The sequence below is a fragment of the Amblyomma mixtum genome, chromosome 2 (genome assembly GCF_055824585.1).
Source record: "Amblyomma mixtum isolate Tamu chromosome 2, ASM5582458v1, whole genome shotgun sequence".
NCBI classification, from domain to species: domain Eukaryota; kingdom Metazoa; phylum Arthropoda; class Arachnida; order Ixodida; family Ixodidae; genus Amblyomma; species Amblyomma mixtum.
This window is the reverse complement of record NC_143013.1, coordinates 303582701-303726879: the sequence shown is the minus strand read 5'-3', so window position 1 is coordinate 303726879 and position 144179 is coordinate 303582701. Positions and strand designations below refer to the sequence as shown.

Sequence of the window (144179 nt, the reverse complement as noted above, 5' to 3'; positions counted from 1 at the left end):
CAGTTGGAATTCCTACATGTCAATTTTCAAAGGGAGTTATTGGCTTCTACAGAAGCCCACAGCTTCACGCGGCTCTTGGCTCAGCACTGCGAATGTTACTTCTCTGTACGACACGGGTGCAACACAAGATGCCGAACGCACAAGCAAAGGGTGTCGTTCGCCCTTTTTGTTGGTGTTAAAGTCGAACAAACGATACTGAACTAGCTGGCTGATCGTGCGTATACTCTACAACCACTCGTCAAGTAAAACGATACTTGCAAGGAATGACATTAATAATATGTAATAATGCAATTTGCTTTACGTCGCTTGCGCACGATAAAAACTAATGTCATCAGGAACGAGCGGAGCGAGGATTCGAATAGAACTCAGCGAGAAAATGTGCGCGCAATAATAATCGGATGTTGCATAGTAATTATTTATACGTCGTGAAACAATTTTTAAGACGTATTTGAAGGGTTACGATAATGAGAAACGCCGAATGAGCTAAAACAAGCAGAAGAGAGTACGAGCACCTGCGGAAAACGAACATGTCGGCTGTCGAATATGACGAAAACAGGCAGCCGCCGTCCTATGAGTTGTATTTCAGAGATAATAAGATCAATATTTAGTAAATTACATTCTTAAAGAAACGCAATCTTCTTTCCTCTCATCTTCAGCCTCACTAATCCAATGATTTTGTGCGCGCCTGAAGCTCTGCCATCACAAGATATTCGTTCCAACACGGACGCGAATGGCGCCCAAAATTCACTCAGTCTCAAATATTACTTTCGATGAACGTCGATACTGTCATGTGCGTAATAGAAAACAAGTTACAATGCCGTTAGGTGTGCAACGTGATGATTAAAGAAAAAAATAATTGAAACCAGCATCCAAGCGCGTTTGAGATGTGCATGGTGCCAGTCTTTTTTCCCTGCCAGTCGACACTTTTCTTTTCCATGTTGCAACGAATTGTTCCGATACGAGTGGAACAAGCCTAACTCTACTTTTTGATTAAGTACGTGGGGACGGGACTCTTAACTCATTACGGGAATGTTAGCTGGCACTTTGTGAGGAATTCAGGCCTTTTCGTCAGCCTCCTAAACAGCAAATTTGTTTAATTTTTTAATCTTCTGTTTTTATAATCTTATTCTTACAATTATACGCTTTTTATCTTCCAACTCCGGACTGGGGAGCAACACAGCTAAGAAGCATTTGCAGGCTGCTTGTCGGAGCCGGGGACCCATACATAGATCAGCAGACGACAGTTGAGCACAATGCTTGTCTACATAAAAAAAAAGTTCCTGGCATAATAGGACGATCAACACTGTAAGGCGTTTGTTAAGCCGGAAAAGAAAGATCATAGCAAAATAAGTAGCAGCACAAAACTAAAATGAAGATTATTCTGCGCAGATAATCACGCTTCAACATGCATGCACCATTCCATGGGATTACCACAACGATACAGAGAAAAAAAAATCTAAAAAAAAGCGGTTTCAGAGCTTCGCAAAGTATTATTACCTTTATGTTTGTACTTCTTTGTCTGGTTAAGACATTCCTTCACCCGTTGACACTAGCACAGTAGTTAACCCTAATACAAACAGCGTTAACGCGAAGAGAGGTCCCTGGTACCGCGCTCTGTGAGAGAGGGCGAAGAGGAATAACAAAAACAGGGACGGAATTAAGAAGGGAGATGATGATGCAGCAATACCAGGAGTTTCACGCAGGATGACAACAACCAAATGCAGAAGTGCGCCACATATCGCACGCGCACGCACATCTCAAAGAGCTTTACCCACAACCGACCTCAGCTACGGGCGTCCCTTCATAGAAGGTTGTCCAGGCTCGTGCCGCATAGTAACTGGTGTAGCACCTTCGATAAACGCCTAGCTTGGCGAATTGAAGATCAAAAGAGAGATGAAACAGTCGCGAGTGCAAATCGGCTAACGGGATGGCCAGATCGCCGAGAAAAAGGGTGAGGAGGGGGTTTGAGTGGGGGAGCGGGTGCGTTTATGTCGCCGAACCGTACGGGAGAGGCTCGATTGATCCGTTTTATCGCGCCAACTCATGTTTTCGAGTGGCTCGTCGCCTGCCGGGTCAGTTGTTTGCACAGCGTTAAGTGAATTTCGAGCATCGTTGGGTGGCCAGCGGAAAGTTTGCGCCGAGACGGCCGATGCTATCGCGCGCCGTCATTTCGCGTATACGTGGGCGCGCACACTTTCTACGCTCTCGCGTCGGCGCCCACAGAGTTGCATGGTTAAAAATAAAAATAAAATGAATAACGCAGGCATAAACGCGAGCCAGTGGCTATCGTTCTCGTTTAGCAGATTGCCGGGCTCCTGTTCGTGCTGGCAGATTTAAGAGAGAGTCAACTAGCAAATAAAGCAGCCATACAGCGTCTGTTCATGACTCAGCTTGTGGAGTCGTTAACTCCTTCGGGAGGAAGTTTCGGGTGAAAAAGCTTCGATGTGAAGCGGTGTCCCCAGCCTACACCGCGCACTTGTCGAAGTTTGTGTATTAAAGGAACTTGAGCATGGCTATCAAATGTTGCAATCTGAGCCTTCAGTTATTAGACAGGGCACAGACATATTGAACAAGCACTTTGCGCAAGTAGAAACATATTGCAACTGTATGCTTGTGACTGCCTTTTTTTTTTTTCCTGTACTGCATATAATGGATATTTCCTTATAAAACTCACACTGCGAAAGCTTCATTTAATGATCTATTCCCATCATTTTATAGAACGTATCGAAGAATTCCATGCTGTTGCTGACTCAAAGTACACTGCAACCACGGCAAGGTGATCGCTATTCCCGCCTGAGCTTATTGTTCTGTAGATGGCGCTTTCTGAAGAATGCAGGTGCAGAGAGAGGGGGGAAGAACGGGAGAGTAGCAAGAAAAAGGGTTATGATAGGCGATGATGCGGACAGAAGAGAGGTGCGAAGCGAGATACGAGTACACCGTAAGCGGGGCAAATCACAACCGCGAATTGAAACCTGTGGTGCAGAAGCAACTAAGGATCGTCCGTGTTGCTCCGAGAGCGTTCCAAGCCTCCACGGAAGACTGCAGATGAGGTCATTAACTTTTAGTGCTTTCATTCTAAACGTACAGATCTCTACTTATGAAGTTATTTGCCTGCTTTTCTCTTTCTACTTTTTGTGGTGGCCGGCCGGTATGGGTATTTTTTCATTGCAGAGCGGACTCAGCATGTCTGTATACGCTGCAAGCCAGAATTGGCCGTAGGGAGCCCCCTGTCCGAGCGGGTGATTATCGGCGTGATTAACGTGGGCGCGGACAGGACGCATGCGCGAGCCCCGATTAAAGTTTCACGGAGGCCAGCCGGTGTGGTCGTCAGGGCGGCGTCGCAGTGCACGCAAAAGCTGGATGGGAGAGGGGGGGAGGGGGTCTGCACAACCCGCAGTGAGTCCGGGGGGGGGGGGGGGAGGGGGGGGGGGGAGGGGGGGGGGTCTGCACAACCCACAGTGAGCCCGCCACGCCGACGAAGAGAGTGCGGACCCAAGCCACGCAGGAGTACGCGAACGACTCGCGAGATTCGTCGAGGAAATGATTACAGCGAGGCATGTCATTATGAATGAGGCTGCGAGGGGAAGGCGAGTAGGGCTGGAGGTGAGCAGTTCAGGTTCTTTGACGACCACGACACGCACACACAGGGGCGCGGCATATCGGCGCTTCCGAGTTACGGCACTGAGAGTCGTGTTCAGGAGTCTCCTAATTGCTAAAGCTAATATAATGAACGTTTAATGCAAGAATTAAAACCTGATGTTATAAATTTCCTGATTCAACAAACAATTAACCTAGATTCTCCGAAGCAGGCCTTATAGACAGCATGAAAGTGTTCACGAACCTTTGATACTTTGGCCGGCTTTCAACATTCGCACAATTTTCTCAGCATGCGTTATGCAAGTAATCTTTGGAGGGCCAGTCATTTCATGATCAGAGTTAACGCGGCTCGAAAAGGCGCGGTTGTTAGGAGAGGAACGAACAGGACGAGACGGGCGCATTTTATGCAAAGATAAAGTAATATTTTTAAACACTGCGCACATTCTGGGCATAAAATGCATGAATTTTCTTATAAGGGATGCTGAATACAAAATTTAACAGTATTTTAAACTATAAAGGCCGGAAAACGACACGGGATTTTAGAAAATTCATCTCGAAAAGCTTTTCCTTGTTGCGAAGTTTTATAAATCTTAATCAAGTACTTCATATTCTGCGAACACAATAATATTTCGTCATGAACAGGTGGGCCTTTTGTGCGAGAAATAATTTCAGTTTCAGCGAGAGTTTAATGTCTTTCATAGTTCACGATAATCCATGAACGAAATGTTTACAAAAGATTTAATCTACCTATTCAAAAAACAGGAAAAAAAACATTTTTGGAAGATACGACTTACAGAGCGCGCAACACAATAGTATCACCGGTCTAGCATTCGTAATGCAATACAAGCCACCAAACTGTCTAATGAACGAATTTTGAACACCGAAAAACGTTTCTTGTCTTCAAAACGGTTTACAAGTTTCTAGGGAGAGGCAAACCACGTGTTGGAGATATACGAGGGGGTACCCAAAAGAAACCGGACTTATTTTTGTTTGAACTTATTTGTTCCCATTTTAAGCACAGACCTTAAATCTCCTTCAAAGTATTACCCACTTGCAATGATACGCTTGTCGAATCTTTCATTCCGTTTTTGAAAACATTGTTTAAATTCATCTTTTGTGATGCTTGACAGTGCCTCCGTCGTTTTTTTCTTCACCTCAGCAACATCAGCGAAACGCTTTCCATTCACCTATTTTTTCATTCTAGGAAACAAAGTAGCACGGGGCAAGGTCAGGAGAGTATGAGGGTTGAGGAATAGGGGTCATGCCATTTTTGGTGCAAAATTGTCGTAGAGACAGGGCTGTGTGAGCAGGGGCATTACCATGATGGAAAAACCAGTCACCCGACCGCCACAAATCTGGCCGCTCCCACCGCACACTGTTGCCCAATCTTTTTAAAACATCCAAGTAGAAAGCCTGGCTAACTGTCTGACCCTCCGGAACACATTCTCAATGGACGACTCCTCTCACGTCGAAGAAACAGATCAGCATTGTTTTGAGGTTTGGTTTCACCTGACGAGCTTTCTTGAGGCGAGGTGAATTTGAAGTTTTCCATTGGCATGATTGTTGCTTTGATTCAGGATTCGATTCAAGTTCACTTGAGTTCTCTCCATAGCATCGTCCTTGTACGTCTTTCTTAATATTTCAAGAATTTCCATTCAACTTTTTCCGAGCAAAAATCAGAATTTCACCGGCGCCCGCTGTTCACGAAAATCAGCCATTGCAAAAACGACATTCACACAAAACAGTCGTCACTCTAAAACTCTGCCTAAACTAGTCTGACCTCCTTCAACGACGGAACTCGGCTTACTGACTCTGGAATGTTCGTTCTATGCGCTCCTAGTGGCAAAACGCGGTACCACAGAAGCTTTGCCCACCAAGAAATTTAGTCCGGTTTCTTTTGGGTACCCCCTCGTACTTTGTGCCACTCATTATACTGCGGTAGAAAATAAAAAGGAAATAAGTCACATGGACACGTAGCCGCAGTATGGAGTAGACTAAATTTGACAAAAAATAGTAGTGCGCCTGCAATTAGGTTTTAAATAAATTATATATAAGGGGAGAAATTATTTTCGCTTTTTCACTGAACAGACACTGCTTGATTTAATGCTTCGGACTATGTGGAGAGCTGACCACACATGGCACATGACTTCACATTTCTGAACCAATCAAGAATTACGCAAAGCGTAGCATTGACATATAAAGAAATAAATAACAGAGCCCGTATCAAGGCTACAAAATCAAGAAAATTACAATACAATGCTCGAACGAGGCAAACTTAGTTATGTATTTCAATAAATCCCAATTATGCCAAACCCAAGGCAGTCGTGATCTCAGAAGAAAAAAAGAACGAGCATGCTCCCAGACGCTCTCCAATACCAGTCCCTATCAAACCGTGTTGAGTGAACGGGCGCCATTCAACGGGCAGCCTATTCTTTACACCACGAAAGTCCGTCCCCAAAAAATAGGAGAGCAGTCGGTTCAATTGTCAGACCATAAATAAAGATAGCTGTCGGACTGCACAGAGGGAGCGAAACGACGAACGGAACGAAGTCTCCGCAAACTTGAAGGCTCGAAAAGCCGATTCCAGTCCCGACACTCCACTCCACTCGGGACGACGAAGCACCGGGCAGCAGCTGTTCCCGCCGAAGAAACACGCGAGCGAGGGGACGACGAAGAAGGACACGGTCCAACTTCTTCCGCGCAACCAATCCCGATCTCGCCGCGACGACAAGCGCTCATTTCTCACTGCCACGGAGAAGGTCTTCTTTGCGTCCCCCCCTTTTTTTTGCACGAAGCAGCACAAAAAACTAATAAACCAAAAGAAAAGTGCATGTGGGCAGGACAGGACGGGGGCAGCGGGGGAACGTAGCACGCAGGCCCCGAAGGAGGGTGTAACGTTTCCATTCTCGGCAAAACACACACATCGCAGCTCTTGGGAGCAGAAACAGTTCCTCTTCGAGATTCGATGTCCTATACGAGTGTCGCAAAGTGGCCTTTAGGCGTGGAACGTGTCCGTCCCTTTACCTCAATCTTTACTTCTCGTTCTTCCTTCGTTTGAACTGTTTGCGTGTCTATAGTTCTTCGGCTCGGTTGGCGTCGCTGATGCGAGGCGCGGAGGCGTGAAATTGGGAGTCAATTTTAAGCCGGTTTGTTTGCCCGCGTAGGGGTACGGCGCAGCGGGTGGTTATACGGAGGGTGCACGAAACCCTCGTCCCCACCGCCACCGAGATCGCGCGAGTGTGTGTGTGTGTGAGCCTACACTAACGCGTCCCCCATCTGTTCGATGTGGTTCCGTAAAAGTGGAGTATATGTCTCCTACGCGAAGCATCCTTTATTTCGAAATCGAGGGCCGGGAGAGAAGAATGGGGAGGGATTGTGTTAGTGGGGGAAGGAGGGAGTTCTACACCGAGCCGCCGCGTTTCGAGTCAGTGAGCTCCTTTGTTTTCACTCAATCGAAACACGACCGGCGTGCACACACCGCTTAAAGGCTTGTATTGAGTCGGCTGGCTCGAACGGGATAATGAATAACCCAAGGCAGAAGGAGGAGCGTTGGGACCCTCGTTCTCCCGCTGCGAATTTGTACTTTTTGTACTCTGGCTCCCAAGAACCGTCCCCCCTCCTATCTGCAATCGGCGTCTGCAATCGACATTGTGTTCGTCGGCTTTGCACGTCAGGCGGAAGAAATGATACGTGTACTGCCGGCCAGGAAATGCCTAAAAAGCTTAGCAGGTATCCACCGGCTTTTATATACAGGCAGAAGCGCAGTGAGTCATTTGAATTAGCAAAAGGTGCGCGTTCAATTATTGGCGAGGCATTTGACGAAGACATTTGATTTCGCTTGTTTAAGAATGCAGCCCGTGTATTCACGATGTCTCTTTGTCTCCTATAGTTTGCTTCGTGAGAATTACAGTATTTTGCATATGCATTAAACTTCTTGGCTGATTAAAACGAGGTATGGCTGGCAATCGGGTCGTTAAATGCGACCCAAAACATGCGGCTCTCACTCAAAACTACATAAATATACCGCTCTTAATATACGAAGAATAAAATAATCAAACCAGCAGGTGATTTTCACATGTACAGAGGTCACAAAAAGCAACGTACCTACACGCTTTAAAAATATTTGCAGAAATTACGCGCTTCATCAGGTCCGACAAAAAACGATATGTTCGAAGCTTCGGCTCGTATTATGCTCCTTACCTTATGCTCTTTTCCTACCTCAAATGAGGCGCCCTACTTGTTTCCTTAACTCAATAAAGCACTGAAGGGAACCATCTAATTTTAGAGCCGTCCTACGCCGCTCAGAGGCACTCAGTGCGGCGAGGAGCCGCTTGTACGCGTCTTGTGTTGAAAATATGCGTCTAATAATAGAAGCGTAATGGACTAAATAAAAAAAAAAACATGCACCTGAAACTTCCTACTTAGCTTGAGGTAGGTCCATCCACGTGCGTTTGTTTTGCTTTTTACGCATATTGTTTTTGTTATCTGCATGGTTTGGCAAGGAAACAGTTTTTCTAGCAACGTCAAGTTGTTAGCGGCGTAGAGTTTCTCAGCACTACCTTGACAGAAAAGTGGCGCTGCGACAGTTCATCCACCATGGAGAGGCGCTAGAAGGCCGAGAAGATGAGGTTTCGTATTCGGCTCGGCTATTGTTGGGCATAATACATGCCCAACGTTTAGCCATAACAGTACGACTCTTCGCAAGGGAAACCTCGAAGAAGTGATGTGAACGTTTCCATGGCAGTCTATAACCCTTTCAGTTGCATTAAATTTTTTGAGGAAGCGAAAAATTCAGTATTACACGAATTTAATCTGCAGACAGAGACTGTGGGCATCGCGGCGCAGCAAACGATTTCGAGGCAAAATCTATGATTGTAACCTAGCCAAGCCAAATTCGAAACCTCATCTTTCCGGCATTCCCGCGGTGGATCAAGTGCTCTTAAGCATCTTTAAGAATCTCGCATAGACGGTGGCGCCACTTTTCCCTCTAGGTAGTGTGAAGAAACTCCATTCTTTACGGTGAAGAAGCAGCCGTGAACGCTCGCACATCACTACCAGGGACGAGTATACGCGCGCATGTGACCATATGCAAACTCAAACGCACGGAAAACAAATCTGGCGAAGTCATCGAATTTACAGGCTTCCGGATGCAAAGTCATGTGTGGACGAAAACTCGGCGTCGTCACAGTCGCCGGAGTCGCCCTACTGCGCAAGCGCAGAACGAGTGGTTATGCAGTGAAGAATGCGTTCAGGTCAAAGACCGAGATGAAAAAGCTTAAGGTAGCATTGTGCCCGCCGGAAGAAAAGGACGCTCCTAGGGAAGCCTCTCTAAGAGATCCATAATAAGGCGCATTTAAAAATTGACCAAGGAAGGCAAACCGAAGGGTGAAATTGGGTGAGGTGTCGGATGGAGGCTTCTGACACAGAGATCACGGAGTTTTCTAGTCAGTAGATACTTCTGTAGAGTGGAGGTCACTGGTTGGGTGGAGGTTCTGGCGGTTGGTAGTGAGTGGAGGCTTCGGACACAGCGACATTTTCACCGAATGCCGGCTATACTGCTAACGCAGTAAAACTATTTTCCGTATAGACTTGTAGTACGTGGCGTTTAACGTCCCAGAACTGTACATGGGTTTTGCGAGAAGCCGCAGTGGAGGGCTTCGATTTAATCTTTACCACTTGGGGTCCTTTCACGTGCACTGACATCGCACAGTACACGGAAGTCTTTTTGCATTCATGGAAATGCGGCTGCAGCGCCGGTATTTGATCCCACTGCCTCAGACTCGGCAACCGAACCCCGTAGCCACTAAACCACAGCGGTGGGTTTCTGCACGGTCTAACAGCTAGTCACGATGATGAAGTGCCGCAGTTAGTTCCTCATTCAGTTGTGGTGTGAGTGAGTATAGCGCCCTGACTACAGCGTCTCTGGTCTTCTCGATGGACCGTGCCTTACATGGCATCGACCCGACACGCACCGTTCTTACGCGCGAGCAGTTTTTTTAGTTAGGCCCCTGTCCAGAACAAAGGGAGCATGTTTCTTCCACTAAGCTGTGCTGATTTGACAAGAAAAAGTATTTATACCCTGCTTCATGTACACCTATTGCGAAAAGGCTGCAGCCGATGTTGTGCTATCTGTGTATACAGATAGCTATGTACAATCCACGCCATTATTAGAGAGTTTTAGTCTACCGCACGGTGCTAGCTGCGCAAATTTATAAAGCGCTTGTGCATTTTCTGCCGGCTCGGTAACGCCAGTATAGTACAGTGCGGTAGAGGTAGGTCTGTACATGTTAGAACATTCTCCTAACTTCACGTGCTTGCGGTGCACACATACAGCCATACCACCTGACAGAAGTGGCAATGGTAGCTTTACGCGATACTCTCTCTCACACGGATAAAGCGCTGCGTGCTACTCTGTCTCGGCCTTCTGGACAGGTCCCCCGGCGATAGGTTTGCCTCCGTTGATCGGAAAGTAGCCGCGGCCACAAAGCGGCCGAGTCAGCAGTATGCAGTGTGTACAGCCCGTCAATCGACCGCGCGGGTGTCGTTAGCGCCGCGGCAGCACAGTGACGCCGCAGCCGCCGACAACCCCCCCCCCCCCCCCCCCCCAATCCGTCCTCCCCCCTTGTTCTCCCTCCTTTCGTTTGATTGGACGCGCTTGGCAGCTCCACAAACAGCGCTCATAATGTCGCCGATAGGACAACACTGTTTCGCCAACGTTTGCTCTCCGCACGGACCGCTGCGCACGCAAGCCGCCGACGCAGGCTCGAGGACGGGCTCTGTTGCCGCGCGGGCCGCTGTCGCATGCGTGGAAGTCGTGTGTGCGTGCGTGGGATGTGCGTTTTGCTAATGGTCGGCTCGCTGACGGCCACGTTGGCTTTGTGCCGCGGTGCTCCTTCAGCTACTGACCAAGGCACCTGCCAGTTTGGCTGCGATTAAAGCAGACGCAGTATAGTGTGGGACAGTGCGTGACAAAATAAAGCGGTAGTCGCTTGGCGGTATTGATCTATACGTCTTCTCACCAACGTGAAGGAAAACTTTCGGGTTGGAGAAGAAACTTCATAGCGAATGACATATTTGCGCTGAGAGGGAAACGACAGGAGATATGCAGAAATGAGGTTTCCGCGCTCTATATAAAGCAGATATCTGCAAGCCGCAATTATTAGTTTCTCTGTGTGCGGGTATAGGGAGTCAAGGAAGTTTTATGCGCCTGTCTTAATGCAGACCAAGATGAGGGGCGTGGGCTTGATATCGTCTGACGTGCGGGAAACGCAGAGTGACATATTGTATGATGGACGCTTTAAGAGAGGCGGACGAAAATCGACGGGCAAATAAAATGTTGAAATACTTGTACAGAAAGGACTTGGACTCATAGCGGAAGAGAATGACCAAAAAATTAGCCAGAAACTACACAAAAAACCGGAACGAAGAATCAAAGAGCGTTAAGCTCAGGGTAGACAAAGTAGGGGATTTAAATTGATCGATTGGATGGAAAGAAAGTAATCTGTGGACCTGTGTACAAGGCGAAAACGGGAAAAGGAAAAAGAAATCATTCTGCGATAATTCAAGAGGCCGTTCCCTCCGGTTTGAAGAGTCAGCAGGGTGCTTTCGAACGAGCAGCTACAGAAAGAAATAGCAGACTGCGATATATCTGGAAAACGATTGCTTACATACCTCTGCAATGCAGCGGTATCCATCCAGATGTCGAGGCGGGCTCAGTCAGTATCCCCGAGGATGTGGGGTTCAGGAAGGTAATATGAATGCAACCGCAGCAGGCGTTACTAAGGAGTGGTTGAAGTATTGGTGACTTGAAAGCTGGGCAGTGACCTAAAGATAAAAGCTCTGGATTAAAAGTCGGTATAACGTAAAATTGAACGGAATCTATGTTTAAAAAGGGTAACTTTGAATACGGTAATTTTAAAGTTCGTTTAAAAAAGTACGGAGAGAAAAAATATATAGAGACTGGTGGAGCAGTATCCAAAGAAAATAAAAAAAAATTGACTACTCTGCTATGCGCCTATGTCCCTATTAATATTGTAGTGCCACAACTAACGTTCCTTTCTGTGGATTTTGTTATTTCTAATTTATATAACTGACTTGAACCTCATTGTGCTACGTCCTTTGAAGTTTTTTTTTTTTTTTTCATATCCTGACGATACCACATACGAGAACCTTCCAACAAGTATTTGAAAGCTTATCATACAAAAAAGAGAGGAACTGTTGGAAGCTAACCATATAAAAAACAGACGAAGTGATTGCGTCAGAGATAACCTCTGTGGCGCTCTTTAAAAGTGAATCGATGTATTTCGAACGGTATGCTTTAATGGGCTTTGTTTACGATAATTCATGTTGCACCTCTCTTACTGCACACGCGTATATTTGCTGGATTAGGCCGCAAATAAAGCCCGATGAAACCGATTGTCCCGTGTAATCCTCATTTGTGTCTGCCTTTTGTTCACTCTGTACTACTTCCCGAGGCAATAAGCCATCTAGCCCGTCTGCATGTTCTGTTGATTCCACATATCCCAGTCGCATAAAACACACGTTGCTATCTCCACGCGCGAAGGAGATGCGGCCACATATTATTTTTTTTTTTTCACAGAAGAAAAGCAGTGCCCCCAGGCAGCTCCTCAGACAGCGTCCCGGCTTCAATAAGCTGACAGATAATATATGCGAAACTGCCGCGCCATGAGGTGGAGGCCGAAACAACCGCCTCGCATCCTCTTGACCAGGGTCACAAGTGGCTGGGGGTTCGCACTGCTCTCTGAGGGTCCTTCAAGACCCTCTAACGACTAACGCATCCCTTGGTCGCATTATCATTTTTCAAAAGCGCGCTTTCTTCCTTTTAACAAATATCAACCAGTGCTTTAAGGAATTAATAAACCAGTCGACAAAACGTAATCCACAGTGACGGCTTTGTTTCTCGAGGCTTCTGCGCGAGCCGCCCTGTACCTGAAGGAACGCTCAGTGCCTTCGTCATAGTGCGATCCGGTCGCTTGATGCAGCGCTTTCAACATTACATAATTGCTCAGTTGCGGAGTCTCCGATTTTGTGGGGTACAGCGGCAATAATAAAGAACCTCACCCACGACGCACAAGTCCTATGGAGCTTCAGCATGTAGAAAAAATATCTAGCCCTGCGGACAAACTGGCACGGAACAAATATGAGCCAACAAAAGACGAACACAAGAAAGTGAAACACATGAACACATGAAAGTGTCCGCGGCATTTTCTTGTGTTCATCTATGTTGGCGCATCTTCGTTCTGTATCATGCACCAACTAACACAGCAAAAAGTTCTGCCTGACAACCTGGTGCATTTGGATCTGTGCTAATAAAACTAGTTCAGTGCGTACTCACAGTAGGCTTACTACGGCGATATTATGTGCAAATTCCGTGAAGAATTTTACTCGCTAAAGAAAAGGCATTTTAACTGATTGTTGTCAGACCATAGTGAAAACACCATAAATAAATGTTCCGCTTATGCATCACGCAACGCAAAGCAAAATATGATAGAGACATTTAGCATACCGGAGACGTACTAGTGCAGACATATACCGGTTTAACGGGACACCAGCTGCGCTTGAGCAGCTGGTGTCTGGTAAAGCGGTATACATCTACGGCAGTACAGGCTCCACTATGCTAAAAGTTTCTGAAAATAGAAAGATTTAGCATAGGAGAGCTTTAGCGGAGACAGATACAAGATTACGATATGCCAGCTGCACACACGTAGTGGTCTCACCCGGGCGAGCACCTGCCACTGCTAATGCGCAGCTGGCATATACTTCTCCCCTACGCTAAATCTCTCTAATAATAATGACGCCTAATGACGTCTAAGGTAACGATCACAGTAGTGAATAAATAAACAGCCGTTCTCATATAGTGTGTAATTACCATTACCAGAAGCACCGCGCGGTGAACGGGTAAAGTTTCAGTTTGCTCGAGAATACGACGCTTAGCCACCCCTAAGGCCCGCGGCGCCTAAAATATCTTAACCATGGTTGCCCTCCCAAGGCGGGTCGGCAGACATGATGTAAATTGAAAGGTGAATGCGAAAAAGGGGGGTCAGGGAAGGTTAATAAAATCCTGCCGTAAAAAATTAAAGCAAGAAATACCGCGCGGCCAGGCAGTGCAGCACGGTGGGTCTATGCATTCTAGACAGATGAAGCGCGAGGCCTGGGGCGTGACGTGCAGGGACAAAAGGGACGAGGGGCGCAGCGCGTTTAACGTAAAGGCGTTCCGGGACAAGGGAGCGCCATTTTCATTAACTAAATACCTTTCTCCAAGAACCGTCGCAAAGAGAGCGATGGGTGGTCAATGACGCGTGACCTATAATAAAGAGGGCGCCCCGAGCGGCGCGAGCGGGGACGGACGCAGTCGGCGGGGAAGGAGGAGGAGAAGTCCGGGGAGGGTGCTTCCATACGAGCCTAACCATTGTGCTGAGGAGGCAGCGGGATCGCGCCGATGGGGCCGGAAGGGGGGGGGCAGGGGTATGGCACCTACATGTATAACAGCAATGACAGTGTGATTAACCCCAGATGTCAAAAAGAATGAAGATTTAAAAAATGATAGAAAAGGCATGCGGAGGTCTACACTGAATTAGAAAACGCACTTGGCTCATTATAGTAGGCAGTGACACATACACGCATGTCGCAACGGTGGCCTATGTCTCGACAGTGTTCCTCTCGTATGAGGTAAGGAGGAAATACCGGGTTAGATTCCGGTACTGCTAGGGATCCTCCGGTACTTTTTCTAAGGAACGTGATCGTCTTTTGGTCATGTTTCTTACTGTTTTTCTAAATCCAACAGCTTTCAACACACGTGCACGCACGCGCACGCACGCGCACGCACACGCGCGCGCGCACACACACGCACACACACGCGCGCGCGCGCGCGCACACGCAGGCGCACACGCACACGCACGCACACGCACGCACGCGCGCGCACACACTCACGCACGCACACACGCACGCACACGCGCACGCACACGCGCACGCACACGCGCACGCACACGCGCACGCACACGCGCACGCACACGCGCACGCACACACACACACACACACACGCGCGCGCGCGCGCGCGCGCGCGACGTGAATAAGAGCCGCGCGCTTCTGTAAAGATCAGCAGCTCTGCAATCGAATCGGAGTTCAACACGCAAGTGGTCTTCCCTACAACTATCATGATACGAAATATGCGGATGCACACGCACTTTTCAAATGAAATTAGACGCAGAATACGATGTGCAAGTGTCGTTTTATCTCAGGCACGATATCGGGAAGGTCGCCTAGAACTGAGCACGCGTACATAAGAAAGAGACTCAGGAAAAAAAAAAAGCTCACTGAGGAGACTTACAGCTTCCGTACTCTAAGCTTTGAGAAAGCGGCGTCAGCAAACACCATCGACCACGGGCTTCTGTAAGCGTGCAGTAAGAAATAACTTACATGGAGCGGAGCATGGCTGACTGCCCAAGGAATCCGCCCATAGTGAGCGCGCCTACACCCTTTGTCAACCAACTGCTCTACGTTCAGTGCTGTTTGCCGTATCAGTATTGAGTGACGTGGGGAGCTGGTCGGGCTGGTGCGCACCGTGCAGTAAGCGACGACGCCTTTTGACCACTGTCCGTGGTGGTTCGGCCAAAGGCAACGAGGAGGGAAGCGCCCAGTGTATGTGTGTGTGTGTATGTTATCAGAATGTGCGGTCATGTAGCTGGGACACACCCATGCCGTGCCGCTGGGCACAATAGCTGCGCCCTAGAGGTAAACGAGGCAGCGCTGAAGCCTGAAGAGAGACAGAACTGGTTCTTAAATGAGAGAGATGAGCATTTGCATTTAATCGTTGCTGCCATGTGAGCACACTAGAGGCGTCGTATGTAAGATAAAACGGTTAGAAAACAGAGCCATAAAATAAGAGCTTTCATCTCCGTTTCCTCCCAGATTTCGAACCGCTGGGTGACTCTCTCTTCCTGAGAAGTGTTGATCATGATGGCGGCCACAAAGGTGCAGATGGTCGGTTGTAAAGGTAGCGCATAACTTTTTGTGGCGCTAAGAAGACGTTTGAACAAAGTGCTCTATGAAATAGGCGAGGTAGATGAATTATCATATAATGTTCAACGTATTTTTCCTCTGACACACTAACTGCTTTAAAAAGCGGGCAACTTAAGATACTTCACAACTGCTGCAAACCCTTCCTGTAAATAATGATTTTACCCATCCAGAGTGCTTGACGCGCTAGCAGGTACTTGCCGAACGTTGTATTTTAGCGTGGAAAAGATGAATTACCACATTCAAGGAGCACATGACCAAGTGCAATCACCGACTGGATGTTTTGCACTACCAAAGCACAGTCTCCAAACATTCTGTGTATGCAAAGCATACGCGCCTGTGCTGTTTGCCCTTTGTTCATCTCTCCGACGTCATTTTATTGCTTTGCACTACAATCTCTAACTACGAAATGCCAACCCACTCAAATATCTACCCCCACAATACATCATGATCATCATCACCAGCCTGTCTGCGTCCACTGCAGGGCAAAGGCCTCTCCCATATCTTCTCATCTAACCCTGTATTGTACCAGCTGCGGCTTCCCTTATCATAGTCCGACCTACTGTGACCTTTCTAATACGGAGAGGTAGTAATTAACGTTAACTTTCATTCCCGACTGTTAACAGTAAAAATTCAGTTTAAAATTCAACTTAAGGGCATACATGAGAAAACACCAGTTTTCATATTTGTCGAGGTACTGAATGCACATTACCAAACACAAGGAAAGGGCAAAACGATAAAAAAGCTGCAATGTATGGCGACATTTAACAAAGAGAAGTTAAGAACGAAATTGGTTGTAGTTAGCCTTATTGACCAACGGTAGTTTCTTTCATACCTCCTGAAAAGCGTACTTTGCCCCTCAATGAGTGCTTCTGAGAAGAAGCCACCTTTAACGTTTTTCAGGTGATGTTTTTAAGACGGCGAAAAACTAGACACCGAAAGGTAGGTAGCGAAAGCTGCAAATTACAATTACAAGGAGTGTGAAAAAATAATGGTAACAGTTACATGTCAAAGACAGCATAACATGGGAAAGCCGTTATTTAAGCGCATTCCAATGGCATTAATAATTAACTACAATGTATCTGGTCATCGGCATTCTTGTCAGAGTAATTGTTCGAGGATTCACGACAGTAGCTCAACAAACAAAATGATCTGGACGCTTTCGTGGTTTTACCACTTGATTTCTAGTGCTCTATTTGTGCGACAGCATCTGACAAAGCTGTTTTCTGTGGAGTGAACTGGACGCCACCGTTTCTCCGGACCGATTCCGGAGTCGTGCAGCAAGCTGCGGCCGAGAGAGGTAAACCCACTGCGTGTGCTCACATAATTTGTTGTGCACGAAAACTATTTTGTTGCGTAATAGCGTTTATCCTGCACTGTAGTTCTCTTTCGTTGTCTCGTACACATCAAGAACCTAAATGTTTGCCGAAATATTCCATCGCTCTAAAAATCCTCAGGTTGTTGACATCAATCTGGAGCGCTCCATTACAGTGGGCTTTACAGCCCACAGTGTTTACTCCAGACGTAAAAATCTGACAGTAAAATAACTTCCTAAATTAAATTGTTACTAAAGCCACAATAGCAGGAAAATGGTGGCCTTGGTGTAAATTGTGCATCGCAACAGGTGATTTTCTCTCTCTCATTAAAGAATAGAACCGTCTTGATAATGATGCTGTTCCTTCTTTTCCTGTCGTAAACGACGCCAGCCATAACAACCGCTGCTCAAAAACAAAGTTTCACGGGCTGCTGGCAGGAGGTGTCACCTGTGTTAAGAAAACAAGAGTGCCGATCAACACTCTTCCGTTTCACTGTCCTGCAGCAAATTCAATCTTCTTTAACATTAACTAATATCAGTATCACTGCTTTCACAAAGGTCTCGCAGCAAACAACGCTTAATTCCCTCTGTCTTTCACGACCGAAGGTTTACTGCATCCTCATCGACGGCAAGCCGCCATTTTGTTGCCCACGGCATTTAAGCGGGCGTTCTCCTCGATAGTTGTCATCGGGGTTGGGTACAGGCAAAGGATAAACAGACTCGATTCGCCAAGACGACGGCTCTCCTCTTGCACAGGCGCCTCGCATCGCACACATATCTAAAGTGGTTAGACTCAATATCTGAGCAAAATAACAAACGTATTAAAGAAAGATGGCCAGCAAAGAAAACCGCGGTGGGCACAGTCACAACAGGCTGAGCTTCGGTCGGAGGGAGAGCCAATCACGTGTACACGGCCGGCTACAAGGCGTACTGGTCGCTAGCGTCGAAGGGGGTTGGAGAGGTGGGAGCGGTGCGGAAAGCACAGCAAGAGCGTACGCTACAGCTCCGCTGTGCGCCTTGTCGCGCACTACCCGCGGGCAAGCGAAGACGATCCGCGCAAATATCATTATTCACGGCGTCGTCGCCGAGTGTTTGCACGGTGGCGCGTGCTACGCGAGCGTCCGCGGCGGCGACGGTGGCGCTGCCGTCGCTCGCTTATATTGCTGCTTCTGCTGCTGCGTGCGCGCACCGTGCGATCGCTTTTCTCTCTCAGGATGATTGCGGCGCAAGCCTCGTTTAGCCTTCTCTTTTCTATGTTCATTTCTATGGATTTTCTTTTCTTCTTATTCCCTCTGCATGTCGGTCTTATATCTGCGGAGTCGTTTGTGTGTTTATTATTTCTTGTACTCTCCCTTTTCATGCATATAACACCGTCATTCTATCTCGCCGTTCCTTGTTTAGCGCTCAGCGCTGCCGCTGCACGGTGCTCGCTCTTCGCGCAAATAGCTTCTTCACTTTACTTTTTTTCTTTTTCCGTCTCTTCGGTGTCAATCTTAGCAAACACTCATACAATCTCGCGAGCTAAAAACAAGTTCTGCGCTGATACGTATGCCGTATCTGCAGAACTTGTTATTACCTAGCGTGAGAATGTATGAGTGCTTGTGAACGGATATTTTCGTATAGCGAGGCCGTACTCTTCGACGTCTGCTTTTTTTTCTTCTCTTTCTATCTCTCGTTCCTTTTCTTTCTTTTTTTTTTGCATTTTCGCTCTTTTTCTGGTACTTGTGATGTTTCTTGTGTCTCGTGGTAATTTAAGCGCTCTTCTTTCATATACGCGCTTCCGTTCACACTCATACGAGTAAGAAAGTGCAAAAATTAAATACCAACGTTCGGAGAGCCACTCAGGATGTCCTATGTTTACATTGCAGCGGGTGCTTATATCTCGATGCAAGAGACGGCGGTCGAAATCCAGCTTTGCTTCGCGGAACGCTAGATGAAGCGTCTGGAAATTGTGCTCTGCGAAATATTACAAAAAAAAATGGGTATAAGAGCAGAGAAAGAGGCAGAATGTACGTGTTTCAGCAGTTCATAAACGTGAAAAGAAAATTAATCAAAATTGAGGAACGATTTGCTTTGGACGAGATTAAAGAGGAGTCCTTCGCCTGAACACGGTTAGGCTCATTTGCAAATTCGGATCACAGAAAATGTGGGAACGGCTTGTTTGAGGACATCAGGGGTTGAAATACCAGCCGCGAAGGAATCCACTTACGCCACGAAGCTGGTAAGGATTTCTTGTCATTATCTGTGAGCGAATGAATACTCGCAAATCAAACAAAGATTGCCGCTCTACACTAAACCCTCTTCGGAGCTTTAGAAAGCAGCATATTTGCAACTCAGAAGTGTCCTCATTGAATGTCGCTTAGCTCCATATTGACTGTTAGAGTCTGTCTGCATTTTTTTTTTATTTTAAGGAAACGAGCCAAGTAAGAAAATGATGCGTTAAAACCACGTGATATGATATTATATGTTGTCAAGACAACGCCTTCGTTACTGGAGTTACAATAACCAAGGCTCCGTTTCTCACACTGATTTTTAAGAAAGCCGGTCTGATTTTTAAGACAGCACCAAATAATAAACAGCTGATGCACATTTATTGAGACGAGCTCAGGTATGACAATTCTGATGAAATGATGTCAGAATATCTGCAGATACATGTTTATTAGACATGCATTGACGGGACTATGGCAAAGAAACTCTTGCTCTGACGCAGCTAACTAGACAGTTATTGCGTCATGTAATAAATTCAACGGCAATCATAAAGTGGAGGATAAAGTCCAAGGTAGGTTCCTTCCTTTGAACTTTCAGATAGATGATTCACTATGCCTTTATTGTGTGCTTCACCTCGAAGAACATAGTTGTACCAAATTTTTAATGACAGTTTAGAAGGGCAAAAAAAATAAAAATAACCGTCGCTTCAGCAGATTCCATGCCAGATTCAAACCGCGCCACATGACACAGACACCGATCTCTCAAACTAAAACAATTAGCGAACGGCAGACCATTACACAGAGTTAACCGACCAGAATTACACTACTAACTGTAGCCGTCATGCCTTTGACTACAATTTCACCCCATCGAAGAAAAGCTCGCCAGCAGATTTAGCGATAGCATCGTGTGGGCGGGTGGCAGTTGACTCAGTCAGCTTCGAACACGGCGAAGGAGATTGCCTCGTTGACCGCGATCCTCAGTATACAAGTTTAGAGAGCCCCCAATGAGCGCACCACATGAAAGACGAGAACACAGCACGTCAAACAGCTCTCATGCATGCTCTAGAGCCACAGCGCTCGCCTTGCAATGGAAGGGGGAAAGCAGTATTAGGTTACACCGAGAGCGCGTTCCGCGTATACACTTCACTATAGGCACAAAGATCATGCGCGCGAAAGGGACCAAACTGCCTCCCCTCTGGGGCAAATTAATCCGCATCCATCACGCATCATCGACGATCGAACAGAAGGCCACAGAGGCTCGCACAGTGCTCGGTATAACGACGCGGGCGAGCGGCGAACGCACTAGCACAACACACGCGCACCCAGTGTTAGTGCGGGGGTGTCCCGCCACCCACCGTCCTCGGTCACAGCATGACTCCTGCAGGCGCGACTCGATCGCGGGACGCCCGGAAGCGTCCCGCATCCAGAAGGGAGGAGCGGCGGCCGCGCGTCCCGCACCATATGGCGCGGGAACGTAATTGACCGCTTCCCGTTAGCTTCGCACCCTCCCTCTTTCCCTACAGGGTCCGAGAAGAGGCGTGGAGTGAGGGTATAAAGGAAGTGAACTGTGCATGCGTGGAGCGTCGACCTGCCTCTGCCGTTTTACGAGGCGCGCCCCAGCAAACACGACTCCGTGCGGGACACCGTGAGGTGCCCCGTCGGGCGTTGATGGGAGAATTTCGGGAACGGTCTAAAAATATACACCGTTTTCCCGCAATCATTACCCCTCTCCCCGCACGTCCTCTCGCTTCCGCGTGAGAGAGGAGTCGTTTGTGAAGCTGCGTGCTATATATATATCGATACCACCCTTCTGGTTGGCCCTGCAGCACTAATCGCCGACTGTGTCCTCAACAGGTGCGACAACACCGACAGCTACTTCTGAAATTGATTAAGGACTTGAAGCTGCGCTCGCAGAAACGTAGGTTGTTATAGTAAGCATACACGAAGTGTCAATCTGTGCTGCTGAGCCGCCCGGTCCGATGAAGCCGGTAGAAACGGCAACAGTTATGAGACGATGCGCGACGTTGGATAGAGAAATCATGCAGTGGCCAGGCTTGTCGGCCTGCTTTACGCTGCAGAAAGCCACATAACCGCAGTGCATCTCTCCGAGACTGTGGGAAGGGTTTGAGTGTGCGAGAGCAACAGAGGAGCGAAGAAAGACGTTCTTTGTGGCGAAGGTGATGGCATAGGAAGTGCGCCTTCGCGAGACTCGTTCGTTGCTTTGGAGTCGACTCAGAGAACATGACGGAGGAAGCCATCAGAAGTTGCGATAATGTAAGCCGGTCCAAGATAAGTGCTTCACTGAGGAACGGTCAATCAACTCGGTCTTCAGACCTTCTTCCAAACAAAACCCGCAAGAAGAGGTGTCCTTTTCCTATCGTCGACTATCAGCAAAACACGCGAAAAGGGCTATACTTGCTTCTAACACTTGGATAAGACTCCTGCTTTCACGAAAGACATCAAGGACCAGCATTTTACGTTGCCGCATCTACATTCCCTGGGACAAGAAGTGACAGAATCGTTGACAAACGCAACGTTAGAACAGCTACGGGACAGTTTTCTATAATTACAAACTTTGTCTCCACATTTCTGTGTTTAACTTCCAGGAGATGGATGCAACGTAAGAGGATAGTGTGTATTGTACCATGAAACGTCCTTTTCGTTCAGGGAATTCTTGTTGACATTTTCAAAAAAAAAAAAAAAAGTGGACGCCAACCTGCAGGGTTCGATGGTATCCAATGCACAAATGTGATGATTACCTTGTCATCTTTAAAATTCCAGCCAGCAGCATGCTTGCACCTGCTGCTCAAGACCCCAACCCCTAAACACCGTCCCATTTTGCAGAATAAAGTTTTATACTACTACTACTTGGACGAAGTGATGATTTTCTCATAACTCTTTCTTCTTGTTTCTAAGGCATCACGCTTACGAAAAAGCTCAATGTTGATTGTCAGTTTTGATGTTTGGGCGTGATGCCCGCATTCAGCTAAAACCGCATCTGCTGATGGTATACGCGCACAGCTGTTAAAACAGCTTCGAATGTTTTCTTTTTTTTTTCTCCAGCGCCTGAATTAATCCAACGAGGCCCCCCGGCTAAGTTTGTTCCGTATCAGTTTCAGCTTCAGAGCCCCCTATGCGAGTCAAGTCACATACGCATAGCTTTCTGAAGTCATTTTCAGCAGTACATTACAGCAGCGGTTTGTGCAATGAAAGAGGTGAATTTTGAGTAGTACAAGCGCTTATCTAGCTTCTCTTCTCAGGGAGTTAACGAATCATTAATAATTTCTCAGAAATATTAAAAATTTGCTCCTAAAACCCGTGGAAAAGCCTTGATGTACAGGCGCAGACAAAAGTAAATGGAGCCCGCAACTGTCTTCGAATATTTTTCACGCGTCACCTAATTGAAATTTCCAGCAGTGGTACACTCTAAACACAGTAACCTATAAAGTAACTTTTGGACGCGAGTAACTTTTGTCACAAAGGTTACAATTGATGCTTTTTTATGTTTTCATTACGTTTTCTTTATTTTTGTGGAGCCCAAAGGTTACAACGGCCAGAAGTCAACCGTTTCAAAGGTTACGGTGAAAAAATTGCCAAGTAACCTTTGCGCAGTAACTTTTGGTCAGCACGGTAACCTATGTGCGTCGTCAAGCCAGGAGATATGTACATATAGAGGACGTATGCTGCTTTACGTGCGGGAATGTGCTTTTCGGATGCAATGGGGCTGCGGTTTCGACCGCGAAGGAGATGCTTTAATATGCCGGAGACATCAACGTAAGCTATCGGATGAGACCGATACTGCTGTTTTGGGTCGCAGCCACATTGAATCGCGCGTTATCAGATATCTGTCTTCACATTTACCAAAGTAGGCTGCGAATGCAATGCAAATGCAGTATTTTGCGGCTGAATATATATAAGAACACATCTTGAATGTTCGATTCCTATCCATGAGCTTTGCAAAGAAACCCAACGTGCTACTTCTCTAAGCATGGTCTGTACCGATTTTATTGCGCGAATAAACGTTAATAAACAAATATTTCAAATTGCATGTAAATTCTCGATGACTCAGATAGAGCCTATTTCTCATCTTCCTCGAATTGATACGCGACAACAACGGTCGCAATTAAGAGTAAAAAAGTAGACATATGGAAGGGCAGCACCTGGGAAGGCGACAGCGGACGTAACCGCATTTGCAGGCCGCCGAGTGCGCGATTCGACTTCCCTTCATGTGGCTCTCTGCATACGCCTCCAATGTATCATTTCAGGTGGCAAATATGTATCACAAATCAAAACATAATGCGCCCACGGTACGAACGGCGGCGCCTATAAGAAACGAGTAATTTGCAAAGAACTACTCAAAATATGGCATGACGGCCGCTCCAGTATGCGTGAGACGCGCATGGGCAGACGGCCGGCGCTTCACCCAATGAAAAGCGGCGCTTCTGTTTCAAAACGCTCGGCACCGTTGCACGCCGGCAAGTCTGGACGGCGGGAAGGCTCGGACGTTGTAGCGTTGCGGAGGCTGCTTTGTGCTTGGAACCGAGAGTTGGAACCGTTCGTGAACCACGCCGTCTTTTGGTGGCGTTTCTGCCGTGGTTTGTTTGGGGTAATGTCGCTAAGCAGCAGGGACCTGTGGGGTACGCTGCGCGGCAGCTGCAACGAACCTCAATGTGACTTTAGACGCTACGTCGTTGTGTGCTCGGCGGACAGCTCCGCGCCCAGCGCTATTCGTTGCGACTACTGCAATCACGTTCCAGGGGTTCATGGATGAATAACGGACTTGGGTGAGTGTCTTTTTTTTTACCATATGCACAGTAACGACCTGCGAAGTCATTTATTTCATGCTTGTCAAAGTGCGTACTTTCTTTGTTTGCCAAATCAGCTTCATTTCTAAGCCTCGTTGAGTGCACTTTGAAGCAAAATCTGGTTCAGTAGTTTGAGTGCCTCATTCACCTATTGCGCGGGGTTTCGTGTCAATAAGTTTGGTTATCCAGAATATTGGTTTTAGACTATTGTTGTCGTACGTCATTTGGGGTCATCAGGTGCGATAATGCGGGGGAAATCCAGCGCTAATTCTTGATCGTTTGCATGCGTGTGCGCGCGTTTTTTTTTTTTTTGTATACGTACGAGAGAGCACGCTTAAAACGCACGCCGGTACTTTTTTAATTAAGGATGCGATTTGGGCGAGTTGGTATCGTAAGCTATCTTATGACGCAATTCCACATCAGCGCTATACTCTCGCCCAGGCGGCGGCAGTCGTCTCCTCGACTCAAGTGGCGATCACGTGAATCTGGCTCGGTGCGCCGGTCGGTCCCAGTGCCTACCGCATTGCCTGCCAATCCTCTTTCCTCTCTTCCCGGCGCCGTCTGGATCAACGTTAATGTAACTAAACTAAGTTGCCAAACTCTCCGCCTTCTCCATGCGGCTGAAGCGGCTCGCAAATTTTAGCGCGAGGGGGCGCTGCCGTCGAAACAGGCTCCCGCTGGCCGCCGCTAGCAGACGCCGCAGGCCCGGCCGCCCAGCGTCGTAGCATGCAGCCTTCAGGAATGTTGAGCAACTGGCGTCCCAAATATCGCACTTACCGATGTTTATCGTAAAGACACCAGTCAGTTCTGAACCCTGTGCGGCGAGTATGCCACATATCTTTGCTGCAGCAACTGGAGTGATAGATCATCGCTGCCTAGCCAATGCCACCGTTGGCCGAAACTGCGGGTGGTCATGATTTTTGAAAGGAGCGTGGTTATTAGAGTTTCTTCACCAAAGTAGCATACTAGACATCTACTTTAAAGGTGGAGATCAGATCATCGCAAGGCTCATCGTAATTTCACTTAACAGCTTATCTAAACGCGAATCCTGCATGCTACTGTGCGCGCATGTCGTAGTGTGCTTTCGCGACGCGATTGCTGCTGTGATCGTTGTCTCTGTGCTACGTGCGCTTGCATGCAGAGTTTCAGGTGCTGTATCTGCCATGCCGACGTGCTGTGCGCCGGGCTGCACGAGCGGCTACAGAAAAAACAAGACTGCGAGGAATTTTTTCGCGGCTCCTCGTGACGCGGATCTCCGTGCGGCATGGGATCGAGCCATTGCCCCGTGTTGTAAGAAAACTCTCCGAAAAATCACGGGTGTGCGACCTTCATTTTCACGAAGAAGACATACTGAAGACGTACACCCATGTTATTAATGGGGAAGCAGCAAAAATCGAGAGGAGTAAGTGGAGCCTCGTCGAGGGGTGCGTGCGCGAAATGTGTTGGGAACAAAATGTAAAAGTATTTCTGTATTTGTGTCCACCTGTAGTGCACTGCGTGAAGGATCGAAAAATATTGTTGGAACGGTAGCGCACGCTAGGATCAATACACGGAGAGCGGTAAACTCAAAATACTGAAATTGCTTTTCAGGAGTTGGCGTCAGGCATCCTCGCTGTTGCAGGGAAAGAGAAACTGACGACTCAGGAACCCGAGGAAGTTCACTGCCTTCGCAGCTCGGGTTGTGAGCAGCGCGCGGAGTCATTCACGAAGTGAACACTGTGCGTAAAATCTGCTTATTTCGGAAAACTGCACCACAGAAATCGTAGGTACTTGTGGTCTGCTTTCGAGTGCCATAAATGCGGGGCTTTGCGCTCTAAAGCTATTGTTAATTTATGTTTAAAACACACTGCACCAATGTCTGCCAGGCATTCGCGTTTAGATAAGCTGGTAAGTGAACTTACGATGAGCCTTGCGATGATCTGATCTCCACCTTTAAAGAATTGTCTAATATGCTTCTTTGGTGAAGAAACTCATATAACCACGCTCCTTTCAAAATGGAAATAAGATCGCACACGCGTGATTTGTCGGAGAGTTTTCTGTCAACACGGAATGGCTCGATCCCATGCCGCACGGAGATTCGCGAAAAAATGCCTCGCAGTCGTGTTGTTTCTGTAACCGCTCGTGCAGCCCGGCGCACAGCACGTCGGCATGGCAGATACAGCACCTGAAACTCTGCATGCAAGCTCACGAAACACAAAGACAACGATCACAGCAGCAATCGCGTCGCGAAAGCACTCTACGACATGCGCGCAGTACAGCAACTGATCGGACCGGCTGAAGCCTGGTACGACTGCAGCGCCACTCAAAGCAGCCAGTGGTGGCGGCGCCGCGAAACCGCTCTCGGTTTGGCAACTGAGTTTAGTTCCATGAACGTTGGTCTGGATGACGTTTGTGTTTGTGATGGTTGTTTTTCGCGAGTGCGCCGCGTCGACTCATCAGCGTTGGCGACGGGAAGCGCAGCGCAGGGTGTGTGGTGCGCGAGCGATCTAAGGTGACGTGCGTAAGACAGTGTGAGCCCTATTGAAGTGCGCTAACAAGAATTAAGTTGTAACTGCAATATATCCGTTTTTTATTCTCACAAATTTGTGTTAGCGACGAGTGTTCTTACTCGCTCCCCCTCCCGTTTTGTTCATCTCTAACAGTATTAATTCATATATTGAAAACAGCGCGGGAAAACGAGACGATGTGTTGTGTCTTTCTTTGCTCGTCTCGTTTTCCCGCGCTGCTTTCACTATGAAGCGGTACTTTTGTTTTGAATGTGAATTTTCGAACTTTGCACGTCGTTTCATTGATTATCAATTGATCGGTGCGCCATACGATTTTGGCAGTACAATTGGGCTTATTAAAAAAATTGGGTGTGGTTTGACCAATGGCCATCCTGAGTGAATTGCGGAAGCAACAGCGCAGCAATCGCAGCAGCGGCGCTGCGATGCGGTAGGCACTGGGGTGTTCTTGTATACCATGTTTCACTCTGGTGAGAATATCAGCCATGCTTTAAGTATGAATGGTTGCTCACTGGCTCTAATTTAACATTCCACAGATCCCACTGCCGGAAGAGTTGCAAGTGACTCCACCTCATGTAAATACCTGCGCTGAGTGTTTACGCTGGAAGTATCAAGAAGTGATCTCGATCAGCAACGGCAACCTAGAGCGTGCCCTCATCTTCTGCCTGGTGACATATTACATAAAATACCTCGACTATCCACCGGCCTTTTCCGCCATACTCATCCTGCTGCGGAATATTGCCCTGCCAGACACTTTATAGTGCCACGTGGACTACTGACGAACCGACTTAAGAGCTTGTTCATGCTCTTGAAAAAGAATAATTTGTTCTAATTTCTTGGAAAGAAATGTGTTTCAATTGTTCACTTTCTAATATGTTGAAGTATATTTTCTACAGCTAAATTGAGCAAGTTTTTTTTTTTTAACCGCATTGCAGAAGTTGATGTAGCGTGGCTTTTTGGGCTTGTTGGTACATAGTTCCAAGACACTGTAGCGCAGCAAGAGACGAGGACACAAGAGACGAGAGACGAACACCACGAGCGCTAACTTCGAATAAATTTTATTCTCATGAAGCATCACATTTATACGCCAGATAACAGTAATCGCACGTGCGAACAGTATCAATTCCTTAGAAAAACGAGCTCTTTATCTGAGAGGAGACTGGAAGGTGTGCTTACACACGAGGATCCTGACCTATTTATTTTTTCGGCTGCAATGATTTCGCGCGTTACCCTTTCTCTGCTTTTCCTATTACCAGACTTTTATCAAAGAAAGGCTTACAGGTTTTCGACTTGCATGCGAGACTGTGGTCAACCAGCGATCCGCCTTGCCCGTTTCTGACGTTGCGAGCGTCTGAACGAGCGCCTAATGGAACACGCTCGCAACGTCAGAAACGGGCAAGGCGGATCGCTGGTTGACCACATTCTCGCATGCAAGTCGAAAACCTGTAAGCCTTTCTTTGATAAAAGTCTGGTAATAGGAAAAAGCAGAGAAAGGGTAACGCGCGAAATCATTGAAGCCGAAAACACAAATAGGTCATAATGCTCGTGTGTAAGCACACCTTCCATTCTCCTCTCAGATAAAGAGCTCATTTTTTTAAGAAATTGATACGGTTCGCACGTGTGATTACTGTTTTCTGGCGTATAAATGCGATGATTGAGGAGAATAAAATTTGTTGGAAGTTAGCGCTCGTGGTGTTCGTCTCTCGTGTCTTGTGTCCTCGTCTTTTGCTGCGCTACAGTGTATTGGAAGTTGATGTATACGTATGCGAGTGTTGTTAGGCTTATAGCACTGTTAAAGGTGCACTGAAGAGGATTCTGAACTTGTCTTTTTGCCGCGGGAACTCCATCTACACGTTCCTAGCATTCTTATAAACTGCAACTGATTGCCCTGTATGGCCGATTTCCCTAATTAAATCGAATTAACGTCCGGCTCCCGCCCTTTCTTTTGAATTCTGCCTCGCACGATGGGCGGAGTCGACCAACGCGTGAAGTTCCTTTCAGCCAGCTCCGTGGAGGCTTTGCTTTCGCTTTATTTTGTTTTTTTAGGTTTCCGTGAATAAATAGTTTCATTTGCAGATAATATAGCCGCAAAATAAGCCCGCAGAAATAAAAATACGCGCGGACTATTTGCTACTACGGACTACTACGTATTACTCCGCCGATGGCAGAGCGGCAAGCCGCCACGGGACTGGGTGAAAGGCGCTCCACGCGTTGGTCGACTCCGCCCACCGTACGAGGCAGAATTCAAAAAAAAAGGGCGGGAGCCGGCCGTTAATTCGATTGTATTTGGGAAATCGGCCATACAGGGCAATAGGTCGCAGTTTCTAAGAATGCTAGGAACGTGTAGATCGAGTTCCCGCGGCAAAAAGACAAGTTCAGATTCCTCTTCAGTGCACCTTTAATGTTACAAGTTATTGTTCATGTCCTTCTGCATCTTTGTTAATGAAGTGACTGGAGGAGTCACAAAGGGCTTTTGTGCATATGATCTAGGCAAGTTGTGCTGAATTTGCTGATGTTATGTAGTACCTCTGAAAGCTGTTAGGTATATGTATATCTCTGGTTGCTGTTTAGCCAAGATGTTTAAATCGATTGATTGTTGTTTGCGTTTGTATGTGGCCGCAAGTTTTAAAAGAACTTATTTTATCTGCACTGCTTGGACCATCTTTCTTGATCTCATATTGTATAGTCATTTTAATCTTTCTTTTAAGAAGTGTGGTAAAATGTGTGATCAAAATATTGCCTTCTCTGATATTTTTGCCATTCATATTTTGTCTGATATGTCCCTTACACAATGTCAAGTTGACTTGGCACTTGGTCGTGAATAATAGAGCTTTTATTTTGTTCTTTTTGGTACTACAATTATAGTGCCTATTTTCTTATTTACATTGCATTAAGAGTGATATGCTGTAGCCAAGCTCTATTCGAAGCGAGACTTCATCTGAGCATGCTTTATTGAGTTGCTTGTTCAACGTGGTTCTGTTTCGCATGCCAACAGTAATACTGTAATATGGGCCCATATTTTAGTGCCTTGCATGCCCATTTATTGTGATTTTTTTTGCAAAATGTTTGCAAAAATAGTGCCTTGAACATACCTGCATCTGTTACATTCCTTCGTTTTTCTTCAATGTAGACAATATTTGGGAAGTTTTGTTGTTTTGTATTTTTTCTAGTCCTGAAGATGTTGCAGTGAATTAAAATTTTGCCTATCATATGCCGATGTTTGTCATTTTTCTCCTTTCTAAACCATTCTCTTGTTTGGCCAATTTTTGTTCCATTTAAATTGAAATCCAGCAGAGCTCTGTATTTCATCACCTTCAGCAAGTTGCAGCGACATTTTTGCCATTTTTAGGCCAGTGATTGTGGCTTACAAAGGTTACACATTTTGGAGCACGTAACCTATAGCTAGCTCAATGATGTGTACCTTTGTAAAGGTTACAGCGCTAAAAAAGTCGCGTAACCTATGCATAAAAAGAAGTAACCTTTACCATTTGTAACTTTTACAAAGGTTATAAGTGGAAAGGTTACATTCTGTAACCTTTAAATTATAGGTATACTTCAATGTGAAAATGTGCACCTTTACAAAGGTTACCCAAAGGTTACCGTGTTTAGAGTGTACGCATATGCTGGTAGCGGAGGTTGGTGGGCTTTCTTGTACACAAACAATGTTTCTTCATTTCCAATGAAGAAGGCGTGATTGCACTTTGAACAAAATAGCGTGCTCCGTTTACTTATGGCACCGCCTGTACGTTTCTGCTCACATCAGGTCATAATCGCGCTGCATTAAAAGGCATGGCAAAAAAAAAAAAAAGGCATGGCAACGTGATTGCGGCACTGCCCTAACGCGCATCTGCTTGTCCTTTGACCTTTGACCTTTAGTGCCGCTTCGTACGTAGCTAACCTTCGAGACGGCGCGTGCGCTAGCTGGAATAAGAAACATAAGGAAAGAGGGAACAACGAACGGCAAAACACACAACCGGAGAGGCCTGTTTCAGCCACAGACTACCGAAGCACGCCGCCCAGAGAATATGAAAGGGGGGGGGGGGGGGGGGGGTGAGGGAGACAGAGATAGAGAAAGGGAAAAGGAGGAGGGGGTGATGGGAGGGAAGGGTGGCTCATCAGCTCATGTTTAATTCTTCCGTATTTGCGATAGCGGATACGCGGAATTAAACAAGCGGCCCCGCTTGGAACTGCCGGCGTCGTTCGATTAACCTTATTATTTCCCGCACAGCGCATGCTATATACCCAGTTGCATGCGCCCGCACAAGAAGAGCAGTCACGGGAGGGATGAGCGCTTGATTTGCTTAATGAAAGCCGCACCGAGGTCTCTGTCTGCTCTTGCCGCCGCCGACGACGACGAAACTTGCTTTCTTTGTTGGTTTTTTTTTACTTATTCTATGTATGCATACGCCCGCGGCGTCGATAGTGCTTTGAGCACCGTCATTTGTTTTAGCTTGTTTGAGGACTATTTTAATCACACAGCCTGCTTACCGCTGCTCCGCAAAAAGCTTCTCGTTCATGTTGCAAACTGCATAGGCTTGACCCAGCCGCACTCGCTGCTTCGCATTCACTGGGTAGTGCATACAAACAATTCCTGGCTATGAAAACACAAAAAGAGTTATTGAGCCCAGATATTTAGAAGGAAATTAATGGAAACTGCACTCTGTCTCCTCACAACCGTTTAATTGGGTATGCAAGGTCGCATGACTATGCAACTCTAAATTTTATCTTAAGTTAGAGGTTGGTTGGTTGGTTTATGGGGTTTAACGTCCCAAAGCGACTAAGGCTATGAGAGACGCCGTAGTGGAGGGCTCCGGAAATTTCGACCACCTGGGGTTCTTTAACGTGCACTGACATCGCACAGTACACTGGCCTCTAGAATTTCTCCTCCAAAGAAACCCAAAGAAAGATCCTCCTCCCAAAGAACCCAAAGAAACCCAAAGAAAGAATTTCTCCTCCAAAGAAAGATCAACCGCCGCGGCCGGGATCGACGTCTAGGTGCTTACACATATATCCGCAGAGTCCTTACATTAATTTACAAGTAATTTACATATAGCAGCCTCATGACATTTGGTGTGGGCTATCCTCATTTGGACAATAATTTATTAAAACTTTATTGCTTGACATTGTGTGATCACCGTTCCTGTCTCAAGCACTGCATTCAGTCCAACCCTGCCTCTCTGCCTCTCTTAGAAAAAGGGCACCTAAAGAAAATGTTGCCTATAGAGCCTTGTTGGAGATGATGGGTGTTGTTGGAGATGATGGGTTCGGAGTTGCAGCTCGCTTGACGGAACCGCGGTCAAGCTTCGGCACCCGTTCCCACCACCACCAGGACAGGAGTGCCGTCGAGTCAGTGAGTTGGGTGATTTACATTTTTACATCATGGTGATCAGAAGTAAGACTGAAGTGAGACTCTTGTGCCGCATTCATTGTCAACTTTTATATCCTCGTTTCCTAAGTTCCCTAGGTTGAGGACGCCCACGCCGGAGTGGGAGGGGCCTAGAGCTTTCACTGGTGCGCACAAACACAACACCGCACTTATGGTCACGCCCCTGTCACGTGTTGAGTCCGAGGGAAAGAAGGTTGCCGTCGCGGCGTCAACTGCGGTAGGTGGTGGTTTGCGGCCAGCCAAAGGTTCCCGCGGGTCACCGACATCTGTTGTTCATCAAATGACACCCGCCGCTCGAGGCCGGAACACGAGGTCACGAAAAGGCCGGAAAGTGGTCCCTCGTCCTTGGAGATGTTCGAATGATGCCCGCCAACCCGTCGCGGTGCTTGGCACGCCAAAGAGCCACAGGAAACGAAGCCCTTTGTTCCCCGGCATGGTCACAGCAATTAGGGAAGATAACGTCCGTCTCCCCGCGGCGGCGGCGGCGTTCGACACGTGCAGACACTTCAAAAGGGGGTCTGGTTTTGCTTAAACTTGAGCCCCTTCGTTTTGGTCCTGCACTCCGACCGGGCAAACTCCATAATTGGAATCAGCTGTCACTGGGTCCTGTCATGCCGGGAAACCCGCCCGGATTCCAATTCTGCCGGCCGCTAACTTTCTCCTACGAGCGTCCCTTTTGACAAGCCCTGGTGCTGCGCCGCAAGGCACGCGCCCTAACGCTCCCTTGACAAGCCACGATGCTGCGCCGTACGGCAGCGGAGTCCTAAGGAGAAGCATCTGCAAGCAACACGCCTGGATCTGTCGCAAGAGGCCAGACAGCGAGGCGCCAGTTTTCCTTCTCCCCGGACGCCACCGCGCGCGGCAAAATTTGAAGCGGTTGGCCCGCGCGATCGCTGATTGGTCCTTTCGGACTGCCGTCGAGTGCTGCCTTTGGATTGGCCAGTTCTGAGGGGCCACCGTTCCTCAGGCTATATAAGCCCCAACGCTGCAGCTTGGAAGTGTGTGACGGAGTGACCGAGTGACCGACCCACCGTGAGTCGAGTGCTGCTCACGAGTGCAGTCGGATGGTGTGACGTGCTGGTGTCTCGCTGATCGTCGCTGTGCGAGAACAGTCGCGTTGTGTAGCTCTCGGCCCCCGTGCCGATGTTGAACTATATTATGCCCTGTACATAATGTATAAAGCGTTTTCTTAGTCTCACCGACGCCTGACTTGGAGTCTTCGCTACCGCTAAGAGAGCTGGCAACGCTCAGTCACGAAACGGGTGGCGAGCGCAACGGGACCACCTCTATGGCACAACAGTCCTCTCCGGGCGGTTCATGGCGGCAGGCCCGGAAGTAATCACACTGAAGTTGCTCGCAGCCATATACAGTAGAAACAGGTGTGCTGGCTGGTTCCAAACGAGACCCGCTGACGACGATCTCAACAGCCTATAATGCTGAAACTATCATCCATGAGTGCTTTAAAGCGATATCCAAGAAACGCCTTCTGGTCCATTTTCCGGTGATACTCTCCAGCGTTTACTCCAGTTTTACTCCGCTTTACAGCTCACACTCCGCTTCAACAGTGGCAGCCAAAAAGCGTCGTTTACTCTTTCTGTGGAGGGAATGGCGTCGCTTCTCCCGTCCTACGTGGTACCCCAAAACTTACCGTGGTAACCTGCTATCCAGTAAGCATGTTATTCAGGTTATCACTGCGGCTACCAGCCTTCTGGAGGAGGTGAAAAATCTGGATATTTTTGTTCATTCAAGGTTGTTGGGCTGCTTTACAAAGCTTGAAGTATAGAACTTGCGAGAAAAAAAATATTAGGCAGTGGCTTAGCTCTGGTTAAGCCTGGATATACAAGAGAAAAGCTGCAGTTACGCTTGGTTTGCCGTCATGGCTGTCGCAGTTGGCGCACAATGCACTGGGAGCACCACGATAACGGTGGAGGCGTTCGGCCGTCCACACACTGCCCGTACGGAGGCGGAGGAGGAGACGAAAATCGGCGCGGTTAAAAAGGAGCGTATAGTGAATACGGTGCTGTCTTAGAAGGGTGCTTTAGAGACATGTACTGTGGTGTCCATTCCTTTCGGGTGTACACCACGATGTGAGAGACAGGCATTTCCTTTCCTTGAAACCAATTTTCATTTCATTTCATTTTCCTTAAGGTCCTTACGGCGTGGTTCGGGTGCCCACCGAGATATGAGAGAGACAGGCTTCGTTTCCTTTCCTTAAAACCAATTTTCTTTTCATTTTTCTTTCCTTACGGCGTGGTTCGGGTGTCCACCGATACATGAGAGAGAGGCATCGTTTCCTTTCCGTGACGTCACTCGGTCGCGGCATACGGCCTGAAGCTCGGCTCCGATCCTCGTAGTGAAGCTTTTCGCTTCAAAAAAAAACAAAACAAAACAAAAAAAAACAAAAAAAAAAGACACCATCATTCGCCGTGGAGGTTCGTGGATCACGAGAAATGCTGGGCACGCGATGATTCTGAAAACGATGATTGTGAAGGCTTATCGGGCGAAAGGCAGGTATAGAATGCATAATGCTTTAGGAACGTGTTAACTAAACAAGCGTGCTGAAGCATGGCTAGGCTCTATAGATGCAGAACAGATAAAAAGTTGGAAGACAGTGATCACTTTAGTGCGGTCTTTTTCAATTATTTTTCATCTCTGCTCATACTTGAAGAACACTGCTTCGTACCGCTTAGTCAACACCCCTCCGTTAACGGTTCACTTAAACTAGGAATGCATAGCTGTATGCGCTGGTGACGCCCGAGAGGCCTCGATATTACACCTTTCTTGTCAACACATGCTACTACAAGATAGCAAGTATACCCTGGTTGGTTCATAAGTATCTATACAACGTACCCTGGCCAACATATCCATTATCCTACGACGATGAGAGGTCGTACCCATAATGTGGCCGTTAATTTTTTTTCCCCCTGAGCCTTTCCTGCTCTGTTGCGGATGAGGAGACGCGCAATATGGGGCTGGACAAGGAGAGCGAGACGCCATCCCGATTGGTAATCGTGTTACAAGTGAACTCCCGGGGCTCGCGAGCGGCGAGTAGACCCGCGGCCTGTTTGTTCGGCCACTTACCCAGCTGCCCCGAAGGACAAACAGCCGTGTTCAGCGCCGCTGCCGAAGTTGCGTGCACCAACCTGGCGGCTGATTTCGGTCATGAAGAGAACCGCGTGCACCATTCCCTCAAGTCCTCCGTTATACGAATTCGACTGTCATCTGTTCAAGTTTTTGTTTTTAACAGAAAAAAGAAATGGCTGAGCATAGTTAAGGCAGGGTTTATACAACAATTTGCAAAAGCCAGTCGAATGTAGATGCGTGCAGAAATTTGGTCTCGATGGTACGACATCTATGAATTTGTTAATTAGTGTTAGCATGAACTTAGCGTGACCATGACACATGCAAATAAGTTGAGAAAAGTAAAGCTAGCTGGACTCGCATTATAAACAATCACTTGCGAGAAGTTCACGAACAGGTGAAGAACATAAGAAACTCATGAGCACAGCTTGAATGTTTTTGTCTATAAACACTTTAGACACTTTTGTCTATAAAGTCTAGACTTTCCAAAGACAAATTCTACAGCCTGGTCTGTAGACAATACAAATCCTACAGACAGTGTATAGACAATGTATTGATTTATGGCCAAACAATTTTAGTACACTTCTTTTCTATAGACTGTCTATAGGCTATCAATTTACGTAAGGAAATATCTATAGGAAGGCAATAGAGTCTACAAGAAATCTATAGAGATGCTATAGACCATTTCCATCAGTACTGAACGCCAACATGTGATGCAGGGAAGACGCATTTCATGCCGAGACAAAGACTTGGCTCGTTGGTTGTATACACAGCCGCAATACAACCCTGGTATGACGGCTTACAACACTCGCATACAACCTTCGTGGGATATGGAAGCACTGTCAAGCCGCTAAGCGCGGCTTTTGTCTGCCATCGCCGCAGTAATATACTCTGCACACTGTTGATAACGAAGATGACGATTAGGACTTGGTAGCACTCATTTGAGGCATTAGTGCCGTCTTTTAAATTTGCGGGCTGTCTACAATTTTTTTTTTGCCTGAAAATTTGGAAAATAGAGCCCGACCATTCAAAGCAACGGGCCTGAGAGGTGCTCCGCGGCCGAGGTGTTCCCAGTTCCCGACTATACCAGCCTCAGCGGAACTGCACGCAAAAGAACCGGCACCGATGATCTGCTGTCCGTTGGGCAGGAGCAGCTCGCACCCGCGGGGAGTCCCAACCATGTCGACCCGCTCCCTGCACGTGTCATCACCGAGAGCACCGACGATCATCGCTCGGGGACATAGGAAGCAAAGAAATAAAGAAAGTCCACTGCAATGTAGCCACGAGGACGACTTTCGTTGAGCCTATCCGAGCGAAGATAAAGGGACCCAATCGTCGCGTTAATCCAATCTACTTGTGATCGGCCAGTTTGGCTAAAAGAACAAGCAGAGAGAAGCGCTGGCCCCCGAGCTGTGTGCGGCTACAGTTGTTGCTTCTATGGCGCTTGGCCAACCGCGCGTTTCTTTCGTGGGCTTTTCATTCTTTCTTTTTTTCGTTTTCTTTTGTTTTCCTATCCCTGGTGCCGTTCTGAGAAAAGCGGCCTCAAGGCCCCTGGCTGACATCCAGATGCGTGGGGCGGGGCGCACAGAGTTTGACCAATAGCCGCGGAACTGATGGAGGCAGGGCAAACACACGGATCGTCGTCTTCTCTGATCGCCCCGGCCGATGGGAATGGGAAACAACTAAGGAAAATTGGCTTTGGATCGCGGTGTTGGACGACCGGTGCCCGTCTTGGCTCTCAGCGGGTTCACGGAAGATGTTTGAGTTGGCTGGTATTGGGGGATTTCACGAAAAAAGAAACAGACCGCTATTTTAACCTTTGTCCTTTGCGCAATGCGACTTCCAGAGTGAACGCAAACGCCGTAGACTTGAGAGGAATGTGTCAATGTTGTTAGTAACTCATCATGTAAAAAATAGCGCACAGGGAACACACGGGACGGAAAGTAAACGACGCAGACAAGCGCTATCCTCATCCCTATTACTTTATGGTATACATAACCTTCACCCTTTTGTAACACGCACAATGGCATACTAATCAAGCAAAGATAGTATTCAGATGTGAGTAACTGCTACTACTGTATCTAACTTGTGTGTGCATACTCCTACTGCGATTCGTGAAAGATTGATTCCGAAAGATAGGCTTATCTGCAGCGCTCCACAGGAACAGTGGCTGATAACTGATGATAGGTACGACTGCATGAACACCTGCACGTCCCTAAGAGAAGGAGGACCACACGCAAGCGGCACACAGTAGGTAGTCATTTCCTTCCTTTAACTTAGTACAAGTCATCATAACTTGACTGGTCCAGTTTCTTCGAAACCTGTAGAACACGTTGTGTGTATAGAGCAGAACATCAGCAAATATCTTTTCCGCTATTCAAAATCGAAGAAAGCGAGAAAAAGTGCTTTATTACGGTCGCATATCAGATGTCGCGGCTGTGCAGACAGCATTAGTGCTATCTATATGCAGGTGTATATATTTTTTGTATACAGGTGCCGGCAACATGCGCTTGTGATCCCTTCTGATAGCCTTTTGAAGTCTGAGGAGTATACTCCTTCCTTTTGGGGAGTCGTGTGATGAATTCTGGCGTTAAACTAAAGAAACAGACTCGCAGGACGGTTACGAGTGTGTAACGCGAATGTTTCAGGGTTAGCTGCAGTGTGAGAGCAAAGATTTTTTATATTATTCTGGCCTAAACTACTAGGCTTCCCTGCAACGCTCGAGCGCATGTACTGCAACACGCGTCAACTTGTGCATCATTGCCCTTCCTCACACTATCGCCAGCTTTCTTTTAAACCGACAGCGTTAGAGCTGACTTTTGGAGGAAAAGCTGTGCGCGTTGTCACACAAATCCAGGACTGGTCGGCAGAGGTCATGATGTCACACCACAGCCAACTAATGAGCGAGGTGTGACGTCAGACACGGAGAGCCGAGGCGTTGGCGGGGTGCCAGCTGCGCAGCAGTCAGTGTGTGTAGAACGTTTTCGCTGCTCTGTGGTTGACGGGTGACGGGTGCACTGAGCGAAAATTTAGGAAGGTGAGAGTGGAAAGAAGTGTGTAGAGGGAGTGTAGCACTGCAAAATTTTGGCGAGGTGTTGTTTAAGTGTTGTGAACTGTACAAGTGTCGACGTAGACATCTGAAAAAATGTTTCGACACGTCTATATACTGCTTCAAGGGCATATTTTGACGAGGTGTGCGCAAGTCAAGCATGGGCATGCGCTAAGCTTTTCCGTTTTTATAGCATCACCTTAGTCTGCTATAGCTTCTTAGACGAGAGATGCAGAGTGGTAATACACTGAACGCACACAAAGTGTACCCTTTCTTGAATAGAGCATACACGCCCACATATGGTCCCACTCAAGAAGCCAGCTCAACTAAAGGACCAAATACAGAAAGTTTCCATGCGCGATGTAAAATATCGCTGACGCCTGTGTAATTTGAGCAGACAGCTTATAGTGCCAAAGAAGAGGGTCGTCCTGAAAGAAACAATCATGCATGTATTCTTCACAGTACAGTTGCTATCTGTCCGCAACATTGAAAAATACGCCCCCGCAAGTGCTACAGCATGTGAGTCGCATGCAAATCAAGCGCAGATGCAGACCATGGCTCACCTCTACATGGGCGTCCGGAGGGGGGGGGGGGCAAGGGGGGGCGGCTGCACCCCCCTGGAAAATCACTCACTCGAACCGTGAGTGATGGCCGCACGTCAGGGGCGGCGGTGCGCTCAGCCAAAAGAGTAAAAGCGGCTCCGCTTCCACGCTTTGGGTCACATCTGCGAAGTGCCGCGTCCGGGGACGCGTCGTTGCAGACATACAGCGGCACCGGCGAGCATGTGTTTCGAGCTGTCTTGAGATGTGTGCCTGTTTCTTTGATCTCTAGAGAGATAGCGACACGGAGGCAGACAGTGCACACCCCGGCCACCGATGAATTCTTCAGGAGGGAGGGACAAATCAGCCGTGTCCATCCCCGCTTTGTCGGGCTGCTCAAGGGCAAGCGGGCGATGAGTTGGCGCCGCCGCCGCTCGCTGTCTCCTCCGATCCACGGGAGAGCGCAGTTCGGTACAAGCGCCGCTTTCAGAATCTTCGGCAAAGGGGATTAGCTGCTTTTGTTCACGGCGACGCAGTCTCCAGAGGCGCCCCCACACCAGCGTTCCTTGCGTCTTCTCCGGAAACCAGCGCCTTTGGTCAAGGCAGCCCGATGGCGCCTGCCTGGCTCGCCTGTCACCTCTGGCTGGGCCTCAAATCCCAACAGCGCCCATGTACTGTGCGATGTCAGTGCATGGTAAAGAGACCCAGGTGGTCGACATTATCCGGAACTCTGTACTAATCCGTCCCTCATAGCCTGAGTCGTTTTGGGGCTCTGAACCCCATAAAAACACACAAAACAAATTTTCCGATTGGAGTGGCGAGTGTCCCTTCCCCTCGGAAGTCGCGCGGCGTTCCTTGCGTGTGCGCGCCTCTGTGTTTGTGCTTCGGTGTTTTTAGTGGCCGGTTGTCAACGAAGCTGAGAACAACCAAGACAGCGGACGAGAAAACGACGAGCGGCGAGTAGTGTGTGTGCAAATACTCGACTGTGCGGTTGCGCGAGCAAGATGGAGCGAGGTGTATGAAGCTGCGAGCGTGCATTTATCTTGTCAATAAGTTTTCGTTGTATATATAGTCATTTTTTGTTTTCAACGTACGCATTCAACCGTTTTTCCAATCAATGTGTATATATTTTTAATACTACCAACCCCGAGGAACTCCATAGCCAGCTTTGTCTCGCGCGGTCCCGAATGATGGACATTCGACGCTTCTTCAAGCGTCAGCGGTTGTCTGACGAAGCATTATCCAAATGCGCCCCTCCAGATTCTGGTGTGACATGTGACAACGGTGTAGCATTTGAACAGAGTGATGCAAGCTTTTATCACCGGACAGTAGCTGATGTCGTCGACTCCATGGAAGGGACTCTGTCAACAGTGAGTTCAGGTGATGCAGCAGGCCGAGATGATTCCATTTCTCCTTTCTTGGGATTTAAGTCCGGATTTGACCAGAGCGATGCAACCTTTCATCACCGGACAGTAGCCGACGTCGTCGTCTCCATGGAAGTAACTCCACCAGCAAGCTCCGGTCACGCAGTAAGCCGAGACGATTCCCTTTCTCCTTGCTTGGGATTGAAGTCCGGAGACAACATCAAGAAAACAAATAACTTGCCTCAAGAATATGACTTAGGAGAGTTTCTAGGCAAAGCTAAACTCACTGGCATACCGGACTTTTTGAAGTTACGTCTTCTTACTAAGCCATGGTCGCCAAATGTTACATATGATTTTAAGACGGATGTAACACCTGTAAAGAGGCCTTTTCGACATCTATGGCTGGGAGATTACGCCCCCTGGCTTGCGTACTCAGCGACAGCGAAAGGCGCCTTTTGTCGTTTTTGCGTCATTTTTCCTCCGCGTGTTCACCGGGGTACTCAAGGTAGTTTTATCGTGCGCGCTTTCAGTAACTACAGAAAAATGCACGAGGCGTGCAGGGATCATGTAAAATCCCAATGGCACCAGGATGCAATGACGGCCTCACAGAACTTTATGGATGTGATGAGAACCCGTATGCAGCAAGACTGAGCACTCTTCTCCACGAAGTGATAGTATCTTTTTGCGTTTTTATTAATTTTAATTGTTTCTTCGTTGATAAACTCCAATGTATCTCTCCTAGCCTCGCTTTAATTTGCTGTTTGTATTTTTTCTTTCATGTGTGTATTTTACTTATTTATTTTATTTATATATAAATAAATAAATTTTCTCCGCAAATAGTGCCTTTTTGCTACGAACATACCCCCCCCCCCCCCCCCCCTCCGGCGCCAGAACCAATGGGGCCCCCCCCCTGCAAAAAATTCTGCGGACGCCCTTGCCTCTGTATCACTGCAGGCAAACTGCAAGAGCCTCAGGACTCCCATGGCTGTTCCCGTTTCGGCACAAAACTGCACCGGCACCTAACCCGTCACAGCGGTGGTACCTTGTTATCCGCCATATGGCCACCTGACCTGACTACTCTGTACGCATTAGCCGCATCTCTATCCCCTCCTTTCTATTTTTTTCCCTGCGCGTGGCGCAATAGCCAGCCGCCAGCTACATGCTACGAGAAAGGCTGTTGGTGCGTTGCAAAACAGCGGTGGAGCGGCACTTACGCTGGTGGTGGTCAGGACACAAAGAAACTCAGAGTGCTTATACCCCCTCCTGCACTACCCCCCCCCCCCCCCCGCCCTCTCCATTTTGCCATACCCCTCATCACCGGTCCCTGTCCCGACGAATTATACGAACACACTCCGCGGATCCTTTTTGTTTCTGGTCGAACTCTTCCGACCCCCGCTGTATAGAGTGCTCCTGGGTGCGCGAGCGTCTCTGCGCGTCCCAATTCGGCGACAGTGTCCTCTTCGCACACAATCACTACCGGCGAACGTCAAATAATAAAAAAAGCAAAGAAAAGAACGTGCGGCGCGGTGGATTAAAAGCGCCTGACGTAATGCGTCCGCGTTCTCCTGCTTAACCAGCGCATCAAAGCAAACCGCGGCGGCCGGGCTTGGTCGCGCGCGCTCTTTAGCCGCAAATCCAATGAGCCCCAATCGGCGAGTGTGTAATGGCTCTGTCGGCCTTTCGGCGCGCAAATCAGATAAGCTCCGCGGTCCGTGCGAGCACATATATGGTGGAGGGTGGTCCTCGCCGCGACGCGGGCCAGATGGCTGACGTTACCCACCCCGGCAATGCGGTAAGCACTGCCGGCAAGCGCACCTGCAGGAACCGGATCGGCAGTCGCAAAGAAAGGGATAGAAACCGCGTGTTCGTGTTCGAAAATCTGAAAACTTACTCATTTTCAGCTGGTGCAGATCAGGAGAAAATAAGTTCTGCATATTATGATTGTTGTGTTCAAATGAAGCTCAAATATTCTTTCAGCGCTTCTGATTGACACTGCAAGACGCCATGTTGATTCACGAGTGCAGCTTGACGCGTATGGCGTATGACATCCTTCTGCATGGAAGCATAATCCCAGCGATTTACTTCGGGCTGATGCCGAGATGAGAGAAAGTCGTTGTTCTTGCTGTACAGATTATTTTGGTTAGTTTTGTTCCAGTATTAAGATGTACGAATACTCGAGTGAACACAGCTTTCTCACAAATAAATAAAACTCGTCGCACTATTGCGGTCAGCTAATCGCTGCATATTTATTTTCACATGACAGCGCCTGAACATTCCGTCTTATGCAGCGTGCACGCAGTTTAGCTGGTATTGCAAAGCTAAACTGTACCAAAATAAGGGGAGTTTATAAAGAGAGTCTGTGTACGAATATGAGATCAATAATTCTGCCCGCCTTGTGATGCTATGGCTCGAAATATGCAGATGGATATGCAAGCTTATTAACCACTCGGGGCCACGCGTGATGACGTGCAGGCTCTTGTGCTGCTGTATATGCTCGGTACGTTACAGGAACTCTACGTGGATCCACCTGTTTGCTTTTGTAGACCTAAAATTGTACAGGTGACAAGCATCACCTCTCGTCGGGACTAGTATACATTGCTAACTGACGGAAAACATACGTCCTTGTTCCACGTCCATAATATTTCGCGCTGTTTTCCGTCATTCAGTGACAGGCATGACGTCTGAAGTCTGGCGTCCATCGATGGCTTTCCACAATGTTCTCGTACGACTGCGATGCTGGCCATACGCAGATGTGCAAATAAATGCACAGCAGCGCACAAAGCTGCAACAACTTCTTGAAGGAAACTTACTCGGTCCATGATGATGATAGCGGGCAGCAGATAACTCATTTTTTGCTCCAGCCGCGTTCTAGTCGGATAATTTTCGCTCTTGTTAATAACCTCGAGGGCCGTCAGCCGGCAGATTACTAGCCATGCACATACTGCAGCAGATAATAAGGATGAAAATGAGTATAGTTAAGAGAACAGTTATAACTGCGCAGATCACTCTGTCAACGGCATATAGAAACTGTCTTTTTTTCGTGTTTTTTTTTTCCCCGACGATTCGAACAGCTGGCGTTGCCATATGTGTATATGTGTGCGGTCACATGTCTTGGTATTTGGAAATTGTCGCAGTATTGCACACACGTTGCTGTATGCGCTGAAATCACTGCGAAAGTTCCGTTGTTGTTTTGCCAAACTCGCTATAAAACATGCGCTGTTTCAAGACCTTCTCTATAACCTCCTTTTTTTTTTTTTCACAAAGGAGCTCTCGCCAGCAGCTTTGTCTGTAAACTGCTGACGCCGGTTAACCAGTAATTAAACCTAGTTGAAAATTACGCCTTCTGGATTGGTATAATGGATTAGTAAGGAGTGGAAAGGGAGTAACCCAAGCAGCACTGGTAATGGTTCCAAAATTGGAAGTGGATGGCTTGACGCTGGTCCTTTGTAGAACCAGTCTTTTGCCAATACGTTTCCAATATTGGGCCAATTACCTGTGCCCTGATTGGGGAAACTGTCCTCCAGCGCACACCTTTTTATAAAAAGGAGCTTTCTAGAGAACAGCTTACTTTCTTTTTACACCCATAACGACCTTGTTCAGTGTGTAGCGTGTGAGAAGCATACGGACTTTCTCACCTTTTAAATTACGGGACAGACCTACAGCAAAGACGATTTACTTTTCCTCTTTCCACTGGCACTATGTGAACTAATAACTAAGATGAACTAAGGTTTAAACAAAGCGTCCTACTGAAGAATGCTCGTGCTAAAATCAACGACGGTGTATAATGAGATAAAACAATAAAATAATTTATTTTCTTGGTCCATGTTCTTCACTTTTTGTCGGGGATTTAATCTTCGTACATAAAGTCAATGGCATCTTTTGACTGGGACCGCATTTAAGTCGCCCAAGTCATACATCTGTAATTTTGCAAAATGCAAAAGTTTAAATCCACAACGCTCCAACTACGGGTAGCTCTCGAAACCATGCATATACACAGGCTGCGTCAATGGTCTGGTGTATATGAAGACAGTTTCAGTCACTCTGATAAGCTTTCAAGTAGATAGGACGGCGCACCGCGAAAACGTCATTTCAAAAACCGATTATAAATAAAAACAAAATTTTTGCAATTCAAGTTTCGTTACGAAAATCGCACACCTAATTTTTTCGTCGGCGAATTACAGATAAGATTGGCGCTAGTAGAGTTTCATCCTGCATGTATGTATTACCCGCAGATCGTTTACTGGTAAAAGCAGGCACACATTTATAATTTTCCAAGCACAGTATAATACTAAAGCAAGCTCTGCATTTCATTGCGGCGTGTAAAACGTGAGAACTAACGTTTCGAATGATGAAAGAAGTCGCACCATGTCGCAAAAGCGCCGAGGGTTCTCCTTTTTATATTCTGGGGCAATACAGCCTCCCGACAGTGTAAACACGGCATTAATTCTCAAATTAGGATCCCTTTTCCATTGAGTTTAAAGGAAAATTAACACCGTTCGATAGAATTCCACCACAACAAGGCTTTTATTTTTATTTTCCTCCGGCCAGCAGCACAAAGGACTATCCATGCAACCGTGCCGTCTCCCTTGTCTCTAATGCTAAGCGAACCGATCGACAGGTTTTATCAAACACGCTGCTTATCTGCCTTTTACCGGCCAGGGAGCTTCGACGAACTCATCAAATTGCTTGCCGAGTGAAACGGAGCGGGCAAGAGCGCCCAGAACCGCCGCGGCTGGGCTCCCTCGCGACCGACCATAATTACTTCATTGCACTTCATTAAAGATGTTTAGCGTGCGCTTTAAAACAAGTGCGCGGAAGAAAATCGAAGCCGCCCTAATCGAAACCCGAGCGCCGCGGCTAAATATATCTCCGAGCCTCGTCGCCGGGCGATTGATGCGCCTGATCGCGCTTCCGAGGAGAAAACCGCGCGGCGCCGCAGGAGAAACAAGCGCCATTTCCGAAGAAACGAGGAAAACGCGGGAAAGGTAAGGGACAAAAACGCGCGGAAAGTTGCGCGCGCGCGCGGGAGCGCGCTCGGGGCCTCGAACCGCCACCAGTCGGATCGTCGGAAAACGTGACGTTGCCACGCCTCCCGACCAATGGGAACGGCGCGAAGGGAGCACCGGTAACCACCCCTGGCTTTCCTTCCCCCCGCCGCGCCACCTGTCCGCTGAGGATCGAAGCGGAGCACTCCGCAGCGAGGCGTGGCGATGGCGCGCGCGCGCAGAAGCCGCCCCCACTCGACTGGCGGAAAACGCGCTTCGCGCTCGCCGCCGCTTCGCCAGATCGGGCCGCGCACACGTACGCACGTCGCTGGGCGAGTGGCGGCTGTCAGCGCGGCTGCAGCAGGCCACGTGACCTCCACGCGCTTCCTGGTGCGTGAGGAGGACGTCGGCCGTGTCCCGCCACGTCCTCAGGTTGAAGGCTGCAAGTCGATGGAAGCATCCTCCTGGAAGACGCCCGCGCATTTCCAACGCCTCCAGCTCTAGAACCCGAATAGTGAAGTGTGGAACAGAAAGTGGATGAACGACTTGACCAATGCAAGCGACGGCGCTGTTATCGGTAGCATCCGAAGACTCTGCTGACTTTACTTTGTCACATACGAGAACCTTCTGCATTGTGATGCTGCCACATTAGGCATTGCAAGGGCACGTCACACACACAGGGAGGGGAAGAAAAAACTTCGGTGTAAGCGCTTTGGGAGCAAAAAGTTCGGTGCGATTGGGCGAACCGTTCTTGTTTAGACAACTGGAGTGCATAGTCCACGTTCTACTAGTATCGGACGCCCGAGGACACGGACATCGCCTTCAAGCACCGCGTCGTAGTGTGTACTGTTCCTGTACTGGAACTTGTCGCCTCGTTCAACAGAACAGTCGCTCTTCGACGGGCCACATCTCAGCAGAATGCTCTGACCGCGTCTTCACCTCGTGTTGCTGGTGCTCCGGCAGTTCTTGGTTCGTCACCTTCCCTCATGGCCTGCACAGTTCACTCCGGCCTGCACCGACTGCGCGTCCAGGCAAACCGGGGACGCTGAGCCGCTGCTGCAGCTGCACTTACAGCGTCGTCCTTCGGTGCCCAGGCCGCCATGAGCGCAGTTTCCAGTGCCGCCCTCCAGCAACAGCAGCGCTGCGCGGCGGACATGAGCGCCCAAGCGGCCCAGGTCGTCACGTCCGTGAGTAACATGCACTCTTAGCTGCTTCTCTTGTTTTCTGCACATGTCACACAGAACAGTATACTTCGTCAGCCAGTGAAGGTAACGTACTGCAAACCGAAGCGCAGTTCCTGGCCACTAAAGAACTTATGCTACGCATGTATAAAGTCGGGCAGCCTACTCACTTTTAATGGCGGAAACTATGTTCGACATCCTGGTGCACAGTATATAGCTAACATGTTAACAGCGAAGAGCACATGTTCCTCCTGTGAGAGTGTCGTGACGAACGGCTTCCCTAAACGTTGCCTTCCCTTACGTTTGCCTTCTCTTTCTTTTTAGTTTGCCTTTGTGACACAACATGCAGGAAGAAAAATGGTACGCATTAAACCATCACATGCGGTCGTGCTCACTTCTGAAAAAATCCGTTGTCCAGAATGCAAAATTAGGGAGGACGTCGTGAAGCGCTCCCATCCGGTGTATTTGCTTTTCTCCGGCTTGCTGGATTTTTTTTTTTCTAAGATATAGAAGACCAATCGTCAGCGCGCTTTGCGCTACAGCTCGATAGCGCACCATAAGACAAAGGCGCAGGTTCTCGTTCATATTCATACTTCTCGTTGTCTTTATGTATTTGAAGCCGACCTCCGAAAGCCTTCGATGCGCGCCTTCGTCCCGTCAAGTCTTCCACAATGAGCAGTCGACAGGCTGAAATGATTTGTAGTCGCCATGGGTTTGACGACGTGCGTTTTTCTAGAGTGTCTTGTAGATGGTGCGTGCACACATACGCTGCTTGCATGCAACCGTCGCCATGGGCTCGTGATATAATACCACTCGGGATGGAGGAACGGTGCTGCTTTCTAATGATCTTCTCCTGTACCCGTCCACCTTCTCTAGTGTAAATAAGTCGCCGGCGACAATTCAGTCAACACTTTGTATACAGGTCCTTGTCGCGGCCGAGACACTCACTCCTTGACTGCAGCCTTTCGAGAGTCCTACAACACAGCTTAAGTTGAGCAGGTGAAGCTAAAAACAAAATCGAATGCGCCTTGGAGCGTCATGTGGCGCTGCGCATGCTGCCCATGCGCATGTGAAGCGATGGTATGTGATCGCTGCAGCGAGAGAAAAGAGCAAGTAACGCACGTGAAGTCTCCAGCACAGCGCGTTCCATGGAGTACTCCGCCGAAGCAGCACTGACATATAGGTGTCTTAACAGACAGATAACCCAGCTCCTTTCTTCGCCTTCGGCAAGCCACACCGATGACTGTGTATGTATGTGCTGGAATTCTGTTTTGGAAGGCTCCTCCGTTGATTGGTCACAGACAGCCAAAGCATTGAGCGGCAAATGGCATCCAGATATGAAGAAGGGGCGCGTTTTGAGCACGTTTGTGAAACGGAATATTAGAGATTACGCTAGCATCGAGCAGTCTAAAGCCGGAGACATTTCCTTGGCGACTTTAAGGCAAGCGCAATACAACAGATTCAAAGGACCCGTATGGTATCAATCGACCGATACCACTAGATCAACCGACAATCCAGCAACAACATTGGATTTTTTAGGACGAGCATATTTTTCGCCCAGTGAGCAGCGAAAATCAAAATTGAGCCTCCTGAAAAACTAAGGAGCCCCTCTGATGCGGCAAGGAGAGTCCATGGTATCCCACTGCAGTCAAGTTGCGCGAAGTACGAGAGCGACAGCAAGGCATTCAAGCGAGAGTTATATATGACACGCTTCTCATGGTTGGAGAGTGTTGTTCTTCTGCCCTTTGTTGTCCCTGTCGAAAATATTGCATTGGAAGCGAGCCCTGAATACTCCAAATGGTATTTTCGTAATTGGGAGGAGCAGAATCTATAAAAGGACAGTGTCGAAGGACGGTGACTATATATGCCTCAGCAGTTCAATTCGAGCACGGGTCAGTACCAGTACCGTAGGCTTCCTTCGGGGAAATTAAAGGAAACTGATAAGGATAATCAGTATATGCGTGCAATTCAGTGATGTCTATTCAAATTAAAGATTTGGGAGGACCACCTTTTAAACTGGTACCTCCGACGATTCACCTGTATACAGAGGCGATTCCTAACAAGAGGAGCCAGGCAGACTGGAGAAACAGTGGAGATTTACTCTTGTTACTTCAAATCGTATCGAAAAGTGAAGTTAATGTGCATAAATAAAAATAAAATGGCCAAGTAAGGAATGGCAATTTCTGTGTAAAATATGTGAATGAATAAAATCAGGACGAGACACTGTCTGCAATACGCGATGTGAAGCTTTCAATACGAAGGTTTAGAGTTCATTGTTAGGCGCTTATGGCAGACGAAAGGCCAGACGATCGTTAATGTTTCGCCTACGAAAGGTACCCTTGATTGTGCTGTGCAAAAAATTTTTGTCGCAGTTTAAGTTCACAAATATCAACCACGAGAAAGGCAGTTTTTAAGTCCTGGATTCACGCTCAAAGCTGCATTAAACAAATCTATGAAAAGTGAATGGTAAAGTAATCCCGCAGACCCTCAAAAGGAACACGTTCCTGAAAGTTCATACTTCTGTAGCGTGAAACATTGAGTAAATTTTGTCGCTTTCCATGGCTGGAAATACTTGTACAGCTCTGAATGAAACTTGTTCTCTTGGACAGAAATGTTACATGTATCCTACGGTGGGTCAGAAACGCATCTTATATTTCTGGTGACGTTCAAGAGCGTGTTGACGAGCGTGACGTTGCATGCACAAAAGCTTGTTTCTGAACTGTCAGCTATATGCTTTTTACTTTCCAGTGGCATGACATAGCAAACGACAGCAATGGACGATCATGCTGCTTTCCAAATATATTTAGAGATTCAGAATAATACACGAATCAGGACACAGGGGTGGACACAAGAGAGCGCACGGCAAGAGAGCATTAACGATTTCCCCATCCAAGCAGTGGCGCTTGTGTGCTCAAAGACTCTTGGCTTAGTCGACTTATTTACGAAACCAAATGACAGCAAGAAGGCAAGTTTGGTTGTTGCGGAAATTTAGAAATAAAATAAATACAGGTCTTTGGGCCTAGTTTGCGTTGTGGATGCTTTTGATGCAGCTCACAACAATATATATGACACACTCACTCGCGGTGAAGTTTGAATCGACAGTGCCTTTATGTGTACAGCAACGGAAAGCGGACATATATACGCATTTGACCATGGGCGTCCGGAGGGGGGGGCAAGGGGGGGCGGTTGCACCCCCCTGGAAAATCACTCACTCGAACCGTGAGTGATGGCCGCACGCCAGGGGCGGTGGTGCGCTCAGTCAAAAGGGTAAAAGCAGCCCCGCATGGTCACATCTGCGAAATGCCGCGTCCGGGCGTGCGTCGTTCCGCCGTTTTCAAACCACGCCATCGTTAGCTCTACTGAAGGGCGACCTGTTCCAGACATACAGCGGCACCGGCGAGCATGTGTTTCGAGCCGCCTTGAGATGGGTGTCTGTTTCTTTGATCTCTAGAGAGATAGCGACACGGAGGCAGACAGTGCACGGGGCATCTTGTTTTCGCCTATCGTTACGCCGGTCACCGATGAATTCTTAAGGAGGGAAGGACAAATCAGCCGTGTCCACCCCCGCTTTGTCGGGCTGCTCAGGGGCAAGCGGGCGATGAGTTGGCGCCGCCGCCGCTCGCTGTCTCCTCCGATCCACGGGTAGCGCAGTTCGGTAGAAGCGCCGCTTTCAGAATCTCCGGCAAAGGGGATTAGCTGCATTTGTTCACGGCGACGCAGTCTCCCGAGGCGCCCCCACACCAGCGTTCTTTGCGTCTTCTGCGAAAACCAGCGCCTTTGGTCAACGCAGCCCGATGGCGCCTGCCTGGCTCGCCTGTCACCTCTGGCTGGGCCTCAAATCACAACAGCGCCCATGTACTGTGCGTGTCAGTGCATGGTAAAGAGACCCAGGTGGTCGACATTAGCCGGAACTCTGTACTACTCCATCCCTCATAGCCTGAGTCGTTTTGGGGATCTGAACCCCACAAAAACACAAAAACAAATTTTCCGACCGGAGTGACGAGTGTCCCTTCCCCTCGGAAGTTGCGCGGCGTTCCTTTCACCCCCAAAGTGCGCATTCGGGGATACTGCGGCAAGTAAGCCCTCGCACGTGTGCGCGCCTCTGTGTTTGTGCTTGGGTGTTTTTAGTGGCCGGTTGTCAGCGAAGCTGAGAACAACCAAGACAGCGGACGAGAAAACGACGAGCAGCGAGCAGTGTGTGTGGGGTTGCTCGACTGTGCGGATGCGCAAGCAAGATGGAGCGAGGTGTATGAAGCTGCGAGCGTGCATTTATCTTGTAAATAAGTTTTCGTTGTATATATAGTCATCTTTTGTTTTCAACGTACGCGTTCAACAGTTTTTCCAATCAATGTGTATGATGAGTGTGCACCGAGAGCGTGTAATGAAGCACAGAAGTGAATTTATCACACGTGTAATTACGCAATTCGCCCAGAAAAATCCGAGGCGCCTACAGTTGCTGTTCAAGGAAGACTGACTGAGTGACTGTAGTTGCGTGTTTGCGAACATATTGTGCTGTGTGCTGGTCATCAATCCGGGTGAGTCGAGAACCCGTATGCAGGAAGACTGAGCACTCTTCTCCACGAAGTGATATAGCATCTTTTTGCATTTTTTATTAATTTTAGTTGTTTCTTCGTTGATAAACTCCAATGTACCTCTCCTAGCCGCGCTTTAATTTGCTGTTTGTAATTTTTCTTTCATGTGTGCATTTTGTTTAATTTTTATTTATATATAAATAAATAAATTTACTTCGCAAATAGCGCCTTTTTGCTACGAACATACCCCCCCCCCCCCGGGGCACCAACGGGGCCCCCCCCTGCAAAAAATTCTGCGGACGCCCTTGCATTTGACGTCAAGCAGGTAAGCCAAGATGTGGCATGCATGGTGCTCCAAATGAGCGAAACAGTTATCGCATCTGTAAGCTCATTACCTGCTCTCTCGAACCACTCTAACCAACTCCCCCTACAGGATGGCGAAATGCTGTGCATGTATTCTTAGTAGATATTCTCGTGTGGGCGGTGGCGAAAAATCGAAAGGGAGATGAACGCAAACTGTTTATAGGGCGTACTTGTACCCTTAAACTTGGCGACAGCGATACTGAGACTGGTGGGTGTTTACGAACACGGAACCCTGCAGTCCAGTTTTCGAGCGCACAGTATGCGGACACGCAGCGAAGCAAGAAACTTAACTGCTCTCACAACACACAGGAAACAAACGTGCGTGGTGGTTGTGGATGGAGACTTTTTACGCGAAAAAAAAAATGAAACATTATAATTTAGTTGCATACACAAAAACGCATTACAAAGAAAGGCTACCTCACAGGACTCTAAAAGAAGGAAATGATACAGCAGCTGGCGTTACAAGGTCAATTCGGGGTCAGCACGAAGGCGGTCTTTGTTCAGCAGCGAGGTAGCCGCTCGGTGGCAACCATGATGATGATAGAGGCTATAGCTCAGCACCTAGAATGCAGCTGAACGAGGCATATGTAGAAGAAAAGCATTGCTGAGGAGCTGAGGGTTGCTTTGGCAGCAGAAAAACGACATGCATAGCCGGAGTCCTGTTACAAAGATCTCGTTGAATGGATACTGTGGAACGTAAAACCGGTCCCTGTGGCCCAACACCTATAGTCGCTTGCCCCGATAAGAGGTTGGTGAAGGACGCTTACTTTCATGATTGCGACATCAACTTGCTCTGATTTCGGTCCTGCATGGTCCACTGCCAACTCTTTCAACACGAGATTCAACACCCGGCCGCTGGCCTGTGACTTCTCAGTCATACGTGAAAAGCTAATTTTAGAAAAACAACTTTTCATTTCATGAGACATAGTGTGGATAAACAGGCTGTGACTCCACCGGTACGCAGCGGAAAAAGGAAACACGACACACCAGTAAAATTTGCCTCAAGCAATAACAGTTCGATGCAACCGTATGAAAGTCAAAGAAGAGAAACTGTAGTTGCAGACAGAAATTAAGCAGCTGGTGATAAGATTCAATGGAGAAGACCCAAGTAATCAACTATTAGATGAAGACATTGTCTGACTAAGACATTCAGGATATGAGCTGCAAAGCATGATCAATGAGTTAGACAGGCAGAGCAGAAAAGTGGGTCTAAAAGTTAACATGCAGACAACTAAAGTAATGTTTAACAGTGTCGCAAGGAAACAGAAGTTCACAACTGGTCGCGAGGTGCTGGAACTGGTAGGGGAATATGTCTACTCAGGGCAGGTAGTGACCACTGATCCTGTTCATGAGAGGAAAACAGCAAGAATAAGAATGGGGTGGAGCGCAAATGGCAGGTTCTCTCAGATCATGAATGGCAGTTTGCCAATATCCCTCAAGAGGAAAGTATACAACAGCTGTATCTTACCGGTACTCACCTATGGGGCAGAAACGTGGAGGCTAACAAAGAGGGTTCAGCTTAAGTTAAGGACAACGTAGCTAGCTATGGAAAGAAAATTGATAGGTGTAACGTTAGGAGACGTGAAGCGGGCAGAGTGGGTGATGGAGCAAACTTCAGTTAATGACATCCTAGTTAAAATCAAGAGGAAGAAATTGGCTTGGGCAGGGCATGTAATGCGAAGGCATGATTACCGCTGGTTCCTAAGGGAAACAGAATGGATTCCAAGAGAAGGCAAGTGTAGCAGGGGATGGTAGAAAGTTAGGTGGACGGACGAGATGAAGTCTGTGGGGATACGGTGGCCGCATCTGGCAAATGACAGGGTTAATTGGCGAGACATGTGAGAGGCCTTTGCCCTGGAGTGGGCGTAGTCAGGCTGACGATGACAATTACGATGATGAGAAATTAATGAACAGTGCATATCCAACATGTAACGACTGTGAATATATTTGTGGCCGGATTAGGAAGACAGTACATAGGCAAACAATGGGCGAGAAGTAGTGGGTATAGTGCGCGCATGACAAGCAATATACAGGTATTCCCTTACCCTTCCCACACCATGTACCTTTGCTTGCGTTGCCTGGACATATATACAGAGCAGCACAGCGTTTGCCCACAGAGAAACGGGGGAAACAGGCGGCGGTGTGGCTCATGTTTATTCAAGCAACATTCGCCGCAGGCGTTCACGCTACAAACGCCGCTCGCGAATCTTGGCAGTCAGCCGAGCGTGCAACACCGCGCAGGGCTGTTAGTGTGCTTGCGTCGCGTGCGCGTATGCGCGCAAGCGACGCATTTCAATCTGGTTCTCGGCGCCGCTACCATATACACGCCGCTGCCATATATAAACCGCTGGACAACACCACTAAAAGCCGCAGGGCGCGAGTCCTAGAGGGCGCCTCAACTTCGGATAGTGCTGCACCGTTTTTACGCTCCCCGGACGCGGCTGTTGTGTGGGGACGCGGGCCGCGTTGTCGCCCGCGCGATCGTCGCCAGATGCAGCGAATGCGCGTGGCTTGCTGCTCGGTCGCCGTCAGCGGGAAACGGTGTCTGCATTTTAAGCACAGTCCGGAGCCCCTCAAGCGGCTCGTTTGCAACGCAGAGCTCGTTTCAGTCTCTGGGCTGCGGCCTGTGACGCTGCATCGTTGCGCGATGCATGGCCGTGGGAAACGCGCGCGAACGCTACCGACCCGCTGTCCGTGCTCTGGATGGCCCCGGAGCGGTTAGCGAAGCAGGAGATATGGTCGCGATGCTGACGATCGCAGCACAAAACGCACGCTTCGGGATGACCAATAAGGAAGCGAAGATGTGGACAACTGTATCTCGAAGAGATGCAGCTCACCCCACCTAGTAAGTTGTCTGACTAAAAAAAAAAAAAAAAAAGCAATGCTTAGCTAAAAAGTTCCGTGTTCAAGAAAGCGAAAAAATTAACAATTTGACTAGTTGATTAAAAGTTGTGCAGAAGTTAAACTTGCTAGCTTGCTTAAAGTTGTTATATAACTTTTGTCACTGCGTGACGCTTCTGTGGTGCAGTCTACGCAACATACAGCGTTCACTGCCTGCTACAGAGGATCGGCACCTAACGTATCCCCGCAGTTCGTGCCTCCCCCCCCCCCTCCGCCCCCCCCCCCCCCCCCCCCCCCCATTCACATTCACAAACGTCATACTCAGTGATTGCTGCATAACTTTGTTAAGAAAATGTGAGCAATAAAAAGTAAATGCTGGAGTAAGTTTAGTTCTTTGCTCGCACGCAATTCTCCCGTGGAAAGCTATCACAGTAACACAAATCAAAATCCCGTCGAAGGGAGCTTTTAGTCCAAGTCCGTATAGCGAGACATTACGCATACCCACAGTATAAATGTGCGCCCTTATTGACTGTTCGCACCAAGCAGCGCGGATATCATACGCGCTCTCACTTTACTTTCAAAATATTAACTTGTGTGTTTGGTTATTAAGAGGTCTTTGTGGGCTGTTTAAGCACTATGAAAAGACGCGCTTTTCTTGTAGATGACAGCTTGAAGGTGTACATTCCCTTCCCTGCACTTTTTTTTTCTTTTCACTAGCGTTTGAACATATGTCAGCGAGAAGACTGTACGTAGAACTTTTCAAAAGTAAAGAGCCTAATAAGAGTTTTGCTCCTAAGCCATACAAAGGGGCTCTTGTTGGATCTGTGCAAGTCCCAACTTTCGGGCGGTGAGACGGAAGCTTATCTCCAACGCGCAACGAAGCAACGCGCAACGAAGCAAACAATATGACTCTGGAGGAAACCCTTCGGACTATGGATTTATTTTTACAAAGGCTGTACACGTGTGGACCAGAGGAATGAATAATCGGAATAATTGCAAGCTTAGCTCAGCGAAAATACCGCACAAATGCCTTAAGAGGGGCGTGCGAAACCTGAGTCGCTATCAATGAACGAATGAAAAAAAAAAAAGTGCAGTGGATCTTTCAAGAAGCAGGCGTCCAATTTATGTACACTGAGTTGTTCACCGCTAAAACAATGCCATGACCTCGGATAGCTGCTGCTGCATCTTTTCAAAAGAAAAGTTGGGGGAAAAACATCGTTCTTCGACGCTCAGTACTCTCGGAAGCAGCGAATCACCTCAAAGAGGCTGTAACCTGCATGTAGCCTGACTGCCGCTGTCCAAACAGCACGCAATATCCGGCATTACTTGTAAACAGTATTTGGTCGTTCTTTGCTCGCATCTTTCCCTGGGATGACCTGGAAACTTAAAGCCGCGTGAGACAGGTCCCAGGGGAAAGGTGACCTGCAACAAGCTCAGGAAACAGGCAAAAACAAAAGGCAACTCCTCTGGGCCACGAAGCACCGTGTAGCGAACGCGAGTAATCAGGAGCCGCGGGACAAGTTGAAGCTCGCCCGAGAGATGGGGGGAAGGGGAAAAAAGGAAAGAAAAGAGGGATGCAACCCTTTTCTAATTAATGGAGCCTCCGAAGAACGACCCGCGCCGAGCAAGGTCGGTCCGCGCAGCGGGGACCTCTTGTAATTAGTGTCCGGATCGCCTTGCGCACTGGACGCGGCTCAACAGGGTCCGGTGACAAGCATCGCTTTCCCCAATTCCCTACGGGCGCGCATCCGTGCGGTGCCGTCCACGCCTGAGCCGCGACAACGTGACGTCCTTGCGGGACATGTGAGCACTCTGCCACGCGCAGATGCACGTTCTCGTGTATGGCTGGAAGTTGCACCAACGACTCCACCATAGCGGGATTAAGCTTGGGACATGCGTATGCGAGCTTTTATAAAGCGTGTATGTATGCACTAAAGCAAATATAATGTATGGTGTAAATTATCCTGCTTTAGCACGAGATGTGTGGAAGCCCAGCTGTCTTGGACATCACTTTGAATTGTGAGGAAACTGCGGAATTTGTAAGGTGATGTTCTGAAGATACTGAAGGGAATGGTCTACTCGTCCGATGGGTAGCAAAATCTTGCTTTTGAAGTTTGTCCTGCGCTTGCACAGTGTAGTTATACACAGCTGTAGAAAAACAATAGTCAGCGTTTATGACAATAAGAAGCTGAAAACTGCAGTGAATATTCCCTATAGCATCGCCCAGCTCTTCGCCAGCTCTTCTCTCATAAGACTGCGACCTGGCTATCGGCTTCCCTCGGCCTAGTTTTTCGTCTTCCCTTGTCATCCAGCTCTTCCCTGTATAAAGGACCACTGGTTTTCGGTTATACGCGTTACGTGTCCTGCCGAAGTGCATTGCCTGCTGTTAATGTCAGCTGTTTAAAAAATGTAACCAACTCTCGTCTGCTATTTCTACATTCTATAGCCTATCATTGTCATTTCAGTCATATCTGTCGTTAGCCTTATTTGGAGCATTTTATCATCCTCAGATTTTCGACCCATAGTTGAGTACTGGAGGGACAGGTATAGTTTTTCGGTTTAATGACATGTGCCAACCTGCAGCGTCCCTATCAAGATGTACTCTAGTTCATCACTATTCCCTGGATAATTTTCAGAGGCGTGATTACACCGGTTAATAGTCCTGGCTACTCGACCTGTTCCCGCGCATTATCGCTAATTCTGTGTAACACGGTCATTGAGTCTGGGTAGCTGTGGCAACACTCTAGCGAACGTTCCAAGGGCGAGGCACTCCTTCCATTCGAGGGAGTGACAACAGCAACCACACGTAATTTGTACGGGAATGTGTTCGCTTCCCGCAGTGCAGATGGCGGCTAAACATGTCGTGGCTAATAATGTTACCCGAAACGATTCCATTACATTTTTTTTTATTGTGTAAGAGTAATGCAGAAGGAAGCTGTCTCCTCTGTGCTGGTAAGAAGGGTCTTGTAACTATTTGTACGTGCGTATAGTCACGTCCCGGCATAATCACGAAATGTGACTGATTAGACCTCAGCTTTAGGATTGACCACACGGGCTTCTAAACAGAGGCCTGCGGACAAAGGCTATGGTTCTTGTCGTGACATCGTTGCTTTTTATCACGTGCCCCAACTGCGATGTTTAAATGTTTGCACAAGTCGCATATAAGACCCTGCTTTCGTTATTAACGCAGCTGTAGCGTTTGTTCCCGATAGAATGAATGTAAATATATCGGTCTGTGAGAGTTGGAGACCTGCAACTTTCTCGCGCTGCGAAGGGAGCCAGAGAAGAATACACAGGTACATTACTGGCTGAATCTAAAAATATACATACTGCATAGTATGTATTTTCTGATATGTTCCAATCCTCTGCATGCATGTACCTCGCCGTTTCCTAGTACATATAATGATTACATTTCGTTGCTTGATACAGCTACACTTAATTTCTTTTTAGTTGTGCGCGCATTTCACATTTTAATTTAACACAATCGCAGCAGGCACACAGCTGCTTGCGTACGCACAATATGTAAAAGCAAGAACGAATAAAACAAAAAAACTGTAAAGAATGACGAGAAGGTAGCCAGAATACATTTTCTTAATCGCGTGTTATTCGGGATTGCTGAATATACAATCTAACTCCCGGAACCAGCGGAGGTCATTGGCATGGCTCTCCGGCACCGTTGTAATCCAAAGCACGTCGTTCGCTCAACCCAAGCCAGTACGAGAAAGAAAGGAGAAAAAAGTTTAGGGAAAATAATAAATAAAATTATATCAGCGTGAATCATCATAAAGATGTTCATTTTCAAGTTAGATTTTAGAGATGAAGGAGTTTCCGCAGAGTAGAGCTGCAAAAAAAAAAAAAAAACACTACGACATAAATAGCGCAGGTGAAAGATCAAGTTGTGACTAATAGCAAATATAAGTTGTAACTTGTGGGGTTTATTGTTGCAAATCAGCACATGGGCTATATGGGACACCGTTATGGCTATGGATTAGTTTGGACCGCATGTTTTTTTTTTGTTTTTTTTTTTTTTTTTAAAGTGCGCTGCCATCGCACGAGCAGCATGCGGGCGTTTTTGTATTTCGCCTCTAACGAAATTCGACCGCTCCGGCCGGGATAGAACTCAGGACCTTCAGATCAGCTAGCCGAACGCTAAAGCCGCTGAGCCACAAAGCTGGGTGATAACAAATATGAAGTGTTACAAAAGTTTATCAGATCTACAGGGTGTTCATGACTACCCGAAAATGCTTTCGTTTATTTTTCTCAATTTATTACTGACAGATTTTTGTTAGCTGCAACCACAAGAACTTCCTTGTCACTCGGTACTTGATCGCCGGTTAGTTTACAAAGCCATGTGCACCTGGTATGGATAAGACTATCACTTAAAGGCATTAATGCACCGTTAACATTACGCAATAACGTTTAACGACAAACTCCTTAAGAGGTCTGTCAAATATAGATACTCCCTGAACTACTTTAAACATGCGATCGTAGTTCAGATCAGTTCAATTTATTACCTGAAAAGTCCAAATCGTCACAGTGAGCCAGAAAATCCCGAGGAAGGAATTTCTCATTAAGGACCGTGGGAAATTTGATTGAGCATTAAAATTATAAGGCAGCAGTGTTTTTGTGTCAGTTTTTAACGTACTTTTTTATTCATTTTCATATCCTGTGGTCCGCGTAACTAAAATTGTATCGCAGTTTTCAAAGGTTTAACATTCATAGATGAAAAGAAAACGCAGACCCATTGAGTTGCTGTACATCAGGACGACAATTTAACTGAGTTCTTACAGACACACCCTAGGCGTCTTTTTTTTTAATTATTAATGAGAGATTCCTAAAATTAGGTTTCATTAGGCTGCAGGATTTCTTCGCGGCTCTGGGGTATACCATATTCAGTCATACACGACTTTTCTCTAAGAACAAGCTCGAAGCACACGCATTTCGTATATCACATGCATATACGGTTCATTCTAAGCACACAAGGATCCCAGAATAAATTATCTCGACCCCCCGAGAAACCATGTTCTTCACCCGTGCGGTCCGATATCGGACATTAATTACAGTGTCGGAAATAGTCTTTCACAAGAGGTGCCTTATAAAAGACGGCGTCAGTGACGGCCTTCATGAAGCAAGAGATACAACCTTTACTCACACAATGTTGCAGAGGTTTAAGTACGAAACGTAGAAACAACTGCAAAGAAAAAGACAAAAACGGCTAAATAGTGAACAATTTTTTCATTTAGCATAGCCGGAGTAGTAATCCAGTACACTGAATCAAGCTCCCAAGCACTGTTTTAAAGGTTCTGAAATTGGACCCACACCACTGTACAAGTGACTATCAAGTCGCAGTAAACTCGGAAGACGATCGGTTTACTGTGCTGCTTACCATTCCAGTAAACTGGGCCACAGTTGTCATCACTGTCATCCGCTCATTTATACCTTCCACTGCAGAGCAAAGGCCTATCCCACTGACCTCCGGCTAACCCTGGGCTGCTCTGACTGCGGCGAATTTATCCCCGTGAATTTCCTAGTCTCGTCCTGTTCATTTCTTTGTCCAAGTTAGCACTGCCTGATTCAAGAAGTCGTACGAGCTATAGCTCCAATCAGTCAGCGGCAAACCTTTGTCCCGGTCTAAACGTTTGCTTCGCTTTTGGCAGGTGAGCTCTGCAAGCCAGGGGACAGTATCAGCCGGAAAGCGGCTCGTATCTTCAACGGCTATCACCTTCGCAACTGCTTCGGGTGACTGATCTGCGCATGCGGCTCAAGAAAGCTGTTGTTTCGACATCGCAAGCCATCCTTGCCTTCATTCGCTCTGGACCTGCCAAAGATGTCCCCCTGGCGCCGATCACCGACTATTTAAAGACCGTCAACTTCGTGGACCGTTGCAGTCAGCGGCAAACCTTTGTCCCGGTCTAAACGTTTGCTTCGCTTTTGGCAGGTGAGCTCTGCAAGCCAGGGGACAGTATCAGCCGGAAAGCGGCTCGTATCTTCAACGGCTATCACCTTCGCAACTGCTTCGGGTGACTGATCTGCGCATGCGGCTCAAGAAAGCTGTTGTTTCGACATCGCAAGCCATCCTTGCCTTCATTCGCTCTGGACCTGCCAAAGATGTCCCCCTGGCGCCGATCACCGACTATTTAAAGACCGTCAACTTCGTGGACCGTTGCAGTCAGCGGCAAACCTTTGTCCCGGTCTAAACGTTTGCTTCGCTTTTGGCAGGTGAGTGTTGGTTACACCTGTTGTAATTCATCACTTTTCGTGTTTTGCCGCTGACTGCACCATGTCTTCTTTGTGTACTTCTTGCTCAAAAGCCATACCGAAAGATGGGAAATTTATGACTTGCTGTGCCTGTGAGGGCGAATTTCACTTGGGGAAAAACTGCTCGTCAGTTACTGATAACGCCTACAAGAAGATGAGTACGGTAACACGTGAAACATGGAAGTGTCCTTCATGCAAGGATGATTCGGTGGCGCAACCTGACGTAGCATCCAACCCCGATGGTGGTTCGTTCTCGCAGCAACTGTCTGCTCTGAATGTGAAGCTGGATACTTTGACTACCACTGTATCAGCACTGATGGGGAAAATGGAAGAACTGTTGTTGGTCAAGGAAGCTAGTGAAAAGGTTGCTTCAGCAGTCGAGGACATACAGTCAGCTATTGACTTCCTTTCGTCACGGTATGACTCTGTGCTTGCTGGAGTGACCACTAATCAGGCTGAGCTTGCAGATCTTCGGTCACAAGTTCAATCACTGTCTTCAACAGTAGTTTCCCAGAAAGAAGTGATTGACAGGATGAGTGGAGAGATAAATGATCTCGAACAATACAGCAGACGATGTAACTTCGAGATTCACGGCCTTCCGGTCAAATCTGATGAAAACTTGCACACTTTCTTAAGTACCTTAGCAGGCAAACTAAACATTACCGATTTTCAACCAGCAGATATCTCAGCAGTCCATCGGCTACCGTCCAGAGGCGACTATATCCCACCGATCCTAGTACAGACTCAGTCGGTTTCTGTTAAGCAGAAATGGCTCGGAGCTCGGAAGGGCCTTCCTGATTTGGTGCAAGACGACCAGTCTCCTCGGCTGTTTTTTAACGATAACCTGTCTCGGGTTAATCGTGAGCTGTTCCGACTAGCAAGGTCTCGGGGCAAACAAAAGGGTTTTGAGTTCGTCTGGACCAAAAATGGGAAGGTCCTTGCAAAGCGGTCCGAAGGCGCACCTCTCATTCGCATCAACAAGTTTTCGGATCTTGAGAAACTAACATAACCATGTCTGATACAGGTTTCGTGAAGTGTTCCGATTTTTCTGAAGTCCGGAAGTTCTTTCAGTATCAAACAGGCAATTCATTTCAGTTTACTCATGTTAATATTCGCAGTATACGGAAACACTGGGACCATTTTTGTGCGTTAATTCACCCTTTTCACTTAAGTTTTGACGTCATTGCTCTCACGGAAGTGAACGCTTCGTCAGACGTGTTACTACAGTTCTCGCTGCCAGGCTACCAGTTATATTCTTACACTCGTTTACAAAGAATGGGAGGAGGAATCGCAGTTTTTGTTAAGGATTCTTGGTCCGTTTCTGAAATTAGTGTTCCTTTCACTCAAGCAGAAGTAGTTGCGCTCCGCCTAAGTACACCTTGGTTGTCGCTGGTTCTTCTCACAATTTACCGCCCTCCGTGTTGTAACGGTCGAATCTTTTTAGCTGAGCTAGATTTTGCATTATCATCGTTCTCCCGCGAAGAACACGTGTGCATTATCGGTGATATGAATATCGATATTTTACGCCCCACTGTGTCAACGGTCGCAGATTATCTGGACACTTTATCAAAGTGGGGGCTAGCGACTACAATCCACAGCCCTACACGTGAGGAATACTTAGCTGGGCAGCTGGTCGCGTCTTGCATCGACCACATCAACGTGCGTTCTCAAAACCTGTCGGTGCGGTCTGCTGTGGTTGAGGTCAAGCTTGCAGACCACTATTTCATTTGTTGCTCGTTAACAGATAGTTCCAGCCATCCTGCATCTATGCACAGCCAGCAAAAGGTCTCAGTACTTGATTATAAGCGTCTTGACGAAAGAATAGCAAAGCATGATTGGGATTCTTTTATACACAGTGTGTCCCCTGCGGACCTATATGATCGGTTCGTCGATGTTTTTCGTTCACACAAAGCAGAATCTTCCCGCATGGTGAATGTTAAACAACGAAATTTAGACAATAAGTGGATGTCTCCCGCAATATTGGCAGCCATTAAAGAGAAGGATCTGCTCTGGGCTCGATCAAGACGTGCCCCAAACTGTTCTCAGCTACGACTGCAGTTTAAACATGAACGAAACCGTGTCAACGCCATGATCCGTCTGGCCAAGCGCAACCACTTTAGGTCTCAGTTTAATGACGCACGTTTTAACAGCAAGAAAACATGGTCATTGGTGAATAGTCTGAAAGGAGGGAGCGCTGCTATCTACAATGATACATATTTCATCTCGAATTTTCATAAAGATGGACAGAGCATTGCGAATGACTTCAACAATTTTTTTTCTCTGGTCTCTGGTGCATCTCGAACCCCTCCTACCGACTGTCCTATGCCTCTCAGTGTGATGGAATCTGCTTTCCTTCCTGATATTACTGAAAGTGATTTAAGGTGTATACTTTTCAGTCTTAAACGTAGCAAATCTCCTGGTCATGACGGCCTCACGATTTCTGAATTGTGCAGAAATTTTGAAGTAATTAAAGGTGTTCTACTAGTTATCCTTAACACTATCATTTCTACTGGTATAATACCTGCTTCAATGAAAACTGCTAAAGTTATACCTTTGTACAAGGGTGGCTCCAGAAACATTATGAGTAATTACCGACCTATCTCTATTCTACCATGCATTGGCCAAATTTTTGAGAAGCATCTATTACTCACCATGACGAATTTTTTGAATACGCACAGTGTTCTATCACCTTGTCAGTACGGCTTTATAGCAGGAAAAGGAACAACGGTTCTTCTTGAAGAATTCTCTGACGTGCTAAATTCAGCTTTTGATAAGAATCAAGTCGCATGTTCTCTTTTTCTGGACGTTAGCAAGGCTTTTGATAGCATCTGCCACGTTCTTTTGCTTGATAAACTTTCTGCGCTGGGATTTCGAGGTTCGTTTTTGGAACTGCTTACTAACTTTTTACAAGATAGGCGCCAATATGTGTCGATTTCAAGATTCCATAGCGATTTCACGGCAATTGCCTCTGGAGTCCCGCAAGGTTCTATATTAAGTCCTTTATTATTCAATCTATACGTTAACGACCTTGCTAACAGTGTGCCATCTTTGCTGTTTCAGTATGCTGATGACACTGTTATTGTTGCATGTGCAAAGAAATACACTGATGCTGTTACAGCATTACAGATAGCTGCTATTAAAGCCATGGACTGGTTTAAGTTTAATCTTATTAATGTTAATACTTCTAAAACAAAACTGATCTGTTTTCATAACCCATTAAAACAAGTTGAATTAACTGACCTTGTTTATTTGCATACTTCCTCTTGTCTTAATTGCAACTGTGTACCAGTTGAATATGCGCATTCGGTCAAATATCTTGGCCTGACCTTCGACAGTGATCTCTCTTGGAAATCGCACCTTTCTTTTGTTTGCCAAAGGCTTCGTGCTGTATCGTGTGTCCTGTATAACATTAGCCTTTTTCTGTCCGTAAATGTGTTGCACATGCTCTAGCCTATAGTGTACTTAGGTACGGAATTACTGTTTATGGTCACTGCACGGTTCGCTGGCAACATAGGGTGAATTCGCTTTTGCGTTTGCTTCTAAAGAATATTGCTTACGACCTGTCCATTGGTAATGACATTGATATTTTTAGAAGACTAAAGCTTCCAAGTTTTAACTCTTTATTAACAGAAACTATTGTGCTAAAACACTTCTGGTACAGTCAGTTCACCGTTCCATATGTCCCTGCCCGGGATTTAAGACCAAAATACCGCTACTGCATTCCTCGCTCCTCAACCCGGTACGGTAAGCGCACACGTCATTACTATGTACCTGCCTGTTTCAATAGCTTGCCTCCTACTGTACTCCGCATGAAAACTAAATACACCCTGAAAAAAACTTTGCGGTATGTCTCCGTGTTGCTTCCTGCCCCGTAGTTATTTCAGCTATTTACTGTATTAATTTCAAATCACTGTAATCTTTCTTGATGTTGTAATAGTTATATATTTGTTTCATTCTGTTTGGTGACCATTTTCTTTTTTTGCAAAGTTCATTGCAACGTCTCTATTTTCCTTTGTTTTGCCAATGTTAGCTGTCTGCCAGGCGCTGCCACTCAAGCCCTTTGAGGCTTTGGTAGGCCTGATTTATGTTGTCTGGCAATTGACGTGAATAAAAGTTCTATCTATCTATCTATCTATCTATCTATCTATCTATCTATCTACCTATCTATCTATCTATCTATCTATCTATCTATCTATCTATCTATCTATCTATCTATCTATCTATCTATCTATCTATCTATCTATCTATCTATCTATCTATCTATCTATCTATCTATCTATCTATCTATCTATCTATCTATCTATCTATCTATCTATCTATCTATCTATCTATCTATCTATCTATCTATCTATCTATCTATCTATCTATCTATCTATCTATCTATCTATCTATCTATCTATCTATCTATCTATCTATCTATCTATCTATCTATCTATCTATCTATCTATCTATCTATCTATCTATCTATCTATCTATCTATCTATCTATCTATCTATCTATCTATCTATCTATCTATCTATCTATCTATCTATCTATCTATCTATCTATCTATCTATCTATCTATCTATCTATCTATCTATCTATCTATCTATCTATCTATCTATCTATCTATCTATCTATCTATCTATCTATCTATCTATCTATCTATCTATCTATCTATCTATCTATCTATCTATCTATCTATCTATCTATCTATCTATCTATCTATCTATCTATCTATCTATCTATCTATCTATCTATCTATCTATCTATCTATCTATCTATCTATCTATCTATCTATCTATCTATCTATCTATCTATCTATCTATCTATCTATCTATCTATCTATCTATCTATCTATCTATCTATCTATCTATCTATCTATCTATCTATCTATCTATCTATCTATCTATCTATCTATCTATCTATCTATCTATCTATCTATCTATCTATCTATCTATCTATCTATCTATCTATCTATCTATCTATCTATCTATCTATCTATCTATCTATCTATCTATCTATCTATCTATCTATCTATCTATCTATCTATCTATCTATCTATCTATCTATCTATCTATCTATCTATCTATCTATCTATCTATCTATCTATCTATCTATCTATCTATCTATCTATCTATCTATCTATCTATCTATCTATCTATCTATCTATCTATCTATCTATCTATCTATCTATCTATCTATCTATCTATCTATCTATCTATCTATCTATCTATCTATCTATCTATCTATCTATCTATCTATCTATCTATCTATCTATCTATCTATCTATCTATCTATCTATCTATCTATCTATCTATCTATCTATCTATCTATCTATCTATCTATCTATCTATCTATCTATCTATCTATCTATCTATCTATCTATCTATCTATCTATCTATCTATCTATCTATCTATCTATCTATCTATCTATCTATCTATCTATCTATCTACCTATCTATCTATCTATCTATCTATCTATCTATCTATCTATCTATCTATCTATCTATCTATCTATCTATCTATCTATCTATCTATCTATCTATCTATCTATCTATCTATCTATCTATCTATCTATCTATCTATCTATCTATCTATCTATCTATCTATCTATCTATCTATCTATCTATCTATCTATCTATCTATCTATCTATCTATCTATCTATCTATCTATCTATCTATCTATCTATCTATCTATCTATCTATCTATCTATCTATCTATCTATCTATCTATCTATCTATCTATCTATCTATCTATCTATCTATCTATCTATCTATCTATCTATCTATCTATCTATCTATCTATCTATCTATCTATCTATCTATCTATCTATCTATCTATCTATCTATCTATCTATCTATCTATCTATCTATCTATCTATCTATCTATCTATCTATCTATCTATCTATCTACCTACCTACCTACCTACCTACCTACCTATCTATCTATCTATCTATCTATCTATCTATCTATCTATCTATCTATCTATCTATCTATCTATCTATCTATCTATCTATCTATCTATCTATCTATCTATCTATCTATCTATCTATCTATCTATCTATCTATCTATCTATCTATCTATCTATCTATCTATCTATCTATCTATCTATCTATCTATCTATCTATCTATCTATCTATCTATCTATCTATCTATCTATCTATCTATCTATCTATCTATCTATCTATCTATCTATCTATCTATCTATCTATCTATCTATCTATCTATCTATCTATCTATCTATCTATCTATCTATCTATCTATCTATCTATCTATCTATCTATCTATCTATCTATCTATCTATCTATCTATCTATCTATCTATCTATCTATCTATCTATCTATCTATCTATCTATCTATCTATCTATCTATCTATCTATCTATCTATCTATCTATCTATCTATCTATCTATCTATCTATCTATCTATCTATCTATCTATCTATCTATCTATCTATCTATCTATCTATCTATCTATCTATCTATCTATCTATCTATCTATCTATCTATCTATCTATCTATCTATCTATCTATCTATCTATCTATCTATCTATCTATCTATCTATCTATCTATCTATCTATCTATCTATCTATCTATCTATCTATCTATCTATCTATCTATCTATCTATCTATCTATCCAATCGTCGGCAGTTTGTTCCTAATCTAATCCGGCCACCTGCCCCTATGGCGATCTGTGGTACGTTTGCCTTTCTGTGGAATTCACTCCGTTACCCACGCCGGCGACGGCTGCCTCGGCGATTGTTCGAGAATATATTCCCGGAGGGTCTATGTGCACCTCTGCAGTGAAAACTGCTCCCAAGCACGCGTCAGTCCAAAATATGCACCTTCGGAATCAAGAATTGGGGTTAAACGATGAGTATAAAATTCATCGTTTAACCTCAATTCTTGATTCCGAAGGTGCATATTTTCCTGTCGTACGGTTTAACCGTTTTTTTTTAACTCAAAAACGTAGGTGGACTTCACAAGTCCTACAGCTCCTGAAGTGTCGAATACTATCGGCTAGGCGCATGACGCTTGCGGTCGTATAGACGAACCGCGAGAGAAATATGACCAGCACAAATATAGAGCAGTGGTGTCGTTCTTTGTTGTTATTATTATTATTTGCCAGACATGACTATAATACCTGTGCTACAGAGTTCTGTTTACATAATTAGATTGACATTAATAGAGTGTCCCTGTTCCAGTGTCGCTATTTTAGCGCAACTAGTTCATTGCGTAAATTCAATCCCTGTGACAAAAAATGTCACTGTCTGGCTGAGCCTCCTTGGCCTTACAAGTAATATCGTGTAGGTAAACTAACACGAAAAATTCATTTATCGGCAAAGACCACGTGTACGTGGCTTGCACCTTTTTCATTTACGCTCCGCTCGCGACAGCGTAACCATCGTTCGGTTCAAAGAAATTCCGGATACTGTCGCAGCGACATCGACTTTTATATCAGGGAGAAGCGAGCGACAGTAGCTAGAAAATTAAAAGACAAAAAAAAAATCAAAATGAATTCTCGCTTGGCGAATAATTAGGAAGCTGCGCGTTTAATTATCTGCGTGATTGGTAATTAAATAGTCTAGGGCTGCCTTCCTTCCGTCTTCCTTTCTTCGTGCTGCTTTTCGACGATGTATGCATGGCTGTCTGCTTCATGACAGCGAGAGCTTGTCAGAGACTTCCATCGCATGCACGTGCACTTTGCTCGTGTAACGGCGAAGGCGACGCCGCAGGCAGTTAGAAGCGGACGCCTGGGAAAGGAGGAATGGGAAAGGGCGGAAGAAAGCTCAGTTCCGGGCACCGGCGCTGTAAGCGATATCCCCCCGCAACCCACGCGTCGCGCTCGAAACGCGGCCGCCAGTGTGTGGCGTCGCTAACGCTCGTTTACTGCGCATGTGAGCAGGTCGAGATGAACCGAACGGTGCTCTGATCGGATGGCGTCGCTCCGGTGCTGCAGTTATATAGTATACTATACAGTCTCGACGAGACGCACTGCAACAAGGACCGCACGCTCACTGACACGTGATGAAGATGCACCTGAGACGCAAATACATACCGGGTTGTGAGTGTAAAAGCGCGGCAGAAGGTGATGTTTTTGTCGCGGTCATGGTCGTTAATCACATGGTGTACTCTGGCCGATTTCTTTGACAGCGAATGACTGAAACTGAGGGCACCATGAGTCAAATTCCTATGAACAAAATGAATACCAAGTGCATGGGGCCGAAAATCCTACGCTTCCTATTGATAAATTCATTATTTATATTTTTCGTCGACAAAAACTATACAGCCGCCTCATTTGATAAGATGATTAGACACAGGAGACACATTCGCGTATTATTTACGCAGCTACCTCAATGGCAACCGGAATATCGCGGCATAGGAGCATCACATGTATCACATCGCCTATATTACATCACGTGCGATATACTAATTATTTAACATTGATCTCGTGCCTGATTGGCCAAGGAAAGCCGCCATTTTTTTTCTCAAACCTGCGCAAGTTGGCAGCATTTGCTTAGAACTGGCCAAAAAAGCACACAATTTTCAAAATGATACGTTTAGCCGTTTGTAGACATTTATGCCCAAATGCGCGCAGTTCTGGGTACTGTAGCTACCACTCAGCAATGTAGCTATAGCAAACTCTATGCTGAAGCGAGTTGGGTGAATCGGTCGTCGACTATAGCTCACGTTTGTTCTGGTCCGCTCGATAGCACGGTTAGCTACTTTGCGGTACCAGCTGTTTGTTTTCATAATACATTTCACGTTGGCCATGAAAATGAACACTATTGATTGATCGATCGATCGATTGATCAACTGATTGATTGATTGATTGATTGATTGATTGATTGATTGATTGATTGATTGATTGATTGATTGATTGATTCTCCGTTCGGGGATTTTTTTTGCGAGAAAGTACCCCGCCTACCAACAATATACTATTCGCCCTGTGCTTGTTCAATGCGCAAGAAAGCCAGGAGCGTCACCGAAAACAAAAAAATCGCGGATAAAAGAAAACGGCTAAGCCGCTTCTACAGTGGCGGAGGAGTGAAACCGCTAAAGACCCGGCAGCCCACACGGTCGACACCAACCGGCGGGAAACAATTAAATCCGGCCAAAGCAAACTCCTTTGCGGCCCCCGATAATGCACCCTGATCGACAGTAAACGAGTTAGAACCCCAATCCGCTCCCGGCCGGCGGGGGAAGCGGCAGAGCGCGCCACACGGTAGGATGAAGAAGAAGAGGAAGATCCCCCCCCCCCAAACAGCCCCTGAAGCTCCTGTTCTCATCCACGCGCGCTGTTCGACCCGCCTGTTGGTGCTCCGTGACCAGATTTCCTCCGCGCAGCCAAAGCCGGAGGAGAGGAGGAAGAGTGTAATGACATTTCACGGTACAAAGGAACCACGAGATGGGGCACCGCGTCGCCGATAGCAGGAGGTGCGCGCCAACCCGACCCGCCGCGGCCACACACACAGCTTCTTTCTCTCCGCGGCTTTCAAACTGCAGCCAGCGGCGGCTTAACTTCCCCGGCCGAGCGCATCGTCCTCCCGTCGGCGTTGTTATCCCCTCTTCGGTCGGCCGAAAGCAGCGACACACGCGGCGTCGGCGTCGTTGGGCGTCGTCAGCGGGTCGTGAAATGCAGTCCCGATCGACGGCCGAACGGGGATCGTGTTGCGGGGAAGCGCGCTCAGCTCCCCGGTGCGTCGCGGAGCTATAGGGATGCTGCGTGTGGCGGGCGGGGGATACCGGATTACTCCTGGGGCAAGCGCGCGCGCAGCGATTGGTGAAACTCTGCAGGGCGCGTTGCGCGAAACGATGGAGTGAGCGGCAGGACGGTGCAAAGAAATCGGTTCGGGAAGAGGACTCGATCCTTGTGGATGTAGTCGTGTTTCTGCGGAACGCCGTTCGCGATTTTTTTTTTTTTTAGGGCCTGCGCTTCGATCTTGAGTTTCTAGGATCGTTTCGTGAGCTGATCGCTCGAGTCGGCGTGTATGTATTTTTATTGTTTTAAGACAGCACAACTGTAGGGAAGAAAATGGGTATCAACACACGTACCGCAGTATCCACAGGCAGAACAGTGTCCAGACTGCGGGGTGTCAGTATAATCATAGCTTACAGGTATTACGGAAGTTAATGTAAATGAAAAATCCTTTTATCGGCTTTTTTTTTAAAGAGATGGTCGCATCATAATGGTTTCGTGGAGAATACGGAGTCGTATTAGCACCAGCCCTAAAGGTAGCAACAGCAATAGTAGTAGCTGTGTAGTTTTCTCTCTTAAAACTCTGTCTCAATATGACTGTCTTAAATCTCGGTAACGTCACCAGTCTGGGAACGCGTAATCACACACTGACCAAAGAGAACAAACTGCTGTCATTCTCACCTAACCACTGAGTCTATATGCCGTCTGTGTTTTTTTTTTTTGTTTTTTTTACTGGGTGGGGGGGGGGCGACTTCCGGTCGTCCAGGCGGTCGACATGCTCGGCCTGTAAATTATGGCCGAATAAAGGTCTACTACTACTATGCCGTCTGTGACCACGCACTCCAAGTTTGAGATCTGTAGGCAAGGGAACGGACCTTTCGTGGGTATGGAAAGGGGAAGACACAGTTCATCGGTGTGTCTTCTTTACCCTCGACGGAAGGCAGAATGTCCTAAAACTCTTGCCCCCTTTTTTTCGCCTTATTTCAAATGGTGTTTTTGTCTCTTCTGTTATCGCGATGCCGATGCAAAGTTGGCAAGTTAAAAGTGTCTCGCGATGATGAGCGACAAATTATCGTGTGACCCATTACAAGTGAGGGTTTTAACTTTTTTTTTCAGAAGCACCCGTCTCCGTCGACCACGCGCCCTGAGCCACGGGACCTTTTCTGGAACCGAACGACCACCGCGCAGGTGAGTGTACAAAGAGGACACCGGCGCGTTGAGTACAACGAAGCCAGTGCTTTGAAATATACGGCAGAAAGGTATGGGCCTGACTAGAAACGCTGCCTCTTGACAACGTATTTATGCAAGTATTTATTCCGCGCAGCGCACCGCACAGCGTGACAGACGACTACTCATGCCTCTATGTCTCAGAAAAGGCGTATTCGAGGCTTTTTTGAATATATGAAGTCCTACATACATTCGTCATTATTCAGAATGCAAAAGCAGAGCTCCACTGCGCTATAAAAAGTATGCGCCAACAGCATTCTAGAGAACGCGGGATGTGTGGTTGAGCGATACATTCTCCAAGCCTCCCCCGCCAGTTCATCTCAGATTGAAAAGCACTGAAATATGAGACGCCGACAAAGGAGCGTTTATCTTTACTCTGTGTAAAAGCCACGCAATACTAATGCTGAAACTTGGTTCAGCGCGAAAGACGAACACAAAGAAAGGAAACGACACACACGGAGCGCTCCGTGTGTGTCGTTTCCTTTCTTTGTGTTCGTCTTTCGCGCTGAACCAAGTTTCAACTATGTCCCACCAACTAGCCCAGCATGAAGTTTTGTTAAAACAATACTAATGCACTCGCAGCCATTGCAGTGATCGCCGAAGTCCACTCATGTGCGGTGTTCCGCAGGAGCAGCCGCATCCACCAGCGCCCCGGAGCAGTGGAGGAGGGGGCGGCGGCGGGAGCCGGCACTCTTCGTCCCAGCAGCAGCAACAGCAGTCAGCCTCGGCCGCCAACGAGGTGCGCACCGTGCTGCTGTACGGCGTGCCCATCGTGGCGCTGGTGATCGAGGGCCAGGAGCGGCTCAGCCTGGCGCAGATCTCCAACACGCTGCTCAAGGACTACTCGTACAACGAGATCCATAACCGGCGCGTGGCGCTGGGCATCACGTGCGTGCAGTGCACACCGGTGCAGCTGGAGCTGCTGCGGCGCGCGGGCGCCATGCCGGTGTCGTCCCGCCGCTGCGGCATGATCACCAAGCGCGAGGCCGAGCGGCTCTGCAAGTCCTTCCTGACGGACACGCCGCCGCCCAAGCTGCCCGAGAACTTCGCCTTCGACGTGACGCACCAGTGCGCCTGGGGATGCCGCGGCAGCTTCGTGCCGGCGCGCTACAACTCGTCGCGCGCAAAGTGCATCAAGTGCGCCTACTGCTCGCTCTTCTTCAGCCCCAACAAGTTCATCTTCCACTCGCACCGCCTGCCGGACTCCAAGTACGTGCAACCGGACGCAGCAAACTTCAACTCCTGGCGGAGGCACATCAAGCTCAGTGGGACTCCTCCGGAGGACGTCAGCTACGCCTGGGAGGACGTCAAGGCCATGTTCAATGGGGGCTCGAGGCGACGCGTGGCCGTCTCTTCTTCGTCCTCCTCATCTTCCTCGTCGGCCTCCAAGAGGGCGCGATCGTCGGGCGCCGGCGACAGGGACGCCCTCCAGGTGGGTATATTGCTCTCGGGCAACAACACTGTACACGCTCAGACTCGACCCCGGTATAGCGATTTCATTCCATAGGTATCTCAGAATATAGCCTTTCTCAGAGACGAATTTCTGGCCCGTAGCAAGGGATGACTGGATGCGTTAATTCGGGAATTTTTGTCACCGTCGTGAAGGCTTAACCAGTCAACTAGTTTTGCATGAGGCTGCAAGATCAGTTCTCAGTTAGGCCGTGACGGCTGCACATCGAAAGGGACTAGATTGTTGTGACCACTGCTAAGTTCTGTTCGCAGAAGTGTAGCAATAGCACAGACTGAACATTGCCTAGTGCAGGGGAGGATTTACGGAGGGAGGGAGAGGTCGACCACAAGCGAGAAGTTTTATGTAGGAAAACCACGCGGAACCCCATTTTTTAGCCAAAAAAGTCGAGGGAATACCTGGATCAGATGTGACCCCTACCTCCCCCCTCCCACCCTCAACGGCTCTCTCCAAGAGTGACCCATAAATGCGAGATTGTTATAGTGGTATCTTACGATATATAAATAAATTGCGTTCATAACAACTTCCCGTTGAAAAACGCTCTTGTCCAGTATTTCTGGGTATGACACGCGCCCTCAGAGTTAATACCGCCTTTGACTTCATAGAATTCATAGCTGTGCCTTCATTTCACATCTCTATTTCCTCCAAAAAACAGGTTTCATCTGTATATATGCTCTTGAAGCAGCTCAGAGAAGACTTGTTAACGTGAACTGTGCATGCGCATTGGACGGGTCGGGTCGGCTTCCCGTTGAATTCATATTGAGACCCACTTGGCTCGCGGCTAAGCCACAAACTGAAGCCTAAGCCCTGCCCTCTCTACTGAAGAAGCAAGAGCAGAGCGCTCAGAAGAATTCTGCCTAGGTAAGACATATTCACGCTCAGTCTTTGCCGAAACTATCCGGAAGCCACTATAGTCGCATACAGCTCAAGGACGAAGCGGCAAATGCCCCCCAAGAAGGCCATCCAGCCAGTGGCGTCGAAGGATTGTCATGACATTGCGGTTAGTTCCTTTGCACCTGCCAGCCACGTGCGATGTCACGCTAGATGATAAGAAGACTAATCGCTACGTCGTGACAATCGGTCGACGCTGCTGGCTGGAGGGACTCCTTAACGGGCATTTGGCGCTTTGTTCTTGATTTGCATCCGACTGTAGTCCCACGTGACCTGAGCTGCAGCCCGGATGTGCCCCAGGGTGTCCGTAGCATTTCGGGCATTCGTTGCACCCACGGTGAGGAAAGAAAGGAGTGAGTTCCTCGAGCTTCTCCAGATTCAAAGTGTACCGATCGCGGAGTATCGCAGCACGTCCATTGACTCTTCTCTGCATTTGAGCCAAACAGTAGTGGCCGCGTGATAGCGTCCAGTGAGCGCATGGCGGACAATGCACGCAGTGTCCGCCATAGTTTGCGCACATATGTTCTGTGTCGTCCCTGATTGTGTCCCCGTTCCTTCGTAAGCGCAACAATGCACGAGAATAACAACCACCAACTAGCCCAATTTGAAACTCTCCTAATGCACGCAGGCTCCCAAGCCGCAGCCGCAGCCAGTGGCAGCTCCACCGGCGCCGTACTTCCCGGTGCTGCCGCTGTCGGGCGGCGGTCCGGCGCTGTTCCCGCCGCCTCTGCTCTGCCTCAGCGGCGGTGGCAAGGCGACCGGCGGCGGGACGCCCGTGTTCGGCGACTACGTGTGGATGGGCGGGGCCAAGCAGTCTCCCTACGGGGCCGCCGCGCTTTGGCCGCCCCCGCCGCCGGGCCCGCCGAGGCTGCTGGCCGAGCCGGCATTCGCCTCTTCGCTGGTCGACGATGCGCCGCCGGCGGCGCTGATCGGCAGCCTCGGCGGCGCGCCGCCGCTGTCCTACGCATCAGCCTTCAGGCCCGTCGCTGGCACGGCCGTGGGGCGCGTCGCCAGGTCGCCCACGTGAGTCTTTACTATGTATTTGAGCTTATCCCTTGCAAAAATTTCTTTAGACCTTCTATAGACTGTCCATAGACTTTTGTCTATAAAGTCTGTAAACTTTCTATAGACAAATCATATAGATTATTCTATACGCAATACACACCTTATAGCAATCTGTTGACAATCTATATATTTATGGCCATACACTTTTAGTCGACTTTTATTTATAGACAATCGAGAGACTATGAAGAGACAAAAGGAAATATCTACAGGAAGGCAACGGAGTCTATAAGAAGTCTATAGATAGCATGCAGACCACTTTTGTCAGAAATTTTCCCTAAAGGAACCTTGAAATGATTTCGATGGGCCGCCGCGGTGGCTCAGTGGTTACGGCGCTCGGCTTCTGACCCGAAAGACGCGGGTTCGATCCCGGCCGCGGCGGCTGAATTTCGGTAAAGGCGAAATTCTAGAGTCCCGTGTACTGTGCGATGTCAGTGCACTTAATGAACCCCAGGGGGTCGAAATTGCGCCTTCCACTACGCCTTCCTCTACGGCGTCCCTCATAGCCTCAGTCACTTTGGGACGTTAAACCCTAATAAACCGAACCAAACCGTTTTTGATAGGCATATTATAGTGCAACAGCTCTGGAGAGTTGGTCCTTGCGAGTTTTCGGGTCAGATTTGAAAGCTCTGCGTGGACCCTATAATTTAGAAATAATTTTTAAAAATCGCTAAATAAGAATGGGCTGGAGCGCATATGGCAGGTTCTCTCAGATCATGAATGGCAGTTTGCCAATATCCCTCAAGAGAAAAGTATACAACAGCTGTATCTTACCCGTACTCACCTATGGGGCAGATACGTGGAGGCTAACAAAGAGGGTTCAGCTTAAGTTAAGGACAACGCAACGAGCTATGGAAAGAAAAATGATAGGTGTAACGTTAAGAGATCGGAAGAGGGCGGAGTGGGGGAGGGATCAAACGCGGATTAATGATATCCTAGTTGAAATCAAGAGGAAGAAGTGGGCTTGAGCAGGGCATGTAATGCGAAGTGGATTCTAAGAGAAGGCAAACGTAGCAGGGGACGGCAGAAAGTTAGGTGGGCGGATGAGGTAAAGAAGTTTGCGGGGATACAGTGGCCGCAACTGGCAAAGGACAGGGTTAATTGGAGAGACATGGGAGAGGCCTTTGCCCTGCAGTGGGTGTAGTCAGGCTGATGATGATGATGACTCGCAATAGCTCGCAACAGCTCGCAATCGCTCGATTACAGCGACACCTTCCGCCGCGTACCCCGCCTCGATGACGTTAGTGGGCAGTCTGGGCGAGCCGTCCTAATTGGTTTGCGAGCTATTAAAAGAAGCGATTTTTTTAAAATATTTCTAAATTACATGGTCCACGCTTTCAAATTTGACTCGAAAACCCGCAAAGGCCACCTCTACAGATCTGTTCCACTAGAATATGCCCATAAAAATCATTTCAGGATTCATTTAAAGTGCACGGTCTCTGTGAAAAGTAGAGAGAACAAGTCGTCTGCTTCTTAACCGTGTAATGAGGCTCTTATTGTAGCATCCATGGAAGTTCTGTGTTTCGGAGGAGTAAGGAGGAGCATTTTTCTCACCTTCTAGAGGTCTATAGCATGGATAACGAGATACATAGCGTGGGCCTGAAGCAAGTTTCTTGCGTTTCATACTTTGACGAAGGGTGCAGTTAAAGGGACCATGAAACAAATTAATTGAGATTATGTAAAGATAGGCAATCCATCACTCGTCACTCCAGCGCAAGAATTTTTCAGCTAGCATCAATAACAACGAAGTTATAGGCGATTAAAAATCACCCTCCTCCTCTCCCCCCTCAACTCGTACGCGCGGGGCACCATAAAAAAATAAAGAAAACAGCTCCGGGACTGGGCTCCGCCCATGAAAACGTCATTCGCTGACGTTCGGTTTACAACTTCCGGTTGTCGCACTCCCGAGGAGCAGCGTGCGTCGGCAGCGTCTCTCCTGTCTCGGCGCTTTCTTGGATTGCGACGCTGGCAGTCCGATGCGCTCCATCCAGGCTGCTCGCTCACGCACGTCTCTAGGAATAACATGCCTGAGTTCAACACCTCGCCAGTCACTGGGTTTGCAGCCGACGACACAGCAAGGCGTATTCATCTTGGGCGGTCGAAAAAGGCACTGCGAGTGGCTCCCGAACTCGCGACAGAAAGAGGCGGCAGAGGTAAATTAAAACCATATGCGCGAAGGCAATGCCCTCGCTCGCGCTTGCCCGAGGGGGTCGCGCGGCAGCTCGAGCAGACGATTTTCACCGCTACCGGAAATGTGCCCGTGACGTCGAAGCTGCCGCGGCTCTAGCGAATGACAGCGTGTGGTGGCCTGCCGACGTCATGGGACTAGTGACGTCTGTTTTCCCGATTTTGGTTTCAGAATTGCTCCCTACGAAGACACCAAGCGGCCCGCGAATTTTAAAAAACACGATTTTCAAAAATTCATAATAAATTGCCGGCTCAGTTCCGAAGACTCATACTTGGTGTCAATGCTTCTGAGCATCACTTCTAACATTTACAAGTGGCTTTTAATTCTTTTCATGGTCCCTTTAATATGGAAAGAAAAATTTGAAAAAAAGTTGCACACAATCTGCTCTTCTATAGTTCGAAAATAAAAACGAGGCAGGCAACAACATAAGAGCGAGAAAACAACGCTACACTAAGACTTCTAGTGGAAATCATTTTTGTTTTCTACTGGAACATTACTTTCGACTTAGATGCGTATCACGCTTCCAGAAAGTTGAGGGCTTTACGAATTCATTCAGTGATTTGTGCTGTCTGCAGCAAGATAAGAAGGTAATTTATATGTCAGGCATTGCTTCTTCAATAGCGTCGGAAAGGTGCTTTCCTATCGAGGCGTGTCTATATTCGGCTCAAAACAGCAATTTTATCAGATCCATCTTTGCGTAAAAGGTTGACTTTAGCAGCACTCTTCTGTGCTTTCCATTATATATTCTCAGCATGCCTCTAACCGCTTCTACTCTTCCCATAATGAAGAGCCGATTTGCGAATTGGGGGAAAACAAAGATCCTTTGACTACTTTCGCTTCGCTGTTAGCTGAGGATCCGCTCAAAAGCCTCTGAAGCAGCGGTCGTGCAAGGGCGACCGGGAGCTAACTGAAGTCTGTAACGATTCCAAACTTCGCTAACCACGTTATCCAAATGCTCTCGTAGTTGGAACGTGCACGGAACGGTAGCGGCGAGTGGGATGGTCTCGCGAAAATCCCTCAAAGCGTCTCCGCAGGCCCCGCCGCAAAAGCAAGGCCCACGATTGACTCGTCCGCAATTAAAGGCGCCGTCCCACTCGCTAGCTGGGTCCTTACCACAATTAGCGCAGCGCCGCTCTCTCTGTTTCTCCACGTGGAACAGCGAAGCGAGAACAGGGCGCTCCCTTCTTAGAACCGCGTAAGCCCATTTCGGCCGCAAATTAATAGTGTCTCAATCGAACAAAGAAAATAAAGCGCCGAAAGACGAACGGCTAAAGCGGAGGGAGCGGCGTCCTTCTGCAGTCGTGGAGGATGTTTCATTAACGGCGGCCTTTTGACGACAAAGGTACGGCGCGAGGCAGGGCGGGGGCTTTGCCGGTGGTGGAGAAAGGAGGGGGTGCTCCCTTTCATCGACGATGGGTGCCTTTGCGCGGATTAGCCGAGGCGACCGAACAACCGCGAAATTGCGGGCAGCCGCGGATAATCCTAGGCGTCCAAACCGCGGGACCGGGGAGCGCGCGCACCTCTCAGCGAGCTCCGGCGGAGGCCTCGATTTGAGCGGATTACGTGCCAAGCGACGCAGCCAAGCGACTGCTCCCTCTCTCGACTGTGTTCTGTGTACGAAAGCGATGCGCAGCCGTGGCACGTTGTTGCGAGCAAGTGCGATCGTATATAGTTCCGGTGATGTTATATAGCAGTGCCTCTCTCATTACTGCACGGAACGCGGCCAACCGAGCAAGTGCTGCAGAGCATAGTCTCGGGGAGTCGGCTGTGTTAGGCGCTTGCCGACATGATGGCTTCTCGAATACCGTAGTTACGTGGATTTAAGCAGCATACATTGATGCACTTCCACCCCTTGGTTCTACGGTCGACGACTGTGAAAAGAATAGAACAAAAATAATAATATAGCGATAATACAGTACCTGCTGCGACGAGAGAGCAAGAATACTCTCGGGTTGTTTGGAAAAAATTGGCACGGTCAGAATGCGTTCTATTGTTTGTCCAGAATTCGCGGTGCGACTTTTCTTGAACATAACAGTGAACATTCACAACTACGGCATTCTGAACTTACTTGAATGTTTATTTAAAAAATTGTAAGAATTATTTCTAGGCGTATTGCATGCGGCATGGAGTGCCCGACTGAGTGCCTTATCGAGTGCCTCGTGGAATACTTCACGTAGTGCTTCACGGAGTGCCTCATGCGGCACCCATGGCCCATACTTGGCAAAATGTGCGGTGGCTGCCTGCGCTCCGCTGATGTATAGCAAAGGTCGTGGGTTCAAACACCAGCCATGGTGACTATACGCCATTTGCACGTTCTCTGGGGGAGAAATTCTAGAGGCCCGTGTACTGTGCGATGTCAGTGCACGTTAAAGAACCCCAGGTGGTCGAAATTTCCGGAGCCCTCCACTACGGCGTCTCTCATAGCCTCAGTCGCTTTGGGACGTTAAACCCCATAAACCAAACCAAACCATTTGCACGCAAGAAACCGCAGCTGCCGTCTAAATTGATCGCAAAGTATACTACTGCGGCGTGGAGTCTAGTACGCTCTGCGCTATAGAGCACGCGGAAACACCCCATTTACCTGCGCCTCTCGGCAATGAAGACGCAACTCTTCAAAGCGTCTGGCAACAAAAAAAAACACACACACACAAAAATCGCGTATACAGCAGTTAGCACTTTCGCCCTTCTGCACAGCCTCGTGTTACATCTTAACCGGAGCAGCGTTATCGTACACACTAAAATAATAGACTACCGCTACATAGAGCACGTATAGCGAGCGGTGTTTCGTGCGAAGAGAGGTGTTAATCATGCTCTAATGACAACAGCTGCCGTGTTGCTTCCGAGTCTTTGTTTAACATGAACAACCGAACCGTGCCGCGCTTACTGTTGTACCGCTGCGGTCTCCGCTAAGCCTCGCGCGTCAGCTGCCGCCTCAATTACTGGTTGCTGGCGCACGAGTGAAACCGTCAATTTACGGTACCAGCCTCCCGCTTGCTGGACCAATTATGTTCAGGTTTTCTCAGCCCCATTCTATCACCCGCAGGGGTCATGTGAGGGCATGTCTAGAAGGATGCCCTTACACTCTTTCTCCTTTAAGATCCACTTTCCACCATCTCCTCGCTCCTGCAAGATTGTGCGTTGCGCTTGAGGACTTCAGTCTCGGTTAGGGCAGTGGCTCGCTGACCAGCGGAAATTAAGTCTTTAGTGTGCGACTGATGTCTTTGAAACTTAAAATGTTTTTGCTGCCCTTTCTCTAGTTTGGCATCCACTAGCGAGACGATTCAGCGTCTTCGCTCCGCCTTCTATCGATAGTCGCAAAAGCGGCACCCAATCAAGATTATGCGGCAGACCTGCACAGCTGAAGTCGCAGTTGTGAACAGCGCGCGGGCCGTGTCTATAAGAACAGTTGAATCCATATAGACCAAGGAAAGGGTATCGCACAAGCCATAAAAGGGCATTCAAATTCATTTCGACTGTGCTCTCTTACGACAGGCAGCCAAAAACAACAAACAAGGGAACTGGAACTATGGCAAAGGGAAAATGAAATGTCAGGAAGAAAAATGTTTTCGATCTTTCTTCCGACATATCCTCATCTTTCCAGCTCGTTTTGCGCTCAGTTTCGGCACTTTTCGCTATTGAGAGCTTAGCGAGTATCCCTTCGTCGACCTTGCATCTCGCTCTATTCCAACGATATAACTAGTCTATAGGAGCACACATGTGACTATCTGAGGGAGTCGTTTTGCGCTCCTTCGCTGTACACTCTAAACAAAACAGAATAAAGGAGTAAGGTGTCTTCTAGCGCACTCCATTTTATAAAAGAAAGTGCTACTCCCTTCTGTAAAATTTTACTCCCGTATGGGCGTGCTATACCTGAGCACAAGGCGTCCCTCGTTCATACCCACCGCGCAGGCTGCGGTCCTCGACGCCCGCTTGCGACACGACCACGGACCCGAGCCGCGCGTCGGGGGGCGGCGGGGCGGCCGCAGCGGCGGGCTCCGACGGCGCCAGCGACGGGGCGCGCTCCGAGGAGGACGATGCCGACGACTCGGACAGCTTCCACGGCGAGGTGGACGTCACCGACACGAGCAGCGACGACGGCCGCGCGATGGTGGCCGCCACCGCGCCGGCGCACACCAGCTGTGAGTATACATGCATGTCAAGTCACAATCATTACAGTTGTAATCAGAAGAATTGAGACCAAACCTGTGTCTATATTCAGGCTGAATAATCCCTCATCTTATCCGAAAGCAGTTTACAGGTCAGCAGAGATATACGCGTCACCTATGAGATAGAAAAAAATGTTAATTTATTGCTTGGTGTTTTGATATATTCGCGCGCTTATTACTCGTAGTTCATTTCTCAGCTTTCAGCTTCAGAGGAGTCGGTTGAATTGGGCAGAAATCACCGCTTTCATGAAAGCATGCAGACGGATTCAAAGTAAACGTTAGCGACTGCGACATTGCAACTAGCGAAGTCACTAACGAATACACACCAACTAGCCCAACTGTTTTCCATGATCAAAGTAAACGTAGAACATCCAGCCTCTTAGCTGCTTCTTGGCCGCGTCTCATACCTCTATTTTTTCCCCTTTAGGCCGAATAACAAATGTTAAATCAGCGCAGAAAGAGTGTAGTGTAAACTGGGAGCTCTCACTGAGCATCTCAGTGTTCTTGCAGCGTCACCGCCGCCAAGCCCTGCGGCGTCGGAGACAGCGCCCGAGAGTCGGCAGGATGCCCGCACGCCGGTGCCAGACACCAGCGATGCAGGCATCGCCAACAAGCATGTGAGCGTTTACAGTGTTTACAAGTACGGTGGCCATTTCAGAAGCAGTATAAGTCTCCTGCATCGGTATGCAGTTCTGTGTAGAGCCTGCGAGCTACGCATTGCGAAGTGTTTCAGAAACGCTTAAGCGTGCACATTGGCTACATTACAGTGGGTGTGCTTTTGTATGCATGGAGTATTTCCGCGTCTCAAAGAGAAATGCCAAACAAGTAAGCGGCGTACTTCGTCGGAAGAGGTAACCAGTGCAGGGTGCCAAATACATTCATATTAATAGTGTCATGCTCTGGCGTTGGAGATACGCATGCTCTAGCACGTATGTACTGTACGTCTTGGGAGCGGTATCAGTAGTGAAATTCTCTCGTAGCTGTTGGCGCTTGAATGTGGCGCTTGGATATTCTACTAAATGCCAACAACACTTAGGAACAGCAGTTTGTCCTGCTACTCAACAGCCGCTCACGTCATAAAATTTCCACGACTGAACTGTAGGAAATGCTTTTTGAACATACGGATGCCTTCTAAAATCGACACTAAGAAATAGTTGAGGCTTGGCATGTAAGCGCGAATAGATAATTTATGGTCTGTGTAACAAAGTTGATAGCAAGGTAAGAAAGACGCGGCCGAAGGCGGCAGAATAGCGTACGGAGGTGATATTAGCCTATTTTCTGGAATAGCGAGGCCATGGCTGGCACAAAACATACCTTGGTCGAAAATTAAGAGACGAGGACTTTGTCCTGCAGATTGCTTAATTTTGATGATGATGTTTGTGAAATGGTTGTCCGAAAGAAAAAAATGCAGCATTTATTTGTTTCAGTCCGTTGATGCTTCCCCGCACAGGTTCTAATCCTGTCAGCTGCGCCGTATGTAGAATACTTGTACGAAAAAAAAACTACATATGTTTTCCTCGAAGATCCTCATCATCCTATTCATCACCCCTTTGTGGCTTTTGTTTTCTTATCTAACTCGGGAAATTACAATGATGATGATTCTGAATATTATCACGGAGGTGTAGAGTCCATGGCTGAGCATCTGCCCTTGCTTTTTTGCCCTGATCTCACATGCGGCACCGACGGAGCCCCGTAACGTAAATTGTTCACCGCGATGAGCGCTGCCCCTGATCGCGCATATTATATTTTCTTAATCAGGAGTGAGCTGCAAAGCCACGGAATGAAATAAGCGGCCGAGCGCGCGAACACAGCTCGCTCCCACAATCGTTTGCAGTGATGATGTTCATGAACTAGACCAAACTCGAAAACACAGTCTATGGTACTGCCACGGACACCTTCTTGACAGTGTATTACATTCACAAAGCTGACACTCTGCAGTGGGACACAAGTCAGGAACGAAGCGGCAAATGGCCTCTAAAAGGAGGCAGTTAAATGAACTTTGTTGTTGTGGTGTTATTCTTCATTGGTTCGTTGACCCGGCGAAACGTTGCTGCAAGCGGAGAGCACGATACTTCCTTCGAACTGTACACGTGTCTTAGCACTTATTTACGTAGCGTCATCACGTGTGACCAGCTTAGAAAAACTTTAAACACCTCGCGAGGAGTACAGCGGTCTGAGCCTAGCGGAACCAGGCCAGGGCCTGCAGTAAGAGATGAGCGACTGCCTTCCGTTAAACAATAGTCCGGAGTCTGCACGAAGCAAGACCTCCGTCAGTCTCACTTCCGTACGACGCTGCCGCCAACCAGCCTTCCAATATCTATAATGCGTGTACGCAATCTCTCATTTTTACGCCAAACTCTGTTTTAGCCAATCATTGCTTTTTCTGAAGAAATTAAACATTCAATAAAACACGGCAAAGCAACAACAACCGAGGTGCCACGTCCACCAATCGGAGTTAAGATTCCTACATGTGAGTGGCGCCTCACATTCTCTAGCGTCCGAGCACCGTGGCTCAAGCCAAGCTCGTTAACTTCAATGCGAGGCCCCTGACAGCAGGTCGAGGCGTGCGACGCACACGCTTTATCCGTGGTGTCGGGCCCCTCTAAGCACCCTTCACTGCCATTACTGTTTTTATTACTCAACAGAGGCCCCCCAGCTAATGGCGTCGAAAAATTTCTATGACTCCGTGGTTAATCCGGTTCAGCCAGGGTTAATTCCCTTGTAACTGACAGCCCCCTGCGATGTCACGCTAGCAAGTGGAAGCGGATTAACCATGACGTCACGTAAACTGCTCCACGCCATTGGCCGGAAGGCCTCATTTGAGGGGCACCTGTCACTTCGTTTTTGAGCTGTATATCTGAACTAAATTTTATCCTAAAAAGCCAAGCGCAAGCTGCTGCATATTCTTACATCCCAAGCACTGTTTCACTAAGTAAGGACTCATGAACTGATCTTTTGCGTTGTATCCCAATTCGAACTAAGGGCCAAAGGGAATATGCAGCGGGAAGGTTTGCATACTACGCAACAAAAGCGGCCGTAGAAAGATACTTATAAATGAAATGAAATTTAAGCGCACACGAAAAACGCACACAAGAGGAGGATACACACAGGACAGGCGCTAACTTCATCTGATTTATTCGCAGGTAAAACAGCGAAAATATATACATAAAACGAGACATGCGCAGTAAAGAAACAGATCGTCATATCACAATGCGTGCTCAAGGTATCTGTATTCTGCCTGCAAAAGATTAACTGATGTGTCACTCACACAGTCATGCCCCCTCTTCCTGATGTGAAATGCTTCTAATAATTCACGTGCCGTCTTATCACCGCTCCTGCCAAGTATCTTTATCTCCTTCAGCCGCGGCTCGCACGCTCTGCAGTTCGCACAATGGTCTGCCAAATGTGTCCCTCCACCCATCGCAGGTCAAAGGTATCTCGTAAACGACACCAGAACAGCAGTCGACATACTTCTTTGAGTGCTTCTTCCTGCAGCCACTCTTCTTTTCCGCGCACGAAACGCTCTCTTACCTGCGAATAAATCAGATGAAGTTAGCGCCTGTCCTGTGTGTATCCTCCTCTTGTGTGCGTTTTTCGTGTGCGCTTAAATTTCATTTCATTTATAAGCTACGCACCATCTAGCCCAAACAGCAGTTTTGTTAAAGTAGAAAGATACATATAAAGAAAGGACTACCGGCGCGCATCAACCGGATCCCATCCGAATCCAATCTCGGTTCGCGCCTCTTCGTCAAACACGCGAGAGCAGCCGTTGCCGCCGCCACAGCCAACGACGACGAGAATGTGTAAACGTGGTGCACGCGAGCGGAGAAGTACCGGGCAAAGGGAAAGAGAGAGAGAGAGAGACTCCGATCGCCTGGAGAGCGGGTTACAGTGGCAGCAGCACCGAGAAGACACACACATAGAGATGCACACGCACACACAGATGCAGCGACGAGCACGCTCAGTCCAAGCGCAAATTGGAAAGCGGCCGCCGGTTTGGTGCGATACAAAGGGGTGCCGAGCGTGCACGGGTGCAGGAGGAGCGGGAGGAGAACGAGGCACTTGTCGTCGCTTGCCAGCTGGCACAAAAGGGGCGCTGTGTCAACTCGCGCGACGGCGCTAATCGAAGCTCATGCATTGTCGCCGACGGGAGCAGCGAGCGGTGCAGATAGGCGCAGCGCTGCTTGACCGCCGGTGGCGGCTCCGACACCTCGCTCGCTGGCTGGTTCGCCGACGCCGTTCGAGAAAAGAGGCAGGATCGGCGGAGGAGAGAGGGAAGGAGGGCGCCCTGGCAACTCTTTCGACGTCCGACGCTCGCGCTCCAACGGGTCCTTGAGCACTGATTAAAATCGCAAGCCGGCGCCAGAGTAAACAGAGCCGCTCATCGTCGCCCTCCCCCCCCCTTTGACGCAGTCCTCCGGCACCTCGCTCCAAGTGCGCATTTTTACCGGTCGCTTCGCTTCGAGAGAAGCGCGAGCGACACCGATCCGCCGACGCTGTCTGCTGTTGCGTGGCAGCACATACACGCATTCCGCGAGAAAATAAAAATAATAAAAAAAACGTTTTCTATAGCTGCGCAGCGCCAGAAACTCTGCAGCGAATTTTCGATTCCACGCAGTAGCGATGCGAGCTGCGCCTGTCCTCTTCTCTTTTTTCTGTTTTTCCTTCATTACGTACGATAGCAGACGCAAGGCGACGCTCTTTTCTTTTTCTCTGTGTGTTTATACATCATCGTCTCTTGCCGAACTCGACGTGCCTCAACGCGCTCTGACGCATGAAATCAGTGCGCCTTTATTTAAGCGCGCTGTTGACACTGGCGTCGCCAGCGCCGCGGGCGATCGACGGTTTCGTTTCCCCGAAGGGAGAACGGCAGAGCGTGGTACGGAAACAAAAGGTGCTCGGGCGTATGCGTGCGCATGGCCTGCTCGGCCCTCGAGCTGGCTGCCTGCCGCGGGTGCCGCCCGTTAATGAACAGAAAACGCGTCGGAGGTTCCTTTCAGGTGCGCCCGGGCGCGGACTTGTGCGGAGGAGGAGACGGGGGAGGGGGAGGGGGGGGGGGGGGTGCGGGCCCAGGGAATCGCCGCGCTATCGGCGGCGCCAGCGGACGACGCTCGAAACTGCGACAACGACGGAGCATTCAGTGCGTTGATCCCTGTTCACACTGCGTTCTATTACCATCTGAATTGCAAACTATACCGATGGCAACGAACACGCACAAAAACAGTGAGCTGGGGAAGTGAAGACAGGCGGAAGGGGGGGGGGGGGGGGGGAGGAGGAGGGAGCTCCTTACCTGTTTCATTTAGTCGAGCGGAGCTGGAAATAGTCGCTAAAGCTGCAGATTGCACACGACGACTATGTCTTGACTGGGTTCTAATTAGAAGCTGTTCTTTTTTATTCGTTGCAATTCACCTAGAGCTACGGAATCACTTACACAAGCTTAGAGCGCGCTTTGATAGATAGCGTGGGACATGAACAAGCAAAGAGCTCCTAAATGTTAACTGGAACGCGAGTGCCGGCGGGAGGAGTTACAAGCAGCGCCGCATCACAGCAGTCGGTGGCGTTATCGGCGAGATGAAACGTGTGCGGAGCTCCAACCGGGCACCAGCGACAATTGGAGCATGTTTTCATGGCTTCGTGGGCGTAAGATGCACGAATAGATTACTTTAAGATATTTTCACGGGGTAAAGCAAAACTGTGGGCTATGTGATGCGCTGAAGTGAAATGCTGCGGAATAATTTTTGCAGCCTGTCGTTTTTTAACGTTCACTGAAATCCCAGCACACGGGCATTTTTATACTTCCCATTCGACTTAATGTGGGAGCTCAGCCCGAAATTCAACCCGGAAATTCATGCTGCACAGTCTAACGCCACAGCCACAAGGCCCCGACGACGGAGAAATACGGAAGCTCCACTGGCTGGTTTCGCTGATATAGCCGGCTTTATGGCGACTAATTATCGCGTATCATGTATGACTTCACAGTCGCCGCTCTTTGGTTCACCGCCGTACAAGACACGCGTTACCACTCGCTGAAAACTAAAACTATGCGAGGTACGTATTTCACTGTCGCTTGTCACGAACTCTTCCTGTCCTCTGTCGCCTCTGCTATGTCCCGAAGCGCCTGTCCTGCGTAGTTTTTCGTCTCGTGCTCCGGCTCGTTTCGCGCTCTACTCAGATGGATTACTACTGACTTCCCCAACTGTTCACATTGATTCACGAACTCTTTACAGCGGCGTCGGTCACCATGACAAAATCAGCTATTGTCTTCGTTTGGTGCACCTTGTTGCTTGAAAGATAAGTGTGTGCATGCGCACGCACGCACATGCATGGTTTTGACGTTCGTGAACATGCACGGGTGCTGATGATGATATCAGACGATAGCGCTTCTGATATAAATGGTGCGTCGTTTGAAGAGGTTTGCGCCGGTGCAGACGACGCGTGTCGCGCTGTTCTCGATGAGAAAGCGTGGCAAGCGAAGCATTCCACGCAGTGTTTTGATAAGGCGCCGACGCAGGTGACGCGCCAGCTTTTGTCCAAACAGGAAGTTTCCGGTATCTAAATCCCAGTGCTACTATAACAAACAACATTCGATAAAAATTTGTATACGAATCGTTTCTCTCAACAGTAACCGGACAATAGGGATTGTTTCTTAGCCATGTAGCACAGCACTTATGACAACACTTAGGCTCTAAATCTGGGTAAGGGGCGTAGAGCCCTTGTTTTCACATTTCGAGACCTTTTGGTCGTTAGGGGTTCCGTAAGGGCTTTTTATACAGCTGAGAGGAAAACCTCGTTGCCTGATTATTTTTTAGCAAAGACGGTACATATCGCGAAGCTAAACGGACACTCGCTAAGAAAAACGGAAATTACAATTTTTTTCCCTTGACCAGTGTTAGTTCGTTTAGCTCTACAGTAAACGCCCCTTGGTAGATGATATTTCGTCGAACTATCGACTACGCACGCACGCACGCACGAACTACCGACGACATGTGACCAAGCGCGTCGTTTCCGCGTGCCGTTAAGGGAATTCGGTTAGCCCTTAAGCAAAGGCTTAATGGTGTTACGCCCGTCCCTCATTGACGGCGTCGGGTTCCCTCCGTTTATCTTCGAGAGTAAAATGAATCCTCCCTCCTCCCCACTGCCTCGTGTGCAGCACGCGTGACGACGGGAGATGGCAGGGGTGGAGGTGGTGGTGTAGGGGTGGCACAGCGCGGCGTTGCACCATTGTGTCGGTGCGAGCCAACGCCCGACGGCTGGTGTGACCGCGGACCATCGAGCTCTCTCCACTCGTCAAGAATGCATGGCGCCCCCGGTTCGCGTCGTCCGATGGTCTGGCATCGACTTGATCATCCGATGGGCAGCCCAGTGATTACCGCGACGATGCCTGCGAGGAAACGTGGCACCGGTCCCCGTCGCGGACAAAAGCGGACCTCGGTGGTTCGCGCACGGCTGTCGGATCCCACCTTCCTCGTCCTGTCGAGGATGGCTCACATGGGAAAAGCCAGGAAAGTCCCACGCACCGAAACTTGTGACAGGAGCCTGATCTACGTCAGCCGTATACGTTCCCATTGCTGTATGACTGGCTACAGCAGTATATTCGAGGCTAGCCGTAGCTGCCCCGTGTAAGTAGACGCGCTGCATATGCGTAAGCGTATTTCACGTACCTCGGGATCAACACAGGCTAAGGAATCGCACAAGTAGCCCCATTGCATCCTAAGATTTGGTGGACGTTGGAGTTACTCTTTCGCAAGGGTACGCCGTATTTCACGTGGCGGTGACGACCGGCGGGGAAGCAGACGTAGAAGGGGGACAGACATGATGGCGAAGGCTTTTAAAGCAAACGTGGTAATCCTTTTTGATCTGGACAACTGCTTACAACCCGCAAGCCTGTAGCCCGATTCGCTTTCGAACACTAGACCTGAATAAACCATAAGCCATAAAACCACTGATAAATGCGCGCAAGCAAGGCGCTGTAGGAGCAATATGCAACATAAATACAATAAAAAAATGCCTCCAGCTCGCGAAAACTTACCTGCGTACATGGTACGCTTATGAAGTACTTGCATGTGCAATATTCATGCCATCGGACGCGAAAACAGCCAGACTGACTCGGTCTACGCTTTGACACGCTAAACAACCGGATGCAGTCGGTCGCTTGTAAAGCGTGCTTTGCCGCAGTAAGTGCATTAGTGCGGTAAAGCCGACGTTCAAAAAAAAAAGAAAAGATTTTATTGCATTTTTTTTTTAAGGCAATGAATTTGTAGCGTTACGAGTTGCACTGACGAGTGTTACGCCAAAGGAGTTGGGTCTGTTTGCCTTGTTTTATTGATAGCCTGGAATTTTCTATTCGATTTTTAAAATTCGCCTGCCGGTTATTCAAAAGCTGCAAAAGAAATTCTACTGTTAATTTTGGTAAAACTAAAAGAAATTTTAAAGCAACGATTAAGTGGAAGCGTTTTTTTTTTCATCTGTGCGAAGCGCGAAATAGAGTGTAATATTTTGCTACTAATCGTACGTCAAGTACGGCGATCTCTGTCCGCCTGTAGTGAGTGCTTCACGCTGTTAACTTGCTAGCGTCGATGTCGATCACACTTAGATCAGCGCGTGTTCATTTTCAATATGGAACTTTGTTAGCAGCCAGCACTTTATAAAATATTCCGTTTTCTCTTTCTACATTCCTTTATATTATTTATAATTATTATTATAATTATTATTTATATTTATAGCCGTAAAAACGTTTTTACTCCTCGTCTAATGAATGTAATACTCGTGCCGAACATGCCTCATGCCCGAGTCTCTTTTCCCGGGAATAAATCCTACACCTTATTACATTTTTTCTTTCTTTTTGTACGAGTTCACCTCTCGTTTGAAGTATACACATCTTTAACGAGAAAAGATTCGAATCGACAACCGCACGCTTCGACTGCGCGTCTAAAATAACCCGCGAACCGTTATTTTCAGCGTCTACATGTCGCACCACCGGCAAGTTAGAACCCTATTTGAACACGATGAAGCATGAGGAAAGAAAATAAAAAGATAGGAGCTGCAGTAGACGAAAATGAAACATATTCTCTCATGCGCGTTGCAGCTCTCCATGCAGTGGTAGTTATCTTTTTCTCTCTCTCGTTGCACGATTCGGGTGTTTCATTTTATTTTTTTGTCAACGCATTTAAATATCGTTGCACAGCCACGAATAACTCGAGCACACGTGGTGAGCTATTCAGAACTACGCATCGCTGGCGTTCAATACAGCCAACGTATACTTTTTCTTGTTTTTAAAGTTTGGCTCGGTTTGGATGCTACTGGCTGCGCCAACGGTGCCGAAACGCGGGCGCCTCTCTATTCAACGCTGTCTTGCATGCATTGCGTCGCCAATAGAAGCTTTGATTTCGCTGCTTCTTTCGAAGAGTTTTTCTTTCCTCGACTGATTTCCACCGCAAAGCTCTCATTTTTCGCCGTGACGATTGAAATACACTGAACGGGTGCAAATATCCTACCGGTAAAAAGGTAAGAAATGTACATTTCGATGGTTCCTAGTTGAGACGATTGGTGCTTGATCAAAGAAGGTATACGTATACCCGAACACTGAATATACGCTTCCGTCTGTTGGTTCGTTTTTAACTCTGTATTTCTCACGCGCCCAGAAATGTGAATTCAGGGCTTTTCTGCCAAAGACCTTTATTTGCATTTCGTTTTTAGCCGCTCAAACTAACAGGATACTGTAATATAAAAGTGCATTAAGAGGAATGCGGAGGTTTTCACGCTACATAAAACGGGTTCTTGAAAAAAAAAAGTGCAGATTCAGGTAGCTTTGACCTTTGAGTGAAGGCAGGTAGGGCATTCGAATGAGGCCGAGACGACAGCTAGCGAAGAAGCAGGCTGTGCTAGCGGGAATATAAGATATTGAATGCAGAAGTCAGTCAGGAAAATAACTGATGGCGCTGATATGCTGATGATGACGATGATGACAGTGGTCGCCATAGCGTTAGGAAGAGGGGCGCATTTACGAAGTGGCGTTCGCGTATCTGCGCATAATACTCATTTTTTGTAACTGTACAGGTGTACGGACAAGTGTTGGGTTATTTACATTATTTATAGTCAGCCAATGGGGCGATCCTGAAAGCAATTTGTGAAATATGCATTGGGCTTCTCATACTGCTGGTTCTTTCTTTCTTGTACTTCCTGCTATACTGGCGGCGTCAGCGTACACGTAATACTACAGTGCACATAGGCGCACATGTTTCAGCTCGCGTCTTTGCTCACACTATCATATGTCTTGAATAAGGCCTCCTGTGACGCAGGATTTCAGACAACCGCCATCAACCAACTATTTATCCATTCAAAAAACACAGACACTTCTTCGTCGCAGCATAGTTGTGGCATATTTTACGCGATAAGATAAGAGCAGGCGGTGGTTTCCGTCATGAAATAAGATAATAGGAGGGGGGGGGGGGGGGGGGGGTGCAATTGAGCATGCGCACTTGCTATCATATGAATGTACTTTATGTGTGCACTAATGCGTTCTCCTCTCAATTATTCATCATATTTTCAGCAGCGCGAGCACATTCTTCGAAGGGAGAGGCGAATAGGAAAGAGCGCTTAATTAACAACTTGCTCGCGCTGCTGAAAATATGATGCAGCGCCAATAGCTCGACGGCTTGTGTTATTCAAGTTATTCCTTGCTCACACTTTAAACGTCCTCTCTGTCGTCTCTTGCAGGATGAAGAGACGAGCAAACGCGACGCTGAGCCAGGTGAGATACCGACCCGACGATTAAAAAAATGTGTAATTTGAGCGGCGGTAGGATCTACGCTCAAGCTATGTCGGCAGGACACGAAAACAGTACGATATAACGCGCCAATAATCAAAACTAAGTCATCTTAAGCTAGCAGCTGTTACTTACTCCTTCCGGGCAACTTCGACCGTTTACGATCGGCTCTGTCATAGGCATTGCAGCATACGCACCCTGACATTTAATTTGTGGGCAGAGAACTTGTTGGGCAACAGTTCAACTGTCAGTTTAGCTGGCAGTGGTAATGCACAGGTATACATAAGATCGTCACCATCGAGTTCAAGGGAGCTTAGTGGCCCAGTACGATAGGAACAGAGGCAACCGCCGTTCTCACCCGTTATTTGAGGTTGGTCGCATCTTGATGGCATCTTGAAGTTTAGAGAAGACCGGTGCCTTGGTACTGATGTAACATCGAATTCTCGAAACTCGCTCCGACCGTTGAGATCGAATCTGTTGAACTAACCTAAAACGAATTGAACTGAACTAGGTGGTCGAAATTTCCGGAGCCCTTCACTACGGCGTCTCTCATAGCCTGAGACGCTTTGGGACGTTAAACTCTCATAAACTAAACTAAACTGCACTGAAATCTAGAAGTGAATCGCCTCAGCATTGCGCCACCGCGGCACACCGTGCCTTCACAAGGGTAACCGCGGCTTGCACAGGACAAAGATGACTGGAAATGATTGGGGAAGTGCATTCGCACCGCACTGAACTTATCACGGATGATAAGGATGGTTATGACGACCGCAGTGATTGCGGCTGCTCGTCACAGTTTGTCCTGCTGTAGCGTGTTTGTCTTCCTGTGCGCAGAGAACGCCGTGACGTCCGTGGTGCAGCTGATCAAGGAAGAGTGCCGGAAGCGAGACGCCCTCGAGGCGTCGCCATTTTCGGGTCAGTGCACAACGCGCTTTGAGTGCGACGCTGCGCTGAGCGTATGCGAAATATGCGCGCGTAGAGATAAAGCGTTTGCGTGAATCGAAGCATTCGCTTCGGAACAACACTCGGAAACGATGAAAGCAGAAGACAGTTTTGCAGTGATACAAGCCTGTACATGAAACAGTAAAGAGGTTTTCTAATGGGGCATCGTGATGCCCTTCCCAGTTATTTGTTCTTCTAATGTGTTGTTGTTTTTTTTTCAATTATTACTGTAGTCCCACTGTAATGACAATTACCGCCTGATTACTTTAACTGTTCCGTGAGATATAAATGAAAAAAAAAAACAAATAGCTGTTGTGTGCATCCTTAAAAACCTAACTTCGGTAAAACGAAGAGTTGAGCTGGCTGGTACAGTCATGAAATTTGTTAGCGTGAACACGGGAACGCGCGTCGCACTGAACAGGAAGCGCAGCCTAGCGTGCGCTTCGAGTGACGTCACACGCAGGCTTCATGCGGCTACGGCTGTTAGATGAGCAGATGCACTGACAGCCAACGCCCGCATGCAGGTTCCTACGCGTGCTGGTTGCAGCGCATGGCGATGATAAGGAGGCTGAAGGGTTGCCCGATCGCCTAGGCATGCATGTCGAGAGTGATAATCTGATGGCACTTACGAGTCGGCAAGAAAGCCCGTTTTTTTTCTTCGCGGCAAGAGCACCAGCGTTTCGGCTGCGCACCTTTTTAGCCGATAGGAGCGAGAAAAAAAAAAAACACACATGGGCTTTCGCAGCTGCTCCTGCATCTTTATCAAAAAAACAAGGAGATGTTTGTGACAGTGGGCACCTGTCTAAAATTATCGTTGCTGCGTATGCGTGACACGAAGCGCTTCTGTAAGTGTCCCCCTTTTTAAGAAGTTATCCCCCGATGCAGCCGGTAGCCAGCACGGCAATTATGCAGCGGAACGATGCAACAAACGGCGAGACTCAAGAGAGTGAGCTTGCTTGCCAAACATCCGTAGCCGCGCGTGTTACAAGTGTGAAATAACTCACAGCTCACGCCAGGCTTCGCTGCTTGTACACAGCGGCACGCGATGCCGTGTTCACACTAATAAATCTCACACCCGTATATTCGGATAAAAAAAACAGCGCGGCGACAATGGGCGTGGAAGTAGGCAAGACTGGCGATGGCTATCAAGTGATGGTATATTGGAATGAAACACGCAAAAACATACTCTTATTTTTACAACCAGGAGCGCACGTGCCCCAGCCGCGAACACAGGTACTTCAGTGAAGTCGCGAGTGTGACGGAATCCCGTCTGGCCGGGGGGATACATTTAAAAGCTTTTAAAGACGAAACCTCTTGGCGTGATTCCATCGTGAACAAGGCCCCCGTTCTGGGCGCCGAAGCGTCATTTTCAAATTTCATTTTACCGGTCGGCGTCTCTGTTTTGAAATGTATCCGCCCGGCCAGACGGGATTCCGTCACACTCTCGACTTCATCAACCTTCGCCAGGACCATGGCCAAGGAATCATCACCAAGATTCGTCAGTTTGTTGGCCTTGACTGCCGTATTGCCTCGTTCAAGGCTCACCTGAACTTTAGCCCGCTCCGTAGTTTCCCGCTCCTTGCGTCTCAACAGACCGGTGTCGACGCCTTTTGGCCTCAGTGTGATTGACAAAGCGGAATGTCTGCTTCTGCAAAGCAAGAACCTTGGACTCGAAGGAAAAAGTCCGTGTAAAAGAGCTTTTAAAGACGAACCCTCTTGGCGTGATTTCATTGTGAACAAGGCCCCCGTTCTGGGCGCCAAAGCGTCATTTTCAAATTTCATTTCACTGGTCAGCGTCTCTGTTTTTTGAGAGGTACTTCAATCCTGAGATTCAAAATACGTATGTTCGCAGTCATCAACAAGTACAAGAGGTGCGCTTACGCACGTGTCATTTTGTATTTTATTTATCTTGATTGACATGATTGAAGTATCATTGTTTCTTTTAGTGTAGCACATACATGCGTTCCTGTTTGTGAAAAATAGTACGTTTTTGCGCGTTTCGTTTCAATAAACGTTGAGACGATAGCCATTCCCGGTCTTGCCTACTTCCATGTCCCTTGTCGCGTGCTTTTTTTTTTCCCCCGTAGCTTACTGTATGACCTTTGAAATGATATCTTTGAATCGTCGGTGTTCCAGAGACAACAGTAAACGCAGCAGTTCGAGGAAAGAAAAAACGCCGTTGTTCAGCTTGCCTTTCATTGCCCTTCCCGTATTTTGTTGAGGTAGTACTCGAGCCAGAAAACTGCTGCGCGCTGCTCTGTTACAAGAAATGCCGATCAAGAATTTTAATAGTGTAAATATGTTAATTTAATTACTTTGACTCCAACTAAACTGCTGGTAATTGCTATTGAGGGCGTTGTGGTCATACCTTTTAGCTTTACATAGTAATGAATTAAAAACAAAACCATGACCTAATATTTAAACTTTTGCTTTGACTGGAGCATTACAACCCCTTTTTGTTCGCAGTCGCTGTCTCCACGAACTGCATTTCACACATACCTCGATTGCGTCATTGGCGGTACAGAACAGAGTGCCGTAAGGAGGCCTGTCGACACGACCAGATTAAGGAAGCGACGCATGCTCATACTCAAGAATGTAACGGCAAATGCCCCTGAAAGGAGCCCTCCAGTCAATGGTGTCGACTGACTCTCTTGATGTCGCGGATAACCTGTTAGCGCGGTGTTAATCCCCTTGCCCCTGTCAGCCCCTTAGGATGTCACGCTAGCAAGTGCTAGGGGATTAAGCATGACGTCCTGACAGTCGGTCGACGCCATTGGCTGCAGGGCCTATTTTGAGGGGCGCCTTTTGCTTTGTTCTTGAGTTGTATCCGGCTATGATTGTGCCTCGAAGGTGTCCGTTTTCTCAAATTGGCAACGATGTGGCAGTGTATACTGTACCACCTACACAAGAGAGAACGGTGCCGTGATACGTTCTGCAACAATTTATAAACGCTCCTCGCCCTAACATTTCCCGCTTTGCTTTCCCTTTCCTATTTTCTAGAAACGCAAACCTTCGACCACTCTTTGGATCCTTCGAGTATATTCACACTAAGCAAAGGTAAGTCGCTGGCTGCGAGAATCTGAAATTTAAATCATTTCCTGATACGTTTGTGAGATGAGAAGGCTTTGATTCTTTCCAAGCTCACCCATTTCCATAATGCAATAGGCAAATATGTTACCTTTAGATAAGCCGCAGACAAGTTGTACCACCTCCATCTGTTCTGAGGACATACCGCTCTCGACGTCTTTTCGTATCCAGTTAGACGCGACGCTCGATAGCTAGCTAAAGCTTATTAAGCATGCAATAATAAACAGAAAAGTGCAATTTGAGAAACCGATTTCTGAAAACGCTTACTTTTATCTTAGATTAATAGAAAGAATGCGCAAATCGTTCGAATATTAAAAATGTGAGACCCTGACTGTACAAGTTTTGTGTTTTCAAGACAAAAAATACCTATTAAAAATTTTTCGTACGAACGCATTTAAAGCGGACAAAACTGCTACTGCAATTATTTGAGTTCTGCGCTAATTTTTGCGCGCTTGAGGCTATACAACAGAAACGGTTTTCAGACTTGTTAATTCGGCCAATATTTGCAGCTAGATTGTCTTTTAACGGCATTAGAAGTTCATTTGTTCTGGTTATAAGAAATCATCAGTGTACAGGCCATATGTATAACAACGGATACAATGTTTTCATCCACTTTAAAGGGCCACTGACCAGGGTCCGGACATTTTTGAAAAACAAGCCCACTGCATAGATGAGGCATCGAAGATAACCTCTGCAAAATACTAGAGCCATGCGCGCCCCGAAAAGCTGCGAAAATTCAAATCAAAGCCCGTTCGTTCTTTCCTTCCTTCAAAAACGGGCCCGGCCCACTACTCTGCACCCCGCTGACGTCAAGGGGGGCTACTTTCGCTAAAGGCACTCCATTGGTGCATCGTTCTGACTGACGGGAGAAGGTTGGGCGTAGCCTTGGCGTCGCGTCGTCTGCACAACGCTTTCCGCAGCGCCTTCTGTTCTGGCTCATGCCTACAAACCCGCATGAAGGAACAAAAAAAAAAAAACTGCTGAGGGAGCGTGCGGCGACAGCCTTGAACCCTAGCCATAAAAAGTAAAAAAACAGTAAAACTGAGGGAGTTGGCTCTCGGCCCCCCCCCCCCCCCCCCCTCCCCGCCGTGATCCCGTCACGAGACGCTCTGCGTGCGCGCTCCCTTCTCAGTTTCTTTTCTTCTACGCGAGCCCCCCAAAACAAGGTTTTAATTAGTAGTGCAGCCGAGCCTTTCCCTCGCTCGCCCACTTTACCGCTCCGCACACATACCGCTTATCTTTCGTGCATCTTGCGTACGCCTTGACTCCAATGAATGACATATGCTTTGGAGCGGAGAAAAGACACAAACACACAGAACACAAACACGCATGGAGAAAAGCAAACGGGCGGTTGCCGGGTCCGCGCTTCGCCGTGTGTTTCGAGCACAACCGACTTCCGCCCCTCCGCTCGTGAAACGGTGGGGAGGCCTAAAAGAAAATGAAAAGGTGGCTCGTTAACTGGGAATGACAAACAGATGTATGAAAGGATGCGCTCGCTAACAAGTCTAGGTGGTCGAGCAGATCGCGCCTCTCGATCGTTCAGTGTGCGGAGAAAATGCAAAAACCAAGAAAAGAATTCTATTGAAGGCGGGGCCATGACGTCGCCCTGTGACGCACTCCACAGACACCACGCCTCCGGCTTACACCGGAGAAGGAAGGGGTGATTTTGCCTTGCCGAGCCTACTCGACGAGGAGCGGGAGAGAAAAATTTCGAGGAGGGAATGGAAGGAGAGGAGGCTCGCTCAAAGTGAGGTAGAGAGTGTCTGCTGGCCGCGGGTGGGCAGGGGGCCTTTAAGGCGTCGGATCACCAGACGAAAACACTGTTTTTAGCATAAAGGGGATGGATTTCACGTGAATGTGGACGAGTAGTAGGCTGCACGCAATCAAGTGAGCAGATGGTATCAGGCGGTTTGCAAGTACAGGGCGGTCGCAGGTCGGATGTGAATGGACGCAAGTGGGATGATGATGATGATGATGATGGTAATTAGGAACTTATGCATGAAGTGAGGCCAAGGCAACTGACAACTGAGCATGTCATGTCCTTCCCCCTTTTTAATTTCACTTTCTTCTATTTATCAGATGAACTGCGGGACGTGCTACTGAGAGAAGCCCAGGCCAGGAAGAAAGTGGAGAGAGAGTTTCGCCTCATGCGAGGTGAGCAGCTTTGTTTTGTTTTTTTGTAAGATGCCTCGGCACAGGCGTTACCTGTCTTTTTTTTTTTTTTGCATACTCTACCACCTTACCTTAGCACACAATAAGATGACTCACTCACCAGAAGGCTATCAGGATGCTGGGAGTCATTTTCGGGTGCATAAAAGGTGTGATCTCATTTGGTGCTCTTATAGTCTTGAATGAACTACACGGTGCCAATGTCAATGTAGTGTGTACTAATCTTTCGATCCTCTTTAATTCTTCTCAGCCAATGTACCGTCTAGTTGATAGTGGTGATAGTGGGGTATGGCAGACTTAGGATTATGATGAGGGACCAGAAGAACTGGAATGACCTAAAAAAAAAAAACTAGGAATCAGAGGAGTATGATTGTATTATACCATTGTAATACACAAGTTTTCGTAGTGATACTTGCAAAATTTCCAGCTTTCTCTGTCATTCCTCGAATTACAGCACACTCTAACGACACGACTCTCTATTTTACCTTCGTAGAACGTGAAAAATGGAACAGTTCACTTACTAGGAGCTTTGACAAAGGCGGTAGCCGGGCGGAAAAAAGAATTGCCGGCTCTGTTTTTCAAGATTAGTGGCAACTTCGGCAAACAACTTCCTCTTCAGGTTATATGTTGGAACTGTGATGACCAAGTAATGATTCGCATTGAGCTTATGATAACAGTTACACGGCTTTCTTTTTCTGTACTGAAGATATAAAGTTTGTCGTCCAACGATAAGCTTACGGTTGATCGTATAACCGCGCATCCTGGTTAATTAAAGAGTTCGTGCAATTTTTTAACGGGCTGTCGGTAGTAAAAGGGGCCCATACCGCACGCAGTTGCATGGCTCGCTTCTTTTGCAATGCCTTTCGGCGTTTTCATCAAGAAGACGCACGAAGGATCGAAACAAACAAGCTGGCATTCCTCTAGACAAGAAAGGTCACCTCCTCGCCTTCAACGACTGCAGGCGCTATTGGAAATTTGTGGTGTGGCAATGAGGCTGTACTGAAGCTCGAGTGATATATGCCACGCACATTTGCTGTCGACAGTACACCTGCAGCCATGTCTACAATTTTATTCAGGGGAGACACTGATGTTGGTATATATAATAATACTTTTCAGTAATAGCTTGTATGCATAAACATCGGACAGGAAAAACACTATTGCGCAAAATACTGAAAGACACAGAGTATATCGAATGAGTGAAAGCATAAAAACAAGCAAAAAAGTATAGGTGGGCAGAAGAGTGGGGGGGGGGGGGGGGGGGGGAGAATTTAAACAATAAAAGCAAGTGGCATAAATAGCCGCTGAACCGAGAAACTGTGCGCAAGAGAGCACGTAGGTCATCGCACTAAAGTTTATCGCTCTATTCAGCGAGCCGGTGTTAAGCGCAGGCGTTCGTGAAGTTACTTATACGCAGCTGCACTCATTCCCTGCTGCAACCAGCTACCTACACAGACAACCCCAATCCGCGGGTCGCCGGCCGCCACGTAGCCTTCGCTGCATATCTACTATCGCCCCTTCGCTGCACGGCGGGGCACAACTACACAGCGCGTCAGCGCACACTCCTGTGTACACGAGGGTTCCGCACATCGTCAAAACAGCGCTCCTGTGCTCGGCCCGGCACCGATATTCCGCTCGCGTGCCGCACACTGTTAAACACGGGGGACACCGAGAGGCGGCGCTCATTAGTCGGAGTGTTTCTACCTCGGTCATTCCGCGGCGGCGTCCAGCCGGTACCGCCACTCAGTTGCCCCAGAGTGCCCGTATGCGAGTTTTGCATCAACATTCGCGGCGCCAAATCGGTGTTGCGCCGACCTGCGTGGCTGGCGCCGACAAACGCCGCTGCGTGGCGCTCTCGCTCGTGACGTCCTTGGCGCGCCGTGGCGACACCAACGCAGCTTTGCAGTAAGCACCGTCTCACGCTATCGGCGGAATATAACGAACGAGTGACGCGAAGTCAGAAAAAAAAACGGGGAGGGGGGGGGGGGGGGGGGGGGGGGGACGCTCAGTGAATATATAAGCTAGTCGAGTGAGTACGCCGGTGGGACCACAATAGCGCAGTCGTAGAAACCAATTAAAGAGAAGGGAGAATGCAGTTCTCTCGTTTGTTGTGGGCAAGTGCGATGGACTGTAGGTGATTGGGAAGAAAGCAGAATGGGAAAGCAACACGCCACCCGGCGAAGAACGAACTCGCGGCCTGAGGACGTCGCGTGCGCTGTCCCAATTCATTGTCGAACTGCGGGAACTGTTTCTGAATGTAAAAGAAGTGCTCAGTAAGTTCTGCCCCATGGGCTACGACCTTTTAATTAACAGAGGAAATTTGAACACGTTGCATTCAAGCAAAAGATCGGAATGTCCTCTTCCCTATAGGAGCACATCACTATGCGATGTATTATTCACCAACGGCGATGCACCTAATTCTCTGCTTATCGTGTAGAAGAATGAGGGCGGTTAGTTACGACACCAACAACGGACTTTATCGGTGCCCTCTTCGTCGAATGCAAACTTCGCTACTTAATCGTACTTAACAGACAGTAGTCTGAAGACGCAAAGTCGGGACTTAAGATCAGAATTTCCAGCAGTCAGAAATTCGATCATCATGCTCATGGGCTCACATACGGGCTACCGCTTCGACGTCAGCGGTGCATCCGAAACAAGAAAGCATAGTTTGAAAGATGAAATCTTAAGCTTTCGTTTAGAGGTAGCATGTTGAGATTCGATGAATTATTAAAACAGTTACCGCCCTAAGGCGGCTCACCCCCTGTATTTTTCTTGCAGACTACCCAACATATATGTAAATATAAACTTATTCTGGTCAATGCTCAATACAACCTCGGGCGCTTTGGTGGCGGCTTCTTTTCTGCTTTCTGGAATATTCGCGCGCGCGTGCATGTGTGCGGCTGTATGTGTGGGTGTGTGTGAGCTTTCCGTCAAGGCGGTGGACGCAAGCAGGAATGCCAAAAAGCCGCACAACTTACCAGTGGGCGCATTTGACATGAACTCGCGGGAGCTCGTATGCATTACCTCTCAGTCTTTCAAACTGCAATGTCAGTGATCAGCAACTCTCGCCTCAGAAATTAAGCAACTAAAACGACCGTCACGCGTTTCTTTCATTAGTTTGAAGGGCGTTTCTTTTATTGCCTAAACACGAGGGCATACGTATCGCGCTTATACTACAAGGCCCCCAAAACATTTTCTGATGTTGGAAAACTTAACCAGCGTACCTGGAAATCCCGGATATACAATTCACAGGGACACCTAATTCCATGATGCGTTGGAAATGCGATAACAGTAGCGGTAGTGATGCCTTTACCGGATGTGACGTCATTTCTGGTGTGGTGCCGTCACTTCCCTCCATCCAGTGGGAGTGCTTCTGTCTGGTGGCGTCACTTCTCTCCGGCCAATCGGAATGCTCCGGTCTGGAGACGTCACTTCCTTCCAGCCAATGGGCACATTTTGTGATCGATGATGCATTTTGGTCCCATAGAGCTTCTTATGCTATCATATTAATAAATAAATAGAAATGACAGGAGAAAAACCATACCAGTGTCGTACAACCTGGTTCCGTTCGAGCCTCCCATGCACCCAGATATAGAAAACGAACTCCTTCTAAAGCAACTATCTATTTCGTCAAGCGATGAACGTGATCGCTTTGATCGCCATTTTACTGCGAGTACCAACCAGAGTTTGTTCCGAACTAGTTTTCATAGAAAGTATCTTTACTGAAAACACTGGCATCCAAAGTGTCGACAGAGCACTAGGCTATGCATGAGAAGCAAAAACAGGTGCCATGACTGCCTGTGAATTCTTTCCCCGTTTTGTTTCTCCTCGCAGAAACGTTCGAGGAGCAAGTGCAGAAAGAAGTCGCGTACCGCGAAGAACTCACCAAGCAGTTGCAAGTGGTGCGAGGTAAGAACTGATACACTTGCAAATGCTGTTTCGCCCCTACCAATATAAGGTGACTCTTTGCTGTCGCCATCTAGCGGAACTTAATGTACCTGATTTGGCAGCATATTGTCCATTCTGGTGAATGAAATCCACCTGATGACTGACCACGTTCAGAAGCAAGCGAAGCTTTGAGGCCCTTGTTAACAATAAAACTAGCGACTTGAAAGTAGCGACTTGTAGCCCTCAGTGTGAACAAGGCCGCCCAAGCTTCTGGACCTTGCTAAAGTGGCCCTGAATGTTATTTCTGATCAGCAGGTGCAGTTAATGGTGGCTTCATTAGAGCTCTATGCGGCCAGGATACCATAATGAGCTACACGAAGACTCCTGAATTCAGGACGGGCGAGAAATGCGCCGTTTTTTAACGAATGGTCAGAGGTAGCAATTTTCGCTTGCCATCTATTCCCAGAGCGACTATTATACAGCTGCACTGCCTATGAAACACACTGTGCCGGACATTCACTTCCAGTTTCGAGAGCACTTAAAAGTGCATCAGTTATTCAAGCGCACGTATTCAGAGAACATTAAATCCCCATTGTCGTGCGGCATGCAGCGGAATAAACAGGAACTAATGGTGTGTTGAGTGTTGCAACACCTGTGCGATGAGCGCGAGAGTGGGGGAGTTACGACATCTGGTGCGCACACCGCCCAACTTGTGCACGTTCCATGTCTTCATTACTAAGCGAAGGCAAATGCTCCCTTTATTCCCTGCAGATGCTCTGTGCCAGGAACTGGATCAGGAACGGAAGGCCAGATTTGCTGTTCAAGCCAAGCTGAAAGGTATGACAGGCATAATAACTTAACCTTAGTGTTTTTTTTCATTTGTAATTCATTATCTTTGAAAGAATACACGTTGTGAACGCTTACCTAATAGTATTAAATGCGACGCTCTTCCTTTGAAATGCACTTAAACATGTTAAAAGCTTGCAGTTAGAAATGAACAAAAAAGCATAGACAGATGCTCCTATCTGAATTCAATGTTCCTAGTACGAAGCGCCCGTGATCATGGCGAGCACTGCAGAAGGTGTAAGTGACGCAGTTCTCTATACATAAGCGTGCTAACTTGCGAGATAAGTGTTTACTTTCAAAATTGAAGAGTGAACGCACAGGGTTATAATGCGTCCAGAACGATCAGAGTTAATAAAAACATCATGTCTTCTCTTCTACACGCAGAGCTTTCCCTGCACTACCAGCAGATGCAGCAACGGAGCATCATCGCCGGTAAGCACCCTGAAGGCTTCCATATTCGTCTTATTTTAACATTTTTCAAACATCGCTTCATAATTTACTGTTGTGGAGAGGCCAGTAGTGTCATTCATTCATTCATTCATTCATTCATTCATTCATTCATTCATTCATTCATTCATTCATTCATTCATTCATTCATTCATTCATTCATTCATTCATTCATTCATTCATTCATTCATTTCTTGCCTTCTTTCTGTCTTTCTGCAGACACGCACGATACGATGCAGCATCTCGCCTGCAAGATGCTGGGCGCTAGACACTGTGCCGAGTGCAGCTACAAAGGGGAATGAAGACGCCAAACGCCGAGTCTCATCGCCGGCGCTGGGCTTCACGCAAGACTTCATCGCGACAGAGCTGCAACGATGATGGACTGCGACTGGCTCGTGCCACTGTTCGCCACAGAAGTTGCCGACACCTACCGCTACGGCCGGGATCGAATGCACGTCTTTCGGGTCAGCCGCCGAGCGCCATAACCTCTGAGCCACCGCGGCGGCATTGTAACAATGGTAGCTGCAGATCTGGAAAAGGTTCTTTGTACTTTTCGTTCCAAGGCGTGCAAAGATGGAATCCACCTGTAGCCAGTATTCAAGTTATTGTGACCGACGAAAGGTCGACGCAGGTTCAAGCTATGTACTCGGGTGCAGAGGACATTTTGGCATGCAGACACCACGGCCATCTAGCAAAGTATGATGTCTGACTCACGGAAGCTGAGTAATCTATCGATTCGAGGCGTGTACGTTGACACTGATAATCGCACCTTTTTGAGCACCGGTATCTATGCTAGGGATTTTCTTTGCAGTCTTGCAAGCATGTACAGTGAGTAGAAGGAAAAAAAAGAACACAGAACCTCACCTGGTGACCATTGTGATCGTGAGAAAAAAAGAAAAAAAGGTCTATCTACATGAAAGTCCTTTTCATGACTAGATCTCTGCAAAGACTCTAACTTGGGCGATTGCTTTTCAAGATATCTTCGCTACATAGCATTTCTCAAGTTTTTCGAGCTTCGTTGGTGCATAATTCCCACACTGTTTTCTTTGCGCAGAAATTCTTCACTCGTGCCATGTGCCTAGAGTAGCTCCCGCGAATGTGCACTTGTTTCATTGCTATTTATTTTTGTAGATATTGTAATTAGCCTCGCTTGAGGGCACCTCAGTGCGGTACCCCGACTTAAGATGCCGCAGGTGCGAACTATGTACACGAGCGCAACAGGAACACAACTGGGTAATCAATTTCGGCAGCTTGCAGCTGCATTTTGCAGCATTCGGCTGATCCACTGTTGGCATAGGCCAGAACAATCTTGTGTGAGATAAATTTCTGGTTTCTCTCTGTGTAAATGACGATCCTGCCGCCTAATTAGGTTCCCATTCTAACGACAATGCAGTGGTTGTCAGCGCAATTGCTGACTGCAATTGCTTCATTACTGATGGCGACATCAGTTATGCGACCCTTGTATGTTTGATTTTTTTTTTTTTGTTGGACACCTTCCTGTCAACTTTTCATGAACATCTTCGTGCTGGAGCACCATCTTCTCTGAACAAGCGCAGCGATTAAACTCCAGCCAGCGATGCCCGGATTGGTCGACGTGGCCGAATCAAGGCAAAAGCTCCTCCGCTCTCTCCTCCTTGGACCCACACCTTCACCGCGCAGGTGAAGTGCGACGTGTGCACCTACAGATGCTCCGGAAGTTGAGCTGTTTCGCGTGCCATACAGGTGCACAAACCAAACGTTTAAGAAGCAAATAAATCACTGGTGTTGGTTTTGAACTACGGTGCCCCGCCTGGGTTGCTGGGGCTTGCACTTGAGCAGTGATATGCAGAGTGCGAAATCTACACTAACAGGTAGGTCGACCAATTGGGAGCACCGATAGCATTAAGACAATAAACTTGTTCATGACGTATGCAGAATTTGCCTACTTGGATCGTAACCGCCGTGGCTGGAAGTGCAGAGGTGTCCTCGCGCGTGCGAGCAGCGGATTTGTATGGTTGCCTCGCCAGCTCGACTTCCAGGCAAGGCGCTCGCAAGCTGACCCCATAGTTTCGGTTTGGACAGACTCCATCTTTGAGCAATTCCAAAGGATAAAAAAAAAACTACTTGGGGCACTTACGTCTACTTACATGCCATGAATGCGAAAGCATTGTGCACTACTGCTCTTTCCGTTGGTGAGCTTGTGGCTGATTATATGTGGTATTCTGTGCGTATGTTTAACTTAGTTCCCGTTGGCCACCAAGCCACGCACTATTCGGAGCTCTTTCGGTTAATGCCCATGTATGCCGAATTGGTCATTCTCTACTTAACACTTCACAGATGGCAGCGAGTCCTCATACCATTACGAGCGCAGTGGCGTAGCGGTTAAGCGATGCGGCACTGCGCTGGTAGATAGGTAGCTGTTCCTGTCCCAGCCACCAGTAGGGATTATGCGATCTATGTTGCTCTTCCCAAGAAACTACTCGCGAGGCCGGCACGACGCTCCTTCGAACTCACCTGAACTTCCTCCCATTGGCTGTAGCTTGCGCGGCACTCCTCCAAACTTACCCGAACTTCCCCGAGTTACACTGTGGACAGAAAGTGTTTGGTTTATTAGTGTTGTTAGTGTGGACACTTTCTGTACTCGCCACCATGGGCGTCCGGAGGGGGGGGCAAGGGGGGGCGGCTGCACCCCCCTGGAAAATCACTCACTCTAACCGTGAGTGATGGCCGCACACCAGGGGCGGCGGTGCGCTCAGCAAAAAGAGTAAAAGCGGCCCCGCTTCCAGCTTTGGGTCACATCTGCGAAGTGCCGCGTCCGGGGACGCGTCGTTGCAGACATACAGCGGCACCGGCGAGCATGTGTTTCGAGGCGTCTTGAGATGGGTGCCTGTTTCTTTGATCTCTAGAGAGATAGCCACACGGAGGCAGACAGTGCACATTCCGGCCACCGATGAATTCTTCAGGAGGGAGGGACAAATCAGCCGTGTCCACCCCCGCTTTGTCGGGCTGCTCAAGGGCAAGCAGGCGATGAGTTGGCGCCGCCGCCGCTCGCTGTCTCCTCCGATCCACGGGAGAGCGCAGTTCGGTAGAAGCGCCGCTTTCAGAATCGTCGGCAAAGGGGATTAGCAGTTGCTTTTGTTCACGGCGACGCAGTCTCCAGAGGCGCCCCCACACCAGCGTTCCTTGCATCTTCTCCGGAAACCAGCGCCTTTGGTCAAGGCAGCCCGATGGCGCCTGCCTGGCTCGCCTGGCTCGCCTGTCACCTCTGGCTGGGCCTCAAATCCCAACAGCGCCCATGTACTGTGCGATGTCAGTGCATGGTAAAGAGACCCAGGTGGTCGACATTATCCGGAACTCTGTACTACTCCGTCCCTCATAGCCTGAGTCGTTTTGGGGCTCTGAACCCCATAAAAACACACAAAACAAATTTTCCGACCGGAGTGGCGAGTGTCCCTTCCCCTCGGAAGTCGCGAGGCGTTCCTTTCACCCCCAAAGTGCGTATTCGGGGATACTGCGGCAAGTAGGCCCTTGCATGTGTGCGCGCCTCTGTGTTTGTGCTTCGGTATTTTTAGTGGCCGGTTGTCAACGAAGCTGAGAACAATCAAGACAGCGGACGAGAAAACGACGAGCGGCGAGTAGTGTGTGTGCAAATACTCGACTGTGCGGTTGCGCGAGCAAGATGGAGCGAGGTGTATGAAGCTGCGAGCGTGCATTTATCTTGTAAATAAGTTTTCGTTGTATATATAGTCATTTTTTGTTTTCAACGTACGCATTCAACCGTTTTTTCAATCAATGTGTATATATTTTTAACACTACCAACCCCGAAGAACTCCATAGCCAGCTGTGTCTCGCGCGGTTCCGAATGATGGACATTCGGCGCTTCTTCAAGCGTCAGCGGTTGTCTGACGAAGCGTTATCCAAATGCGCCCCTGCAGATTCTGGTGTGATATGTGACAACGGTGTAGCATTTGAACAGAGTGATGCAAGCTTTTATCACCGGACAGTAGCTGATGTCGTCGACTCCATGGAAGGGACTCTGTCAACAGTGAGTTCAGGTAATGCAGCAGGCCGAGATGATTCCATTTCTCCTTTCTTGGGATTTAAGTCCGGATTTGACCAGAGCGATGCAACCTTTCATCACCGGACAGTAGCCGACGTCGTCGTCTCCATGGAAGGAACTTCACCAGCGAGCTCCGGTCACGCAGTAAGCCGAGACGATTCCCTTTCTCCTTGCTTGGGATCGAAGTCCGGAGACAACATCAAGAAAACAAATAACTTGCCTCAAGAATATGACTTAGGAGAGTTTCTAGGCAAAGCTAAACTCACTGGCATACCGGACTTTTTGAAGTTACGTCTTCTTACTAAGCCATGGTCGCCAAATGTTACATACGATTTTAAGAAGGATGTAACACCTGGAAAGAGGCCTTTTCGACATCAATGGCTGGGAGATTACGCCCCCTGGCTTGCGTACTCAGCGACAGCGAAAGGCGCTATTTGTCGTTTTTGCGTCATTTTTCCTCCACGTGTTCACCGGGGTACTCAAGGAAGTTTTATCGTGCGCGCTTTCAGTAACTACAGAAAAATGCACGAGGCGTGCAGGGATCACGTAAAATCCCAATGGCACCAGGAGGCAATGACGGCCTCACAGAACTTTATGGATGTGATGAAAGGCAAGCAGCTACCCGTTGTAGAGCAGCTGAACAGAGCACTGCACGCGCAAGTTGAAAGGAACCGTGAGAAACTATTTCCAATAGTTTCCACCATTGTCTTTTGCGCGACGCATGACTTGCCAATTCGCGGCAAGCAGTCCGATAGTGGAGTCTTCAATGATCTGCTTGACTTTCGTGTAGAAGCTGGAGATACTCTACTTCAGGAGCACTTCGCTTCTTCTGCTGGCAATGCCAAGTACACTTCTGTCCGCGTCCAGAACGAGATCATCACAATCTGTGGCGACATCCTGAAAGAGCAGATAGTTACCGAAGCTAACAAAGCGTTTGCTTTTTCCGTTCTTGCTGACGAAACTGCAGATATTTCAGGAAAAGAGCAGATGTCTATAGGCGTTCGCTTTATTGACAAGGCGGGAGCCGAAGTGTGCGTTCGAGAGCAGTTTTTGGGATTTGTAGAGCTGGAGCAATTAAACTCCGCTTGCATCGCCGCGGCAATCTTGAAGTTTTTGACGAATGTCGGGCTGATTCTTTCGAACCTCGTTGGACAGGGGTACGATGGATGCTCTACAATGGCTGGAAAAGAAGCTGGAGTGAACAAAATTATACAAAAACAGTTCCCGAAGGCACTATTTTTCCACTGTGCAAGTCACAAACTAAATCTCGTCATCAACGATCTGAACGACGTCTCTGAAATTCGAAACACAATTGGCATAATCAAACAAACCATAAACTTCTTCCGCGAGAGCGTACTCCGGAGAAAATTGGTGCCGAACATTCCGATGCTGTGTGAGACAAGATGGTCTGCAAAATATAAGTCTATTAGGATCTTCTCTCAGCATTACGTGGCCATAGTCGAAGCACTCGAGGAGCTCGCGTCCACGGAATCAAGCTCGAACGCTGCAACTAGACAACGAGCTCACATCCTCTACTGCGCAACAACAAGCTCATCTTTCATCGTCTGCTTGCATATTGTAGCGAAGTACAGCGCTCGGCTCGAACCAGTTACGAACATTCTGCAAGTTGTATCCATGGACTTCCATTCTGTGCATGACCACATCACTGAGCTGCAACGTATTTTTCGCGGCCACCGGACGAACGCTGTAGAGGAGTTCTCTAACATCATGAATGCAGCAAGGGAGGCAGCCAATCACTTAAATGTGGTGATATCTGTGCCAAGACAAGTCTCTCGTCAGGCCCACCGAGACAACTACGGGATTCAGTCGCCGGAGGAATACTACCGTGTGGCAATATATGTGCCGTACTTGGACTCCCTCACTGCTTCTTTAGCTCGGCGCTTTTCTGAAAGCAATGAGAGGAGCTTCAAACTTCTCCAGCTGCATCCATCAAAATGAAGCACTTGAGCCGTGTTGAGTTCGCTGTTCTCGCCGAAGAACTCCAGTGCTTTTACGGCATCGACAACTTCAAGGAAGAGGCCATCTCTTGGTACGAGATGTGGTGCAACAAAACTGGGGACCCATCAGAAATAACTTACTGCGAGCTTCTACATCAGGCCAAGACATTCTTCCCTGGTGTTGCAAAAGCCATTGAGGTGGCTCTGGCTTTGCCAGTTACTACCTGTACGGTCGAACGCTCCTTCAGTACAATGAGGAGAGTGAAAACGTGGCTACGCTCAACGATGACAAACGACAGACTGGACGGCCTTTGTATTATGAGTGTGCACCGAGAGCGTGTAATGAAGCACAGGAATGAATTTATCACCCGTGTCATCACGCAATTCGCCCAGAAAAATCCGAGGCGTCTACAGTTGCTGTTTACTGACTGACTGTCGTTGCGTGTTTGTGAACATATTGTGCTGTGTGCTGGTCATCAATCCGGGTGTGTCGAGAACCCGTATGCAGCAAGACTGAGCACTCTTCTCCACGAAGTGATAGTATCTTTTTGCATTTTTATTAATTTTAATTGTTTCTTCATTGATAAACTCCAATGTATCTCTCCTAGCCACGCTTTAATTTGCTGTTTGTAATTTTTCTTTCATGTGTGTATTTTACTTATTTATTTTATTTATTTATAAATAAATAAATTTACTCCGCAAATAGTGCCTTTTTGCTACGAACATAACCCCCCCACCCCCTCCGGCGCCAACAGCCAATGGGGCCCCCCCCTGCAAAAAATTCTGCGGACGCCCTTGCTCGCCACGCATGAGGAAAGCAATGCTTACGCGTTAAAAACTGCTACGTCGCAACGTTTCTTGAAATTTCGGCGTGTTTAATTATATAGAATGTAAAACATTTAACGTTGCGTGGTCTAACAGCAGTGCTGTGATGAAGCAGGTGCCGCTAGAGTGTTGCCGGTTTTATGAGTACTACCCATCCCGTATTCAATTTTTAGTATACCACCTACGGCCACAGAAGTGCGAGCCTGGCAGCACGAACTCTACGCGGTCGTTACAATAGTTCTGGGAGCCTGTAAAGCTGCATATAAAGCGATCGGAAGAGTAGGTGTCGGAACGCGAGGGGAACAGCTTGCATGATGCATGGTAATCGAGGTATTGACGAGGATGCTTGCTTTGCATCTGCCATCATCGTATACAAAAAACGTCACAACATTCATTATAATTCCTCAGAGCCGACGATTGGTCAGGGTCGAAGTACACGATAACAATGGTGCCCAATCAATGCCCAAACGTAAACGCAAGCACTACGTTCAGTTCACGCACATATTTTTGAAGACTGACCAGAAACTCCCACAGAGAAAATTAATTAGCCGCCCATCATCCAAAAATACAAATGTGTCGCCGAACATTGTCGACAATATCCGCTACCTTCGTGTGCAGCAATTTGTTAGCAAAAAGCACCACAGTGATCGGTACCCACTTCCACAGTGACAAAATTTGGCCAGGTAAAGCGGAAGAGGGGCACTTCGTAAACGACAGCCGTGCCACACATTGAGCGTTCTTTAAGAACACTTGGTGGCTTTGCCTATGAGACTAAGGGCCTGCAACGATCCACAAGGCACTACCACGTAGTTCTGCTAAGTCAATTCCGAAACCACACTAAGTTTCGAGTTCAGACAGTGTCACCACCGAGTGCAGGCAGTCGATGGGAATACGTATTCTGCAAGCTCAGCAGTACCATATGGCCCTGCAGATGTCCTTTACAACTTTTAGAGGTTGAAATGGAAATAGCGCTGCAATAAGACGTACACAAGAAAGACTGACACAGGACTTGCGCTAGGTTCAGCGATCCCCAGGTGCTAACAGGTTCACAGCAGTGGCCCGTAGTGGTGGTGGTGGTGGTGGTGGTGGTGGTGGTGGTAGTAGTAGTAGTAGTAGTAGTAGTAGTAGTAGTAGTAGTAGTAGTAGTAGTAGTAGTAGTAGTAGCAGTAGTAGTAGTAGTAGTAGTAGTAGTAGTATTAGTAGTAGTAGTAGTAGTAGTAGTAGTAGTAGTAGTAGTTTGGTTTGGTTTATGAGGTTTATGAGGTTGGTTTTGGTATATGTCCCGAAGCGACTCAGGCTATGAGGGACGCCGTAGTAAAGGGTTCCGGAAATTCCGACCACCTGGGGTTCTTTAACGTGCACTGACATCGCACAGTACACGGGCCTCTAGAATTTCGCCTCCATCGGAATTCGGCCGCCGCGGCCGGGATCGAACCCGCGCCTTCCGGGTCAGCAGCCGAGCGCCATAACCACTGAGCCACCGCGGCGGGTAGTAGTAGTAATAATAATAATAGTAGTAGTAGTAGTAGTAGTAGTAGTAGTAGTAGTAGTAGTAGTAGTAGTAGTAGTAGTAGTAGTATTAGTAGTAGTAGTAGTAGTAGTAGTAGTAGTAGTAGCACTCGCTATCAGCAACTTCTTCATTAAGTGCTTCATCCACAACCTCTGACGTTAGGGCCTCAGTGAGTCTTATAGCAGGTGGCAGTAAGTGTGGAACGGTGGCCTTGTGAAATAAACTCCGCAATATATCTAACATTTCACGTTCAGCCAACGCTTGTAAGTGCGAAGTGGTGGTGTTATGAAAGAGTAGCATTCGCCACCCACAACATCTGGCATGAGGGGCCCAGAAAGTCTTAGCATGTCGCAATATGTGCGCAGTGGCGGCGTTGTGAACGAGTAGCGCTTGCTAACCGCAGTTAGGGCTCACTGCGCGAGTCATAGCTGGTGGTAGTAGTGCGCAGCGGTGGCGTTGTGAAGGAGTAGCACTTGTTATCCACCACATTCAACGTTAGCGGCTCAGCCAAACCGAGGTAGTGGGAATAGGCACGAATAGTTGGCGTTTCGATGGAGCAGCACTAGCCCTCCGCAACACCTGCCATAGGTGCGCAGCCAGTCAAAGGAGGTGGCGTATGTGCAGAGCGGCGCCGTTGTGAAACGGTAGCACTTGCCCTCTACAACCTCTTATGTTACAAGTGGCCCATGTGCGAAGCAGTGACTCTACGCAAACTACCGTATTTTCCGTGCTATAATCCGCGTACTATACATTAAAAGCTGAAATTTCGCGTTATGCGGACTATCCATGGATGCGGAATACACGACTTAATTTTTTGGCATAGCCGAGAAGGCCAGCGTGGATGTCTAAGTACAAATAAAAAAGAAACGGGACCTGACTGGGGCTGGGACATTTTGCCGCTCTCAATCACACAGGGACATCTACTACTACATGCAGCAAATGCTGCTGGCCCTACGCAGTGCTTGGATTTGTGGGCACAATGAAAAATCATGATAAATAACGCCAAAGGCGTCGTATAGTCCTTCATGAAGAACGGCCGCGTTGGCTACGAAAACATGAAGCGCCTTTCCGGCAGCATTCGAGCTCAGTGTAGTGGAGCGTGCGCAAGCAGTAAAGTCGAACCAAGCAGGGGAGAAAGAATTTGACGCCGATGAAAAGAGTGCACGGTTGTGGACTGCTCCCCTGAAACATCACCGGACAATGTAAAAAACTTATTTTTTGTTTATAGTCGTCCCAGCGGGATGCGGAGTATCTAAGCAAAAACTTTGTATTTTGGGCCGAAATAAGCCCCTGCGGATATAAGCTGAGTGAAGACTACAGTCCAGAAAACACAGTAAGCCATTTAATTCTCAGCCAGTCGTAGGAGGTGGTAACCAGTGTGGAACGGTGGCCCTGTGACGGAGCAGTACGTGTCCTCTGCAACCTCTGCTGTAAAGAGCTCAGCGAGTCCTCGCAGGTGACAGCAGGTGTGGAGCGGTGGCGTCATGTAGTAGCAGCACTTACTTAGTGCAACCTCTGTCACTTAGCGCAAGCCGGTGAAGGCAGCAGTAGACGGCCAGTTGCAGAATTGTGCTACTGCTTATCTTCTGCCATTAATAATTCAGCATGTAAATAATAGCAGGTGGCAATAGGTGCGCAGCAGAGCCGTTGTAAAGGACTAGCACTTTCCACCAACAGTCTCCGAATAGGTACTCTGTACTCATGTGGCAGCAGGTGCGGCCCGGTGGAGTTTTGAAGTAGCACTTGCTTTGTGAAACCTTTACCATTTGGTGCCAGTCGTGAAGGGGGCAAAGGCGCGCAGCAGTGGCGTCGTGAAGGAGTAGCACTTGCCCTCTACAACCTCAACCATTAGGGGCTCATTTCGCGAGTCCTAACAGGTGGCAGGCAGGAGAGCCTTGTGAAGGAGAAGCACTTGCATTCGCAACCTTTACCATTTGGTGCTCAGCCGGTACTAGAAGGTGGCAGTAGGTAGGCAGTGGTGGTGTCGTGAAGGAGTAGCACTGTCCACGACAACATGAACTGTTAGGGGCTCAGTTCGTGAGTCTTAGCAGGAGGCAGTGGGCCCGCAATGGCGGCGTTGTGAAGGAATAGCATTTGCCCTTCATAACCTCTGATGTCAGGGGCTCGTTACACGAGTCATACCCTCTTGCATCAGGTGCGCAGCAGTGGCGTTGTGATGAAGCAGCACTGTGCGCTCAACAACCTCTGATGTTAGGGGCTCGGTACACGAGTCACAGCAGGGTGCAGTAGGTACGCAGTGGTGGTGTTGAGAAGGAGTAGAACTTGCCCTCCACAACTTCTCTCAATGGGAGCTCACTAAACGAGTCATGGCAGGTAGAAGCAGGTGAGCAGCGGCGGCGTTGTAAATGAGTAGCACTTGCCTTCCACAACCTCTGACGTTAGGGGCTCGGTACAAGTCATAGTGCTAGCATTGTGAAGGAGTAGCACTTGCCATTCAGGAGCGCCGATGCTGGGGCTTAGTGCGTGAGTCGATGTAGACGGCAGCAGGGGCTCAGCAATGACGCAGTAAAGAAGCAGCCCTTGCCATGCAAAAACTGTGACGTTAGGGGTTTGGTAAGTCATAGCAGTGGCATTGTAAAAGAATAGCATTGGTCATTCAGGACTGCTGATTCCGCGGCTGAGTGCGTCAGTAAAGGCAGATGGCAGTAAGGGCGCAGCGGTGGCGCTGTAAAGGAGTAACACTTGCCGCCCACAATCGCTGTCATTGGAGGCTCACTGAGTCATAGCAGGCGGCAGTGCGGAATACGATGGCGTAGTAAAGGAGTACAACTTGCCATCGACACCTCTGATGTTAGGGGCTCGGTACACGAACCATAGCAGGTGGCAATAGGTGGCCTTATGAAGTAGTAGCGCTTGGCCTCCGCAAGCTCTGTTTGGTGTTCAGCCACTCTCAAGAGGAGGCATCAGGTGCGCATGTAGGAATAGGTGCACAGTGATGGCGTAGTGGTGTAGGACTTCGCCCCCTTTCATTAATGGCCGGTCACTTGCTAAGATCAGTCACCGTTGAATGGCTCTGGTTCGACGATCCGCCGCGTTCCCACTGCCAGTCGTGCACGGTGCGTGCCATGCTGGGCTGAACGGTGTCAGCTGTTTGGCAGAGGGTGAATGAGGCACGAACCTTGGACCCCGTGCCAGAAGTGATCGACTGTCGAATGAGAATTCGCTGCGCCGTCGTCGCGGCTCCCGGCTCGGTTCCACAGCGCTACGTGGCTGTCGTCGTTGTGTTGGCCTCTGGCAATGATGATGATGTTTAATTGGCTCAGCTCTGAAGGAGGCGAGACACGAGTCTTCTTCTTTCTCATCACGTTTCGATCTCCGAATCGCGGTCGTCTTGCTCGTTACAGAATAATAATAATAATAATTTTATTCATTCATTCCAAGAAACGTTTAACAGTAAAATTCTCTTGGTCTATAAGCAGGGACACTGTAGGCCTAGGAGGAAAATAATTTAAACTACAAAAAAAGGCACACATTCGATTACCTCAATTAATTGTGAACTTCGAACGTTGCCTCTATTTCGTGGCTAGCAACAGTACAGGGCATCCTGCGCTGGTATGAGGGCGCCACCGCTTCGCTACATTGAGTGCCACCAACGGTAAAATCGAGCATTTTCCACCTGTTCGCGTGTAGTTCGAGAGTAGCATCGCGAAGTCAGAGTTGTGTACCGTTCGAGGCATCACAATTTAAAACCACAAATTAGTACTTTAAAGGCAGCAGTGTGGAACCTGGTCCAAATTTGTACACTGTTCAGTGCATCCACGGCATTTGAGAAGAAACTGCTATTACCTCGAGCACTTCGGATGTTATAATGCGAGGTCGAGGTAGCTTCGTTCGTTACCACTAGTTTCTTTTTGCTATCGCCTGCTAGCGCTCTCCGCTATCTTCTGGGCTAGCAGACTAGGCAAACGCGAATGAACGCGACGCTTGCAAGAAAGGAAGTATTTGACGAGTGTTGATCGTGTAGATGTTTGGGTGCGCCAGCATTATAAAACATGCGCATATCAATGAACTAACCAAGAAGCCACCCAACAGCCTATAGAGCCACCTATCCGCTCTGGGGGGAATAGACACGCTATATCACACCTCATGGGGCTGCCAATGCAACATGGCAGCCCTCAATAAACCAGGCCCATCACAGGAGCAGTGGGAGGAAGCTTTGCCCAGCTCAAACCTAAGGCCAGCAACGCATGGTGATCCGGTGAGAGCTGCTGCAGTCTCCGTAGGGAACCCTGGACTAGGGGTCCACCACCCAATTGCCAGAGAACGTTTCACTCGACTCAATAAACATATTTCATTCATTCATTCATTCATTCATTCATTCATTCATTCATTCATTCATTCACACTTGGCACTTTCGTATTCTTAATGCACGAGCTTTAGAGAAGGGTCAGCCAGGAAAAAGTGCCTGTAAACTGAAGCTGCCAAGGGGGAAAGAAACTGTGCAGAAAGAGTAGAGTGCAGCTCATCTGTGAGGACGAAGTGGGGATGATGGATGTGAACAAGGGAGTGTGGCAACGGTGAGTGACGAGGAGAAAAGCTGGATGTAAGGAGGAGGACGGGTTGCAAGGGGGACAGCATGGTGTGCTGAGAGGCGGATGTGAGAATGAGATGAGGGTAATGCGGCGCAAAGGAGGGTGCCATGTGGAACGAGAGTCTGCCGCAGACAAGGAAGGAAGCGCAGAAAGTGTGACTGTGCGTGTATGGATAAAAAGATCCACGTGGTCTTCAGCGTTCATTTGCAGTTAGATGAACCTTGTATGTGGCTTGACGGAGTGTTTCACTGGTTTGTCGACATGATGGATGCAGTTCCTTCGACGAGCGACGGTTCCTTCTTCAACGAGTGCCGTAATAGAGTCATGCTCACTTATACCCGTCAGATCGACCCATTGATCGCTGAGGAATTTTCTTCTTGGCATGTTCTTTGTCCTTGCTCTGCACATACTAAACCCACCTTGCATGCACTACCTCTTTGATCCAGCCTTTTCTCATATCACTGTCTTGGATGTCCACGGAAATCTGTAATTCCTTCTTTGGAGCTTCTGGCAATACTGTTGTTGTAGAGACAATACACATAGAAGGGACATCCTCTTGCCAAGCAGCAGCGCGGCAAGAATAGGTGCTTACTGCGGCTGCTCACCGCAGAGGGCGCCACGTGTACACTCAAAACATGTAGCCAGAATACGAGGTTCTAGAACAGTTGTCCTTAAGCGTTACATGAGGAGCCTGGGAGGACACAGCAGCAGCTGGTGTCTACATCTAGAGCATAGCGATTTGTCGTGCTAGGCACGGCCTGAGAATGAGTTTAAGGCCTGGTGATGGGGCGGTACAGCTAGCTCTCCTATAATGTAAAAGGAACAGGGGGTCTGGCGTGAGGACAGGTCCAGTATGCGTGTTTAGTGTAAGAATAATTACCACAGACCTGACAAAGAGGAATTTCAAGTCGTTTAATAACAAGATATGCAATTAAGTTGCCGGGAATGAAAGCTTTTGTGCTTGGCGAATGTACAGTCCATCCCGGCATGCGAGGCCAGCGGGAGAATGTGAGCTCTTTTTGGATGGTGGTGGATGGTGCGCATTGGCGAGCTAAAGCATGCAAAGCTACAGATAGCAAGCATAAAAGAGGTTAAAAATTTAACTGTGAGCATTGCTCTGTGGCAAATACAAGACATCCATTAGTTCCCATGTGGAGATTTCAGCTTTGTTCTCTGGCAAAAACTGCAAAAATGGAAAAAATTATATTTGCAGAAACATCAATCAATTTCAAATTAAATTTTCAACGTGCTTTTTCGGGTGGAAATCAGGTTTAGCAACCAAATTATTGAGAAGCCTGCTCAGGGTGCAAGAATCAGGTAAAATGGGCTTTAAACCCGAAGAAAAAAGGGCCCGATATATATACTGTGCTGAACCATCTCGCCGTCCAACGAAAAGCTATGCAATCTGGCAAAGGCGTGGCAAAAATATTGGCAGGCGTCAGACAACTCCACAGCAAATTCTCTCACGCATCTGAACCTCCCCTCTTCAAAGCAGCAAAAAGCAGCCAATGCTTTAGCCGAGCGTTTCTAAAGTCACGCTTGCATCGTGAAAAGTACAATGCACAATACCACCACTGAACTATGAGCAAAGATTTCTGATGGCTGCATGCTTCTTTCTCCTCCCATCAAGACAGAGCAGCCTTATTTCTTCACATATTCAGTAATAGTTTTATTGAAGTTCATGCCCTTTCTTGTATCATACACATCATATATACACCACGGAAATCAAGATACTTAAATTAGAAGATGCTATGCTAGGTAAAAGTCTCCTTTCAGGATTCTTCTTCAGAGCTCAGCTCTTCATCCTCAAGCTCAGGCATTGGATACCTCAGGATGGCTGCCACACCAGTCAGCTGGTCCAGTTCTAAAAGCCAGAAAATACAAACATCGTCACATCGGTCAATATACTAATATCAGTATGAGCATAAGGCACGCTCATTGCCAGCATTTTTTCGAGAAGTAGCAAGTCTAATATAAAGAGGTCTTATATGGAAAATAAACTGATACTTGAGGTGGTATAAAACTGAAGCTATAATCCTCGTAGTTATCTAGGACATAACAGGCATCTTTTATGTGATGCACAATTAATTATTTAGTTAAACTTAAAAAGTTTGGGGGCCTTTTTAACCACACTCTTAAAGAAGAAAATGCGATAGCATTTAGGTTGCCTGCTATGGTGTCTACAATGAGCGCCTAATAATGTTCTTGCGACTTCCATGCCAAAACTCTGGTTGGAACCGGTTCCATTGCCCTTATATGGTATACATGAGTCATCACCTTTCAGAAGCTCCATATTTCCCATTGGACTATCATCAGGGATCATAGCAATCTGATCCACTAATCTAGCTTAATTCATTTTCTGGGGTGGACCAACTTCCAAATTTTGGGGGTACTCAGATTTTCAAATTTAGCGGTGCCCTATGATTGGTCCACTGGCGGTTACGCGGTGCTGATGATGTCATGACCCTCTCAATCACTTTCAACGATCGTGGGGAGCCCTCATACCACCACTGGAGCAGTGGTGCTGCAGTTAAGCGATGCGACAGTGCCTCAGCAGGAGGCTGTTTTAAACACAGACACCAGTGGGGCTTGTGTGACCCAAGTTGCTCTTCCCAAGCCCCCAGTAACGCTTATGCGCAGTGCCACGGTGGGCAGGTATCTCACAACTCGATAGACCATGGTGGCCACATGCCATAGTGACCAACCAGGTTGCACGACATCACAAGGTCAGGCGACTTCTCTTGGCCAATCATTAATTTAACTCCTACCTACCATGGTGGGCACTCTTCTTGCAATCCAGCGGACAGGTTGCCACCTGACACAGCGGGCAGGGCATATCAAATTTCCCAGCGCTCTTTGATTGATCGGTTGGGGTCATGTGACTTTGATGATGTCATCGGACTGGCCAATCAGGGAATTTCATCAATGAAACCGTAAACTGCATGACTAAAACCTAAATGCTATCGTATCGCAATAATCACCAAACTATTAATCAGCAGGGGTTACATGGAAAGTGAATTGAAGAAGCTGTAAAGCTTCAAAAGAAGTGACAAATAACATTTCCATTACGAGCTCTCACCCATCAAGGAACAAGAGTCACTACTCTGACAAGCAGGAATGAGACCCTTACACAAACCGCTCAGATGCCACGCAATGCACGGTTCTATGCAGAGCCAACCACCGATACGTAAATTTTACAATGACCAACCCTCGTTCTTACATGTTTTACGGGGATGCCTAGGATCATGAAAGCTAACAGTCGAAATTAGGAACAGGGTCTAGTCAGAATCTTTTCATGACTAGGACCTGTGTGACTGAAACAGCCACAACTTTAGCAGACCAGCTAATTTTAGACACAAGAAACAATTACTGGAACTATACCAAGACCTTTTCTACAGAGAAAACACCATTAACATTTGGTACTTCATAACACCTTGCCTGTGTAATAAAGTTTCCTCATTCTTCATTATATATTTATTCGGAAAATGTTCTCTGTACAACCAAAAAAGCACACCAAATACTATATTATCTGTGGCAGAAGAGTGCTTAGGACACAATGCATGGATGAGCACTTCTCTATTTTCTGTGCCCAAATTTGCACAGCAACCACTATATTCCACTTGAGTGTAGCCAGAATCTACCACTTCTCCTGTGTTTTCAACCCCTTCAGAGTGTGAAAAATAAGATATGTCCAGAATGCGCATTGTTCCTAAGAGTTATGGCACTGCATTTTTTTTTCACAGTCTATAAACTTCTAGTATAAACTTTTAAAACACCTACAATAATTTAAAATTAAAGAATACTTTGAAATAATTATGTAGCACAAAATAAACAATACTCTTGGCTTCTCTGCACGACAGTGCGACCATGGTTCCATTCCAAATTCATGCTCTTTTCTTTTAAACCAATCATCCCCAGGTTTATATACATAATATGTCTTGCATATCCTGACATATGCACACATTGCAAATCCCAGACATCAAACAGCTCACTCCTGTGTGGCTTAAATCACTAACCTAACGGATGAGTTTAAATGGAGCTACAATAAAGCAAGTACTGTATTTTGCGGTGTACAAGACGTGGCTTCTTTTCAAAAATTTTGCTGGTGCGTCCATGAGTCTTATAGGTGAATTTTTCGGTTTTTTTTTTGCGAGTTCAGAAATTACTCACGTTCATGTTCAAGCTTTTTTACCGAAAACATATCACTACCAATCACACAGTTGTAACACGATTAATAATTCAATACGGGGACCGCCGTGCGCAACATTTTTAGGTGAACTTTATCATGAAACGACGGGTTTGACGACTTCCGGGATCATAAACACGCGGCCGTTTCAGAGGCCCCAAGTAAAAGTAATGTAAAATGCCAAAAGGTGGCAACAATCGTGCTTCTCGCCATTGTCAAGACAAGCGAAGACAAGCCGGCGTTTTTTTTTTTTTTTTTTTTTCAGTCAGCCTTTGCAACTTTGTTAGCTCTGTGTATGTAGTGCGAAGAGAATGTTTCAGCCGCGTTGCCTCCAGAAATGGACGAACTTTTTGACAGCGCATCCGAAGATGAAGACTTCAAAGGCTTTAAGTAAAAATAAAATGTTATTATGGACATAAGGAGAGTTCTTTCATTTTTTTTTCTTTTTTGCTAAAACGTGGACGGGTATGCGTGAGTGTTGCCTTTTTCGATCACTTAGCGTTGCTTAAGAACTTTTCACAGCTACGGTGCATTTTGCGGTGGTCGCACAAGCATATTTAATTAAGCCTCTCACTAGCCTAACTGGGTAAATTGGGGTGCCTCTTATATACCAACTTTTTCAGTGACAGCCTGCATGTATAGCGGGTGCTTCTCATAAAGGGTACATCTTATATGCCAGAAAATATGGTCTCTATATCTGCTGCCCTCAATGTCAGGTCATTTGTCCAAGAATGCAATATGCTTTCAGAGTGCAGAGTTTTGCTCCAAAGACTGCTCAACAAAGCTCGATTATAACCTGTACAAACGACAACCACCTAATGCTAACAGCAACAACAAATAAGAACAGCACAGGCGGCGGCATACTAAGCAGTGTTTTCATGATGTGATCAACTGCTTTAAACACCTGCAGCACGCCTTTTTTAAAATACGGCGCTTTTCACATGAACAACAAAAATGTGAATAGGAAATGCCAGGGTATATGCACTGCTAAACATTTTCGGTAATTTAAAAACGAATGCAGTGAAGCCTTGAAGCCAGGCAAAAGCAGGTGAGGTCACTTACGTTCCCCAGAGATATGTAGGCTGGAGAAAATCTTTACGTCACCTCCGTTTTCTCGCACAGAGTCAACAAGTGCCACGTAACGTTTCCTCTTACTCACGTCCTGACACCTACAGGGGAACAAAAACCACTCATTCTCAATTACACCATACCACAGCCATGAACAAAGCTCAATGCAAGCATGAAAGCCAAGGAAAAAAAAAGACAGACAGGACATGTGCAAGCAGAAGGCTTTTGTCTTCTATCAAATGAAATCTGGGGCAGTGTGCTGAGAGCAATATCACTTACACTGGCAGTCACGGAAAACAGCAACAAACAGCAACAGGAATGAAGTGAAGCTGTGGCCACTGTTACTTCAACAAAGATGCTGGACATTCAATTTTGATGAAGAGATAGTTTCATTTACAACTAGTACATGTCTTAAAGGGGCTGCGAAACACTGCTTGGGGGGATACCGGCTATACTTCAGGTGGGTTCTTTATGTCACACAGATGCTGACTTAAAAAGAATTACAGGAATCGATGCACAGGAACGGGAGTTATTCAGTGGAGAAATTTCAAAATACAAGCAAACAAAACGCTGCCCTCAACTCGATTTTGGCGGGGCTTCCCACTCCTATTTCGCTCTCCCAATGACGGCACCTGGCGCAACCAATCAAAACAGCCAGCCAGAGCACGTCGCGGAAGTTTGTACTCCATGGTTGCCTGCTCCCTGTAACTCGTTTTTGCTGAGACGGGCAGCGTCGCTTCCATGCCAGAGCGCCCCTGGTGGTGTATTTTTATTTTACTTGCTTTGCAGGGCTTTTATCTAAGACAAACAAGTTGTTTTTGTTGATTTAATATAAAACGCAGACAGGTGCAAAATGTGTCTATTTATGGAAATAGACAAGCTCACGCCAGGTGATGTCATATCTGCTGCTAAAAACCCGCCACTGTGTGGCGACACCATCAGAGCCATGAAGTTGTTTTTGGGAGGACATTAAAATATTAAAAAACGGAATGTACGCGGTATTACCGACGCTAATAGCACCATTACAACTCACTGTATGCAATCAACAGGCAACACAGTTAACTAAGATTGTGTTTCTGGGCCCCTTTAAACTGTGGAGAGTGATAGTTTCATTTACAACTAGTACATGTCTTAAACTGTGGAGAGTGATGCACCTTGACCCAAAGCTTAACAACCATAGTCGGCTAGTATAACCGCGTGACAGCAAAAAGGGAGAGCTCCCGGGAGGTGCAGAGCTTAGGCAAATATCCCCTCTCAGGAATTAAATTGGAAAAGTAGCCAACACTGTTGTGATGTCATCTTTCTCAGATGTTACCAACGGCATCAGGGTCACTGCTTCTGACCTTGTGTTCCCTGCCCGGCACTTTTAAGAAGCAAAGCAGAAGTTAAGAGGCATCGAGGGAATGCCACCTTGTCAGCGTGGGAAGGTGGGGCGAGCGACTATGAAATCATCAGCGTATGGAACGTTGTATGGCTGACTCCTTACGTGTACACACGTGCACCGCTCCTCGAGCACAGGAATGTTAAAAAGAAAGAAATAAGCAAGAACAGTGGCAAGTCAAACCATCACCACGGCTATATGCCATTGTGTTAACACACAGATTTTAATTACTTAATGAACGACCGGGTGCATCAGGATATGAAAATGTGTTGCTACCCTATATAAGCAACAGTAAGGGACTTTCCCCCCTCTGTTTCAAACTGCATTTGAGCTTAAATAAACAAAACCATTTATGTTATTCACTTGCATAAGAGCCCCCTGACATGTAGCACCATAAGAGGCACAGTCAGTGCAATTAAAAATGGGGGACACCATCAACCAGCTTTCCTCATGAGCAACCATGATTCAGCTCAACAGAAGGTCAAAAAACCCTCACAAGTTAATAACCTTCCACATCCGTGTGCTTTGCATCATTTATTTATTCTCTGTTAGCTTGTTTTCACCTTTTCTTAGAATCTACATTTTGTACAGGAAGGAACAGAGCATGCAGGAAAAGTAGATGGTCCCTGAGACATTTTCAGGCAACGTTTTTGCAGTTTACAGTGGTTCAATGGCATTTTTTTGTTTTATTCTGCAATAATTTTCTAGATGACAGAGTAATTGCTAAACTATTAACATCTGAAGCAAATGAGCCCGCTTCCATGTCTGCCATAGCGCTTTCCTTAATTGATCACACCTAACCCACTGAAACAGCCTTTGGCAAATCCTAAGGAAGATGCACGCCTGCGGTCTCCGCCATACATCACAGCAACATTCCATCTTCATTTAGCTTTGTTCGTTTCTGATGTATAATGGCTCTCCGCTTCCAGCTAGGAGAGTTGCAGATGCTGTGTGCCCACATTTTCGTCTTTTTCAAATTATACTGCAACTAAGGCGGCATGCTCAGGCCTCACTGCCACTGCACCACTTCAGAGTAGTGTAGCTGAAGAGTACGCAGTTATTCATTTGAATCCGTGGGCTACAGCAAAAAAATATTTCAAACTATGATCAGGAGAATGACCGCTATATATACACTGCAGTTCATTTATTCAACATGTTCTTTCTTGTTTAGGAGCCATTTAGTATTTTTTGCGAAGCCCTGCTCTGTATCCCTCATGTACCAGTCATCCAGAAGTCAAAGGAGCGGCCACCTTGGCCAATGTAGTACATACCTGCATTGCATGTTAGCGATAGAAAACCATTTGTCTTCCAGCCCAGTGCATTCTTTATAACATTATGTGAACCAATAACTTAAATTATCTCTTTAACTACTGAACAGTCATTTCCTCATTATTACTCCTCTGTTTTCTTGCAGATGGCACAGCCCAATCATAGTAATTAGAGACAACAGATAGGGAGAGACTGCTAGGTACTACCAAACTCGTCAGGTAGTGGAGGGCTCCGGAAATTTCGACCACCTGGGGTTCTTTAACATGCACTGACATCGCACAGTACACGGGCCTCTAGAATTTCTCCCCCATCAAAATTCGACTGCCGCAGCCGGGACTGAACCTACGTCTATCGGCTCAGCAGCCGAGCACCATAACCACTGAGCCACTGCGGCAGCTGAATGGTAACCACAGCTCTTATGTTACAGATGGTAACATAAGAGCTGTGGTTACTTATAATCAAACATGTCACATTCACATCCGCTCACATTCACCAAGCTCACTCAAGCTCCTGTACGTGGAGCGTAACGTGCCCACTTGAATGTCAGAGAGAGTGAGTGAAACCCATGTGACTGTAAGTAGCATGTAAAAGTGAGTACTGACTGTTCTCCTCAGGTTAATTCTTTCCTTACCGTGGGGGGAAAATGACCATTTTTTGTATGTTTCAGTACCTTTTTTCCTGTAAAAACTAGTGCATGTAAAATTGAATGCAATACACGAAAACAAAGCTAAACAAATGTGTTTTTTATGCATATAAAATTAAGTAACAAATTGTGTGTTGCTACAGGAAATTTTAATTGTCAAAAACAAGATTTTAGGTAAATTGATAAAAACTTGTAAAGACACACTTGTATCTAAAAAGGAAAAAATAGTAAGAATGTTCTCAAATATACAAAATGTTTGGTATTCTACTGTCCATTAGCTGTGAAAAAATCAAACTGCTACCTTGAATAGTATTCTTGCTACAAAATAATAACTGGAAACCCTACAGATGGGCACTAGAGCAAGGCCACCTCTGTTCCAAGATGGTTTCCGTCATCGCCGATGTCAGAACTGAATCCTGACGAAAAGGCAGTACTATCTTCAGACTCGCTGCTGCATTAATGTAGGCAAAGCAAAGTCCTGTGATATGCAGCGTTTTAGAGCATGTGCATATGCGGAGGCTGCCAAGTGACTCTGACACTACCATATCTTTAGAGCGCATTAAAAAAATGCCACCTTGCGAGAAAAAAAGAACTAGTACATTAAAAATGACATTTCATTTGTCTAATTACAAGCCTGTAAGCAGTGCAGAAGGCTCCAAAGTCAAGCGGTGAAGTCGTCATTAGTGGGCAATGAGCATGGTACTGCCGCAGCACGTAAAAAAAATGTCACCTCGCGGGAAAAAAGAAAACTACATCGGAAACGAAACTTCCCTTTGACTACAAGATAAACGCGTAGCATTGTCGTAAGGAATGCAGAAGGCTCCAAAATTGGAGCGCGAAATCATTGTCAGCATGCTAACGATGCCCAATGGGTGCGGTGAGGAAAGAGTTAACCACTGTGGCTAAGAAGGAGTTTTGAATGACGGCAACGTCACCTTACGTCAGGGAGTGGTTCAGGAATGGTTCATATGTGGTGAGCACATGATAGCAACACCAAACTTTGCAGTTTACATAAGCAGAACATCAATTCTGACACCTCTCACCAAATATCATGAACAACAAGGTACAATAACAGCTCTTAGCAAATTTTTAGATTTCAGAGACTTCCTCTGAAGCCCTGTAACAAACCTTGCTTTACACTTTGCCTATACCATGCTCATTCAGGTTGCTCATATTTTTAGCTGATGTGATTATAACACAATATATGCATTAACTGACAAGTGATAATGATGAAACCAAATAAAATGGCTTCAGCGACAAATTGGGTGACAAAAAGAAGACTAGTACAGTCTAGCCCGGTTATAACGAAGTCGGCGGGAATCGGAAATCACTTCGCTATATCCGCTATTTCGTAATATGCGGACTACGAAAAAAAAATGCAAACATCGGCATACCGGCATACCTGGGAGAAATAGAGAACCGCGATTGGCCAAGACGGCCGCTCTCTGCGACGTCATCGAAAAAAAAAAATCGTCTCTGTTCTTTTTTACGTTTTTCCCCTGCGCGGCGTGCTCTACTGCTCTACGCCGTGACGCGTTCAAGGACGGCGCAACACGAGACCGGCGTGTCATGCGATGCAGTGAAGTAACCTTTCGCTCCGCAGGAGAGCAGACGACGCCACGAAAGGACGCCGTCAGCCGAATTTTGCTCTTATTTTCGCGGAAAAAATCGCCTCAAGGACGCAAAAATGTGTTGATTGGCAGATTATATTTCGGTTGGTATTAAATCTCTTCGTTATATCCGCTGACGCGTTCTTATTTACTTCGTTAAAACCGGACTCAGAATGTATTGAAAATGCAAAAATGGGAATGGGAAATTGAAATCCCTTCGTTATAACCGCTATTTCGCTATAAGTGGCTTCGTTATAAACGGGCTAGACTGTACAAGACACTTCTGCCCCCAAAGGAACAGAACCCCACAATAAACCCGCAATGACCAGCACCCCGAGAAACCGTGTGCGTTGTGCAAATGTGCCATCACTGCGCACTCACCGAAACAGGTTGTCCGAAATCAACAGAGTCTCAATGGCCTGGCCCTCATTGGCATGCTCCACGTGCCTGGTGCCGTAGAAAGCTCGACTGGGCTCTGTCTGCAGAATCTGGTAGAACTGCTCCAAAGCCTTCACTTCCCCAGCTGCCTTGGTGTCACTCAGCTTGGACTGCACCGAGGGGTCCTGCAGGATCTCTGCACAGACACATCGACAATCAGCATGCCACTACAGTATCTTGAAACAGCTCACCCACATCACTCCGTCAATAAACGTAAAGGGACACTGAGAAAAAAAAAGTGAAGTTGGCCTATATCAAGTGACTGCTGCATTCTAATGACACAAGGGTAACTTCCACTGAAAAATTGACCTTTTAGTATGTATGCTAGAAAATGCCAAAGGATGAAATACACGTTTCACTGCCGCCAACCCTATTCACATGCAAAATGCAATGATGTCAAGACTGAATTTTGAATGAAGATCTTCGAAGCCAGCCTACACTAGCCTCTACTTTCAAATGGTAATAAGGGAGTCCTCCTCAGTCTTGATGTCATTAGTTTGAATCGAGCAGTACAAAAAAATAATGTTCCAGATATAAATGCAATTTTCTCTGCTATAACTGTGTCTGAATGCCAAACATCAACACAGCCACAAAGAGGAAAGCAACAACTGATTTTAGATAAGAATGAAAATTCCTGCATCCTTTAACGGTTTATGTCGGGTTTAACGTCCCAGTCACACATTGGGCCATGAGGGATGCCGAAATAGAGAGGTTTTTATCAATTTCCAGAATGAACAACCCCATAAAGGCCTGTTTTCTTAAGCATTCGAACACATTAAAGGGCAGCTGCAGCACTTTTCTGAGAATTTCGGGATATTCAAGGATTCAAATCTATATAGGCTGTAGGTAAAACATGGCAAGTGTTTTTGCAGTAGCATTTAAAATAGTAACGTTATCGACGATTGAATTTTGCGCTTCTCCTCAATGCACCGGAGGAGTGCAGGAAAATTCAGCGTGACGTCACGGAAGGTATGATTTCAAATTACCGCTGTCGTGCGCCACACCCTGAACTGACACTTTAGACGCTGCTAAACAACTCTCGGCAGGGTTTGCCTTCGGTGACGTTGGTTTTTTTCATTCAAAGCAGGCGTTTCTGCGTTGGAAATGTACCCATACCTTCGATGACGTCATCATGCGCCCCCCACTTGGCGCTGTGCGCTGCAGAGAAGCTTGAAGGGCGTCCGGATTTTAATCGGCAATTACTAACGAGACCCGCTTGTTATCGAAAGAGTGCAAGGCCTCGATGTTTTAAAGGCACCAAAAAGCTTCCTGTGAAGTACGTCGCCAACTCAAAGGCTTGGATGTCACGTGCCATTTTCGCTACATGGCTCAAGGAATTTGACAGCGACATGTGTCGCCAGAAAAGGAAAGTGTGCCTGTTACTAGATAATTGCACGGCCCACTACGAGGCAGAGGTCGAGCTGACTAGCGTGGAGCTTCGCTACTTCCCCCCAAATGCAATGTCCGTGGTTCAGCCCTTGGATCAAGGAATAATTAGTAGCGTGAAGTGCGCATACAAGCGTCGAGTCGTTGACAGAGTTCTCCTCAACCTGGGGCTGAAGCACAAGACGAAAATAGATATTTTTATGGCGGTTGAGATGGTGGCGGCGGCTTGGAATGCATTGAGGCCGTCGATAATTGCCAACTGCTTCAGGACTGCCGGTTTCAGTACATTAGGCCCTGAAACTGCCCGACGCTGGTTCTGACTGCGCGAGCGCTGTGCAAGAGAATGAAGATGCCTGGGAACACCTTTGCTCAGTGGATGAAGTGCCCATTGGCATAAGTTTCTCCGGCTATGTGAACGCTGACGCAAATGCAGTCACAATGGAAGTTTTGACTGATGCCGATATGTTGCAGCTTTTAGGAAGCGTGGAGGCAGTGACGGCTGAAGACGCTGACGACGACTCTGCAGGTGCCGAAGCTCCCGTGCCGACACCGGGTCAGGTGATGGATGCTCTTGATCTACTGTGGCATTTTGCCGGAGCATACGAGGGGACGGAAGACGCGCTGGACGCACTTCAGACCTACAAGAAATCGGTGCGGCAGTTGCTCACAAAGTGCACGCAGGCAAATATCACCGACTTCTTTGCTGGAGAATAAATTTGTAGTCACATTAGGCCTTTCTTGTTGAGTAACAATTTTTGTTGTTTCTTTTCATACGCGCTAGCGGCGCCGGTCGTTTCCGCGGTCCGCAGTTTCATTTTGGGAGCATTTACGCTTCGAAAATATGATGCTGTGGTAGCTTTCTGGATGCCACTATACCACATAATTGAATGTACCGAATTATGTGCCCAAGAAATGCCTCATTCAATTTAACAAAGTTCTCGATTTAACGAAATAATTCACTGCTCCCCTCAACTTCGTTAAATTGAGTTCTAACTTACTTCTATTGTCAACAACGATAATGATGAGGACGAATTCAGAAATCTTCCATTCTGTGTCTGACTGTTTAACAATGTGAACAGAAAAAAATTAAAATGACAAAACATCACTCCGACCCAATGTAATCATACTTGTGCAATGATAGTGTCACCGATGTAGGGTGGGCGAAGTGATGTGCTGGTGCTGGGCACCGCTTCCCCCTCGCTGTTAGACTCTTCGCTGCCTTCCTCATCTTCATTGATTTCCCTTTTGTAAACATATTTTTCCATAACAGTATGCTTTATAACTACACCTCCTTTATCTTGAATTAAGTATAACACTCAGCGTATACCACCACTACTAACACGAAAAACTAGTTCTGCTCCCTAAACAGTGCACTTGAATGGATACTCCAGTTTGATACAGAAATGCACTCACCACAAATAGTCTAGGCTATAAGTACACCACATAACATAAAGCGTGCCAGAATTTGCATTTCGTGAGTGAGAGTAAGCTGCTATAGAATAATGTTTCTTTCCAGATGCTGTTCCACAACAAACTAGCAAGCATTTGCATCGAAGTGATTTTAGATTCCAGAGTAAACAGGTCAGGAGCATTGAAAACTAGTGTCAACTGCTTGCTCCAGGATGCAATATGCACAGCACTATTTGACAAACAAGGTTCTTGTGCCACCAAGCAGCCAATCAACAAACAGCACAATGAACCACTGGAACCAATGCTGGAAGCTTAATAGTGCATGCCAACAACACTTCATTGTATAAATTCTGTTTTGACTACCTACTATACCATGCTGTGATTGCATACAAAAAAAAAAGGAAAGGACCACAGGCATCATTTTTCTTTCTAGCTTTCAAAAGCACCACATAACATGTAAAAATGACTACAGGAATGACCTCGAGCTACACCACCAAAACTACAAGCAGGGATGCACAGTATTGAAGTAGGTGCCAGCTTTATGAAAAAGACAGCAAGTGAAATGTTGCAGTAAAAAAACCATCCAAGATTACTGCCATAATGTGCAAACAATAAGAAGGTCTGTCCTCAAGCTCCTTGGAGTGCCCCTAGGTGAATGTCGAAAACAAGCAGTGCACGGAATGTTGACAATGTCACACAAAAGAAAGCAGAGTTGCCTTGTCTCTTCTTTGGTTCCAAAAAGAGCACACTTATGACTAACTTGACTTCTTGTGTGCACACTAAATGTATTTTGTGTCATAATCTGCTCTGTGATGTCACTTTTAGAGGACTCCCTGTTTACTGCGCACTCTGCAGCAACAAGAAAGTGTGGGAATTATCAAATATGCATTCTGGTGTTTTGAGACTGTGTCCACAGTGTTGTGTTAACATGTACTTCCACCAAGCGGATTTGAGTAAAACTCTTCCTGGAATGAGTGGTTATTTTGTAATGCTAGTGAATTGATCAACCTGGGCAAATATTAGTGCCAGGTATGAAGGGCCACAAACGGGTTATTGTTGCCTGCTTAAACACTATGTACAGCCTTTGTCAAAAGTTTAGAGCCCAGGGGGTTTGCTTCTAAGCACTATTGTGGCGCTCCTGTAGTACTAATGGAAGTACTACGCATCGGAGGTAGCAGGACCAAAAATCGTCTTACCTTCAGGAGATATGGGACGCTGAGGACGCATTACGAGCAAAGCAGTGTGGCCCAGAAGCAAACCCCCTGGGCTCTAAACTTTTGACAAAGGCTGTACACTGCTTTGAACCTGTCAGCTCAAACAGAAAAATAGCAAGAGAGAAATCGGGACAACTGAATGCCTGCGTGTACCTTTCAGTGAGTGCTTGAAACCTGAGGAAGCATGGGTAAGCACAAACTTTCCCTTGTTCTCCAGCAGCACTTTCAGGTCAAGCTTGGTGGCAGCCTGGAACATGTACTCGTAGAGCTGGTCCTGAACAAGCAAAAAAAATATATATATATCCTTGTCAACTGGCAAGAAGTATGTACGAGGCACATGCCAGTCATGAGAAAAGAAGAACATGAAAAGCACGAACCACGGAGGCTGTTCTAATTTACTTAGAACAAATTTTATTTGGAACAAACTTTGCATTGTAAACACATGACAATAAATATATGCTAATAAATGGAACTGTCACTTACTTTGACAAAGCCGGGGCTAGCAACCAAGACACACTTCACCACTGAAAAGAGAAATGCAGCGTGAAAAAAAGTACATAGACCAAGATAAACTTCCAACTACTCACCATCAAAGTTGACATGTCGTAAAATTGCTTGCATCACTGCCTCATAAAACCTCTGCAGGCCCTAAAATGAGATAAAAAAACGAAAAACAATTAGTAGTGCCAAGAACTATACAAGCTGTTTTGACCAGCCAAGGCGTCCTCTTACTTCGGATGGTGCAAAGAATTTTACTGATAAACATTACAAAGCCTCAGAGCTTACAAATTACACTGATTCAAAGGAGGTACCGTCTTTGTCAAAAGTAACCAGGCAGCATGGTTTGCTTCTAGCTTGTATAGTGGAGCGAGCCCTTGTGACTTTAGGTCCTAAAGATCAAAAGGTATTGGAAGGTAAGAAGACCCCCAGTCCTTACCTTTAACGACCATTTCAGCTTCAGGGAAGCTGGAAGGGCTCCACTGTACGCGCTAGAAGCAAACAATGCAGCCTGGATACTTTTGACAAAGACTGTACACTAGGGGTGTGCGAATATCAAATTTTTCGAATACGAATACTTGGTTCCGAATATCGAATCGAATATCGAATAATCAAGGACAGATGCATTTAACCACTACAAAACATTATTTGAGCACCCAGGAACATCACAGTTCTACTATCAGTGATGAAATGAACACAGAAGATGTGTGTGGCTGCACAAAAAGTATCAAAGTCTCGAACATTACTCATAGAAGAGTGGAAATATCAGAGAAGATGGCTAGTACACAGCATAAGTACAAAAGCGCGTTGCTGGGATGAACATAAAAGGTTTTCGTGAAGGAAAACCGGCTGCTCCACACGGTCAGGCAGAAATAGCTAGTTCCCTTCTAGCTGAAGCGACTTCTCCAGCCACAAAAATGCCCTCTCACTTGGCACTGAACTGGCACGTATTGCGAGGTATTTCGTGCAGAGCTCTGACTATACCAGCTTCGCAGGCATAGCCACAAAGAAGCTCACCAGCGTAGTCAGCTACTGCATGGCCCAACGTTACGCATTGCTCTGAGCGCCGCTATATTGTTGTCTCTTTTGATAGGACTTGCGGACCGAAATGAACGCCGGTGCTCGCAATAGAATATTCGGCTGGGTACGAATATTCGCGTCGGATCGAATGTTCGAAACAACACGAATACTTACATTTCGAATCGAATGCGAATACTAAAAATTTACTACTCGAATTATATTCGAAAATTTCGAATATTCGCACAACCCTACTGTACACACAAAGGCATCTAGAATAAAAAAATGCCGCACCTTAGAAAGCAGCTTGAAACAAGAAGGTAGAAACAAGAAACTATATCTGAAACAACCCTTGTGCTTTAGAGTGAAAAGTGGTGGTGGTGAAAGCTGCAGATGGCCTATGAAGGATACTGCAGTGGAGGGCTCTGGATTAGTAATTTCACCGAAGAAAGGCTTTGTTTCAAACGTGAGTCGATATTGAACACCACATAGGCATTTTTGTATTTCACCTGTATCAAGATGCTGGCGCTGTGGACAGGATTCTATACTCTGACCTAGGGCCCAGACTCGAAAAGACAAATCGAGACTGCGCAAAAGGGAAGCATCAAATTGATTGGGCTCTCAGTGATGGTGTTTGGTAGTTCGAATGCTAATCAGTGCCCTGCAGCTTAGTGCTTAGAGGCACTGGTTTCAGGCCTGGCAATGTTAAGGCTTGAAATAGTTGCCAAATTGGTTACTGGCAAGCCGAGAAAATGGCAGAACAGGAGGCTACCCAAAGAGAACAGCATGCATAGCTGGCCTGAAGCAGACTCCCTTCTATTTCTATGAAAAAAACTTCACTAAGAGCGGTACGCAGAAGAATTGAGAGAAGGAGGTTGAAAATCCTCGGTGAAATTCACAAGTACTACATGAAAACTGATTCCAGTAGTATCCTATCCACCAATTACATTCTCAACAGCAGTCACATGATTGCTTAAGCTCTGCTGCTAGAACCAAGGTTCAAGTTACAAGCTAAGACTGTTTGCCCTATATATTTGTCTCAGTGCAAAGAGCAGCACTTTGAAGCATGCCATGTTTAGCAACCCTTATTGCATGTTATCAGTTAAAAATTTCTGCACAACCTTCTATTCTGAATGACTTTTTTCATCCTCCACAATGGCAAACAGGAACACCAAAGCAACAGCTGCACAAACAGCACTGTCCTTACCTTGTCATGCTGTGAACAGCTGCCCTTGCGTTTACGAGGAATGCTGACGTCAATTTTGGCCCGTACCAGTGTCATGGAAGAAGTGACGAGGCAGACGTGAGCAAGACCCTCTTGCATAACCACTGCTGCCAGGTCAGCATGCTGGGTTACGTCACACGCCATGTCTGAGGACCGATGAAATCAGTATCAGCCAAAGAAGAAAAAGTTCTGAAGCCACAAGCCCGTCACCACTCAAAAAATGTGAAAAAAAAGTACTTCACAGACTTGTGCTTAGCATTCAAGCTGTGCAGAAATAGAAGCCAGCAGTTTATCAAGCAGGCATGTTAAATATGTTCCAGCTCCTTAGGGAGAAAAAGTGCCTTTAAAGCAGACACTTATGTCCTTGGGCTAGGAATTAAGAGCCCTCAATCTCAGAAATTAGGATCAAGGTAGGCATGAAGGCCAGAGCAAAGATAAAAAATATGTCAGCAGGAAATATCTGCATTTTCCAGTGGCTTAATGTTGCAAGAGTTCATGAAATTATTCATAAAGTTGCTAGTCCCATAAGCACAAGACTAAAATGAATTCTTTTCAAGACAGCCGAAGACTATGATGGTGATCCCAGTAAGATGGCTTTCAAATTGGTACACAATGCTTGTCATTCAATGTGAGCCATATGCTACACACATTGAGTGTTTAACCCATGAATCTCTCTAAAAGTATAAATTTGTTCCATGTAGATAGTGGTCTGCTCATGCAACATACAGCATGAACTCTTGCACATCTGTACTACCTGTAAAGGAACACAATAACCTCATGCAACTGATATTCAGTATGTTGAGGCAGTCATAATAAAAACGAAGAGGCCCAAGAAAGGGCAAAGAATGTAGTAGGTTTAAAAAAATGAACACTAATTTGACCCATTAATGCTCTCAAGTGTGTCAGCTGAGAAACTCTGTTCCACATCCAAAGGCATCTGTGAAGTCTGCAGCATGCACCAACTCACCAAGCCTCTCCAGATGCACACTGTCCCAGTGCTGTTTCGCCAGAGTGAACTTTCTGTTCATCTCCAAGTCCAACGTATGGTAAGCACCCATCTGAAAGAACAGTTAAGCAGTGGTTATAAATACAAGTTATGGGAACATATCTTTCACCAGCAACTTCCACCACTTGTGGACGACATGCGGAACGCTAAATGAGCAGTGGACATGGAATAAAAATTCTAACAGTTTGACAACTTGGGTAACTAAAGTTTGAATGACAGGATGCAGGAAGTGGCATTCTGTAAGCCAAGAATTGCATTCCAGACCATTCATTATGGCCCGAGATGGAGTCCTTTAAATACTTCATACAGCCGATTCTACCAGGCGTATCCTAGGATGTTACCTAGTGGCTATCCACTATGAACGCGGGGTGACTGCTATATTCCACTGGCATAATGTCCAAGCTGGATAGCATGCACAATTCCAAGGCAGAACTCATACCAGAACAAAGAAGTCTAATCTCTGCTCTCTTGTGCTAATGGAACATTTAATGACAAGAAACAACGGCATAATCAGCCAGCCTAAACAGAACAGGTGTAGATAGCCTATCTAGTAGACATGACGACTGCAAAGGGCAATATTTGAGCGGTTTCAAAATAATGAAATATAATGTGCATGATTTCTAATATTACATAAGCTCAAGTTTCAGCTTATGCTAGGCATATGTTCTGGCTTCATCTTCAGGTATATTCCAGCTACGACAAATTAGATTGCAAGCGCTTTCATTACAAGAGCTAAGTGAACATTTGTTAAGCTACTCGAGATATAGAACACAGAAGTTCACCCATATAAAAAAAAAAGAATGTACCTTGACGTACTGGTTCTCAGCGATGTTACGACCCTTAACACGCAGCATACATGCTTGAGTGTCAAAATCAATGCTTTCTATGCAGATGACAAGTGTAGTTCGAACACGGTTGCTTCCAGTACTTCCGGTTGCTGATTCAGTGGTGACTTTTCTGTAATGGTGAAAGGGAACAAACGGTGAATACATTTATAGAGCATAGAGACATGTCTTGCGAGTTTAACTGCCCAAAATCCAGCGGCAGGAGTTACAGACCTGATTGTGGATGCCTTCAGGCTGTCACCCTGGGACATCAAGTTGTAAGCGTGCCACATGTCCTCGGCCTCTTCCGGAATGAGTGTGACATTCCTAAAACAATAATCATTAATTATTTTCACAAAAGTAATGAAAACAAAGGTTGTCTTATTAGGCTTTAGTCACCCACTGAAGTTTAACATACTCTGTAATATAATGAACATGGCTGCAAGGTTTCTAATACACATTTCCCAAATAATGCGTGGAAGCAAATGAAAAGTATTTTACCAGAAGTGCTTCTTTGTCCTGAGAGAACCTGCTCTCTCAGGCAGTCCTAGTATTAGTACTGCTCATGCACCATGTTGACAGTCTCTTCAATTTCAGATTTAGTGCCAGCACTTTACCAGAAGTGCTTCTTTGTCATTACAAACATCATGAAAAAATTAATGTTAAATTGTGCGGCTTAATGGCCCACACCGACACATGAGCTATAAGGGACACCATAACACAGGACTCCAGATTAATTAAGCCACCTGGGGTTCTACTCACGGGCACATTTTGCATTTCACCTCCATCAAAACACAGCTGCTATAGCGGGGCTGGACTGGGGCCATTCAGCTGTGTAGCTGAATGCTCTAACTACTGATCCACGCACACAACACGGACTATTGCTTTCATCATGAACCACTGCTCTCAGCAGTGTGATAACAGAAATGCAAAACTTTTCTATAGATGATGCACAACTTTCCCCATGTTAAGTCGTGATACAGCGCACACAACATTTGGCAACAGCTAAAAGTTTGCCTGAACCTTCTTTGTGAACTCACTACTAAGAACTATAGCCTGGCCATGTATATAGCTTCCGCTTATCTCGTTCAAACTCCTAACCCCAGCTAGGCTATACCTATACAAACTTGTACTCCAGTCCTACTGCCCTAACTGCCCTTTCTTCTACGTCGACATGAAACGATCTCTCTTCTCTTGCCCCGTCGTTCTCACCTCCCCTCGCCCCATCCAACCACCTGGCTGGCAGACCCCAACAAAGACCATAAGTAAGCTGTTGTCTGGCTTGCCATCAATATGCTGGGCGTCCAAATTAAGACTACTAGTAGAAGTGTTTTCCTCCTCGTCAAGTATGTTTACATGAGGAGGAGGTAAGGTGAGCACCCAGTTTCCTGGCGCAAGAAAGTGGCACACATTATGCCACTGCTAGAGGCAGGCGGTGGTCAGCGTCAAGTTTGTGGAAGGTAGTGTACAATGCAAGAACTGCTTGCACCTAATAACCCATGCATATGTTCCGCATGTTGCTAGATGAGGGATGCCAAGGGCAAGGGAAAAAAAGACCCTAATTAGAAACAAGACATTTAAGTAAAGCCGGCAGGGAATAGAATATTAGTGAACACACTAGTTTTCGGAGACTCAAAGCAAGATTTCAATTCAAAGGTGAGCCAATATCAATGCTGTGTACAAAGCCACCCAAGGCACTCGCTGCTTTGCCGTGCAGCGCTAACGCCCGAACACGATTCCTTTAGACATGACGGCAAGCCATAGTTACCTGCACACGTTAAGAAGCAACACACTGTCTGCCATGACCGTTCTCGTTATCTAAAGAGAAGTCCCTTGCTCAATTTTCTCTCTCACAGCACCGCTTCATTAGTCCTGTGGCAAGTCGAGGTATGCTAACGGCTACAAGCCATGCCAGAAAAAAGTTTCAACTGCTTGTCAAACTCCACGTGCCTGTTCGACCGTATTAAAGGGCAATTTTCGCACAGACGTGCGTGAACACACTTTTTACGCTCACACTATACACTTACAGTAAAATATGCGAAAAACCTGGAGACTGCGCGCGTGATCCTAAGGGCATGTTCACTTCAATTTTCGAATCGGCTCGAATGGAACACATCGACATACTCTATTTCGCTGTACATTCAGTGGCGATTTTTCTCGCATGTTGGTTATGACTACTACCAGATGGAATGAACCAGATGGCATCTGGCTAGATTTTACTACTAAACATTGTAAGCGCACTGCCGTAACTCAAACTCCTAGTGCCACGATTTCGGAGAAGCTGCCAAACCGATGGCCTTTTATGGAATCGCTTACCCACTGCCATCCTTCTCAATGTACTTGTGGACAAGCTTCATCCTTGCTGCTCTCAGGCCTTCGTCACTCTATAAATAAATGGTTGAATCTGATGAATGGGAAATAGATAAAATCAGAACCGAACTTGACGAGCTTCCGGAGATCACCGACATCCATGATTATGCTCCACGTAGCCGCCTCGTGGCAAACGCCATAATGTTCAGTTAGTGTTATTTAGGTGCCACCTACTAGCAGCTGAGGGTGGGAAATAACACAATAATATTGGTATACTGTGCACATTTCTACATTCAATAAAAATATATACACAATTTTAAAATGAGAGTTCAAGAAAAAACAAAAGAGAGAGAGCAATAAAAGGCGGGAAATTTGAATACTAAGCAGAGTTGGTCAAGCTCCTCAGTACAGCGTACGGGATCCCAAGCCCAAATTTGTACAAGCCTGCGTCAGGGGTAGACGCGGATGTGGCTTTCAAAACATACAAAGGATCATTCCAATGTTTATTGCACTATGCTTCAGAACAAGCTTGTCAGTGGAAAAGCCTATGGCACCACTAGTGGCAACAGTGATAACTGTCTTTAGAGCACGACTGGCCGTCGATTACGTTAATGGAATTTAAGTAATTCAATTATTTTTTCAGTAATTTGCAATGTAGTGAATTATTTTTCAGGTCTAGCTGTTTGATATGTATTGGAAGAATTTAGGGCAGCAATTTCGCCGCAAAAGCAAATAATTCCTTTCGGAATCATTTTCATTAAGATGCACCACAGCACTTTGTGTTGGCAAAACTTTGGCCTCTCGTAGTCACGGTAGGGCGCCTCGAAAATAGAAACAACACGAGACAAGCCTGGGCCAGCGTAAAGTATTGCCTTCCCAAAGTTCCTTCACAAGTGCCTTCACAATGTTCAAAAGTCAAATTGACAGAGTTTAAAGAATTAATTGTTACGTGGCCCAAGTCGAGGAAGGCGCAAGGAACGACATGACGGGCAGTGAGGGATCTAGGGTAGTCAACAAGGGTATCACAGGCGCCAGGGCCTCCAGTTTATATCGGATAATTCTCGTGGCAGTGTCGGTGGTGGTAGGAGGGTCTGAGGGCGCTCACTTGCTGATGGCTGCCGAAGCCTTTTCTTTTGACATAACCTGAGCAATCACCACAAAGTGCCCTTCCTTATTGATAATACAAGCTCTAATTCGTTACTGTCGAAATACTCGACAAGGGCACGCAAGTCCTTAGTCCATTTCGGTCTTACTAGTGACACACCTAAAGCGCTGACGCTCTCCCCTAGGGAACCTTGGCCGAACCTCACCGTTGACTTTTCTGGAGATGCTCCTTGACACGGTGAGCATCTCCAGTGGTGAAAGGACAAGTTCCTGAGAGTACTTCGGTCCACGTTCCAGTGTCTTATGGTGTTGCGGTAAGTATAAGTATGTGGTTTTTCTGACGAAAAAAATCTAGTTTCGAGTCAGCGCTTGTCTGAGCGTTTCTTGTTCCTTTCCGTTTTTCTTCTTTTATAGCTGCTCCACCTAAAATGAACTTTTACCAACTAGACCAGTTGTCCATCTTACTACCAGAAGGATGTCCGATTTCGAGCCACACAGGACAAGATTCAAAGCTCTCAGAATTCTTTTACCAACTATGTATCGCGTCCTGATATGGAGAAAGAGAAAGTAAATACCGCAGAGCCTCCAATCCCCTTATGTGTCTAAACGGAATGTTACTTACAGCTAGTTTTGAACCATGAAATTTCTTGTCTCCTGTCGCGAGCGATAAGAGTTTCGTCCTTGTTGTCCCGACGTCTATTCCTTCGGGGCTCACTTCCGGGCAACACCGTCGCAGTGCCAACGGTTCAACTGTGGTAAGTCTTCACTCTGTCCACCTGGGAGGAAGGCGTCAAAATGCATCAATCAGGGGAGAACAGCTCTGTCTCTTTCGGGAGAGGAATGGACACTACAGATACTATCAAAAACGCAATCATTCGATCGGCGTCGCCCAAAGTGGCACCTCTGTTTGTCTGAAAGAAACAGCTGTGCGTGTAAATAGGTGCGACTCGAGCTATAGACCAGATTTTTGAGCCTCTCCTGGGCGCGGCCATTTTGCACCGACTGGCGCGCCGCGGTGCGGGCGTTTCTTTGGGGACTGCGGGGCTGCGGCAGTTCCGCGGCCGCGCCTGCATATAGCCGCGCTTCGGGCGCTAAAAAAACATTGTCGAGCATACTTCCGCTGCGTGGCTGTGTTGCAGGAAGTATTTACGTTATCAAAGCGATAACATTGACGCGTTTTAATGACATTTAGTTTGACATTCAGGTTAATTGTGCCGGCGCTTAGAACGCGCTCGTGCTTAATCGAATTCCGTCTTGGTGCTCCACCGCAAAGAAACTTTTTATTCAATATCAAGAATTAGGTGTGCGGCTAGTATGCAGTTCCAATTCCCATGCACTCTTATTCCTTCCTGCCGGCCATAAAGCCGCCCCCCCCCCCCCCCCGCCCCCCCTTCCACAAACGGCTTTCTTGTCGCCGCGCCAGTTTATCAACAAATTACCGCTGTGAGCTCAACTGAGTCGCAGCGCCAACAGAAAACAAATTTTGTCATGGTTTATGCAACCTGGTGCATAAAAACGTACTTCCGCTTAATTTATAAAAGCTTGAATAGAAATGAGCAGCTAATCCAGCTTTCACTAATTCTGAGGTCCGAAGTCGCGTTATTTTATTCAGGAGCTCTCGCCGCGTGTGAGAGCGTTGCGTAGGCGTTTGGCTAAGTGTGGAAAATGTAATGAAATCGCGCATATTTTCCTATGAATAATGTAGATACCGCACCGCTGCGGTGGCTCAGTGGTTACGGCTCTCTGCTCTGGCCCAAAAGACGCAGGGTTCGATCCCGGCCGCGGCGGCCGAATTTCGAAGGAGGCGAAATTCTAGAGGCCCGTGTACTGTGCGATGTCAGTGCACGTTAAAGAACCCCAGGTGGTCGAAATTTCCGGAGCCCTTCACTACGGCGTCCCTCATAGCCTGAGTCGCTTTGAGACGTAAAACCTTAATAAACCAAACCAAGCTAAGGTAGATACCAACAGCAGAAAGATTCTATAGATAAACCTTTACCCCCAGATACCTCTGACATGCGTGCGGAAAAACCAGCTGAAATCGGTAGCGGTCGTGCTTACAATCCTGTGCATGAAATGTTCTTAATGGGAACAAGAGCAAGCTCAGCGCAAGGATGCTGAACACGTACTGGTGATCGAAAACACGCGCTGCGTCGGGACAACCTTCAGTCTGCAGCTCGCCTATCCAGTTACTACTCCACTGAGTCAAGTCAATAGATCTACATTCTGATGCATAATATTATCATAGATGATATCGCACGTAAAAGGCGACAACAAACGACACGACAGCGCAGAAATCTGCTTCGAAGTGCCGGTTTCCAGTCCGTACACTACCTGGTCGACTACCCTCGGATGTCACGTTAACGAGTAACTGCGCACAAGATAACCGCAGCACTGTCTGGAAGAGGGCAAATGTGAGTAGTGACACACAGCACACACCCTCATACGTTAGCTGATGGAGCACAAAACGGCAGAGGCGAACACGTAAACATGCGTTCTATGCGCGGCGCCGGCGCGACCCGCAGTCCCTCGGGCCGCGCGCGCCGACAGATGGCGACTGGCGTCGAGAGTAGGCGCGCGTCCGCAGCCTGCGTGCGAGGGTAAAAAAATCTGGTCTATAGAGCACGCGCAGGCGTGTGTCATCTTATAGCCATAAAGATGTCACTCCCGCAGGACACGTGTGCTGCTGCTTCCTCTGTCACATCACGAGTCTTCGTGTTATGAGGCCCACCAGCTGACTGTTTACAGCGGTCTACTTCGCACTGGAATCGCGTAGTGGTCCCTTCATCTTCATGGACAATTTCCAACGTATGCGGAAGGAAATGGAGGCCGCCTCAGTCTCAGTCTTCCCTCCAGACAAGCACTGCAAGCACCTGAGGCCAGCGTGGCGTCAAACTTTAGGCTCCGAAATCAATGAATTTCACTGAAATCGAATGGCGCGTTAAGCTATGTATTCATTACAGGGCCGCACCTTTGATGGCGAAACGGCAAGTTCGATGTTTGCAGCCGTGTTCTTATTTTTTCGCGGTTAATTGTAAATTCACTGACACCCTTGATGTATATATAGAACAATTCAATGACAGGTGACAGCACTGCTATTATGAAAATGCGTGGCAACCAAAAAACAAAGACCACTATTAAGGGCGTGATTTCCGAATGTACGCTTTGATTACCTTTACTAAGTCCCATCATTAATTGTTAAAATACACTGTACAAATTAATGCAGCAAATGTTGCCATGTTTAGAGTCTACTTGTTTCAGGGTGTTATTGAGAACACAGAGGAAAACAAGGAGGCTTTCCAAAAAAACGGAATCTGGAAAACAGATGTTCAGGCGATGGCTGGCACAGCCCCTTTTCTTGTCAAGTTCTTTAGCGTACTCACAAAGAAAGGCAGTGTATGTACCAATAGCTCGGCTCGTGATTGCTGTCACTGTTAAGGTTGCTCGGTATTAGTGAGCTCTCACTATAACGGAAAGTTTTTCGCGTTCAAGGGTCTTGAGTTTTCGAAAGTGCTACTATCTAATACTGCCTGAGAGTAGCGCGATGCGCATATTTTTCGTGGGAAAAAAAAATCATACCAATCCACTTTCGTCACTCGCTCGTACTCTCAAAACAGGCACCTTAGGTTGTGTAAGCGGATTAGGTCCCGTAGAGTTATGGCCTTACAAGTGTATGTGTTTGACGATCTGCGATAGCCTTCTGCAGTACGTATTCATCATCACTCAAAATGACGCTGCCTATAGCCTGTATAACAAACAACAAAATAGCGATCACAGCGAGGAAGGCGTAAATTTACAGCCGATATTAACCTGCTGCAATCAATCCAATCAATCAAACGAACAAATGTAACTGACAGTCTGACTGCTTATAGTGCCTTAGTGGGCCACACACTGTAAGTAGTATGCAGTATTCACGACAAAAAATATTCAACTTCGACCAATAAGTTGGCTTAACAAGAGGAGACGTCGCTTAGTTAGAGTAACAGCAGCTGGTTGTCACTTCATGCGACAACAAGCTGTCAGAAAAAATAAGATAGATGATTAAAAAACACTCTCGTTGCGATGTTTTTTCTGTCCTCGCCTCACGACCTTCACAGATGTCACTGCTGTCTGCAGCGTACAAGTAAGCTCGCTAAATACGCCTTTTCCTTTCCTTTTATTTTATTTTCTCTTTACGTAGCACAACACCTACTAGCTCAGTTCTTCCGAACAGTTCTGACAGCTGTCAACTATGCAGACAAAAATATCTGAAATCCGGTTACGTTTCTTATTACGTAAAATACCTGCAGGGGTACAGGCAAAAACATATCAGCGGAACCGCCGCTCGTGGTGTGCAGGGATGCATGCAATCGCCATTGTAAACTGTTGGGCTTAAAGGGACATCCAAAGTAAATAACGAACAAAGCAAGCCAGATAGATTACTTCATTGGAACGCTACCGAAGTTCTTTTCTGCTCGGAAAGGTGTCTGCGTTGACGAAAAAATAGCAAATGAAAGTCGAGAAACGCTTGCATATTGAAGCCACGTGCGAAAAATGAGCACAGTTGCGTCATTTGTATCCCGCACTTGCAATGGGGCTTCCATTTAACCAGAGGCGTCACTTTCAAAGACCGAAAACGCGGTCGGAAACCGAAAATCAACACATCAGTGGCCACGGCGGCGAGTTGCAAATGCGGGCCGCCTCAGCCCCCTAGTATTCCGATGGGGGCTCCCCGAATTTATATTGTTTTTCGCAGTTCCCTATGTTTGGCAGCGGAGGCAGCTCGTGAAACACCAGCTAACTGAGAACTAAAAAAAAGAAAGGAATTTTAATGAGAGGAAAAGGAGGAGAGGTCGGAATCGAGAAATAATGCTTCTTACACCTCCCAAGCAGCAGCTCTGCCGATACTAGCAATCGTGCATGCCTTCGGACCTGCTGCCCGTCTCGTAGAGAGCCCTGCCAACTTTGCCACGCCGGAAGCCCAAATCTGCTGATAATCTCGCTTCTCCGCTTCGACGAACTCTGTCAGCGCATGCGCAGCTAGCACACCGGGAGGAACTATAAATGGGTGTTTTCCTACTCGGCGGCAGCAGCTCGTGGTTCATACCCGGAAACCATGGAATACTGCTTGTTACAGCTCACATGCTGCAGCTGTGCTGATAGAAGCCATCGTGTCCACTTTCCGGCCTGGTTGTGTGGAAAACCCTGCCAGGATTGCCGCCCCAGAAGTCCCGATGTGCTGTTTATGTGAACCTGACAATAAATAGGACACTTCTCGCGGGCGCAGAGGACTGGGCACGGACACAAGGACTTCAGTATGCGTGGCATTGAAATGGAAATATCAATCTCCGCCGGAAAGACGGTGACAAAGCTTGCAGCGTCGGCCGCGATGTTACCCAGACGAGATCGCTTAGTTCGCTTGTTTCCCTGCATTTAAACCTTGTCCCGCTGTGTACTATGGCTGACACGCATTATATTTTGCGCAAGGAAGTTGTCCACTTGAGATTTAGTTACATTGCAGAACCATGCAGTCGACGACCAGTGCTTTTCTCCTGAATGCACTGCGGAGCGCTCTGTTCAATGAGCTCACTCGCCAGGTTGGCTGCACTTACCGAATCGGCGTATCACATGGCAGTAGGCGCTTCTGCCAGTAGAATTCTCCTCTCAAAGTGAAGAACGTACAATTCAGACAGTACTCCAAAGTCGGAGTTCTTTCGCGTCCACGCTTCGGCCGTGTTCAGCCGCGGTCATCGTCTGCCTGTAGGGCCATGAGGCCATGTCGAAAGACGCATGCATGTATTCGGCCGTGCTCACCTGTACGTAGGAAACACAGTGGGAAAGACGGGTGGGAGGTGGACAC

General features: G+C 47.1%; 2 protein-coding genes across 3 annotated transcripts; one reads left to right on the top strand and one right to left on the bottom strand.

Moving 5' to 3' along the window:
• Positions 1–45127: 45127 nt before the first annotated feature.
• On the top strand, positions 45128–103587 carry fuss (SKI family transcriptional corepressor fussel). Of its 2 annotated transcripts, none has more exons than XM_089570185.1 (14): positions 45128–46055; positions 70843–70914; positions 71588–72385; positions 73941–74335; positions 80472–80701; positions 81239–81345; positions 91445–91478; positions 92328–92408; positions 95436–95492; positions 97602–97676; positions 101523–101597; positions 102348–102413; positions 102807–102854; positions 103089–103587. In XM_089570185.1, exons 1-14 carry the CDS (start codon positions 45969–45971, stop codon positions 103169–103171), a joined length of 2208 nt encoding a protein of 735 aa, XP_089426311.1. In that variant the 5' UTR covers positions 45128–45968; the 3' UTR covers positions 103172–103587. The 2 variants fall into 2 exon arrangements, with proteins under 2 accessions (XP_089426311.1, XP_089426310.1); XM_089570184.1 differs by having other exon boundaries at positions 71582–72385.
• Positions 103588–117408: 13821 nt separating this feature from the next.
• On the bottom strand, positions 117409–137414 carry pelo (pelota mRNA surveillance and ribosome rescue factor). Its single transcript, XM_089574681.1, has 11 exons — positions 137246–137414; positions 135164–135256; positions 134912–135062; positions 134067–134157; positions 133082–133245; positions 130947–131007; positions 130843–130883; positions 130513–130633; positions 126293–126485; positions 121003–121109; positions 117409–117618 (listed from the first exon to the last, which is right to left on the bottom strand). The coding sequence occupies exons 1-11, from the start codon at positions 137284–137286 to the stop codon at positions 117527–117529; spliced, it is 1155 nt and encodes a 384-aa protein (XP_089430807.1). The 5' UTR covers positions 137287–137414; the 3' UTR covers positions 117409–117526.
• Between the last annotated feature and the right edge of the window lie 6765 nt (positions 137415–144179).

Bases quoted from the DNA above. Each gene is read 5' to 3' on its own strand.
- pelo (XM_089574681.1), bottom strand. From the start codon at position 137,286: ATGAAGCTTGTCCACAAGTACATTGAGAAGGATGGCAGTGG. The intron at 134,158-134,911 runs GTACATTCTTTT...CTGTTCTTTCAG, and splicing joins CTGAGAACCAGTACGTCAAG to ATGGGTGCTTACCATACGTT. The intron at 130,634-130,842 runs GTAAGTGACAGT...TTGCTTGTTCAG, and splicing joins CTAGCCCCGGCTTTGTCAAA to GACCAGCTCTACGAGTACAT.
- fuss (XM_089570184.1), top strand. From the start codon at position 45,969: ATGAGCGCAGTTTCCAGTGCCGCCCTCCAGCAACAGCAGCGCTGCGCG. The intron at 70,915-71,581 runs GTGAGTGTACAA...GGTGTTCCGCAG, and splicing joins ACCGAACGACCACCGCGCAG to GAGCAGCCGCATCCACCAGC. The intron at 80,702-81,238 runs GTGAGTATACAT...GTGTTCTTGCAG, and splicing joins CGCGCCGGCGCACACCAGCT to CGTCACCGCCGCCAAGCCCT.